The sequence below is a fragment of the Canis lupus genome, chromosome 34, assembly GCF_011100685.1.
Source record: "Canis lupus familiaris isolate Mischka breed German Shepherd chromosome 34, alternate assembly UU_Cfam_GSD_1.0, whole genome shotgun sequence".
NCBI classification, from domain to species: domain Eukaryota; kingdom Metazoa; phylum Chordata; class Mammalia; order Carnivora; family Canidae; genus Canis; species Canis lupus.
This window is the reverse complement of record NC_049255.1, coordinates 17,026,608-17,145,846: the sequence shown is the minus strand read 5'-3', so window position 1 is coordinate 17,145,846 and position 119,239 is coordinate 17,026,608. Positions and strand designations below refer to the sequence as shown.

Genomic DNA, 119,239 nt, shown 5'->3' with positions numbered 1-119,239 from the left:
CCTTGGACTTACATAGAACATGATCTGGTCATATACGTTGCTGCCCACCAGCATCTTTGGGGTGGCCTTGGTGATGCCCAGGAGCTCCCACTCTCCCTGAGTCTGGATGAGGTTGCGAGATGTGTCTGTTATCTCCCACACTTCCTTGTCCATGCCCAGTAGCATGCTATCCACTACAAGGGAGACCGGGGACAGCTCAGTCCAGAAGTGCTTCCAAGATTCCTGCACCCAAGTTAACTTCCCCCCCCTGAGCTTCTTTGGCAAACTTTCTTCTCTATTCCTTTTCTTCTTCAAGGAACTTTATAACCTACCTGGGAGACCAGACAAAACAATTAGAAAATGCTTCAGTGTGCTGGATTTCATGGTAGACTTTTTTTTTTTTTTTTTTTTTAAGAAGGAATAAGTGAATGCAGTCTGAAGTATTCAGAGAGGACTTCAATGCAGGAAGTACAAGGGAATACAGCTGGTCTTTGAAGAAAGAGAAAGAATGGAGGGGGAAAGAAAGTTTTTTCAAAAGTGGGTTATAGGACCACAATTCATGTATATGCAGGCTGCAGCATTGATTTTTTTTTTTTCCGGTTGAAAACAAGAATGAATCAAAGTTTTTATGGGAATACTGGGTATGACTCAAAGTGAGTCAAGAACTTTTGCAATCATTCCTATTTTCCTTCTCCATTTCCCAGTTGTATGATGTTGTTTTAGTGGTATCAAACTCGAACAGCTCAACCTTTTTATAATTACATGCATGCCCACTATAATGATTAATTTATCCAAATCTGCCACATGACACTTGGAGGTATTCAGTGTGTTTACTGGTTTAAGTGTGTTAGCTATCAAAATTAAGTTTTCAGCTAAAAATTGTAGAGCAGCAGCTCTACAGCAGCTCAAGGTCAGATAGGCCTCATTGGCATAAGGGCCACCCAAGATCTCAAGCAGTCCTTTTTTTAAAAGTTTCTTTTCTTTTATTTACTTATTTATTTTGGTAATTGCTATACCCACTGTGGGGCTCAAACTCACAACCTGGAGATCAAGAGTCACATGCACTTGTGATTGAGCCTCGCAGGTGCCCCTATAGTTTTTTTTCTTAATTAAAGATTTTATTTATTTATTAGAGAGAGAGTGTGTGTGTGTGTGTGTGTGTGCATGGAGGGGGAGGGTCAGTGGGGGAGGGAAGAGTAGACTCCCCACTGAGTGTAGAGCTTGATGCAGAGCTCATCCCAGGACTCTGAGATCATGACATGAGCCGAAGTCCAACGCTCAACCAACTGTCACCCGAGTGCCCTTCTGTAGTTCTTTTTTTTTTTTTTAATATTTTATTTATTCATGAGAGACACAGAGAGAGAGAGAGAGAGGCAGAGACACAGGCAGAGGGAGGAGCAGGCTCCATGCAGGGAGCCGGATGTGGGACTCGGCCCACCCAGGTCTCGAGGATCACACTCTGGGCCAAAGACAGGCGCTAAACTGCTGAGCCACCTGGGCTGCCCCCTTCTGTAGTTCTTTTTAAATAAACTGTATTGAGAAATTAAAGCAGTGATTCTTAACCCTGTCTGCACATTAGCATCTCCTGAGGACATATAAAAAGTAATCAGTACCTGGGCCCCACCTGGAACAATTAATTCGAAATCCCTAGAGTGATGCATAGTTACTGACATTTCAAAAAAGCTTTAGTGGGTGGCCAGAGTTAAGAAACACTGATCTAAAACCTTCCCTAACAATACCTGCACCACTTAAATATCTTCCCCAAATCTTGAATAACTGGCAATACATGTCTTGCTCACCTGTGTAAAGGAAGGAACTGAAGGTGAAAGTGCAGTTCTGCTGGTCAAACGGAAAGTAGAAGATGTCCAGGTTACAGATGCTGGTCACCCGCACTGGCCTGTCATACTTCATTCGACCTTCACTGTTGACAAATGCCGTGAGACCTGGAGGTGCTCTATCCACATCCATGCTGCTCGTGAGAGGGAGGGAGTTGGTGCTGTGGTGCCTTCATTAGCTTTTGTTTCCCTTTCTTCCCATATCTTTCCCTACTGTGCTCCCCTTTTGGACCCTTTCTCTACTGTCATGCCATCTTGTCTCTTGTACAGCTCATAGTATTTTGTGCAAGTCAATTAATTGAGATTAACTGTTCTCCTGTCTGAGTGTCTTGGTTTTCCTGTGCTCTGCACTGACCCTCAGCTGTTCTTTGCAGATGGGCTTTGTGCTGGCTTTCCCCAACCCAGATACGCACGATTCCACAATGAAGATGTCTGGGAGCCACACGTTTTCAGCTGATACAGTGAGGTTTTTGAGGCTGACACACTCTTCCAGGTTCCAACTGATGAAAGGATTATCCCACATCTGTAGCCAGGGCAATGGGAAAAGAGGTGAGCAGTGGTGCAGCTAATTCAGCCAGCTTCTCCTACCTTCTTGTTCTTCTTTGAGCTCTGATCTTCTTTCTCCCACTCATGTCCCTGTGACCACAGCGGGTCTCCCTCTCTTTATCCAGCTAAGTGCTATTGGTAATGTACCCGGTAATGGCCTTTTTTCCGGATAGACCTTAATTATAACCTAAAACCCCCTTGGTCCCAGGAGCACACCAACATATTGGCCTGCAAACCATTTGGCCATTTTCTTGGATCACTATTTCCATTTTTGCAAGCTGCCTGGGGAGATTTGTGTCCTCAAGGTCAGTCCAGTTCTAGATGGAATTATTTGGTCCTGGAAAGATTTGTACATGAGTAGAGGTTGGACTAGGAAACCTCTAAGTTACTCCTCACCTTTATACTTACAAATGGAAGTGGGAAAAGGACGGTTGAATCTGCCTTACCACATTCATCCACAGGAATGACGTCAGAAGCTGGAGCTGTGCATTCTGGTAAAGAGATTGCCATCCAGGATCATTAGTACAAAAAGACTTGGCTCATGCCCACCTCATATTCTTACCAATATTTACTAATTTATTGGGTCAGGCATAGTTCTAGATGCTCGACTGTCTTTTCCTCACTTGTCTGCCCCTGTATCTAGGGACAATTCAGGTTTTAACTGACATACTGATCACTTTTTCCTGGAGCATTCCAGAAAGGACAGGACTCAAGAACAAATCCTTCCTGAAAAAAAATACCACTGTAACATTCTTCTTTATTTCTCCTCATCCTGTAGGAAAATCCTCTAATTTGTGTAGAATCCATTTAGAAGACCTATTGTTCACTACCAGACCAGTACAATGTTGTATTAATAGGGCAGAGGATCCTTGTTCCCTATTAGAAAAATGGAAAGTGGGGACTAGGTCTCACCACTTCCAGGATGGCAGACAGGGTGAAGGAGATGTTGACATGAATGGGGTTGCTGTAGTTGAGGACTGGACGGAAGGCCTTTCTGTCAAACACTGCTTGGAAGGCAGCAGGATCCACCCCATATTGGTCAAAGCCTGAGCAATTGATGGTGAAAGTGTCGCCTCTTCCTGTAGTGAGCAGAGACCCTGTGAGAGAGGCCTCCATGGCTAGGGCTGAAGCCTCTCTGCAGAGAGAAAACGGGTGACATACTGGGAGGAGTGGGAAGCCCTCCTTCCTGGGCCAAGATTCCCCAAGGCCAAATCCCTTCCTGCCAGATCAGAGGGGATAGGCAGGTCTGGTAAGCAAATAGTGGAAGTTGATGTGGTAAGCTGAACCAGAACTCTATTCTCATTCCTATTGTTTCGTCCTCATGCAAAACCTGCCCAAATCTGTATGCAAACTTGGCCTTGGTGCAATGGCAGCTACTTCAACAAGTCCTCAAGTGTATCCATCACAGACTGCTTGGATCTACCTAGTAGCACCTCTCAGCACTGCCCTAAAACTCATCATCCAAATCACTTAGAAATCTGCTATAGTGCATTTCTCTTCCTTATTCTCAGAGACTTCCATTTTCTGAAGACAGTAAGTGATTTATCAAGAAAATAAAGGAAGTAAATAATTTTACGTTCTAGGTAGATATGGGTAACATGTAGTAGGTATTCTGAATTGGTATGTACCTTGGCACTATGCATTTATTTTGCCCTTCTCAGATTTAGTGACCAGATATCTTGGGGTTTATTTCCAGCATTGGGATAATTAGATGATATCACTGAGCTTATACCACATGCCAGTCATATAATGTGGCCTCTGCAGGTGTTGTCTCTTCGCTATGACCAGGAACCCATCTTGGTAGTACCTGGGCAGAATCTTTCCCCATTTGAGCTTTGTGAGATATTTTGCTTTGCTTGTTTCTCTACAACTCTATCTCTTTCCATAATATTTAAGGTATATATCCTGACTAGGAACAGATATTCCCTCATGGAAGCAAAGTATCTACTCCTACCTCAGATTGATTTTTTTTTTTTTTCTCAGATTGATGCTTAGCCTCCCTCAGTGTTTTACACTTATTCCTTCATGGCATGTTTAAAATCTATGGCTACTCTTCTCACAGATACCATATCAAGGGAAGAAGACAGGGAGAGTAGGATGAGGGTGTGGTGGGAGGGACATTGGTAGTAAATGAAAAGGTGGAAATGGAGAGGTGGTGAAGTAGGACAGTTTGGCAGATCTCTATATGGACAGGAATACAGAAGGCTGTGATCTGATCAGCGGAATGTCTATCGGTCACACACACACACACACACACAGTCAAGACACAGATATCAGGGAAGAAGTATTTAACATGTTACTTCCGAATGTCCTCCAAGTGCTGAAGGGAAGTTCCTAGATGTCCTTTAGAACCACATTTTGGTCTTCCCTGTTCTTGGCCCATCTTACCTGGAAGCAGAAGGCTGACAGTGAGGCAGAGCAGGACTCTCCCCCCAACAGGCCACCCCCCTTTCATCCTTCTCTTCTGGACGTCTCTCTGGGGATTCACCATGAGCCCCCAAAACCTTGAACTTAAAGGAGCTCAGACCACACCTTGGTTCCTGGTTTTGAATAGTACTCATGACAGGTGACCACTCCCTGGTTAGAGGCTGTGGCCAGAGAGGTCACAGCAGAGTGTCCTGCTTTGCCCCTGTGTTGGTATGCCTTCCGGGCTCCAGGCAGGGGTGGGAGTTGGGCCAAGACTAAGGGAGAAGCACCTGCTTGGCAGCAATGTGCTGAGATCAATAACAAAGCAACTCACTTTAATGAGAGGGTGAGGGCTGGGGAAGTAAGAATTAAGTTCTTCTAAGGCCAAGGAATCTTCAGATTTAGAGAGGTAACAATATTTAGTGATTTTGTTATGTATTCATTAAAGGTAATTACAAATACCAAATTATAAAGCTTGATTCCTGCCTTCATCATCTATTGTCTATATTTTTTCAACAGCCCCTACCAAGATTTCCTCCTTTCAATCCCTTTGCCTTTCTGATTCATTTCCCGTAAACCAAATTTTCTATATTTTTTTTACTTTATTCATTGATTACATGGTTATGGAAGTTATAAAATTAAGGTAGCAGAACCATTTTTAATGTCTTTGTGTTGTCTGTAGAGTTATGCAGTATCATAAACTAGTAATCTCAGATAACATCAATATTCATGGCATGTATCAGTAGTATGTCTTATGTGACATCTCTATATAGAAAACACACTTGGGGGGATCCCTGGGTGGCGCAGCGGTTTGGCGCCTGCCTTTGGCCCAGAGCACAATCCTGGAGACCCGGGATCGAATCCCACGTCAGGCCCCCGGTGCATGGAGCCTGCTTCTCCCTCTGCCTGTGTCTCTGCCTCTCTCTCTCTCTCTCTCTGTGTGTGACTATCATAAATAAATAAAAATTAAAAAAAAAAGAGAGAAAAAAAGAAAACACACTTGGGCCAAATGAATGAATTGGAGCATTGTTATATTAAGTATCTTAGTTACATTTCCAGAAAGACTTAGAAATTTTTTCTTTTTTTTTAAAAAAAATTTTATTTATTTATTCATGAGAGAGAGAGAGAGAGAGAGAGTGAGGCAGAGACACAGGCAGAGGGAGAAGCAGGCTCCATGCAGGGAGCCTGACGTGGGACTCAATCCCGGGTCTCCAGGATCATACCCTGGACTGAAGGCGGCACTAAACCGCTGAACCACCCGGGCTGCCCTAGAAATTTTTTTCTTGCAGAAAGGGGGAAGAATCAGATCTAGAATACAAAAGAAACTTTGTTCAGAATAGAAGATTATGACGGCTCTAAATTGAAAGAGCTGAGGAAGGCAGGAATGACTGAGGGGCTCAAGCTAGGGAAACATAGGAAAGACATATTTTCTGTCTGGTTTGAAGGTTTGAGACATCTGCAGTGCTTCAGCCCCGCCAGCTCTGTAAGGTATTTCTTCTCTGTTTTGGAAACTTGGCCAGAGGATTGGGCCATCATGCCATATAGGACCAAAGTACTACTGTGTCTATATCCACATGGATGCACTGGACTCCTGGATTGGCTAAGAGTGAAAGTCTTTCAAGTACACTTGAGTTTCACAGGTAGGCTGGCTATCAGACCTTGAGTCTAGGAAAGGGGGTTGACTTCAAGCCCTGATGAAAGGCAGCTGAGGACAGTTGATGTGCATCTTGCTTTTATCAAGGTTGGATGAAAAACTGGACCTAAGTCAAAAGGTTGGACTCAAAAGTAGAGTGGGGGGTGGCGGGGGAAGAAGAAAAAGAAAAACAGATGCCATTCTATTCAAGGCCTTGGTAATACAACCAATCCTTCCAATGATGTCTGATTACAATGAGAACAGATTCCCACGGTACTTCCTTTAAAAAAAAAAAGATTTTTTTTATTTATTCATGAGAATACACAGAGAAGAGAGAGAGAGAGAAGAGAGAGAGAGAGGCAGAGACACAGGCAGAGGGAGAAGCAGGCTCCATGCAGGGAGCCTGACCCGGGACTTGATTCTGGGTCTCCAGGATCACGCCCTGGGCTGCAGGCGGCGCTAAACCGCTGAGCCACCCAGGCTGCCCTCCCGTGGAACTTCCGCAGATGATTTCCAACGGCCATAAAAGAAAGATTACTTGCGGAGAGTTTCAGAATTCTGGAGGGTCACAGGTAGGGAGAAAAGATAAATATTTTAATTTGTTTACAAAACAACATGTTCAGGACTTCTGAGTGGCTGAGCGGTTGGGCGCCTGCCTTCAGCCCCGTGGGTGATCCTGGAGACCTATTGAGTCCAACGTGGGGCTCCCTGCATGGAGCCTGCTTCTCTCTCTGCCCATGTCTCTGCCTCTCTCTGCGCCTCTCATGAATAAATAAATAAAATCTTTAAAAAAAAAAAAGTAGATTTAGCTGCCAGGAAATGCATATGATAGAGGCAGAAGAAATAGAGCAGTAAGGCATCTCCTTTCCTACTCTATAACCTCATAGAAAGCAGGGGGCACATCTTGTTCTATCCACTGACCCCCCCACTGTCCCCACCCAGGGTGTAGCATATAGTAGTTAGCAGTCAGTTACACACAAGCACCTTGGGCAAATGTAAGAAAAATAGTAGGGAACCCCTTGGGGGTCCTGAGGCCACATCAGAGAAGTTGCTTGCTATTCCCACCTTGCTAAGGTGTGGCCCTCCATCTTGTGTGCAGTTTGGTAGAGATAGGGTTTGGAAAATGCACTACAGAGGAGGTGCAGAGGCCTAGAGCCCGGGCCCAGCCTTTTCTTTCTGATTGCCCCTCCAAGTTTCCAATGAAGGCCTAACCAGAGCTACCATTTATTGAGTTTGTGCCATGTGCCCTACACTGCGTTAGGCACTTTACTTACAGTATTCTTATCCTCCCAACTGCTTTGAGTGGTATTACTCCCATTTTATAGATTAAGAAAACTAAGGTAAAGAAGGTAAAAAATCTTGTTCATTGTCCGCCCAGGTAGAAATAGGTAGAATCCAAACACAGATCTGATTCCAGTGTTCTTTCCTTGCTCTTTTTATTACTCCACAGCTGGGAAGTCTTGTGGACTGGATTATTAGGCCCCTGGTTTTCCCACCAGTGAAATCCCTAGACAATCCTTGGATTCCAGGGTAATCAGTGAGGACAGGAGCTGTAGTTTTTCAAGTCACAGACACCAATAACTTTCTCCTTAGCTTATTCCAAGCAGGATCACACTACATGGTCCTACTCATCTAGGACCCTGGTGGATTAGGCTTGGAAATCTAGCTGTAACCTGGCAAGGGCAGAATTAGATGGTGGAAGGGGGAAATTAGTTTTGCAGCCCTGATGGATTGCAGACACACACAGAGGCCATCGGCCAGGGCTAAGGATCCAGGAATACAGAAGCAACTGGAACACCCAAACGGCAGAGTGGGTCACTAACTGGGGTCAGGTTGGCTGTGGTGTCTGGAGCAGGAGAGAAGGAAGGTCTTGGGACTCTGAAATACACCTGGAAAGAGAGTCGCATGGACTAACACTCATCTGACCTGCCATTCTGACAGGCCCAGACTCTGATCCTAGGCTTTCTTGAAATATGACAGACAACCCCACACTTATCACTTCATTTTTCTCATCTGAAAAATGAGGAGGCTAAACCAGAAAGTCAGTAATTCTTTATGTCTGTTGCCTCCCACCTAGAAGTCGATTTTGCATACTGAGTCTCAGTCTGCGTGATAAATAGATGTTCTCTGGTGCATCGCATTTGGCTTTCTAGTTTCTGTAAGCTTGTAAATGATTTTTTAATCCATATTTTTAAAATTATTTAATCTGTGTTATTAGTTACACTTCATAAATGAAATTGAAACTTGTGGGGGTGAATCCACCTATACAGGTTTTTACCCAACAAGTAACAAAGTCAGGTTAGAACCCAGGGTTGCCAGATTCCAAAGTCTCCCTTTTAAACTATTTTTCCCTCTGCCATTTAGAAGAAGCAGTGCTAATGAATGATCAAATAGGAGAGGTTATCAAAGGAAGGTCAGAAATTGGAGAGGAAAAGGATGGGCTTGATAAGAAGTCTGTGACTTCACATGGGAGAGTGGACCTGAAGGGAGAGAAGAGAAAGCAAAGACAGTAATGAGATAATACATTTTAATGCCAGGTTAATATGGACCTGAAAGAAAATGTGAAAAACATGGAGAAATACTGCTTATAATAGTTTAGAGAAAGGAAGTGAATACAGGTATGTGCAAGAACCACGGATAACACTGCTGATGAATGGATAAGATGAATGGCTACCATGCAGAGACAAACCATCAAATGCAAGACAGCCCAGGCAGGACCAGTTTCCTGTCAGCAGATTTTTCTAAAGATTTTCCTAAATTACTTTGCAAAGCCTTTCAGACGTTTGCCCCATAACAAGAGGAGAGTCATTATCACCAAGTGTACTTATCAGACAATTCTATTATAGATGGAACAGAAAGGCAGCAACCATATCAGTCAATTTTCTGGGAGGGTTCTGGTTTCAAGGTTCCACATGATTATTGTTTGTGTGTTAAGAGCGTGTGTTCAGATTTTGCTTGAGGAGAAGATAAAATCACCATAATTATATTATGCCTTCTCTTACTGAAAGGAGATCTAGCCTCTTAATTCATGTGTCAAAAAAGACAAATCGCATAGCTCCTGTTCAAATGAAACACTTAATTCATGTGCCAGAACAAATGTGAAGAAAATAAGCGTAAAAATATGTACCGTGAAGATGGGTGGGAAAACTAAAATGCCACATATTGATCTTAAAGAATTTCAGAATCCCCCCAAAAGCTGGGTCATTGAGCTACTTAGAAATGTCAAGAATGAGTTTCCAGGTGACATGTGAGATGACTGTCTTGGGAAAGGGCATAGGAGAAGAAGATCCAAGTATTTGGCTGTAGAATATGTATGAGCAGCAAAAAACGAAATCTATGGAGGATACAAAGGAAAAGTGGATTTTTGGGATGAGATCTGGGGAAATACACACTACAGAAAGAAGTGGAGAAAGTGCAAGTAGTGAACTTACCTATTATGTATAAAGGGGGTGGAGGGGAGACGGGAGGAGTGGTAAAGCCTGAGGAAGGGAGTAAAAGAAAATTTAAAAGAAAGTTTGTCTTTGGGACCCTGATCAGGTCTATTTTAATTCTGACATTAGCTGATAAAGATATGCAGCAGAACTGACATCTCAGCATGGAGCTCGGAGCTCTTAGAGAACCTGTCCAGTTCTCGTCCTCAGTTTGGAGGGCAGTGAGGCAGAGGCTCAGAGCCCAGTATCTAACCATGGCTCAGTCACTTAGCTGTGGCACCTAGGAGACAGCTCAGTGGCTGTCACTTCACCTCTGTGCTTCATTTCCTTCGTTTATTTCATCTCTTGTATCTGAATATATAAAACTGGGGACATTAATACAAAACCACAGCACTATAACCTAAAGAGCTTTGAAAACCAAATGATTTTTCATAAGTTATTTGGTGGCTAAACCTGACCTGAAATGATGTGAGACTATCCCTAGTATCATTTCTGTTCCCTACTGTGAATATTCATAGATTTCACTGCAGAAATGTTAATGTGTTTGATCATAGGGTGCTGCCCTGTACCCCATATAGTACATGCATATTATTTCCTTTTTAAAGTCTGGGATGCCTGGGTAGCTCAGTGGTTGAGCATCTGCCTTTGGCGCAGGTCATGATCCCGGGATCCTGGGATAAAGTCCCACAATGGGCTCCCCAAAGGGAGCCTGCTTCTCCCTTTGCCTGTGTCTCTGACTCTCTCTGTGTTTCTCACGAATAAATAAAATCTTTTTAAAAATATGAAAAATTCCAGATTCCCAAACACATTTGGCTGCAAGGGTTTATGGATCTACAATTCATACTTCATAGGGTTACTGTAAGGATTAAATGCGATTATTTATCTAAGACACTTAGGAGAGTGCCTGCCACATATTCATAACTTACTAAGTGTCGGTTATTATTATTATTATACTGTGTCCTTTCTAAAGGCTCACTTTGTAGAAAGCTGTGAGTTGAAGAATTGAGAAATAATAACAGATATGCTGATTTATTTGGGTGAATGTCAGGGCCTCCCAATTTGAGCCTGGATTGTGTATATACTAGGTTTTGGACATGCCTAGAACACTGGTGATGGTGAGGGGGTGCTTGACAGGGCCTTAGAAACTGAGAAACCAAAGACATTCTTGGAAAAAAAAATGCGAGTGAAAGAAAAAGAATTAAGGAACACAAGTTGAGTTGGAAGACCATGGGCCTGGGTGCAAGTAGCAATTTAGAGCTTAACAGGGTGCCTCTGCCTCAATATTCCAGTTTCCTATGGACTTCTGCCCGAGGGCCAGCTGTAGGAAAGAACAAGTCATAGCTGGTCCTGGTGACTCAACACCCAGCTGGGGACGTCTGCCCCTACTGGCTTGGGCTCCTGCAGCAAACAAGGGGTAGGACCTTGGCCCGCATCACCAACAGCACCACTTCCAGTGAAAATTGATAGCCTTGCTAACCTTTGGGCATCTACAGCTCCCTGAAGAGGGAGCCAAAGAAGTTTGAGCAAGAGCAGTACAGAGGAGGAACCAGCTAAATGCTGTTTAGTAAACATTACGTTAATCTTCTATCTTGCGATAGAAAGTCATAGAATAAAAGAAAGGAAAATAAATGGTTGCTAAAAATAAACGATTTTGTGTGAGTTTTAATTCATATGCTCTCATATCTGTGCTTTTCTGAACCTAGGGTGTCCAGCAAATCATGTCACAGCTCCCATGTACAGTGACACAGTGGAGCCTCTGCTTCTCCCAGACAGGGGAAGATGGGAGAGATGGGTCAACAGACAAACACTTGCAAAATCATAAGGCAAGTGCTGGAAAGGGGAATTTTCCAGTTCACATGGGGGCATTTGTGTTACTCGTAAGTAAAGCAGATGCCATTTTCAAATGTGCTGTCCTTGGCCTCATGTTCTTTACTTCACACAATTAAGGGCACATCCACTTTGATCGCAACACAGTTAACGGTAATTTGGGATTATGTTAACATCTAAATGCTTAAGGATGAATGAGTCATATGTCAGGCTGTGACAAAATGCTTCACACTTTAAGTAAGAGATGCCTGATTCTGGCACATTATTAATTTCTAAAGCTTAAATCCAGAAAAACTAGATTTAGGAGATTAATCTCTATTTTATTATAATTTCTTATAATTGGTTTTGAACCCTTCTCTCCCCTCTCCCTGTTTTCACAAATTGTCTAATAGACTTAAAAATCATTTTTACTTTGGTAATGAGTAGCTTCTCCAAGAAGACTCTCAATTCAAGATTTTTAATACTGTAATATAATGCAGGAAAGAGCCAATGCCTTCTGCAAAGGGGTTTATTTGGAGTGAGTCAATCAAGAAAGTATTCCAGGAACTTGAATCTTGAGGAGTCAGGCAGGCAGCATGTACCGGAGGCATGAAGGGGGCTGATGGCATGTAGGAGCAAGGACCCTCTCTAGGAGGCACAGGCAATCATCCAGGTCTTGTCTGAAACTGCAGAGGACTGAGTTGAAAACAACTGAAACACCTGAAAACAAGGTGGTTGCCAGGGCTGTGAGGCTGGGATTTGGGCACACATGGGAGCTTGGCTGGTTCCAGAGGCAAGAGAAGCTCCAGACTAGAGCTTGTAGGTGGGCATTTGCCTAGGTGTTCCAGAGGACAATGACCGTGGTGATGGAGATGGCCATGAAGAGCAGATAGAGTCGGAAGAGCAGGGTGTCCATCATGTGGCTGAACTGCACCCACAAATCGACCAAGTGCTGCCTCTGAGCTTCATCTTCCTGCTGGGCCCTTGTGGACTCAGGACACCCATTTAACTCTGCCTCTCTGGGACCTGACACCTTTCCCACCAACTCCACGGGCTCCTTCACACCTACAGAGGGAAAGAGACTCAGCCATGGGTCATGAAGTGCGCTTAGGGAGGGAAGGGGCCAGGGAAGGAGGCAGGAGCAGAGGAGTGGAGGTGTGGGAAAAGGAAGTGTGGGCAGTGCTGACTCCCTTACCAGGCAGGTGGGTGGGGGTGGAGCCCAGGGTCTTATTTCCCTTCTGGGGTGCAGTGGGGCAGCATGTCCTTGGGTTGGCCCAGTAGAGGAGCAGAGAGTGGAGCCACCAAGGCATAGGTGGGGGCTGGGTGGTGGCCAGGTGCAGCAGGTAGGTGATGAAAATGGTCTCCAGAAGGCTGACCACCATCAGGGACAGACACAGGGCAAAGTAGACACCTGGAGGGAAAATTAGTCTGCCTGAGGGTCAGAGGTACTTCCCAGGACTTTGTGTTTTCTCTTTTCCCAGGGAACCTTTTTCCAGGATCTCTTTTTACTCTGACCTGGTTCCACTGGACCATCTCCCCACCCCATCCCCCACTTTGCTTTTATTATTCTGATGGAGGGAGGGACCTTACTGATGAGGGGGGTGCCTTACTGATGAGGGGGGTGCCAGTTGCAGGGAGTAAGTCATTCATCATGAGCAGGAAGACGTTGTAGCCCAGGAGAAGTGTCATCTTGAATGGGGCACGATTCTCGCTTTCTGCCGGCAGGTAGAAGCTGAGGGCGTCGATGGCAACCAGAAAGCCACTGGGCACCAGAAGGTTTATAACATAGAGTCTGGGCCTGCGCCTGATAGCCACCTGGAGGGAGGAGAAAGTGAGGAATAGGCTGGGAGGCTGCTGAGCCAGTTAAGAGCAAGAGTTGAGATGCGTCTCAGACCAAACTGTCTAGGAAGGAAATGTTACCTCAAGTCCCTTTCACTTTCCTCTCTTTCCAACAAAGTCATCTTAATCACCAGTCTCCCTTTCCAGGGTTTGCTTCTGCCATCCTGCTTACCACTGAAATGTATCTCATACCTTGTTGGCCCAAGGTGTCAACTTTCTTCACTTCCATTTTTAGCCCTACCAATGTAGGGCTCTTAGCAGGACTGTGGGACCAAATTCCTAGGTATCATGTACATTTTATCCTTGTATTTCTGCTTGTTTTCCTTATCAAGGTCTACTCTCTAGTGACCTTGTCGGTGGCCATTCAAGACCAGTGGGAGGTAAAGCAAGGCAGTGGCAGATAATTTGGATTTGAAAGCATAATATCACTTAGTGTTTCATAACTTTTCTACCATCTCTTTTTAAAAATAAATATAAAAATTCTTGTTTTCCAAAGAGTTCTGATAGACATGGGAGTTGGGAAGCTCATTTTCACTATGAGTCACTCCCATAGGAACTTTGTTTTTTCCTCAGGGAGGATTTATTCAATCAAGATTTACTGAGTTCCAGGTACCGTTTTAGGTAGTGGAGATTTATCAGTGAAAAAAGTTATAAAAATCTCCACCCTTATGGAGCTTACTTTCTAGTGGGAGAGCTTAAATTCTGGTGGGAGACATAAGCTATGCATCTTAGAGAAGACCACAACCATGGCCCCTGAGCTCACATAGAAAATGATTTGGTCATACTGGTTGGTGCCCACAGTCATCTTCACCATTCTCTGGTGGATATTCAGAAGTACCCACTCCCCCTTGCTCCGAATGAGGTTCCGTGATGTGTCCGAAATCTCCTGCACTTTCTTCTCCATGCCAAGGACCATGTTCTCTACTGCAAAGGAGACCCAGACAACTCAGCCTCGCAGAATGCTCCCAAACCCTTTGCCCAGACTGTTGATCCCTTACCACTTAGCTTCCACACCCCTTTCAGTGAGATCCCCTCACTCTTCCCAGCTTCCTGGCGTCTTCTTTCTCAAAACCCTTTCTCTGCCTCTCAATAGGCCACTATAAACAGCCTCACTTACCTGTGTAGATGAATGAGCTGAAAGTGAGTGTGCAGTTCTGTTCATCAAAGGGGAAATAGAAGATGTCCAGGTTACAGATGCTGACCACCCTCATTGGCTTATCATATTTGATGAGACCTTCGCTGTTGATATAAGCCATGAGACCTGTAGCTGTCTGATCCACATCCATGCTGTATGTATGGGAGAGGGATAGGAAGATGGACACTGTGGGTTCCCTGTCAATCTTGGCCCTCTTTCTCAGGGCAGACCATCCCTGTGCTCCAACTCCTCTCATTTGACTTCCCCCTTCCACCTATAGCCATATTCTGGGAGGGGGTGTGTGTACGCTCAATTCAGACATTGCTCCTTCTAAGTTGAGTCTTTGCATGTCCCTTATTGGTTATATCAATTCCTTCCTTGGAGATAGGGTTTCCTTCTTGCTTTTTTCCAGGTCTGATACTCACAACTCCTCGATGAAAATATCTGGAAGCCAAAGATTCTCAGCTGCTATGCTGATCTTCCTGATGCCCCCACATTCCTCTGGGTTCCACCTGATGAATGGATTGTACCAAATCTATAGGAAACCATGGTGTGGGACAAATGGGGTGGGAACTAGTTTTAATCGCACTCTGCCTCCTGTACTTTACATTTCTTTTTTTCTCTCATTTTCTCACTCTCCTACGCCCTCTCTGGTGACAGCTGCCACTATGTCCTTAACAAAGTCCTTCTAGTTCTCCCTTGATGCTCTCAAAGAAGACCTTGACCTTAGCTTTGGAGTCCCTGGGATGGAGACACTTGAGTCTCGTCTTTCATGATCTTGGTTTATTATACTTTCTCCCTGTGCCCCATCTCTGCACTCCAAAACTGGCAAAATAATCAGGAAGTTTTGTGTTTTCATTTGTTAGTCCGGCTGTGTTTAAACTTGTCTGATTCGTGAGTATTCTCAGCTTTATCCACTGTAATCTGCACCCAGGAGTGGAAAATGAGAGGTACCATAGTAAAGGGGAAACAGTCTGTCATACCAGGTTTAGCCACAGGAAAGACGTCATCAGTTGAAGCTGTGCGTCCTGAAAAAAACAGTTTTTATCTAGGATCATGGTCTCCATGAGATCAAGTCCAATGCCACCACCTACCTCCTACTCATTTCCAACGCTGTTCTATGTGGCAATTATGATTTTTAATCATAAACCACTGAAAAATGGAGGTCAAATAACCCAGGGTACAATAAGTGAAGTTAAAAGTATGAAAGTCTATTGGGGTTATGTTTCTTATGGAGTAGTCCAAAAAGGGACAGATTTTATCTGCCATGATGTCACTGAAGCATTATGCCCTATCATATCTTCCCACGCCAAAGAATGAGATTTTTCACTTTATAAAATTCAAGCAGGGAACCCACTGCTTACTACTGCTCATCCCATTGCTATGTTGAGTCAGGACTCACCACTTCCACAATGGCAGACATAGTGAAGGAGATGTTGACAAGAGTGGGGATGCTGTGGTTGATGACTGGACGGAAGGCCTTTCTGTTAAACACTGCTTGGAAGGCAGCAGGATCCACTCCATATCGGTCAAAGCCTGAGCAATTGATGGTGAATGTGTTTCCTCTTCCTGCAGAGAGTAGAGACCCTGTGAGAAGAGTGTCAGGACTGGGACTGGCTAGTGTTTCTGCACAGAGAAAACAGGGGGCATGAGAGAAGCATGTGAGCTCCTCCTTCCTGGGCCAGGGAGTGTGGCCTGGGCTGGTAGGCAAATGGTGGAAGTTGATGAGGTGACTGAGTCAGGGCTCCATCCTCAATTCCATTGTTTCTGTACCTATGCAAAACTTGTCCAAACATATAGGCAAACTCAGCCCTGACCACCACTTTTCAGTGTCCTGAATCTTACCACAAACCTCTCCACCTTTATTCAGTGTCCTTCTATTGCTCCTCTCTGTCCTTGATACACTTAGGTGATGTCAGTGATAATTTTTGGAATCACGGTTCTTCTCCTAAATACATTAATACAGCATAGATGATCATCAATTAATGACGAAGGCAATCAGGTTGGCAGGATGAGGTATGTGGGACCTTGCAGAAGGAACTCAGGTTTTCAAGTTAATAAGAATTTACTGTGTTTCTGCTATGCTGTTCAATTGTTCTCTTCTAAACCACAGTGGTTCCCACCACTGAGACTGTCTTAAAGAGACTTCCCTGCCCATCTTATACCTGGCCTTTTTCTAGTCATACTTTGTGATGCAGAAATAGAGAATTATGTGATAGCATCTTCTGGTAGAGTCTATTCAGATATGTCTTTGATATTGTACCAACCCTCATTGTTCATTTGCAATAATGAATGAGAAAAAATAATCTGTTGAAAATTTTTTCCTGAAAATGTTTTCCTTTTACATGACAGATCTTCTCATCACCTTCTCCCATTTAGCATTTTCTCTGTTCCATTTAATTTACTTCAAGAGAGCTTAGAAAGAATTTTCTTCTTTTTAACATTAGTTGATACTCAGAAACATGCAACTGGGTTATGTGCCTGGAAAGAGAAAGAAGTGGGGAAAGAGAAGAAGCCAAGAGAAGTGCAGGGGGAGAAGGATCTTAAAGAGGTACAAAGCTGCCAGCGTCCTGAGTTTTTGTTTTTACCAAAATGGATATCCAGGAACTGGCTATCTAGGAGTAACAAAAATTTGCCTGGTTTGTCTGTTTCTCAGACATTATATGTTTGCTTTGTTTTTGCTCTTGTCCCTTCTTACCTTGAAGAAGCAGGTGGAGAATGAGGCAGAGGAAAAATCCATTCTCACGGAGCCAAACTCTTCCCATCTTCTTCTCTTTGGCTCTTCTCGGAGATAATGTTGATCTCTGGGGACTTAGTGATGATTTTGATCTTAAAAGACCACAGGCCACACCTTGAACCCTAGCTTTGAATAATACATGTATCAGGTGGCATTGGCCAACTCTCTAACAAGCACCCCCGGTGACAAGAGAATATCACAGAGGACTACCCTACCCTGTGCCCTAGTAAGCCTGAATCTCATCTCCAAAAGTAATTTGGCAAATCAGTTTGGAGAGGAGGAAGAAAAAATATTTGGTAACTAAAGCAGTGCTAATGGTCTCCTCATACTTTGAGTCAGTCTGGCATATAATGCATCAGAAAAGGCACATAATAATTGCCAGTCTTCAAGTGGTACATGCATTTACTTTAACCTTGCTACTATCTTTCAAAAAAAAAAAAAAAAACCAAAAAAAAAAAAAAACAACAACAAAAAAACAAAAAACGGGGGCCTCCTTTTTATAATTGACTTCTGACTCTGAGGTTTTATTTATTATTTTTTAAAGATTTTATTTATTTATCCATAAGAGACACAGTGAGAGAGACAGAGACATAGGCAGAGGGAGAAGCAGGCTCCCTACAGGAAGCTGGATGCGAGACTCAATCCCAGGACTCCAGGATCACACCCTGGGCTAAAGGCAGACGCTCAACCACTGAGCCACCCAGGTGTCCCTGACTCTGAGGTTTTAAATATGACTTCAGTATGTCAAGCTTTTGATTTTTTGAGTGTGTCAAAAGCAACCCAGGTCTACTAGATGGAGGGAGTGATCAGTGGGGTAGACAAGAGGTGGTAGAGAAACACAATTTTTAGTGAAGTTGACTTATGAGAATATGAGCAAACAGCTTGCAAATTAATGTTGCTTTGGCCCTGCTAATGTTTGTAAGAAATTAGTTAGTTGTCAACATGTTAAAAATTGGGAGATTTCATGCAAAACCTGTATTTCTGGCTTCATTTGAAAAAATAAAATTAAGCAATACTGAGCTCATGTTGACAACAATCTGCTAAAGCTAATGGTTATGCCCTTTAGATGGAACATTCTTTCTAGATCAACACAGTCTGTCACCAACTATTGATTATTCCTGACCAGCTCCCCTCATTTATGTTACCTGCTTGGCCTCTCTAGGCTTTTGAGTTTGCTTTGAATGTGAAGATTGATTTTCTTGTACAGTTTTAAAAGAGCTTTGGGAAGTAATTTCAAAATACCATGCCATGCCTAGGTGATCACAGGTCTCATCAGATTTAGCATGTACAACTATTTTTTTAAAGACTTTATTTATTTATTTATTTATTTATTTATTTATTTATTTATTTATTTATAACATGCTCAAGCAGGGGGAGAGGCAGAGAAAGAGGGAGAAAGAGAGACGCAAACAGATTCCATACGCATTGGCCGCAGAGCTGGACATGGGGCTCAATCTCATAACTCTGAGATCATGACCCCAAGATCATGATCTGAACAGAAATCAAGAGTTAGATGCACTGAGCCACCCAGGTGCCCCTAGTATGTACAACTATTTGATTCATGGTGGAAACCAGACATGGTATGGTTAAGTACACCAAAGTCATCAATGGGGTTTAACCTGTTTTATACTAGAATTAATTGCATTAGGGAAGGCTCTAGAGAGGGTAATGAGTGCCTTAGAGAACAAAGGGAAAACAATTGAAGGGGAAGTTGAGTGGATCAGTTGGTTAAGCATCTGCCTTAAGCTGAGATCATGATCCTGGGGTCCTAAGATGGAGCCCCACATAGGGCTCCCTGATCAGCGGAGAGCCTGCTTGTCCCTCTTCCTCTGCCCCTCCCCCTGCTCATGTTCTCTCTCTCTCTCTTTCTGTGTCAAATAAATGAATAAAATATTTTTTAAAAAAGAGGGACAGCAATTTCTTCAATGAAGAAGCTTTACAGACTGAACTGGAATGATTCACTAACAAAGGTTTCCTTATCTCTCATATTGTGGTTAGAGATAATGTCTGTGTGGTACCTTTCCAATTCAAAGCAATTACTGAATTGAAGTAGAAATAAATGTAAAAATGGCAGTAATAGTAGTTCTTATTGTTACTCTGGCTCTCTTTAGATTGCTCAGGTTGCTTCAGCCTGAATGGAATCTTCTGGACTTAAAATGTCTGCATTGACTGAAACAATCCTGGTCTCTGTGAGCATCATCTTTTCTCCCAGCTTCGCTCAGCTTTAGGTCACCAAAAGCGTCATCCCTCATTCTCTTCAGCAACCCTTTGCATCATTTGAGAATCCTTTCTCCTATGGGAAGTTTTTTTTTTTTTTTTTCTTTTTTAAGGTGACTTTAGATCAGCATTTCTCAAAGCATTTTCTGCAGAACATTATATCTACAGGATGTTGAATGCATGTCTAAAAAATTATTTTTGTTACTTTAAGTTCAAATAAGTCTGGGAAATACTGAATTAAGATGGCTAAATAGATTTTATTATTTTAGGATTTCTCAGAATATTTAGCCAAAATGTTCACGTGACTTGAATATCGTATATATAATTTCCCAGACTTAGTTGACTTTGGGAATTTCTTTTTCTCAGAATATCTTGCAAGACTAACACTTCATCCATAATTTTGGGGAACCACTGCTTTAGGTAAATAGAATAAATGTAGAAGAAAAAAACTTGAAAATTCTACAGATGAGATATAGAATGCAAATAGGTATATATAAATAAATCAAGAGATCAAAAAATAAATTAGATAAGTATTTTTTAGATAAGCATTATAAAACTTGAAGTTTGATATGTAAGAACCTACAAACAAATAAAAAGTAAAATAGATACAATTTCAAGCTGTTTCTGAATCCATGAGCCATATAAACTTTGGCTCAAGAAGGAATCTTTTTGTTTTTTCTTTTTCTTTAGATCAGTGATCTACCAGCTGTAGACCACATGTCATTCACCTAGATCTAATTTTAGGAGAGTTTAAAAACATGTTTTGGTATTGTTACTTTTCAAATATGCTCAGACAGTAACATTTCAGTAGCCGAAAAGCAACGCTGATTTTTCTCCTTGGTAGTCTTATAATCAATCAAGTATATGATTTGTGTTTAAGAGTACATATTTTTTTCCTCATGGTGTTCAATAAATGAATTACTTTGAGTGAAAAATAAATACAGCCTGGATAGATTTCTAATTTTCCTGAACAGATATTCATGCCCAAAAAAAGTTATCACAAACGTAGACTGAAGTGGTTTATCTTTTCTTACCAGAAGCCCATATTTATAAAGTAAAACACTTGAGAAGTTTTGGGGGAGTGCCTGGGAGTGACCACTCTTCCAGCCTGTGAAGGCCTGTTTTTAGAGAGAAGGCACCATCTTGGCTGCACTACCGGTTTGGCTTCTCTGGTTTAGTGGGACCCTGTTGCCTTCCACTTTGTGGCTTGACAGGTGCCCACTCCACACTTCTCCATAATGTAAGAGAATCCCCCATGTACTTCTTACCAGGAGAGATGTCAGACCCATAGCATCATTTTATTCAGTTGAGTAAGTAACCCATCAGTTGTCATTCTGGAAGGATTAAAATCCCAAGGTCTGTCTATGGGCTATGATGGTTATTTTAGCTGAGCAGATTTAGATGATTGTTCATGTGGAAGGGGCAGCTAAAGTAAAAACATGGAAATTACAGTGTTGTGAGGACCTCAGATTTGAGTAGGAGAGTGACAGGAAATGAAACTGTGGTATTAAGTGGGGCCAGATCATGGAAGGCCTTGTATACATACGAAGCTGGAGTTTGATTTTATTCTATCACTCACTGGTTCTCAAAGTTGAATAAGGTTCAGACCTCTTTTAAGGGAAACAAAACTCCTAAGCCCCTGATATTGACTTGAATTATTTGCAATATCACTTAAATATGTATATTCATAAAATCATGTATAAAGTCCTTATACTCACAGCTCTTATACTACTATAAAACCAGAATAAATTTAGCAAATTATATAAGACTGTAGAATCAACACAACACTAATTTAATGGGATAATACTGTTTTGCTAAAATTAGATAATTGCTGTCTATTTTCCCCTCTTTTTAACAAGGAGCTAATTTTTGAACACCTATCTATTATTTTGTGTTGGGTCAATTTGATAGTGCTTCTCAATATAACAGTACTTAAAATTTTTTTTATAGCAGTTCGTTTCTTTCTAACTACTATCCTTACCGCTAATGAACTTAGGACGTTATTACTGTGAAGATGAGAAGTATGTAATTCTTTCCTTCATAAAGTGACTATGTGAGCATTTATCATAATGCTCTATACTGCTGTGTACCATATGAACACTTACCCTACTCATTGTGGTTCTCTGTTGAAAATACTGTGAAACCTTTGTCTGTATAACATGCAGTGATGTCATTTGGCTTTCATTCGGCATTGTTGACATCTTTTTTTTTCTGACTTATTTAAACATTAAAACAATTCCAGTATAATGAATATACAGTGATATATTAGTTTCAGGTGTACAATATAGTGATTCAACAATTCTATACATTACTCAGTGCTCATCATGATAAAGGGACTCTTAATCCCCTTGACCTATTTCACCACCACCCATCCTCACTCCTCTGGCAACCACCAGTTGTTCTCCATATTTGAGGCTGTTTTTTATTTATTTGTCTTTTTTTCTTTGTTCATTTGTATCTTAAATTCCATATGAGTGTAATCATATAGTATTTGGCTTTCTCTGACTGACATTACATTTAGCATTATACTCTCTAGATCCATCCATGTTGTTGTAAATGGCAAGACTTCATTATTTTTATGGCTGAGTAATATTCTATTATATATATTATGTAATAATATAATCTTTATGCATTCATCTATGGATGAACACTTGAGTTGTTTCCATATCTTGGCTGTTGTAAATAATGCTGCAATAAGCATAGAGTGCATGTATCTTTTCAAATTGGTATTTTCATTTTCTTTGGGTAAATACCTAGTAGGGGAATTAATGAATCATATAGTAATTTTATATTTAATTTTTTGAGTAAACCTCATACTGTATTCCACAGTGGTTGCACCTGTTTTGGCACTTTGACATATTAAATCCTCTTCTCTTTTCTAAGTTGCCGGAGATCGTTAAAGAGGTTCATCATTCTCTCACATTGTTGTTTCTGTGATGTCAAATAAAGATTCAATTTATTAGCTAACTTGAAGAAAAAAAGTTTTATTTCATTAAAAAGACTTTCATTATGTAGTTGACCTGTAAAAGTGAAATTTTGTCTTTTTTTTTTCTTAAAGTTTTTTAAATTCATTCATGAGAGACACAGAGAGAGAGGCAGAGACATAGGCAGAAGCAGGCTGTGGGAAGCCTGATGTGGGACTTGATCTAGGACCCTAGGATCATGACCTGAGTCAAAGGCAATGCTCAACCACTGAGCCACCCGGGTGCCCCAAAACTTTGTCTTCATAAGTGGCAGGAGAATTCAATGTGAGTGTCAGAGCAGATATGGAGTGATTGTTGCCATTTGACTTTAGGTCCTGGTAACCTGGGTAGAGGAGGCTATCAGAGGATATCACAGTAGAACATTTCTCCTGTCAGTGAGCAATGGTACCACCATCCATCCAGTTTTGCGACCACAAACCTAGGTGTTGCCTCTTTCTCACACCACTTTATCTAATCCATCAACAAGGTCTGCTGATTTTACCTCTTAAATTTCTTTTGAGGCCATCCAATTCCCTCCATCTTTTCTATCACAATTCTAGTCCAAACCACCATCATCTCTTCACTGGATGACAGTACACATTCCTAGCTAGACTCTTCTCTTTCATTCTAGGTGCTTCTAATTCTTCCTCTGGTCTGCCAGACATGGTACAGTTTTGAAAATGCAAGTTTGATTTCTCAACCCTTAACCCACTCACCTTTTAAAACCTTGCAGTGAGGGACTCCTGGGTGGCTCAGTGGTTGAACATCTGCCTTGGGCTGAGGGCATGATCCCGGGTCCGGGATCGAGTCCTGCACTGGGGTCTCTTCAGGGAGACTGCTTCTCTCTCTGCCCATGTCTCTGCCTCTCTGTGTATCTTTCATGAATAACTAAATAAAATCTTAAAACAAAACAAAACAAAACCTTACAGTGGTTGCCTTTTGCTCTTCCTCTAAGATTTGTAACATGGTCTGTAATGCCTTTGGAGACGTTCCCTTCCTTCTCCTACCACTTGGTTTTTGTTTTTCCCCCTGTGCAGAGTGTTCTATGCTCTGCCCACCTCCATTGTCTTCACCTCACTAGCTCCTACTACCCTTCAGATGCAACTCATACCCTCCTTGTCTAGTACCTACCACGGTTATAATTTAAATTTGGATTAATGTTTACTTATAACTCTAAGCCCCATGAGGGCAGGAAACTTGTATGTTTTAGTCCATTGTATCTCCATAAATATTGAATGAATATTTTTAGTATATTACACAACATAAATATTATTTTAGAATATATGCACAAGTCTGGATTTACATAGATTCTCCACTTTAGTGCCTTGCCTGAGGGTTGGAGAATATCATCCCCCAAAACATTTTACGATACAAACACTAAAATGTGTTTTGCATCCCCTTAAAATAGGAGGGGATGCTTTGTAATCAATACCATGTAAATAAGTATAAATCTTGTTATACTTATAAATAAGTCTTTGGCTCAGGCCATTGGCCTGACAGTATATAGACAGTATCATAGCATATTGAGGCCTGGCACCAGGGCTGCATAATGCTCATCTGCTGCTTTTTTTTTTTTTTAACATATAATCAGTATATTAGACGTATTTCAGGGAGAATTTAGAAACTTTTCATTTGATATGAGGGTCTCAGATATGCAGCTTTTGAGTTCTACAGTGTTTGAGGCCTGGTTGGAAGTACTAGTATACCTCGGCAAGGTGGCTTGAGGTGTGCTGAGGAAAAGTGTTTTTTATCCAACCAGATGGCCAGAGGTGCTTCAGGAATCCTCATCAGTAGATATAAATATAATACAGGTATCTGCAAGATTCTTCTGTTTAATTGCACATATATCCATTGAGAGGAGAAATGGTTTGTTTCTATGATATTAAAACATTTTTATTGTGAAATTCTTAAAGGCTAATAAAAATATAGCAAAAGATATTAGAAGGACCTGTATACCCACTCGAAGCTTTATTAAATTTTAACATTTACAAGTTATTTTGTTGTTGTTTTTTTTTTAATTTTTATTTATTTATGATAGTCACACAGAGAGAGAGGGAGAGGCAGAGACACAGGCAGAGGGAGAAGCAGGCTCCATGCACCGGGAGCCCGACGTGGGATTCAATCCCGGGTCTCCAGGATCGCGCCCTGGGCCAAAGGCAGGTGCCAAACCGCTGCGCCACCCAGGGATCCCCATTTACAAGTTATTTTAAAAAGAAATAAAATAGGGGCCCTGGCTGGCTCAGTGGTTGAGCGTCTTCCTTTGGCTCAGGTCGTGATTCTGGGGTCCTGGGATTGAGTCCTGCATCGGGCTCCCCACAGGGAGCCTGCCTCTCCCTCTGCCTATGTCTCTGCCTCTCTCTCTGTGTCTCTCATGAATAAATACGTAAAATCTTAAAAAAAAAAAAGAAATAAAATATTACAGAAACAGACAAAGCCTGTGTGCATCCCTCTCTGATCTTATTCTTGTACCTCCAACACCAGCTCTACCTCCAACTATACCTTGAAATTGTTGTTTATCGTGTCCAGGTATATTTTATATTTTTAAGTACATATACGTGTATCCATAAACAACAGATCACACTTTTGCATATTTACAAAGTTAAGACAAATGGGGCTATACAATTTGAGTCTTTCTGTAACTTATTCTGGTTCAACATTGTTTTTGAGACTTATACATACTGATATGTTATAGCCTCTGTTCTTTAACTGCTACATAGTATCTCATTGTACGAATACCATAATCTAGTTATCTGTTCTCTTGTTAACGGAACTTATTTTCACTACTACAAACAATGCACAATGAATATACCTCCTTGGGGGAGGCTCTTTAGAGCGGCTTTTCTCAGCTAATAGCATTAAGCCCTGATGCCCTAAGGTATTCACTGTGTGGAATGAATTAACTTCTCCCTTGGACATCTAGAATGATACTAGATATGCTATCCTTAGAATTAAGAAAAGAGCAACTCTGATAATTTTGTTTAGAACTTATTCACTTACAGAAGCCTCCATTGAGAAAGGCTACCCTACAGCATATATGTAGAAGTGGCATTGCTGGGTTTAAGGACAGGCTTTTGAGGTGGAAACTATTAGTCTTTTCCTACTTCCATTGTAATGGAATTGTAGATGGCTCATAACTGCCCAACCAGATTGCATTTTCCAGTTTCTCTCTCACTTAGATGTGCCCATGCGACTAAATTGTCACTAAAAGAAGGTGAATGGAAATGATGTATGTTGCTTCCCTGCTGGTGCCTCAACACCAGGTCACGCTTCTTCATATTCTATTTTTCCTTCGTTCTACCTGGGTGACTGGTGGTGGCAATGAGTAGGACAACTGTGGGAGCTATATGTTGACCCTGAGAGAGCCACCAACACCCTGGGTCTCTGACTGCTTGCAAGGAGCAGGACTATAGTACTAATCTGATATACTTACCTAAAGTTTTACTTATGAGAGAAATAAACTTGACTTCAATCCACTAAATTTTGGGCATTTGCTAGGGGTCTAACAGTAAAGCCCTCTAGCCCATTTCCAATCTACAAAGTATGGCAAAATTGCTCTTTAATGTGGTTCTATTGATTGATACTCACTCTGCCAGCAACATGTGAAATATTCTGTTTTTCCAGATCCTGGACAACAGTTGGTTTTGTCAGGTGTTTATGTCTTCCCATAAGATAGGCCTAAAATAGTATCTCATTGATATTTTAACTTCAGTTTCCCTGATTATTTTCCTAATTGGGTATCTTTTCATGTTTGAATAGCTGCTCAGATCTCTTTACTATGTGTAAACTGTTACTACCATTTTCCTTTCTTTTTAAAAGATTTTATTTATTTATTTGGCAGAGAGAGAGAGAGAGTGCAAAGGTGAGCAGAGGGAGGGGCAGAGGGAGAGGGACAAGCAGGGAGCCCGAAGCAGGGCTCCATTCCAGGATCTTGGGATCATGACTTGAGCTGAAGGCAGACGCTTAACCGACTGAGCCACCCAGGTACCTCATATTTGTCTATTTTTGTACTGGGTTATTTGCCATTTCTTATTGAATTGTAGAAATTATTTATATATTTTGTTATCAAAAAATGTTGTCAGTTACAACTTGTGGTTTCACTTTTCACTTTATGGCTCTTGTACAGAAGTTTAAATTTTAATGTAGTAAAAATATGTCAACGTTTCCATGATTTGCTTTTGCAACTTGTTTTAGAAGTTCTTCTCTATTCCAAAATTCACCAAGATATTTTACATTTTCTTCTAAACATTTTAAAGTTTTGCCTTTCACAGGTAGGCCTTTGATCTACCTTACATTGATCTTTCTATGTGGGCTAACGTAATTCCCCGAGTTTTAAAAAAAATACAGATAACCAGTTGTCCAGCACTGTTTATCCAAACTTCTCTTCTCTATTGATCTGTAATGTTTTCTCCATCACAGTTCATGTTTACATATATGCATGAATCTGTTTCTAGCCTCTTTGTTCTGTTGGATCAGCCTATTAATCCATCCTTATGCAGGAACACCGTGTTAATTAATTCAGCTTTATGATACTTTAGCGTCTTCACACTAGCCCGTTGTATAAAGATGGACAAGTCACTTTACCTTCTTTTTTTTTTTAATCTTTGAAATGGAAAATCTATACCTACACATAGTGTTGTTATGGATATTAAAGGAAACAAGAATTTCATGTAAAGCACCACATACGTGTAGGTAGGCACTCAACAGACTAGTGATGTTATGATCGTGTTGATGAAACACAAAGAGAAATAGTGTGATGAAACTCTTTGGGAACCTCAGTTTGATTTACGAAAAGGAGTCTAAGGCTCTTGCTACTCTAGAGACTGTGATCCTCACCTTTTGGTATCTAGAAACCAGGTAGCCCAAGAATATGTGAAGGGCAATGGAATAAAAGTGACAAAGGTGGTATCAGCGCAGAATGCAGTATCGAACCCTGAGCAAACAATCGTTAAAATATGAAGATAAGATTTGGGGCTGGCTGATGGCTGATGACCTTCACAGTGTTTCCTGGTGTAGACACGGCCGCACACCGTCGGTCCGCCCTGCCTACAAACACCGAGCTGCCCGCCCACTCACGGCCACTGTCAAGCCTCCGGGCCACCCACTGGGGCACACGGCCTCGGAGAAGATTCCAGACAGGCTCGCAGAAGCTCTGAGAAGGATGGTGCAGAGCCAGGAGCGCGCTGGAAAGGAGGAGCAGCCTACACCTCCTCCGGGGCTTCTGCGGCGCTTCTGGGAAATATAGTCCTTTGCAGTGTGTCGAGCCTCGGGCTTCGGGAAGGGGGACTACAATTCCCTTCAGTCTTGGGGAGTCTTTGTGCAGCACGCCTGCGCAGTCCGGCGGCCAATGCCGCTATAAAGGCTTGTTTTGCTCCGGGGCTGATGCTCGGGAGCGTGGTCGAGTGGCCGGTGCGGTCGTCCTGGAGCCGGGCACGGGTAGGTATCTGCTCCCGCTCACCCCCTCCGTCTCCCTGGCTTGTCACGGGGGTCACCCCTGCGTGTTCCCTCCGGGGGTGGCGGGCTGGGATCGGGGGTAAGAGCGGTCCCGGGGACACGGAGACCTGTAAGCGCAGTCTGGCCTCCTTCTGGTCTGCTGCCGGCCCCTCCGCGGGATGCAGCCCCCCCACCCCAGCGCTCGCGGCGAGGTCCTGGCGTTTGGAGGCAGGTGGGGTGGGATGAGTGGTCGGAGCGCTGGCTACATTCCGGGCTGCGGCCACCAGGGGGTGCTGCGCCCGCGCCCCGTGGGTGTGGGTCGCTGTGGCCTCCTCGCGCCCGAGCCGGCCGTGGGAACGCCCCAGGGTCAGGGCATCCCAGGCCGAGCTGGTCGCGGAGAAGCCCCCACGCTCATGCTCGCCGGGAGGGAGGCCTGGGGCACCGTGCTCAGGCCGCACGCCGGCGACTCTGAGCTGCCAGCGACCTTAGAAGTCCTCCTCTGTGTTTTTTTTTTTTTTTTTTTTGCAAATGGATAAATGGAGGTTCGTGACCTAAGTGCGCACAGCAAACCCCGGGCAGAGCCCCCGGAATGGGATCCAAATCTCCTGGCTGTCATCAGTCGCTTTCCACTCCCACCACACAAGGCTGCATGTTGCTTTGCGTTCATTGCACGGGTGTGTGTGGGGGGTCATCTGGCTCCATGGGGAGGCGGGAGGCAGCGGGGCACAGGGATGGTTGGCCAAGTTTCAGAAGGCTTTGAAGGGCGAGATGGAGGGGTTTTAATGGGGTCCGTGGCCTGAGTGAAAGGAGCGGAAGGTTGGAGGCACAACAAGTGGAGTACTGGAGGGTGGTAAATAGCTTCAGGTTTTCTTGTGCAGCTTCAGGGCCTGAATGAGATTCCTAAGGTCGGATACCTAAGGAATGTTGTAATGAAGGCAATTTGGACACACCAGTCTGGCTGGTTATAGTTCCTGTCGTCCTGTGGAACCCCCCCCCCCCCGCCCCCCCATGCAGTTTCCTCTGCATCATTGTGCGGGGTGAATGTCTACACGTTTACCACTGGAAGAGAGCCTTGGTTAAAAAAAAAAAAAAAAAAAAAAAGCAGCTGACCGGATGGCCTCCACTCTATTGATTCTGAGTCTGGTCACTTCTTTGGGGTTCTCCCACTTTAGTTATTCTGCTAGTGCCATTGTATAGCTGTGACTCCAACATTAAAATAAAAAAAAAAATCCTTTTTTCCTTTCTTGAAAGCTGAAGCAAATTACCATTGAAAAACAACTTTTTAACAACTGTGAGGGAGAAGAGAGGAAAATAGAGAAATACAGGTAGAATAAAAAATAGTTGAGCCTACTGATCCTTTCTTGGTTGCTTTCTTCAGATTTGAGCCTGTTTCTTTCTACAGCCTATAGGGATTCCTAGCTCTTGGGTGGCCTCCATGTGGGGTGCCCTGGTTATAACCCTGATACACAGAAGATGGAATCCTCCTTATGTTCAAGGCCAAGAGATAGTAACTTTGTACCTCCTGAAGGCCTGCCCCCTCTCACTGTTATGCCTCTTCTCCCAGGACACTAAGGAAACCAGAGTGTTAGAGTTAATAGGACGCTGTTCCCCACCCCCTTTGTACATACAGAACTCGAATAAAGTGATTGAAAACACATTTTGGGTATCAGGAGCTCTTAGACAATTGAGATGTGCTTTATGTTCCTCTTGACATGGCATTTGGTATTGTGAATTAGTTTGGCTGTGTCCCTTTCAAACTCACTTCTCTCCTGCCTTTTTTCAAAGGAGGTCTAATCTTGTCAGCCTCCACATAATCAGCTACATTAGGGAACCTTTTGATAGGAAGGCTGAACTTCTGTGGTCCTTAAAACAAGAGGGATTACTCTGATCCGCAGCTGCATCCGACATCAGGGACCCTGGCAGATGCCAGGTCTGTTTATAGTTTAGGCTTAATGAGGTCTCAGTGACGTGATTGCTGTGCTCTCGATGGTGAGCTGGTGTTCTTTATGTTGCAGTTTGTCCTTGGACAAGGTGACTCTTTTTTTTTTTTTTTTTTTAAAGATAAGTAACCTCGCAGTATCAACTCAGGGTACATGAACCAGACTTCTGAGAGGCCAGAAGTCAAGCTTTCTGTGTGCTAGAAGTGTGTCTGTATGGGGGAGAGTTACTCCTTTTTTGTTTAGTAAGTATTTTCCTTTTCTCTGATATCTTGAAAAATGAATCGTAGCTGTCAGAATTTTATCCGCAGAGTAGTACTTTTAAGACGTGGTGATAGGTAGGAATTTATGGCATCCGAAAGGCAGCACAGACAGCTACACTTCTTTAATTGTTCGTGAGGCTGGTACGAAAGGTGTTTTCTCAGCTTGTGTCTGGGAAACTTTGAACAGTCTCTGAGTCGGAAAAACGTTTTCAAGAGGCATGTATGTGCTTTATTTTCTCGGAAGGAACCAGAGTCATTACAGGATATTGATTAAAGTTAGGCAGGCAAGCAGGGGTTTAGAACAGCTTCAGGGAGATACTACGTTAAGATTTTGTAGGACAGGATGGGGAATCTGTTTTTGTTATTGTTTCTTAATAACAGGTTTGTTGAGTTATAATTTATATACTATGAAATACACCCCTTTAAAATATACAGCTCAGTGTTTCAGTAGTACATTCACAGAGTTGTGCAACCATCACCACGGTCTAATTTTAGACCACTTTCAGTACCCCAAGGGGAATTTGTTTGTAAAGTTAAGGTGCAATATTGTTTTGTATTTTATCCGTGTAAATTCATGGAGCTTTAAAATAACATCAACAAATCTGTTACCCGATTATAAAAATGCTGAGTTATCGTTGGTAGAATAATTGCTTTGCAAGTTTTCATTTAGTAACATTTAGCAGAAGGAATGATATCCATTTTAAAATTGTGGAGTTTGGAATGCTTGGAACAGGCTTAAAGCCTTTTTTTTTTTTTTTTTTTTTAGAGACTTATCTAAGTTCTCTCTATACATTGGGTTTGAGCTTAGTTCGAAGGGGTCAGTATCTCTTTACTAATGTGTTTATTTTTTTCTAATTTTTTCCCCCTTTAGAGGTGGGAAGTAGTCATTCTTGATTCTCCTACACTGAAGTTTCTTTCTTTAAAAAATGAAATGGCACTTGAAAAAGTTCTGAAAAATTATTTTTTGTAGATACCATAAGAAAACTTTTGTCCTTTTTCCCCTATTTTTTTAAGTTTATTTATTTATTTAATCTCTACACTCAGTATGGGGCTGGAATTTGCATGCTCTTCTGACTGAGCCAGCCAGACATCCCTCTTTTTTCCTATTTTAAAGTATTTTTGCATAGGAACATGCAAAACATAGGAAATATCTTTCTCTGATGAAATTTTTTAAAGTTCTTAAAAGTATTTTGAAAGTTCTGGTATAATTAACATACAGTGTAATTCCTTGATGATTTTTAATTTCAGAAATTCTCAAGTGAAACCAAAAGTCTGTGAGCCCTGGCACCTCCACTCAGAGAAGATGAAGGATATCGACATAGGAAAAGAGTATATCATCCCCAGTCCTGGTTATAGAAATGTGAGGGAGAGAACCAGTACTTCTGGGCAGCATAGAGACCGCGAGGACTCCAAATATAAGAGAACTCGACCGGTCAGTATTTCCTTTCCTGAATCCCTTTTCTTACCTACTTGCTATACTAGACCACACCTTTTTTTTTTTCTTCTCATTTAATGCATCATTAAAAAGAAGTTTCATTTTTGTTGTTGGCTCTAGGTCACTGGTAAGAATTTATGGTTGCATGTGAAGGAGGAGAGGTTGGCTTCGGCCTCCCACCTATTTCTTCCTCTGAGTTCTCTCTCTGGCTTATACTGCCCTTTGGTGCCTTCTAAAAAGGCTTTGCTTAAGAGAAGTCAGCTTATGGGGATGGGGGTGGAGGTGCTGGGGAGGGACCAGAGGGAATATGAACCGTTAAACTTCATGAGTGTACTTAAAATTGTTTTTTTCCTTCTACCTCTGTTTTCTGTGTTTAAAATGTGAATCTTTGGAGGGACTCAGTCAGATTTCAGAGTATTAGAACAATTCTAGATTGTTGTAGTAGAATTCTTAAGTTTTCTAAGGAAATCCGTGAATGTGAAGGAGCCTTTAGATAAGAATCTAGTTTTCTCCAAGGGAAATAATGAAATACACATTTTAAACTGGAAGAGATATCTTTCTTCTGAAAAAAAATTATACCTTTTCTTCAATTGCAAAAGTAACTAATAAGGAAGATGGGGGTGATTGGATTTGGGAAGGTGAAGTTTGCGTTCATGTATTTGTTATGTGAAAACTTGAGAATCATGTGACTTTGCAGCTGACACTGGAGTTTCATTAGCCTGACATTATCTGTCCCTCTTTGATATATGAAAGCTGTTGCTTTATTAATCAACATTTTCTCACTAATAGGTGTTTTCTGTCCACAGTGTATATTATACAGTGCTTTCCTATTCAAGCTTAACTTTGGAGAAACATAGTCAACGTAATCACTGTCAAATCCTTAAGATGCCAGTTTTGTAACTGATTTGTGTCATTTATCAGGGCCTTATATTAAACATCTTTGAATATCTTCTGAGTGCTAGGCACTGTTAGTATAGCTCTTAACTCTGGAAAAAGTCACAAAGGTAGCATTAGAAATGGGTTTCGAAGAATGATTGGGTGGAGATGCTTTCAAGCTACTATGTCATCTGTGCTTAGTGGTTTATGAATAAAATAGTACTAGTAGTAGAGCCAAACTCATGGGATCACTGAGGATTAAATTAGATAATACATACATAATGCTTAGAATGATGCCTGCCACATAGCCTGTGCTCAGTAAATGTTAGATCTTAGAATAGTTTTCTAGAGCTTAGGGTGTGAAGGAGAAAATTCTGCATGCCATACTAAGGAATGTTTTACTATGGCCATTTGGGAGCTCTTGGAAGTTATTGGGGAGGGTTTTTTCCCCCTTTTTATTTTGAGATAACTGTAGATCCACATGCATTTGCAAAAAATAATACAAATAGATTCCATACATACTTGTTTTTTTAAAAAAGATTTTATTTATTTATTTGAGAGAGAGAGAGCATGAGCAGGGAGGAGGGCTAGAGCGAGAGGGAGAAGCAGACTCCTCGCTGAGCAGGGAACCCAAATTGGGACTCAATCCCAGGGCCCTGGGATCATGACCTGAGCCGAAGGCAGATGTTTAACCAGCTGAGCCACCCAGGTGCCCCAATATTCCATATACATTTTTTCCAGCTTCCCCCAATGGTAACTTCTTGCATCACTGTAGTACAGTATCTCAACATTGATACAATCCATCTACCTTATTAAGACTTAACTGGTTTTATAGTTTTGTGGGCACTGGTTTGTATGTGTATTCTATGCAGTTTTTTCACATGTGTAGATTTGTGTGACCACCACTGTAGTCAGAACACACGACAGTAGCATCACAGAGATCTCTCATGCTACCCTCACCTTCCTCAGAGCCACAGCCACCTACTTGCCCCTCTCTCCTAGCCTTAGGCAACCTCTAATCTGTTCTCCACCTCAGTAATTTTGTCATTTAAGAATGCTATATAAATAGAATCACATAGTATATAACTTTTGAGATTGGCTTTTTTCACTGTGCATAATTCCCTTGAGATCCATCTACTTTGTTGTACATATCCGTGCTTTTTGTGAGTAGCATTCTATGCTATAGATAGTTCTTTCCTTTTAACTGGGAGTACTATTCCATGTTATAGAGGAACCATAGTCTGTTTAACCATTCATTTGTTGAAGGACATTTTGGGTTATTTCTAGTGTGTAGTTGTTACAAATAAAGCTGCCTCGAACATTTGTGTATAGGATTTTGTGTGAATAAGCTTTCATTTGTTTGGATAAATGCCCAGGAATGCAGTTGCTGGGTCATATGGTAAGTGCATGTTTAGTTGTATAAGGAACTTCAATACTCTTTTCCATAGTGGCTATACACTTGTACATTCCCACCAACAATGTATGAATGATCCAGTTTCTTGTCATTCTTGCCAGTATTTGGTGTTATTATTATTATATTTTATTTTATTTATTTATTTATTTATTTATTTATTTATTTATTATTATTATATTTTAGGCATTCTGATGGGTATGTCTGATATCTCATTGTAGTGTTTCATTGTAGTTTTCATTTGTGTTACCTGATGGTTAATGATACTAAGCTGAGAAGGGATTTTTAAGACTTGATTTTTATCTTAGGAAGATTAGTTTTGAGACAGTGTGGAAAAAAACCATATGGGAGGGAGAGACAAAAATATAAGGAGTGGTCAGGAGGCTCCTATGCCAAATTACATGAGAGAGGCCAGGGGTCTGTGTCCAAGCATAATAGTGAGGATGGATGAGAGACTTAGGGACATCTCTGGAAGGAGAAGGAAGTACTGGGGTTGGGGCATGGGATTGGTGATAAGAATTTAAAACTGTGAATCCCCAAACTAACGTATGGGAAAAGAAGATTCAGGAGGTGAGAATGAGTTTGCTTTGAACAAGTTGAATTTGAGTGTGTCCAGATAAAGTGATCAGTAGATAGAACACAGGCAAGGAGTAGGGGGAAAAATTTGAAGTCATTAATGCATCATGTAGATGAAACCTTGAGAGTGAGCAAGCTTGCTCAAGGATGTCTTCTAGACCAGAGAGAAGTGGAACCTGGGAAGCTATGTGTGGTCTGGTGAAATTTCTGGGGCCAGGGTCTCTATCTAGTTGGTTAGAGTAAAATTGACATTAGAATGTGGTAGTGACAGCCCAGCTTTTCCTCTGCAGGTGGAGAAGAGCTGGAAATAGAGACACTGTTGTGCCTTTTGTCCCCTGAATTATTAAGTCAGCTCCCAGACAGCAAGTTTCCTTCATGTGATTAAGTCTTATCTTGAAGAAACAGGAAGGCTAATACCACTTTGATAAAATTTCGGAAGTCCACATGAATTTCGTTTTCGTTATCCTTTCATGTTTCCCAGACTTTTAAATTTGAGTTCTGTTTTCATGATTTTTATCTTATCCTTGTACCCTCTGAACTTTTTTTTTTTTAAGTATTTCTTTTAATCTACCAGGTTTCTATTTTTTGTTCATCCTTGACCTAAGCAATAAAATCATAGGTTTATGCAGGCTGGTTTTTATATACATTAAAATGAATATATAACTATCAGGTGTTTTTAAAAGTTCACATTCCCCCTAGGATCTTATTACCTGTTGAAACCCTAAATTTCTTAGACACGTTTATCTTGAACTTACATCATATGTTAGCAGTTTGCTGAGAGAACTAGCAAGATGATAAAAAGTTTCTGGCTCAGAGATGGTATAAAAATGGATAATTTAAGTAGTTGGGAAGCAGGATGGCTATATAAACATACATTTTTTAAAAATGTAAGGAGCTAATTGGTTAGAGATTACAATTTCATGTCACTTGATTGCTAACTATCATTTCTGTATTAGCTGTTAAGGAGGAAATCTGGGATAGGGCCTCTCCGATGCCAGGTATCCATCAGAAATAAAAAACAGCACCTCCGAGTAACAAAAGATAAGGATACATCTGTGGCTCTTAGTTGGCAAACAAGGTTTTATTTACCACCATTAGCCTTTCATGGGTTCAGTTGACATGGAAACATGAAACTGTGTCAAACCATAAATCAGAAGCAAAGCACCAAGGAACAAATTGTGATTTTGAACTGGCCAGTGATTTTTTTTCTCAAGCTGTAAACAAAGTCATAGTACACAGTTTGCCCATTTCTTAATATTGTGGCGGAAACTTTTGGAATACCCTTTGGAAAAAATGCTCTCATCAGTCACATCTTCAAATATTTGTATCCCATCAGCATAGAGATAATTCAGGTAAAAATCATTCATCTTTACACTTACCTTTGTTTAGGACTATTGAGTTAATGCTTGTGGCCACACATGATTTAATGTTTAGCAGACATCCTTGAATCCTGAAGTGCATGTGGCATGTCTTCTGCTGCTGTAAATTTTTTGAGTCTAAGTCCTAACCTTGGCTGGCATTAGGCCGGCATTATTTGAACCCACATGAAGATTTATGTCTAGACTGCTCCTAAACACTGACTGTGTCTGAAGCATGATTCTCCTGGCATGGCTCCTTTTCTTACAATTGCTTTCAGTATGCACATGTAGATCACGCCACTCCACAAGCGCTGGTTGGTTTGTTTTAAGATGAGATGTTTATTCATTTTTTTATTCAGCACTCTCCAAGCTGCACACACAGCTCTGAACAAAGTGGTCTGGTACAGATGAAAATAAACTGGTGTGGGTCCTGCCTGCCCTGCTGTAGAACCTGAAACTCATAGGCACATACACAGATTATTGTAATTTAGGTGCTGTGGAAATTAATAAGAAGGAAAGAGTGCTTCGGTTTTTGAGGTCAGGGAATACTTCAGGAGAAGGTGGCATTCACCGGTACTTGAGGTATAGGTAATGTGGTGGAGAAGTAAAGAACTGGCAGAAGAAATTGTTGCAGATACAGAGGACTAGGCCCTGTTGACTTTATGCATGAAGTGTAGAGTCACAGATGTAGAGGGATGGGTCAGTGAGTTTCAGATGATGTGTGTTCTTGAATCATAGGCCAAAGAGTTTGGATTTTAGTTGCTTAAAATTCGAATTTGAGCAAGACAAAGCTATTTGGCATTTCTATAAGCTTTTTTTATTGAAGGTAGTCATTTTTGCTTGCTGCTCTCAAGCCAAAGCCAAGGGTGACTTGTTCTTCACAAAACATGTCTAATCCAGGAAAAGAGGAAGAACGGAAAATAAGCAGAAGTTAACTCAAGTTCATATGCCATTATGGCTGCTCACTCTTTTTTTCCCTTCTCTCAAGTGGAAATTTGTGGTGGAATTTTCTTTCTATCAAGTTAGAATGTTTTGCCTGTAGAAAAGGTAACAAAGCAAGTATTCATGAAGTCCAGTGATCTTCACTTGTGTTTCTCTTAGTTCCGTGTGAGACTGGCCCTCTAACCTTGGTTGGAGTTTTCATAATTAGTGATTTGAAGTATTTTGGTGAGCTGAAGTTGTATCCTAGGGGTCAAGGATGTGAGTCTAATCTCTTACTGAGAAATATGATTCTAAGACATATTATTAAGAAAGAATTATAGCCTCACTGTAGAAACTGTGCAAAGTTGTAGAAGGTGATAGCAGAAAACATAGATTACCCTTAACCCCTCTACCTAGAACAACTACTGTTATGAGAGATTTGACTCTGAAAGCTTTTCTGTATGGACTAAGGGTATGTGAATTTGTCTATGTCCTTGTATTTTCAGAGTCAAGAATATTACCTGTGAGTCCACTTGCTGTTAGGAAGGAGAGCAGGATAAAGGAGATTAGTATTTGTAGTCTCTGCATTATTTTTCTCTTGATTGGTACTTAGTGACTCAGCAGATTTTTTGGACAGTCAGTGATACGATGAGTAAGAACACCTGCTTTTTTTTTTTTTTTTCCTCTTTTCCCTGTAGGCATTTATAAAGCTGTATAAAGCTCAGTACAAGTGTGATACGGTTATCTGGCTTGGTGCCACATGTTGGTTTTCAATAGCAGCCCAGAGTCCTCTGGTGGAGGTGACAACAGCACTGTTACTGGTTCAGAGCCTGAGTGGCTTTCTTGCATGGTGAAATGAATCTACAGTGCCATGGGTCTCCTGAGGTTGGCCTGCTGCCATGATCATGAGCTCTTTTATGCTGTCTGCAGTAGGGCTGCTGCTTCTTTCCTAGGAAATGCTGTTTAAGGGAAATAAATATAGCCTGTTGGCTTGAGTTAAGGAAGCTTTCTGTCAAAGTGGAAGAAAAGTATTGGAACAGCTTCCTGTATTTTAAGCAGCTTTAAATACCGACGTCTTTATTGTGTTAAGATATATAATTTGGACATTACAAATGATTAATGAAAACTTTTTCAGTGAAATCTTGGTTCTGCTTTTAGGTCGCCTTCTGCTGATGCTCTCTTTAATGTCTCAACATTATTTCCCTTTCTCTTAATCAAAAATAAAAAGGTCAATACCGGGAACAGGAAACAAGGCCTCTAGAAGTCTTTGCATTGGTCAAACCTCTCACTATCAAAATTACAGATTAATGTGAAGTTAATTTGGTGCACCAACATTCACTAATTAGCAGAATTAAGCTTGTCTATCCCTTCTTTATCCTCTTTTTTAGGGAGTTAGCCTATTTAGGTAATTAGATCTTATATATATTATAATTATTTAAGATTATTTTGTGAATTAGCTGTTCAGGGAATCAACTTAATTCTGTTATTAGATATCAGGTGAAAACTTCTGCTTACCAAAGCAGATACAGTGTTGAGCAGAAAAGTAGCCAAGCTGCCCAAATCTTTATTTTTGTGTTTGTTTCTCATCATGGTTGGCGGTTACAGCCTTGCTCTGCAGTACTGGGGTCACGTGACGGAACTGCTAATGTCTCACACTAAGGATCTGATGTGGATGTATGTGTGGTACTAAGCACTAAGGGAAGTCTTATGTACAGATTTTACTTTGGATTCTGTTTTTTTTTTTTCTTTGAAAGCTAAAGCCTGACAGTCTTGATGAGATTTTGTCAAATGCAAAAGAGCAAAATTCTATCTAAATCTAAATCTAAATCCGAGTCTAGGTTGCATGTTAAAATCACTTGAAAAATATTAAAACAATACAGCGCCCTATCCCAAACCAATTAAACCAATCTCTGGAGTAGGTCTTGTGTTGTTTTATTTATTTATTATTATTTTTTTATTTTTTAAAGATAAAAAAAATTTTTTTAATGTATTTATTCATGAGAGACACACACACACACACAGAGAGAGAGAGACACACACACACACACACACACAGGCAAAGGGAGAAGCAGGCTCCATGCAGGGAGCCGGATGCAGGACTCAATCCCGGGTCTCCAGGATCAGGCCCTGGGCTGAAGGGAGCATTAAACCGCTGAGCCACCCAGGCTGCCCTCATGTTTTAAAGCTGCCCTGGTGATCCTAATATGTAGCCATTGCAGAGAATCTCTGTTGTAGATCTCATGGAATAAAGTTTCTTCCATCCCCTCAACCAATGGGGTTCCAAGTGTTTCCTATGAGTCCTTTTTTCTCTTCTGATGGATTTTTCAGTTTAATCCTTTAAGACTTTATCATTGTAATAGCAACGTTAATCTCACACCCCAGTGTAATAGGAACTTTGAATAAGTTCCTTGGAATTTAGCTTATGAAACAACTGAAAGCCCTCAAATTCCTGCTGATTATTGGATAATGCTAGGTTATGAACTGTAGAAAAATACCTGTTTACCATGGTGTTGGTGTTAAGTTCTATCCATTGGTCTTATGGATTAATCCATGAACGTTGCCTTCTAGAATTTTGCTGTCCCTTTGGACTGAAGTGGCCACTATTTGGAAATTCTTTTTTTTTTTTTTTAAGATTTTATTTATTTATTCATGAGAGAGAGAAAAAGAGAGAGAGAGAGAGGCAGAGACACAGGCAGAGGGAGAAGCAGGCCCCATGCAGGGAGCCCGACGTAGGACTCGATCCCAGGACCCCAGAATCAGGCCCTGGGCTGAAGGCGGCGCTAAACCGCTGAGCCACCGGGGCTGCCCCTATCTGGAAATTCTTAAAGGAAGAGCTTGAGATAGTCAAGATCATGTCCCTAACCCACTGGAATAAGGATGGGATGGGAACTGGGAGAGGAAATGTCCTTTGGGGGATCCCTGGGTGGCTCAGCGGTTTAGCGCCTGCCTTTGGCCCAGGGCGCGATCCTGGAGTCCCAGGATTGAGTCCCACATCGGGCTCCTGGCATGGAGCATGCTTCTCCCTCTGCCTGTGTCTCTGCCTCTCTCTCTATGTCTATCATAAATGAATAAATAAATCTTAAAAAAAAAAAAAAAGGAAATGTCCTTTGTAGTTTTCTTTTTTTTTTTTTTTTTCCTTTGTAGTTTTCTTTACCTTGTTAGAGGTAGAGAGGATGTGAACACTTGAAGTTAGCTAGTCTTGGGAGGGTATCAACTTTTTAAATTTCTTTGCTAATTTAAAAGAAAATGTTAATTTCTTTTTAATTTAATTTTCAGTATTTTGAGTCTCTTGAGATCTATGTGTGCTCATACAAGAGTACCCTTAATAAGTCTGTCTCTCTAGATGTTTGTCATAAAGGTGGCTACAGGGCCAAGACATCTGTAGAAAAGCTTTTACCTGGGGGACACCTGAATGGCTCAGTGGTTGAGTGTCTGCTTCGGTTCAGGTCGTGATCCTGGGGTCCTAGGATTGAGTCCCACATTGGGCTTCCCTGTGGGGAGTCTGCTTCTCCCTCTGCCTATGTCTCTGCCTCTCTGTGTGTGTCTCTCATGAATAAATAAATAAAATCTTAAAAAAAAAAAAAAAAAGAAAAAACTTTTACTTGGGCCAGAAGCTGCCCATTCTGTGGTTGTGTTAAGATCTTGTGAATTAAGGAGAGGAGAGGGAGAATGTGCTGTAAGATCTGAAGCCAGTCTATTCTGACTGTGCCCCAAATACCTCTTTCTTTCTTTCTTTCTTTCTTTCTTTCTTTCTTTCTTTCTTTCTTTCTTTCTTTCTTTCTTTCTTTTCTGTGGAGTGTGCCAGACAGGAGTGTTGCAGCCTTTAATCCTCTCAGAAGCTGAGAGGCGCCTCTGCACTGCCAGTTGATTCCTGCCATCCCTGCATTCAGGGACAACTTGGATGAATCCTCAGCCCCCTGGCTTAGGAAGGCTGTCCTGCTGTTGTCCTGCTGTCAGGAAGGGATTGTTCAGTCTGGGGAATGATTTCTGGCCCCTGGTATCTTGTCCCAGTGGCCTCCATGCAGGGAAAAGCCCATGGTTGCCCTGTCAGCAGGCATTCCGCTGTGGCAGCCTATTAAAATGGGATGGGACAAACCAGTTAAACGGTGGTCATGCTGTGCGATAGGTGCGCCAATTATCCCAGCCATGGGGATGGTGTTAGAGTGCAAAGAGGTGGGGAAGTCTCTTATGCAAGTATCTCCGTTTGCTAATGGATCAAATTTCCCTTGTTTACTTCACCAGATGGACATGAATATCACTGTGTGTTTCCCTGACCTTTATTTGAACCGAGCAGAACCTGGATTTCAGGGACCCCTTTTAGCTCGCATTGTGCCCCCTCACCATTGCCTTAGTAGGACAGAAAATGCTCAGCATCTCCTAGCTACAAAAGCCTCAGGAGGATATAAATGGCAGTAGTATTTCCTTGTTTAATGTTTTCTCAGTTCCTGGATCAAGCAGTATTTTTCCCTTTGGAACGAATCAACTGCTGCAGATGCCTCTCTCTGGCCGAGTCATCTGGCTGTGGAAAGTCTTTTCAGTCTGCAGTGCACATTTAGAGAAATAGGTGCCCTTATCCCATCTCAGGAGAAACTTGAAAAAATTACTTCTAAAAAGGATTTAAAAAATACCTTAAAAATACTGTTAAATTCCTGTTAAAATACTTTAACATAAAAAATAAATAGGCCTCATAAAAGACATCCCCCTAGATCATCATATATCAAATACTATATGAGCTGGTTAGCTAATTAGGGCTACCCTACCCTAGCTCTACTTACATTTTGGGGCCAGGTAGTTAGTTCTCTGTTGTGGGAGGTTCTTCTGTGCATTGTAGGATGTTCAGCAGCATCCCTGGCCTCTGCCCACTGGATGCATAGTTGTGACAAACAAAAATGTCTCCAAACATAGCCAAATGCCCCTGGGGCAAGCAAAAGCACCCTTACTTGAGAACTAAGGGACTGCATACACTGTGAAATACTGTAGCCATGTGTCACTGAACATTTGAAATATATGAGGTCCAAGTTGAGATGTGCTAGAATATAAAATATACCCTGGGTTTCAAAGACTTGGACAGAAAAGTGTAAAACATCTCATTAATAATTTTAATTACTACACTTTCACATTATGTAATTAATGAACTATTTATTACATATATTAAAATGTACATAATTTTACATTATTACAATTTTGTTGATTGCATATTTAAAAGAAAACATTTTGTATCAGATTAAATAAAATATTTTATTAAAATTAATTTCACCTTTTAAAAAATGTGGCTACTAGAAAAACTTAAATTAACATTTGTTGCTTGCATTGTATTTGTATTGGACAGCAATGAGCCTGATGTACTTGATCTAATGTACTTTAGCCATTAATTTTGTTTTAGGTATTTAGTTCCTATAGAACCATTGGATTTAAATTATTTTTTTCTTTGGTAAATTTTCCTTCATACATTACTATTATAAAGACAAAGAGCTTGTATAGTGCTACATATTACCAGTTTACTCTTCTGAGTACCTGCTGGTGGGTACCACCTCTGCTGGTGGCATATTAAAAATTAGATCATGTTCAGATGATGTATGTTTGTCTTAACACTTCCCTCCTTGTATTGGAGGTATGTAGAATTGTATCTTAAAATTTAGAATTTTTAGTTGGTGACATTGAATTTAGAGGCTGAGAGATGGAAGCTTTTGAACCAATTTAGTAGATTATTCTGCATTTTGACATTTTATAAATACAAGAAAGTAACCTGCTAGAGGGTAGTGATATAGAGGTATGGGGTCTCTTTGTTCATTCTTGCATCCCCAGCACCTAGAGCAATGCCTGGCACACAGGAGGCCTTTCAATAAATGCTTGTTGAATGAATAGGTTAAAAAAAATCATATATTTTTCAATAAAAGTGGGCTGTTCAAATATATGTTACCGTGTCATTTCTTTAGCTTTATTTCCCTTCCCCTTAATGTAAATTTCATTCTGCAGAAGTTTTCCTTTTTATATTTAAAACCATCCATTTTGCCTTTGATAAGTTTCTGGCTTTGGGCGAAAATGGAGACTACCTCCCTCCCATAGCTCAGCTTAAATGAGCTATTTAATTCTTTTTCTTCTATTTATTTCATCTTTTTAATGTAACTTTTTGGAGTTAATCCCAAATGGATTAATGTATGGCATATCCTTTAGATGTTGGTGTTCCCAGTTTCCAACATGGGGGGCGGGGGCATCCCCTATACACAACATCAAGTAATTCTTGGACACCAGCAGGATGTCTGAGAGTTCAACTCAATTCTGACACTATCCAGAGACAGCATCAGATTCTACAGAATAAGGGTTCAGTCCTACAAAACAGGCCCCCACCTCACAACTTCAGACTCCAGCCGCAAGCCCTAGGTTGTTTGTTACCTGTATTTCTGACAGGCTGGCTCCAGATGGGAGGTTCAGACAATCTCCTCCTTAAAGTCCTTTTAATTTGCTACAGCAGCTCACAGAATTCAGGGAGACTTTTACATTTATCAGTTTATTAGTAGAGGGTATGATAAAAGATCTGAATGAACAGCCAGATGAAGAGAAACACAGGGCGAGATATGGGGAAAGGGCATGGACCTCCAGGTGTGTCAGTCTCTTCAAATTTCCATGTGCTCACCATCCTTGGAAGCTCTCCAAATCCAGTGGTTTTTGAGTTTTTATGGAGATTTCATTACATAGTCATTATTGACTAAGTTACTGGCCATAGGCTAATTCAACCTGTAGCCCCATGGTGGGGGCAAGACTGAACGTTCCAACCTTTTAATCACATGGTTGGTCCTCTCAGCAGCCAGCCCCCAACTTTGGGTGCCAAAAGTCACTTTGATTAAGACAGTAAAAGGTGCTTTTATCACTCTCAGCACTGAGAAAATTCTAAGAGGTTTTGGAGCCATGATCCAATAGCTGTGGATGAAGATCAAATACATAGGAGAAATATATTTTGGTTATCTAAGTCACCAGATATATACTTCTTATAAATCACAGTATCACAGTGTGAAACCTGGATCTCAGTTTATTCATCTTTAATCTGTTATTTGTCCCACAATATTCACTGAATCATTTTTCTCTATTATATTATTTACACTTTCACATAGTAAGCCCTTATAGTTTGAATATATTAAGTCTTTTCTCTTGCTTCATTTCCGTTTTTAATCCATTCAACCTTAGAATGTTGACAACTCACTTTACAGACTGTTAATATGGTAGGATTAGTTTTCCTTTACCTTTAAACAGATAAACTTTTTTTTTTTCCTGCCTTGCATGGCCACATAAACTTTTGTGGGAAGCCTAGAGAGAAGTTAGGCCTCCAGTAGAATAGTTAGGAGGATGAGACATCTGTGCAGTTACTGGCAGGGTGATATAAAGATAATTTTATGTTTTTTTTTTTTAATTTTATGTTTCAATATAAGTATAATGTATCTATCTTTTAACACCTGTTTATCTTTGGTTTAAAAACAAGAAGTACTCTTTTGCAATTAAGTAAAATTGTTTATGTACATTCTAGTGTTCTAATCATGTACTTGTGACTTTGACTTTGGAAACTACCATTTGCTTATCATGAGGTTAGTTGAAAGAGTCAGAGTTAGAGTCATAGTTTATTTTAATCTGATACTCATCCTGGGGAAAACAGGAGAGCTGTCTATAAAGGTACATTTAAGGTCATCTTGTAGAGTGGTGGTTTATTGGCTTGTTTTTTTCTTTGAAAGGAATGTGGCATTGTGATATCTATAAGGTACTTGACATAATGCTTGGCATATAGTAAGTGCTGTGTTGGCTTGTTATAAATTAATTTGCCCAAATAATCTGTCATCTTCGAGTAAGCAGTTTGCCTTTACAGATACATGTTAGTCATGAGATCTGGCTACAAACAAGAAAGATTACACTAGCTGCCTCTATTTCTTGCTAAAGCCCCAGGGTAGGTTAGATAGAGGTAGCTTCAGGTCAACAAAATAAACCTGAAAGTACTAAAGCTAATAGTCTGTTGGGGGAAGGTCATCAAGAGGATGCAACTACCAATTGACCCATGAGCTGGACCCTTAAAATTGGAAGCTCCTCACCCCAACCTTTGCCCTTGGAATGTGGCTTCCACTTGCCTTCCCCTCTCCCAGAAGCTGCCCCAGGGACATAGGCTTGAGATAGTAATGTGTTGTTGAGACCAACCATCTATATGGTATACAGGACTGAACCTGGTTATGGCTTCTATAGAAACTTTTAAGATTCTGGCAGGTGGGTATGGAGACCTACTCATCTTGTGGCCACTCAAGAAAAGTCTCGTATGTAAGTTCCCTGGTTTGTTAAACCTGACACCTCTTTGGTGTCTCCTTGGGGGTGCGGGTTTGGTTTGGGGCTGATACAGTTGGCAAGCCAGCCAGGAGACCAAAGAAATGACAATGGGAAAGAGGCATCCTCCTTGGGATAGAACCCTGGTTGGCTATCAACCTTGATATAGGGAGTGAAGACCCATATCTTAGATGCTTGTGGACCCCCACATGAGTCCTGGGACACCCTGAAAATGCCAGTAGGTTTGATGCATGTTTGAGAAACCACACATAGCACACTCTGGCAAAGGAGGGAAGAGAATGGCTGTCACAGTGAGCTGGCTTCTCCTGCAGTAAACCAGCCCCCATACATTCAGGGCAAGAAGACACCAAAGAAAGAGGCAGACCACTCCAGATTGGTAGGTGGTTTAATAAACAAGGGAACTTACATATGGGACTGTTCTTGAGTGGCTACAAGATGAGTAGGGTTAGAGACCATAGTGTGCCATTTTGCAAAGCTAGGAGGGTACGGGCTGCCATGGATTGAAGTCTAAGCTCTTGTGACAAAGCCTGATTAGGACTCTATGAGTGGGATTTCTAGAAAGTGAAGAGAATAGAATGAAAGGGATGATATTGTGGTGTTTGATCGTGAAACAGACAAAATGCCCAGTGCTGTCTAACCCTTAATACAGAAGAAAGCTCTAAATAGCAATTACTCAAAAAACTCCTAGGAGAAAACTTACAGTCTTTCTGTGCCACCCCCCCCCCTTGAGGTTGTAAATCTTATCATGTCTTTGAAATGTAAACACCCCAAGAGATAACCAAAATAAATACTGCCCACAGAGACTGAATTTATAAATGCGGAAAAAGGGACTTTTCAAAATACAAACTGCTGTAGAAGCTCCCTTGCCCCAAAAAGCTTTAGCCATGTGAGTGATATCTGATTCATGGCTAGACTTTTGGAATGAAAGCTATCGGATATCTGTGTCTGTCTGCATATTATGTATGTCTCTGGATATATATTACATATGTGATTTTTTTTAATCTCCCGAGGGCGTTGCCAAAATTATTATGTAAAGGGAGTTCTATTTAATTGGTTTAAGGAAAAATAACTTTTAACATCAATAATGTACTCATGTAAAACTGAAACCATTTTATTTCATTTGCTAAAAGGACAAAGTTTTCTAGGACTATTGGTCTGACGTTCTTGATGAGACTGTGAATGGTTTTTCTTTACTTTTCAAGTAATCTGCCTAGAGAACAAAGATTCTATGTTTTTTTGGAAATAATTTCCTGTGCCTCATGTTATCTTTATCAGGTCTTTGATTATTTTAGAAAACGGAGTCTTCTCTATTAAAAGAGCTAGTTTTTGTTTTTGTTTTTGTTTGTTTGTTTTTTTTTCTTTTTTACAATTCTGTAACTTTCTGTATTAGACTTTGAAGTCTATAACTGTCACTTTGGCAGAACAGATAACTAAGTATTGTTTCACAGTGGCTTGTAATCTAATTGAGTGTTTTAAACCTTTTGGTATTTTTGACAAACTTCCCATAAATAAAATTCTAATGAAGTTTTGTTGATGTTGAATGAACTAACTTTGGGATTTTTCAGAGGATCCCTGCGACATCGCAAAAGATGTGTTCTCTGTCCTTGTGAAAGGAAGACATTGAACTAATTGGGCTTATTTGGTATATTAAATTTCATGGGAAGCATTGTCAAATAAGTGATGCTAAACTTTCTTTTCTTTTTTTTTTTTTAATTGTACATTTCTAAAAATCTGATATAAATTCAGTCATAATTCTCATTATTTTCAAAAGGGTGTCACAGAAATAACCAAATTTTCATGTCAATCATGTTATAATGAACTCTCATCAGATCCTTAACCATGGCCATTTCTAAGTCTTTTGTCATTTACAGACATTTATTGTTTTATTTTGATGTTTTTGCCAAAGTGTTCCTGCAAAAGTACTTCATCTTGAAAGAGATTCACGGAAAAGACTGACAAGTACAGGTTTCTGATAGCCATGATCAGTTTGCCTTTAAGTGGGAGGAGCAGTCATGGACCTTTCATGTGCTTCCTCAAGGCTACACACATAGCTCCACAATATGTCATGAGATAGTAGTCCAAGACCTGACCCTATTCACCTTCTCCACATCAGTAAAACAGGCCCATTATATTGATGATATAATGTTAACACGTGAAGACTTGCCTCTGCTGCAGGACACTCTGCAGATTTTGCTGGAACATCTGTGAGGGAGAGGATAGGAGTGTACCTATAGAAAATTTAAGGCCCAGGCACTGGCTGTGAAATTTTTGGGAGTCAAGATGGGCATATTCCTAGAAACTGTATTCTTTTTTTTATAAAGAGTTTATTTATTTATTCATGAGAGACAGAGAGGAGCAGAGACATAGGCAGAGGGAGGAGAAGCAGGCTCCAATGCAAGGATCCCAATGTGGGACTCATTCCCGAAATTTCAGGATCATGCCCTGAGCCGAAGGCAGATGCTCAACCACTGAGCCACTCAGGCATCCCGCAGAAACTGCATTGATAAGGTATAAGTCTGTTCATCCTCTAAGAATGTGAAAGAGCTATAAACTTTTGTAGAGGTTTGAGAATTTCAGAGGACTTTTATTCCCCACCTGACACAGTGCCTCCACCCCTTACCCCTTTACCACTGCTACCTGGAAAGAAAGGACATGTGTGGGACTGGAAAGACAAGTGTGGGACAGAGTAGCTAGCCTCCTTTGAGATGACAAAAACCTAATGAAGTAGATTAAAGCTGTGGGCATCTCCCAAAGAGGACTGCCATTTGAGTTAGATATGTCTGTGACTCTGGAAGATGTGAGTCAGGTGTTGTGGCAAAGACAACAGCAGAGAGTACCCATAGAATTTGGTCCCAGCTGTGTAAAGAAACAGAAACCTGATATAACCCCTTACACCAATAGTTTCTAGCAGTGTATAGAACACTCCTCCAGGTAGAGCATCTCAGACAGGAGCCAATGTGACAGCCAGTGGGCTGAACTCAGAGTGGTTTGGCTGGTGGTCATTCATTGAATCCTACTGTTAACCCTTTACATCAACAGTTGGGCTATTCTAAAGGAATTAGCCCTGTGGTTTGGACAATAGGAAGCTGAGAAGTAGATGATTATAAGTGGGTCTTTGTGTGGTCAGGATGTGCGAGGGTACATTTGGGTTCACCTGCAAGAGCCTGAGACAATCCTCAATCTCTTCCAGCTTATAAGGTACTGACACCCTCTTACAGTTAAGAAACTGATGCCCTAACTCTGGTATGAGCCCTTTAGTAGATATAGCAGACTAGGTGCATAGAAGGAAGAGCCACCATTGTGCTCAGGTGGGATGCTGTATTGCTCAGGATGCCAGATTGCTCTTGAAATACAGTGATTTGGTTAATGTAAGAACAGCATGTTCTCTGTGTTCCAAACAATACCCAAGGCAACTGCCAAAGGAATCTGGGGCAATCCACTGTAGTTCTCAACTTGTGAGAGATTGGCAAATTGATTCTATTGAGCTTCCGTCAGAGTGAGGGTTCTAAATATGCCTTGGTTTGTGTGAACCCTGCATCTGATCTCACCCAAGCTTTCCCCTGTTGCCACACAAACTGGCTGCCACCATTAGGGAATTAGAGAAGGGGATTAGAGAAGTTGAGTACCATGTACAGATACTCAATCAACTAGACAGTGATCAGAGGTCACATGGCAAAGGTCATGGTGTTTCAGCCTGAACAAAAGAATATGACATTGAATGGACATGTTCATGTTCCATCGCCCCTATTGCCTGCACGTACTAGGGTTGGTAGAAAGGAAAAATGGAATCTTAAAGCAGCAGATATAATTACTAATAGATAAAACCACTTCGGCCAAGTGGACTCAAGTACTGCCCCAGGCTTTAATACATTTGTATGGTCAGCCATTAGGCCCTCTTGTCCCATATGCCAGACTGGGGACCCCTGCTCAGGCACCCAACACTGTACAGGTATGGATGACATGGTAAAGAGCCATTGTCCAACTTTCACCATGGATTAACATGCTGTGCTACTGAGAACACCAAGCCCCATCATGCCTGGAGTTTGCAATGAGATGTCTCACCTGGATTGGCAAGTTAGTTCATATCCTTGGATGATGGGGAACTATTCAGTTTCCACTGGGATCCTGTTGTTGAAACCCACTATGCTAGAGTAGAACCTGTGCCATTGAAAGAAGGAAAGAGGTGGGCATCCTGGTCTGGTATATCCCACCCCCAGTCCATTCCCTCATGCCTAACAGTGATGCCTCCCTGGCCAGGTATATAGTCTGTATAACAAGGTCAAGTTACTAAGGCTGCCAGCCTCCCTCTCCTCAAGGCTCAGTGGGTAGGTTCTCTTTTCCCCTGACACAATCATTTGACCACCTTCTTTGTTCCCTCCATTGGCCTGGAGGACATTAAGGAAATGATAGCCAACAATGCCCATCCTTATTGAACACTGAATGTCTCTAATGAGAAAAGCTGTCCTCCAAAATAGAATGGCCTTGGACATTATTACTGCCTTGCAATGAGGCACCTGTACCATTATCCAGACAGAATGCTACATGTGCATACCCGATGAGTCTCTAATGTATCATTTTTATTAAATCAGATGAAGGCACATGTAAATGCCCTGAGTGATCCAACCCCCAGCCCAGGGGACTTAATAAATCAGTGGCTTGGAACATGGGGCTTTTGGTGGAAAAGTTAGCACTGATTTTGGTCATTATCTTAATTTGGGTTTTCTCTTTTATGTGCCTGTGTAATTGCTGTGGCATCTGCCTTCACTGCAGCCAGTTAGCTATCAAAGAGGCTACCACCATGCAAAGGAAAGTCCTTGCTGACTACTACTCAGGGCACATTGTGGAAGAAGGGACATGTGAGATTGTAGGAGCTGGAGGTAAAGGCTAGAGTGTTAGGGAAGGTCATCAGGAGGATATGACTGCCAGCTGACCTGTGAGCTCGACCTAGGCAATCACAGGTTCCTTACCCACTCCCCTGTCCTTGGAATGTAGCTTCTACTTGTCTTACCCACTCCAAAAAGCTATTCTTAGGACACTGCTGTGAGATGGTAGTGTGTTGCTGAGACTATTGGATGATATACGTGACTAGACCCAGTGAAGGCCCTTGCATAAACTCTTATGTTTAGTGGGCAGGCACAGAGATCTACTTGTCTTGCGGCTGCCTAAGATAAGCCTCATGTAAATTCCCTTGCTGCTTGAACTTGCCACCTACCAGTCTGAAGTGATCTGCCTCTTTCTTCAGGCTCCCCTTGCCTTGCATGTACAGGGACCAGTTTGCAACACAGCAGTTCTTTTGCAATAATTCTGGATTACATGTTCTGTAATAAGGTTAATCAGGCAAATGGGATAGATGTCTAATTGCTAGGAGCTATACTCTCTAATCCTGTAATCCTCCATTATTTAGGAATTTATCCTAAATAATTCAGAAAGAGAAAAATAAGTTATAATTATTTATCATACTGTTAATGATAAGCAAAAACAGTGGGGAATCTAAACAGAAATAAGATGGTTAAGAAGTTTCCTCAGTGGTATATCATGAAGCATTAAATGATAATAATGTAGATTGTGAGTCAACATAAAGATATTTTAATTGATATATATATATATATATATATATGTAGAGAGAGAGAGAAAGTGTACACATGAGTGAGCTCATGGAGGGAGGGGCAGAGGAAGAGAGAGAAAGAGAGAGAGTCTCTATGCAGGCTCTACGCTCAACTCCGAGCCACACACAGGGCGGATACAAGCAAGAGTAAGAGCCTATATCTCAGGAGCTCCTACTAGAAAACCACAGGTACAGAAAAGACATAGGAGGGAGGAAATAAACTTTCTGATCCTAGAAGAGTCAGGAGATTATGACTGAATTCCTCTAAGTCAGAATCTGGCTCAGGTGAAAGGATCAACAGCACCGCTAGGCCTTGGTTGGACTAGGGTAACTGGTTTTCCTCCCTGCAGGAGGGCCACCCCATGGAGACTGCAGCTCCTCAGGAGAAACAGGGTGGGGCCAGAAAGGGGGTCACTCCCTCACCTATCACACACATTGGTGGGGCACCTGAGCTAAACCAGTCGTAGACAAGCTGCTTCTGGGTCTGGGTTTGTATCCAGTAGAACACCTCCATTGCTGGGATCTATGAAGAGTCAGCACTTGACACAAGGGTTTGTAGAAAGAAAGAAAAGAATAACAACTGCAAAAATAAATAAAAGAGTCAGGGAAAGCTAAAGAAGAGAGGAAATATTTGAGATAGGCTGTAAGATTTATCAGATGAATAAATTGGTAATGTAGTTAGTATGTGTTAAATGTTTACTATATGCACATACTTTGCTAAGCACTTTTCATTATCTCATTAGTTCCTCTCAACACTATGTGGTAGGTGCATGCACCATTGTAAAAATGAGTAAACGAGTTTAAAGTGGCTAGGTAACATGCTGAAGGTTGGTGAATCAGCACCAGAATCAGCACATGAACCCATGTCGTCTGTCTTCTAACATCCATGTTCAAAGTCACTATACTTCACAATGACGTCCAATTGTGAGGAAAGTGTACCTATGGAGGTATTAATACTACTTTAAGAGAAATAGTTTTATTGGAGTAAGAGGATTTTCTCTTGATTTCTTGCTAATGTTATTTTAACATTCAAGAATTCTTGCCATCAGCTACAACATCTATTGCTTATTGCTTTGAGAGACCTTCAAGAGAAGGAGCTAGGTGCAGATATTTCTTTATCCTCACTGAGGTGGTAAGATATGACAAGGTAGACAGTATAGGAAGCAGTATAGGAAAAATGGGATATGATTTGGAAAGTGGGTGGTTTAGAGTGGCAGCTTTTGATTCTCTTAGGTCAACAATGTCGACTTCTTTGTATCTACACTGTGGGAATTCCTCCTCCCTGTTTTATTATTATGTGAAAATTTGAGGATTAGTGCAATTTCAACCATATTAATGGGAGTTTAATTTTTGTCAGGGTAAAATTATACTGAGTTTCTTGTTCTAAAATCAAAAGCAGTAGAAGAGCTCTCAGTGGCTGTTATGTTGCAGATATTTAGTAACGCTAAATTACTAAATGCTAAATGGTACTCAAGGTATTTCTGGGGCGATGAAATCTTTCCTGTCAACATTCATCTGAGTCTTTTTGTATTTATTTATTTATTTATTTATTTATTCATTCATTCATTCATTCATTTATTCATTTATTCATTTATTCATTTATTTAGGAGAAGGAGGAGGATGGAGCAGAGGAAGAGGGAGGGAGAGAGAGCCTTTAGCAGACTTCACACCTAGTGTGGAGCTTGAAGTGGGGCTGGACCTCACAACCCTAAGATTGTGACCTGAGCTGAAATTAAGAGTCAGACACTTAACTGACTGAGCTACCTAGGTGCCCCATGATCTGAGTCTTTTTTTTTTTTTTAAGGTTTTATTTATTTATTCATGAGACACACACAGAGAGAGGCAGACACATGAGCAGAAGAGAAGCAGGCTCCCTGCGGGCAGCCCGATATAGGACTCAATCCCAAGAATCTGGGATCACATCTTGAGCAAAGGCAAGTGCTTAACCACTGAGCCACCCAGGCATCCCTCATCTGAGTCTTTAAAAAAAGGCTCTGTATTTGACATTCTCCATCACGGAAAGCTACTTATGACCCAGGAGGTGATGGAATATGACATCATTATGAATAATCAAAGGAACAAAACTCATGCAACAAGAGGATTTTGTTAAGTCCATTCACTTTTCTGTTCATAGGTTTTGTTGAAAACTATAAGTTGGCATTTTAGAGATGAAGAAAAATTAGTGTACTATACACATAGAAATTGGCATATTCTTATTCCCAGCATCTGGAACAGTCTTGTACATAGGTGCTCAGTAAGTCATTTCTTGAAAGAATGCATTAAACAAGATGTGAAGATTTTTGTTTCCTCTTAATGCTACTGTGCCATTCTCATGTAAGAATAGTAAGAGGTGGCATACCAAGCTTTCCTTTTCTGATGCTGCAATGTCAAAAGATTTTACGGGGCACCTGGGTGGCTCAGTAGTTGAGTGTCTGCCTGCTTTTCCCCCTGCCTATGTCTCTGCCTCTCTCAGTGTGTTTCTCATGAATAAATAAAATCTTAAAAAAAAAAAAGATTTTACAAAACTCCCTTAGCTCTTAAACTTGATTCTCCTAGAAAAGCAAAAGAACTAGGATAGCTAAACCAATTTTAAAAAAGAAGAATAAAGTTAGAGATATCACATTACCCTGTTTTAAGACTTACTATCTAGCTATAGTAATCAAGTTAGTGGTATCATTGGAGGGAGAGAAAAATAGGTCAGTGGCATAGAGTCCAGAAATCAACTCACACACGTATGGGCAACTGATTTTCACATAGGTACAAAAGCAATTTAATGAAGAGATGGTAGTCTTCAACAAATGATGTTGGAACAATTGGACATTTATAGGCAAAAAAAAGAATCTTCATCTAAATCTTACACTTTGTTTTTTTTTTTTTTAAAGATTTTATTTATTTATTCATGAGAGACACACACAGAGAGAGAGGCAGAGACACAGGCAGAGGGAGAAGCAGGCGCCATGCAGGGAGCCTGATGTGGTACTCGATCCCGGGTCTCCAGGATCATGCCTGAGCTGAAGGCGGCGCTAAACCGATGAGCCACTGGGGCTGCCCTAAATCTTACACTTTGTATAAGAATTAACTCAAGGTGAAATATTGCTCTAAGTGTAAAAATTGTAAAACTTTTGGAAGAAAACATACAAGAAAATATTCATGACCTAGGGCTAGATGAAGCATTTGTAGACATAACATTAAAAAGCACAATCCATAAAACCAAATCAACAAATTAAACTTGATCAAAATTTAAAACTTGTGCTCTGAAAAAAAATAAATAAAAAATAAAACTCGTGCTCTGTAAATTAAGAAAGAAAATATATGCGAATCATCTAACAAAAGACTTGAGTCCATAGAAGATAAAAAATTCTCTAAACTCAACACGATGAACCATCCCACTTAGACAATGGGCAAAAGATGTAAACAGATACTTCACCAAAAAAAGAAGTATAGGTGGCAGATAAGCACAGGAAAAGATGTTTCACATCATTAACCATTAAGATAGTGCAAATCAAAATCAAAATGAGATATCGAATCATGCCTAAATGAGTGGCTAAAATAAAAAAAAATAATGATAATACCAGGTGATGGTGAGGATGTGGAGAAACTGGATCTCTCATACATTGTGAGTGGGAATGTAAAATGATTCTGCAATAAAGTAATTTCAGTGACAACTATGTTTGAATCACAGGTAATGTCAAGCTGCTTTATATGCTTCTTATACTTTCAAAGTTAAAATAAGAAATGAGATCTCCATTCCCATACAGATAGGTAGTGGCTATATTTGCCAAGTTTAAGTTACGGTTCTGGCAGTGTGTTTAGACCCTCAATAAAAGACAAAGGAAATTTCCATATTTCAAGATCCATTTACGTTAGAGATAGTGACGATGGTTGTCCAACATTCTCAATATAATTAATGCCCCTGCACTGTACACTTAAAAGTGGTCAAAATGGCAGTTTTCATATATGTTTTACCACAATAAACAAATCCATTTAATGATGTCTTTTAGAAACTTCTACCTTTCAATTGGAAGTGATTAATCTGAATATAATGACATAATAAAAGCAAATGTCAAGAGAAAAGTCTAATAGAATTCTCTTATGCCTTCCAAAAGATAAATATGCTCAACTAAAATCATGTACTCGTGGATTGATGTTCAGTATTTAGCAGTACCTGTCTCTGTGAAAAGACATTTTCAAAGATGAAATTGTAAAATCTTATTACAAATCAGCCATTAAGAGATGAAAGTTTTGATCGATTTTAATTCTAGGGAAAACTATTTTTTTTTTTTTTGGGAAAACTATTTTAAACCCCAGTTAAGTGAAATATTAGTCCTCCATTCTTCTCATTAGTAGATCTGTATTACCAAAAATTTTTCAATTATTACTGTATTTTGAATTTTGTCAAACATTTTGTGGAAATTTCTTTTCCTTTGTAATATAAATACCTACATAATGCCCTTGATTTTGCCTCTTGGCCCACAAAGCCTAAAATATTTACTATCTATCTGGTCCTTTACAGAAAATTTTGCTGACCCCTAGTTTAGAGCATTGATTTTTCACTTTCTCTTCATTTCTAATATATTATTTTGAAGAGTTCACATCTGTACTGTGTTCTGCGTTAGTTTTATCCCACAAATTCTGATGTGCTATAATTACTTACCATTTAGTTCAAGATATTTACTAATTTCCAATTGACATCTTCTTTAACTCATGTTATTTAGAGATTTTATATATTTATTTGAGAGAGTGAACAAGAGAGAGAGAAGGAGCAGGGGGAGGGGCAGAGAGAGAAGCAGACTCCTGGCTGCCCAGGACCCCAGGTTTATGTCCTGAGCCAAAGGCAGACACTTAACTGACTGAGCCACTCAAGCGCCCCTAACTCATGTTGTTTAGAAGTGTGTTGCAAAACTTTTTTTTTTTTTTAAAGAGAGTGTGCAAGCAGGGGGAGGGACAGAAGAAGAGGAATAGAGAGATTTGCAAGCAGACTGCCTGCAGAGCGTGGGGCCTGTTGGAGGGCTTGATTCCCAGAGATCATGACCTGAGCAGAAATGAAGAGCCCGTTGCCAAACTGCCTGAGCCAAAAAGGCACCCCTACATAATTTCTAAATATTTGGAGATCTTTTTGATATCCTTACAACATTCTGTACCTACTCTGTACATATTCCCAGTTTCTATTTCCTTATAATAGGTATGTTTGTATTTTTAGTGTATCTTTCTCCTTTCTTAATCCAATGATTTTCTTCTCCTTGTGGTTATAGGCAGCTTAAAGGTTCAAAAAACAACCAACCAGGGCAACCCCAGTGGCACAGTGGTTTAGCGCTGCCTGCGGCCCAGGGTGTGATCCTGGAGACCCTGGATCGAATCCCACGTCAGGCTCTCTCCATGGAGCCTGCTTCTCCCTCTGCCTGTGTCTCTGCCTCTCATTCTCTCTCTGTGTCTCTATGAATAAATAAATAAAATATTAAAAAAAAAAAACAACCAAACAGACAAAACCAAAAAAGAAAAAAATCTACCTTTGTTGTATTCTTGACTCTCAGCAACCTTTAGTTCATTGTTAGGTACCACAGTCCCTAACCACGAAATAAGTGTTCACCTTATGCCTAAGGACTTTATGTAAGAGTTAATTCTTGATATTGACTTTTTTGTTGTTGTTGTTATGGTGTGTTGTTATTCTCTTGAACTGTCTACCTTGCCTTTGTCAGAAGGACAAAAATGTGTTTCCCAGTTGCCAAGGCTGTGTACTTTACTGATACTAAGCAATACCTTATCTTAAGATGCATAACTGTCTTATGAACTAAAGCTGCTGTGTTTGAGGAGAGAGCCACCTAGACATATAGGTACCTCCATGAATAAATCCATTTCTGCTAATATTTGAGTGGCCTCTGCTCTGTGTGGAAAAGAGGTGGTGCATAAAAACAGAGACTTTGCCTGTGTAAGACACAGTGTGGAAAGGGCTGCACCATTTAACTTTTTCTTGATTTGAGGACTTGTTCTTTCTTGCTATTTCCAGTCATTGCTGGAAATATTTGTGATAATGTGAGAAAAATGATGGCGTACTTATAATCCTTATCTGAGGAAAACAATGCTTCTGCTTCCGCAACAAGAAGGGGTAAACTTTGAGTACTTTTAGAGTAAACAAGGGGAGAAGTGTTCAGATTCTTGGCCCACCCTCTTCTGCTTCAGTTAGAGTTTGGGTTATATGTATTTTTGTTAATGTGATTTATTGGTATTTTAAGCTTTATGGTAAATATGGTTAACTTCGTATTTCAGGTCATGAGACCCTCTGCTTCATGGAGCAGACATCTAACTGTTGGAGCTCTTTAGCTGTGCAGCCAGGGTGTGGGCCCCTATTCTGCTGTCCCTGTTGCTGATAAAGAAGAGAGAGGGGAGATATGTGTTCATACTGGCTTTTCTCTGTGACAGAGCTGTTTAATTGGGGGGTGATTGTGAAGTTTTTGTCATAGAAAATGGGCAATAGAATTTGCAGTTAGTGAAATGATTGACTCTCACTCCACATTGGGAAATGAAAGATAAAACACATTGGTGATAAAAACATAAGTTTTAGAATGTACAACACAAAGAGTGAATCTCAATGTAAACTGTAGTTTTAGTCAATAGTAACATATCAATATTGGTTTATCAGTTGTAACAAATGTACCACCCTCATGCAAGATGTCACTAATGGGGGGGAAGAGACGGGGAGATGAGGAGGTCTATGGAAGCTCTCTATACATTTTGTTCAATTTTTCTGAACCTAAAAGTGCTCAAGAATTGAAAAGTTTTAAGGGGATCCCTGGGTGGCTCAGTGGTTTAGCGCCTGCCTTTGGCCCAGAGCGCGATCCTGGAGTCCTGGGATCGAGTCCCACGTCAGGCTCCCGGCATGGAGCCTGCTTCTCCCTCCTCCTGTGTCTCTGCCTCTCTCTGTCTCTCTGTCTCTGATAAATAAATAAATCTTTAAAAAAAAAAAAAAAGAAAAGTTTTAAGTAAGTGGTTAAATGTTCCTTAGTAAGTTCTTAGCATATGAATTCATGTTTAACCCTGACCCTTGGGATTTCTCAGATGAGGGGAATCTGGTTTGCAGTTTGAAACTGTTACATCAGGTAGATTTGCCCCTCTGTTCCTCTAACGTTCATTAACAGTGCTTTTTTGCCCCCTCTCTCTATCTTTTGCCTTCGCTATCTGTTGAAACAGTTGGAATGCCAAGATGCCTTGGAAACAGCAGCCCGAGCTGAGGGCCTTTCTCTGGATGCCTCCATGCATTCTCAGCTCAGAATCCTGGATGAGGAACATCCCAAGGGAAAGTACCATCATAGCTTAAGTGCTCTGAAGCCCATCCGGACCACTTCCAAGTAAGAGACTCTGCCGGTTAATGATTTGCTGTGAAGCATCAAAAGCATCTTTGAAAATTTGGGCTAGGATTCGACTACTGGGGAAGACCTGTTTTTAGTCAGGAACTCTGTTTAATAAACAGTGTATTATAAATGCTGGCTAGCCTCTCTCAGTCATTGACAATTTCGTGCTTTGGGTTTTCTCTCCTTAGACACCAGCACCCAGTGGACAATGCTGGGCTCTTCTCCTGCATGACATTTTCTTGGCTTTCTCCTCTGGCCCGCATGGCCCACAGGAAGGGGGAGCTCTCAATGGAGGATGTGTGGTCTTTGTCCAAGCACGAGTCTTCTGACGTGAACTGCAGAAGGTAGGCGTCTCTGGTCCACCCTCGTCTCCCACATACCGGGTGTATAGGGCCTGAGCTAGCAGGGGGAGTCCAGCAGTGTGACGCCCTCAGCTCTGTGTTCTTTTAGGATCTGAGCTGTCCTGTGGAGGGAGGGTAGCCTGGGGATGACTTTCTCTTTGCTCTTCTGCTTTATCTCCTATTTCACCTTTAATCCTGTTTTAACCACGGGCTTTCTCTCTCTCTCTCAGCCCTGCTTCTCTTCCTGAGTCTACAGGGAAATTATGTTGCTGCCTTGTGACAGAATGCATTTTTGTGGTAGCTGATTATCATGATTAAAATTTAGTTTGCAACTTTGCAGTTGACCATAGGATCCTTCAGAAAGAGTTGGGGACCCTTGAGAAAGGAAGTTCTTAGCCATAAATGAATTCTATTCAGGGATAATTTTTTTGGGTGGAAGGAAGGACTTTTGTTCTCATCATTTCCTGTCTCCTGAGAGGCTCCTGAGGGTAAATATGTAGTTGCCCAGGAAGGATATTTTTCCCCAGAAGGTGAAGTCTGTGTACATAGTTCATTAGTTCAAAGAAGAGGCTGGTGTGAGTGGTGTCAAAGCCTGGAGACAAAAAGCAATGGAAAGAGGGAAACTAGGGTGTCTGATCACCTGGGGAGATGTGTAACAGAGGACATGTGCCCTTGTTAAGACTAGAGAGACTGTGGCAAGAAGAGCTGAATGAAGTTGGGCCAGACGCTGCTTCCCTCCGAAGGGTTGTGTGGATCTTCTGCCGTACAAGGCTCATCCTCTCCATCGTGTGCCTGATGATCACGCAGCTGGCTGGCTTCAGTGGACCAGTAAGTTCTAACCATCCCTTCTGACAGTCTCCAGGGGCCCGGCCATGGCCAGCTCTAACACTCTTATTCTGTTGCAGGGGTTGTGCTCACCGTTGGGCTAGTTAGCAGCCTTAGAGATGCCTCTAGGTCTGTTGGAAGGGAACCATTGATTTTGGAATGAATGGTAGCTGGTCAGCAGCTGAAAGCATGAGCGGCCGTGTTGCCAGAGAAGAGCTGGAACTGGCTTGCTTTCCTGGGGCGGGTGAAGATGAATGATTCTGGCTCCGCGCAGGACTGTGCTTCTTTGATGTGTGTTGACATGAAACGACAGTCTTGGTTTGGGAAGATGTGTCTTGTGGTGCTGTGAGTGGGCGAGAGCAGTGTTGTGTGGCATAGGCTGCTGAGCTAGTGCTGGTGACACACTGAATGCCTGGAGGCAGAGTTGTCAGGTGTTTGGTGGTTCTGTGGCCAATGAGCCCGAAGAAACTAGATGAGTGTTGAGGTTTTTAGAGTCCAACCTGGAGTCTATTTTAAGTTTTGGTTTATAGTGTAAACTGTGTGGCAGGTGTCGGGGTGGCAGCCGTGGTTTTTTCCTAGCGTGTACTGAAGCAGAGTAGGTAAGAGAGTGATGTTCACACTGTTTTCTGGACACCTGTTTCTTACACCTGCTGTGCTGCTTTACACTTGAGACTTTGATTAAATCTATTTTCTACATATTTGCCTTGAGGCATCGGAGCAGTAGTACTACTTATACTGTGCATTTTCCGTGTGTGGGTAAGCTGGAGGTTCATGGTTTTGGTAAGTATATGCCTAAGATGCATGGTGATTAGGTAAAACTAATTTGCAGTTTTTTGTTTTTTTTTGTTGTTGTTTGTTTGTTTTTTGTTTTTTAAATGTTTGATGCCTTTAAAAGTTCTGATCTCTTTTCTCAAGCAGAGAACACTACTTTTCTGGTATTAGGTTTCTATATTAATTGACCAACTAACACACTTTTGTATAAGTTTTAAGTAAGAGAGACCATGTGAGTGAATATTATGTTACTGACCAAAATGGCAAACATTTTCATAGGACCAGCTTCCCCCAAGAAGAGCTTCTGTCATTGTTTCACTACAGGGCTGGTGGCTGCTCTGAATCTTCTGTAGAATTCTTTGAACTGGGTAGCACAATATGTAGGCTTTCTTGATTCCATTTGGCCAGTGCAAGAAGTTCATTGGCTCCCCCCATGCCAAAAAAAGAAAAAAAGAAAAAGAAAAACCAACAAAAAACAAAACCAAAAAGGGAAGAAATTCCAAAGATTGTTGAGATTTTAATTTTTTATTTGGGAATAAAACGTACCTATGCATTTTCAGTTTGGGGGCCTACAGTCACTCCCTGGAGCATCTGCATATTCCTTTTTCTCTCTTTTAAGCTACAGCATACTGGAATGCTTACTCTAGTAAACTCTTCTAGATGCCAGGGAAACACTGAGAGCCTTCCTTTAATAGGAAAACAGCAACACATTTTTCCTTCTCTCCACCCTGTTGGAGAAGAGCAACTTAAGGCCTGTGTTATTTCATGGGATGCCATCCTCGAACAATTGAGAAAGCAATGGTCCCATCCATAGTCTCTCTAAATGATAGAAAGATTTAAAACTATAAGCAAAGCAAGCTTCTTTTTCTTCTTCTTCTTCTTCTTCTTTTTTTTTTTTTTTTTGGAGTACCAATTCTAATAAATTTCTCTTTAATTGGAAATTAAAGAATCAGCCTGGTTTTGAGATTCATGCTAGCAATGAGCGTACCTTCTGTTCTGTGGATTTAAATCCTTTCAAAGGACATCCATTTTAGATTTCTGCACATTTTCCAATATGGCACAACTTTCCAACTGGCTTAGTCTGTCCTTACAGAAATCCATGTAAAGAACTTACTCTCCAAATACGGGGATAGTTCTTTTCTCCCCTCAGGCATCGCTGAACCTTGATAGCCATATGCAGAATATATAAAACCACCAAGTTAGTGTGTATGTATGTTTTTTAACTGGCCAGACATCTGTACATCAAGATGATCCGAGGTTTTAGTGATGCCAGTGGACCAGAGCTCTGTGCAGTGTCCAGAGGTCACAATAGTGTTAATGGAGTTCCAGAATGTATAAGGGTATGGTCCTGACCTAACATGAAGAGTGGCCAGACTTGCTAAAGTTACAGAGATGATATGTGGCCTTCTTGGATTTGAACAGTTTAAAAAGACCAGGCCTGACCTCTGATTTTTGTGTAAAGAATTAGCATCCACCCTGTAGATCTGCAAGAGAAGGCTACCTCCTGCAGTGCTATATCTTGGTGAATGCTAACTCTGCTCAAGGGCCTTTTGGGGAAAGAGCAGTGAATAGCCTCTAGAGAGGTAAGTTTTCCACCTTCCCAACCTCTCCCCAGCTGCAGCTTGCTTGGTGCTGTCAGGATCTGGATTTGGGGGGAGTCTCTCTGTAGTGGAACCAGTGACAGAAGCTGTTCTTTAGAATTTTCAGGATGGCTGTATTCTGCGGTCAGAATGAGAGAGTCAAGCTGAGCAGAATCTCTCGCCAAGAGTTCAGGTAAGGTAATGTTTATTCACTGGGAATGCTTTCCACAGCCAGACAGCTATGCTGACAATCTCGAGTTTTCTCCCAGTTTATTTACATTTAAATGCTAAGTTTGTAACTTTTTAAAGCTAAATTTTGCTTGGATTTTTCATGAGAACCTTTTTTTCTTTATTCCATACAAAATGGTTTGAAATGTAATTGTTTCTTTAAAAAAAAAACAAAAACCCTCTGTGTTGGAAATTTTTTAATCTGCTGTTTCCTCTTCCCCTCCCCCACCCCTGAAAGTTTTACATAATGTAAGCCTTCGTTATTATGTCTTTTTACCTTCCCTCCGGGCTCCCCACCTCTGGGAGGTACTAATGCTATTACCCAGTGCTGAAAAATGGCACTGTAAAGGTATGGGAAGGAAGGAACCCCAAACTACAACCTGCTGTCCTTTCACGCCTTCCTCTGGAGACTGTTCCATCAGTGCCGAGGTGTGTGAGAAAATGCTTTACGGCACCGCCATCTTACTGAGTTGCTTCACGTGAGGAAAAATGGGGTCTTGACCTTGCCACTCAGTGACTCAGTTCCACATTTTGGATTGCATACTGGAAAAGAAGCCAATCTTCTTGCTAGTAAACCAACAACCCAGCTGTATGCAGTGGTGACCCAAACAGTGGATATAAACCTAAAAATCTGAGGGAGGGGAGAGGTGGAATACAATAGTTCTCGGAATCTGAAACCTCCTATTTATTTGATCAGGTTACTTAACCGACGCTTGACAGAAATCTGATTGGTGGGGATCTCTTAGGATCTAGCGGACATCTGGTATTAATTTCCTTTCAGGAAAAAATGAGAAATGCCAGTTAGCCCAGAGAGCGTCTGGGTTCTGGAATTCAGCATTAGCCGCCTCAGGACAATTGTGTCTGGCCTCCATTTTTGTCTGTCACTCAGAGCTGGCTTCCACCTACAGTACCCTGTGCTATGAGGATCCGGGGTAGTTGGGTGGATGGGTTCCTCGTTTTTTTTTTTTTTTTTTTTTATTCCTTCCTTCAGGGTGGGGGATCGCTTTGGCTTTCTTTTGTTGTGGCTTGTTTTTATTTCATTTTCGGCAAGATCAATTTTAGCTGCAAGGACTTGAAAAAAGACTCTTGAAGGATGCCGCCAGTTTTTCCTTGAGGCCTAGATTTTTGTATTCTGTCCTGAACAGAAGTCACTCGTCATACAGCCTGCTGAACCAGTAGCACCCAGTGATTTTAAGCAGAGTTACCGCTTTGGGGAGTTTTTAGTTTTGCTTTGTTTTTTAATTCTCTTTCCTTAAGCAGCAAGGTCTTATTCCTGGAGAATCTACTCCATTGCAGACTCACTGCAGCTTCAGGAGCCTTAATCGATTAAGTGCTGTCAGCTTGATGTACTACTCCGGACTCTGGAAACAGATATCGGTTCTATTCTGTATTTCCACTATGTGTAGCTAAAACGACAGTCGGAGGCCAGATGACCTGTTAGATGGCTAGCCTTGTAAAATTCGACTCTGTATGTTCCCATGTATGTTACCGCAATGCTCCTCCTGTTGTACAGTGTCTGTGAGATGCTCTTTGAAGATGGTACTTTTATTTTTTTTTCATTTTCAATAAAAGTACATTACCTCCCACTTCCTGGTATTTAATCCTGTTGCTGAATGTGCCTTGTGTGAGTGTGTGCTCCGGCGTTGCAGGACCTCAGAGCTGGAGGTGGCACTCGGTGGTTCTTGGGGGCTGGCTGCCTTCCCTCACTGCAGGTGGTGTTAGACATATGCTACCTGAGGTAACATGTTTTTGTTTTTGGGAGGGAGTGGGGAGCGGGGGAGGGCCCACGGGTGGGTTTCTGGATTTTGGATAGTCTGCTTTGTTTGCTTTCTTCTGTACTATTAAACTGCCGATGTTTATTTTCAGGAATGTTTTGCAAATGCACTTCTCACTCTTCCCCAGTCCAACTGTAGGTACACTGTTCCTTTTTATCAAATAAGCACGTTTGAAACGATCCAAAAAAAAAAAAAGGTCTTAATTTCCTTTAAAGACATGTATCAATGTGTGGAGATACTGGAATAAGGTCCAATATATATTTTTTAATGACCGGTGTTTAGAATTAATTTCAGCTCTTGGACAGGTTTATGTTACATTAGAAAGAGTAACGGTTTTGGTGGTGTCCTTAAGGAAGAAAAACTCAGTTTAGGCCTACCTCCTGCGAAACGCCCTGAATAAATATCCGCAGGCATAGAGTCAGTCGTACCTGGTCCTTTAGGGTCTTCCTCTGCATATTGTATGTGCCACTGTACGGTGGAGCTGCTTTCTCTTTCTAACTTAACATAAAACTGTGGCGTGGTGTGTGGGTGCAGTGGAGATGTTGACAGCAGCATGTGTTTCTCCCTGTAGGCCTTCGTGGTGAAACACCTCTTGGAATACACCCAGGTCACAGATTCTAACCTCAAGTACAGCTTGCTGTTGGTCCTGGGCCTCCTCCTGACAGAAGTCGTGCGCTCTTGGTCACTGGCACTGACTTGGGCATTGAATTACCGAACTGGTGTCCGCTTGCGGGGGGCCATCCTCACCATGGCGTTTAAGAAGATCCTTAAGTTAAAGAACATTAAAGAGAAGTCTGTGGGTGAGGTGAGTAAAGGGTGTTTGCTTCAGAACAGAGAGAGCTCCCTGCTTGAGCTCTTCCTTTCTGTTGGATCTCTGCTTTGTCTTTCTTCTTCCTCCTGAGGCCAGTGGCCAGCATTCTTTCAGGGTCCTCTCATTGCCCTTTGTGTCTTATAGCTCATCAACCTGTGTTCCAATGACGGGCAGAGGATGTTCGAAGCAGCCGCAGTTGGCAGCTTATTGGCTGGAGGACCCATTGTTGCCATTTTAGGCATGATTTATAACGTAATTATTCTAGGACCAACAGGCTTCCTAGGATCAGCTGTTTTTATCCTCTTTTATCCAGCAATGGTGAGTAAGCCTCCTTGCTGTATCACAGCAGCTTCTCCTTACATGAGTTAACTTCCACTAGGTTTTATATAGTAGACATTGCTGAGGTATCACATCTCTGATTGGAAATTTCCTCAGAGCAGGTACCTGGTTTGGAAAAGTCTGAAAAGAGCTATACAGTATTCAGTCCATGTTGGCAGAATTTTGTCCTGAGAGGAAGGTGTCCTGTGAATAAAGGCCCAGACTCTCACTGAGACTTAAAAAGAGAGTCTGAGAGAAGGAGGAGGCCAGCAGGTGAACTCTGCCCTTGAGAACATGGGAGTGTCTGAGTCTGTCTCAATTTGATGCTAACTGATATGGCTCTTCTGCTTCCCTTTGGTAGCACTCAATATCCACAATTACTATGAGAACAAATACTTATCTTAACTTCCTTACAAAGATATAAGAATTTAAAAATATTTTATTATAATTTAATAGACCAATTTTACTAAAGGGCAGTACAACTACAGATACTCATTTTATTTATAATAATCTTGAGCAAATTTATTTCCCAGAAAGACTAGACAGTTCTTAAGTTTGAATAAACTCTGACTTGGCATGACCTCGCTTTTCCTTTCAGATGTTTGTGTCACGAATCACTGCATATTTCAGGAGAAAATGTGTGACTACCACAGATGAACGTGTCCAGAAGATGAATGAAGTTCTCACTTATATTAAATTTATTAAAATGTATGCCTGGGTCAAAGCATTTTCTCAAATTGTTCAAAGTGAGTTTACAGATTTCATATGTGCATGTGGTAGAAGAGCTTTATGTCTTTGCTTCCTGAGCATGTTAGCTGCTAGGAATCCTAATATCATAGGATCATAATATTTTACAGATATTATTATAATATCTTGTAATCTTTATATTGAAAGGGATATTAGAGACTTGAACTCATAATCTCATTTCACACAGGAGAAAACTAAGACCAGAAAATTGTGATTTTTCCCAAGATAACTACACTAGTTATAAGCAACACATTCAGTTTCAAAGCTCCCTATCTATACTGTCATCCTGCCCATAATTTTGTAGCCTGGCCATGAAGACATCATAGAAAACAATATCAAGTGGCTCCTGAGAGCTCCACCCTTTCCTCCCTGCCACAGGTATATGTGCATCACAGGTAGTAAGTGAAGTGTGAGATCCTGGAGGAGCGGAAGAAGTGCCACACTAGGGGTCAGAACAGCTGGACTCGGCCTAGCTCAGCTGCTCAGCCACTGGGGCTTTTGGCTTGTTTTTTATTTTTATCTTCGAACAATAGACTTATGTTGAGTAACAAGGCCTATCCTGGTTATCCTATCAGTAAATTCAACGTAGACATAAACATGTCTAATATGTAAATGCCACAATGATTGGAGGAGTAATTAGAGACTGGAACATTCAAAAAGGTCTCAACAAAAGTTAGAATGATGGGCCTTAAAAAAGATGACATTTAAGAGGGGTATATTTAAAGACACTTCACAACTGAAAAAAGAAGACATATTTACATTTAAACTTAAGTATAAAAGATATGGGCTGTTAATTGACCACCTCATAGTGAGCTAAACTCAATACGTGGTGGATGCAACAGTTAATGGAGTTTTCCGTTGAATAGAAATCCAGCCTTCAGATCAAGGAAGCTGTTTTATTTTAACTGCTTGGCTTGTCGATTAAACCTTCAGGAACATTGTGTCCAGTTCATAAACTTTATTTATCAGTGGTCATCAGTAGGAGGTGGCCACTGAGAGGTGTCCAGCAGTGGTTTAGGCAGCCTTGTTAAGTAGTGAATTCATTGACAGTAGAATGGAACCAATGGATGTTAATTGGATATCTGCCAAGCATGTTGTAGGCAGCTGTGCTTTCTGCCTCTCTTATTCTATGGTTTTATAATTTTCTTTCTGAGAGTCTACTTATCCTTCAGCCCCTGAATTTGGTATCTTTACCTGTGTAAGTTTGAAAAGAGTATTCTTTCTCATTATGGACTTAGGCAAGGTATACGGTAAATGTGAAAACAATGGGTTAGATTTTTTTCAAATATGATTTAGGAGCTAGCTCTGAAGATAGTTCCCAACTTCTTGGGCAGTGGTAATACCTTTAAGGTGAGCGCAAAGCTGCTCAGAAGAATTGCTTTTATGTTTAAAACTTAAAAAAACACATATACAAAACTCGCCACTATTGTCCTACTTCCTACAACATGGTCTTTAATACTCTAGGGTTGCTCTGTTAATAAGGATCTCAGTTTTGCAAATACTTCAGAAAAATCATTCTACCTACAAAAATTGTATTTCACTCACCTTCTGTCAATCATCCTCGCTGCTTTTTGTGTGAAAGCCTCTACCCAGCACTGATGTATGGTAGGCACGGTCATAAACCTGAGTTTTTTTTTTTTTGTTTTTTTTTTTTTAACCTGAGTTCTTTTTAATTCTCCATTACCGTGGTATGGTCTTTTCTGTGATTACCTGGCCAGAAATACACAACAACCAGGCAAGCAAACGAAACTGCCAACTGCAGATACAATTACTGTGTTCATTCCTTCTAGATGGAAGATGTTTGCAAGCAAAATCAGAGTAAGGCGGATGATCATTGCACTGATAAGTAGGGACTGCTTTCTGTTAGGTTCATTCTGTGACTTGATTCCATTTCAAACCCCAGGCTTATGTACTGGTATTAGTAGTAATAATTGGTAGTCATGTTGACCTAGCTTTTGCATCACAGGTTTTAAAGAGTTGTTTTAAACCCTATGTGCCTGAAGACCTACCGAGTGTTCTTTAGTGACAGAGGACCAATGTCCCATGGTTTCTTTTGAGTTGCTTTCAAATTGGCTTGCTTTTCAGCAATTGGCTTGCTTTTTATTCTTAGAAATCCGAGAGGAGGAACGTCGGATATTGGAAAAAGCTGGGTACTTTCAGAGCATCACTGTTGGTGTGGCTCCCATTGTGATGGTGATTGCCAGTGTGGTGACTTTCTCTGTTCATATGACCCTTGGCTTTGATCTCACAGCAGCACAGGTCAGTGGATTCTCAGGGTTCGGGAAGATTTTAGAAATACCGCACATAGAGATGCTCTGGTCCTCTTGTTTCTGGATTTGGAGGTGCTACCAGTAATATTATTTTTCTTTCATGGGATTAAGCCAAGAAGTAGAAGAGTGGAGATTCAGCCCTAAATATAAATAACATATGGGTTGTTTTAAGTTAACCCAACTTTGGATTTAATTCTGAAAATTCAGACCATCCTTTGGTTCAGATTTACTGAATTTTTTTTTTTTTTAAGATTTTATTTACTTATTCATGAGAGACACACAGAGAGAGGCAGAGACACAGGCAGAGGAAGAAGTAGGCTGCCTGCAGAGAACCGGATGTGGGACTTGATCCTGGGATCCCGGGATCACGCCCTGAGCCAAAGGCGGATGCTCCACCACTGAGCCACTCAGGTGTCCCAGATTTACTAGAATTTTAACTGAAGGTCTCATAAAAGCTGTACCTTAAAAAAAAAAAAAAAAAAAGTGTATGTGGAGTGCCTGGGTGGCTCAGTCAGTTAAGCATCCGACTACTGATTTGAGCTCAGGTCATGATTCAGTGTCAAGATCAAGCCCTGCACTGAGTTCGCACTCAGTGGGGAGTCTGCTTGGGATTCTCTTTCCCTCTCTCTCTGCCTCTCCTCCCTATAAATAAATAAATCTTAAAAAAAAAAAAAGCATATGTGACTCATACCAACTTTGACATAAAGTTGCAGCCTTCCTTAAATCTGAAAGAAAATTGATGATGTTTTGTTATTTTTGTTGCAGACTCTAATCCAGTTTAGTTTCTTTTCTTTTCCTACTTTCAGGCTTTCACAGTGGTGACTGTCTTCAATTCCATGACTTTTGCTTTGAAAGTAACACCATTCTCTGTAAAATCCCTCTCGGAAGCATCAGTTGCTGTTGACAGATTTAAGGTAAGTGGCTCCCTTCCCCTCCTTCGTGGCAGGAGCCATCCTTGGCAAAACTAACTGCTGCCTTTATTCCAATGGGCCACACAAGGCTGGCCAAACTTGGTTTTTGTTCACTTTTAGCCTTCAGTCAAGTTGGTAAGAAAGGGAGCAGTGGAGGAGAGTGAATTAAGGGAGGGGGCTAGTTAACTTTTCAAGTGAATGTGAAGTTTTACCTTTTGTGGACAGCCCATCAATTCTGTGCTCCCAGGATTTGTGTTCCCCTTCAGAGGCAGGCCCTTCTTGGGCCTGACATGGGTACATGTCCTAACTTCCTGGGACTTTCAGTAATTCAAACCCTGAAGAACAGAACTGTTAGGTGACTGTCAGCTTTTCCTCACCTTGATCTGTTGTCAACCTCTACCAAAATGCTGTCATCATTTTGATTGGTCAGGATGCTAAGCCGTTTACGATACTTTCTTTTTCCTTCCCTGTAATTGCTGCTCATGATGCAGGAAATGCAGTGACCTGGGAATAGTCATACAATGAGATCATGTCGCAAGTGCAGCTAGGAAAGTATCAGGTCTTTTCTAGAGGTGGTTAGTTGATCACACTTCAACTGTGTTCTTTATGCCTTCAGAACAATACAAATAGATGATATAAGAGAGATATAGATTCTGGAGGGTGGGAGGATATTTGAAAGTGGTTAATACTTTTTAAAAAGGAGCAGCACCTGTATGGGCTAGAATTCTGTGACAATGCCCCTATAGGGAGTAGCTCCTACACTCCTGCCAAGCCTTCTTAACTAGTGAGAACAATGCAAAAGCAACGTTGGTCACTTGAAGGCTTTTGAGGCTCAGGTGTCTGAGGCATTAACATCCTCACCTTACATGTTCCAGGAGAAAACAATTGAGAATAATGGAGAATATGAAGAACGGAGAATAGCTTTCCAAGATTTGTTTATACGCTATTTATTTATAGTTAACAAGATGAATTTTGTTTGGGCAAGAAAGCCAGTCCTCAATAATGCATCCCCCAGCCCTGTGCCCTCGCTCACTCCAGCCTGGCTGCTAGAAGGCTAAGAGCCAGAGCCATATAAAAGAAATGGTCTAATTGTAATCAGAGCTTTATTTTGCTAAACCTACAATACCTAGTCATGAAAGAAAGCATATGTTTTGACCATAAGTTTGTCCCCCTGTCCTTGTTAATGAAGGGATTTGGTAATATTTTGGATGAAAGAATAAGGGTTTATAGTATAGGTTTGTTTTCCCTGTTTCTCAAGGACAGGCTTCTCTTCATTTACTAATGAGGACTTGCATTAGCAGGTGGCTTTTCACACCACTGCTCCTTCCTCTATCCAGGAAACTTCAGAGTTAATAATAGAAGCAAAATCACCCATAGCTGTATTATATGCCCCTTGAGACTTCAGTTCCATTCTGTCTTATTCTTCTTGGCAGGCTCCTCCTGCCTCTCTTCTCTCTCTTATTTTCTCTCTCTCCCCTTCCCCTTCTTTCTCCGCCTTCTATCAGGAGGATGATAACATGTAGAAAGACAGTAAGAAGCCACCTTGAGACTTTTCTGTTAAGATTGTTGTCAGTATAGGGTTGCTCATTTTTAGCAAATAAAAAGGTAGGACAGGTAGGACACCCAGTTAGTTAATAACTGCATGGGACATACTTACACTACCAAATTATTCATTGTTTCTCTAGAATCAGAATGTAACTAGATGTCCTGTATTTTATCTGCAACTTTCTGTCCTCTTTTCTGCTCAACAGATACACTCTGAGTGAATGAGGGTTGTGTTTTGATAGTCGGTATTCTATAGTAAAATTGAGGTTTATGGTTTATGGACATCTAAGATTCTGTTGTCCTGGCAGAGTCCAGTCCAGGTAGATATAAATTCAAGTGCTGTTAGGCCCTTGTATGCCTCTGCATGTCTCAAGAGGAAGTCAAGCTGCAAGGAGCCCATGGGAAGGAAATGTGGAGAAGGAGCTGTGCAAAGTAGAGCACTGGCTTGTTTTTTTCATAGTCCATTGAGGCCTGAAGGATCCCTTTAATAACTCCTTGTAGAAGACAAATGATGAGAATTCTATCAGCGTATGGTTTTACTCTGTGAAGGTGGTCAAAATATTTGGCAGGTTATTCTTAGCTCAGTCTCTCCAGAAGGCTCTGAATGAGTGAAAGCAACAGTTGTTTTGGAAAATTAAACCTAAGTTTGATGAAGAGTGAAGGTTATCGAGGGTATTTAGAACCATGACACTTCTGGGAAGATTGGAGATTAGGAATGTGGCAATCAAAGCTTGAAGTTTAGGATGTAGGAGAAAGGGCTTACTCTAGGGGAAGGAGATTATATGTTACATTTAATAACACCTTCAAACTTTAAAATAGTTGAGGGTTCTCAGTAAATAAGCAGAGTCTTGACCCTGAAAGTCACCTTTTATCTAAAGTCTAATGTTTAAAATATTTTTTATTAAAAATTTTTAAAAATCATATTGGGAATCCAACTGGGATAGCATTCTATGGAGATTTGCAGTTTAGAGAGCTGTTGGAACTGGGTTCAAGATCATGAGCACAAATAATTAGGTTTATTATGGTCAGTGCTTCAAATCTAATTTCAGAAATACTTAGCTTTTCAATCGTTCCACTTTTATTCCCTAACATAACTCAAAGGGACTCTGAGAATGAGTGGATGGAAAGTCTTGTTGTCTCCCCAAGGATGTTTCTGAGAGAGAGAGATCCTTCACTTCCTCCCAAGTCCATTCCTTTGGGTGTTTGAATCCTCACAAGTTCCAAAGCAGAACTTTGAAGACATGAGAACTTGGCAAAAAAAGAGGCACTCTGCTGGTGATAAAACCTTTGGTACTCCCTTCTAACCCAAGCAAGCTAGGTCTGGTTACCACATCTCAGCTTGCTTCTCCCCATACACACATGTCACGTTGTTGGTAAGGGATGTGTACAGACTTTGAGGTTCTGCAGGAGTGTTCTGGAAGGGAAATGGTGTGCTGAGGGCCCGTCTAGGAGAGCAACATGCCTTTTGGTTTTTCTGCTTGCATTTTACTACCTGCTTTTCAGCAAGTCATGGGTGAGAACAAAGGGCTGCATATACGGGTTAGTTAAGTGCACTTTGACCACAGTAGATTGGTAGAAAGGAAAAGGCAGATTAGGATGTGATTGGTAGCATAGAGAGTTGAGCCACTGAGAAGGCCCCTGTCCTTCCTGAGGGTGTCCCCACACCCCCATGACCTCTTGCCGGGCCCAAGACTAGGCTACACTAATGAGCTACCTTTTGCCCTTCAGCTTCCTTCCACTGTATAGCCTGATGTGTTTTGCCACGTGAGTGTGCGCCCTAGGCTTGTCCCCCTGGTCTTGATCCAGTGTCTCATCTTTGCACCTCTCTCACAACTCCTATCAGAGTTTGTTTCTGATGGAAGAGGTTCACATGATAAAGAAAAAACCAGCCAGCCCTCACATCAAGATAGAGGTGAAAAATGCCACCTTGGCATGGGACTCCTCCCACTCCAGTATCCAGAACTCACCCAAGCTGACCCCCAAAACGAAAAAAGACAAGAGGGCTGCCAGGGGCAAGAAAGAGAAGGTGAGACAGCTGCAGCGTGCTGAGCAGCAGGCAGTGCTGGCAGAACAGAAAGGCCATCTCCTCCTGGACAGTGACGAGCGGCCCAGTCCCGAGGAGGATGAGGGCAAGCACATTCACCTGGGGAACCTCCGCCTGCAGAGGACATTGTACAACATCGACCTGGAAATTGAGGAGGTAAGCCCTGTGCCTCCCCATACCCCACGTGCAACCCATCTGTCTGCAGGTATCTGAGGGCATCTCCTCCGCAAGAGCCGGTGGCTGCTTTCCTTACACCTGAGTACCTTGTGGCTGGGACTGGTTTTGAACTAAAGAGCAAATCTGGCCAGCTCCAACTCTACAAAGGAATATTTAGGCATCTAATAGGAGAACTTAATACCAACTGATCTCATGAGATGCTCATTTTACAAGCAAGGAAATGAAGCATTCAAGTAGATTTTCTAAGACTTTGCCCTGAATAGATTCTAGTTGTTACAGTTGCCTATAATTTCTAATAATTATTTCTGGTTATTATAACTCTGGGTGAGCTTCTCATTACCACTAGGCTGTGCATAGCATAGACTCTGGTCCATATAAGAACTCTCCATGCTGTTATGGACAAATCTATGTGATTATTTATATATTTTTATTGAAGCATAATTAATAGCCAATGTATTAGTGTACATTACATTACATGTGTACATTAGTACACAATGTATTAGTGTACAATGTATTGGTTCTGTAATTATTTTTAACAATTGGCAATAATGAAGGATCATTATGATGAATGATGTCACAGCCCGGGTAGCAGAGGACTAGCGTCTCTCAGAGGGGCTTCTGTGCAGAGTGACAACAACAGACTCCAGGTCAGGCCTTTGCAGATAGTCTGTGACAGGGAACCAGCTGCACCATTCAGAAGGTCCGAGATGTATATCTATTTGTTCATTGACTGTTTTTGGAATGCCAGCTTTATGTTAGGCCCCGTTGTGGGTCTGGGGCTAGAGCCGCAGAAAACCAACTAGACAAAACTCTCTGTGCTCCTGTAGCTTATGATTTAGTGGGCAAAGGCAGATAGTAAACAAGCACAATATATGGTATGTCAGATGGTGATAAGGGCTGTGAGGATGATAGAGTTCTGAGGACGATGGAGTGCTGGGACCCGCAGCAGGTGTGGTTGCAATTTAAACAGGCTGCCTGAGGGCAGCCTCATTTAAAAAGTGATATTTGAGCAAAAGCCACGAGGTGAAGGAGAGAGCCATATGGATATCTGGGAAGATCATTCTAGGCAGAAGGAACAGAAGCACAGAGGCCCTCTGCAGTGTGCCTCTTCCAGAGCAGAGTGAGCACGGGACAGAATAGCAGATGCTGGGGGCAGAGAGGCAGTTGGGGTGCCAGAGCCTCCCGTAGTGACTTTGCCTTTACTCTGAGTGGGAAGAGAAGCCATTGCAAGGTTTGGAGAAGAATAATAAGATCTGGGACGCCTAGGTGGCTCAGCGGTTGAGCATCTGCCTTCGGCTCAGGTCATGATCCTGGGGTCCTAGGATTGAGTCCCACATCGGGTTCCCCATAAGGAGCCTGCTTCTCCCTCTGCCTGTGTCTCCACCTCTCTCTGTGTCTTTCATGAATAAATAAATAAAATCTTAAAAAAAAGAATAAGATCTGACTTACATATGAAGAGAAACATTCTAGCTCCTGGCTTCAGAAGAGTATGGAGGGAAACAAGGTAGGAGAACAGTGAATCCAGGAGAAGCATATCTTGGACCAAGAGTGGTGATGAGACATGTTTACCTACATAACTGAGCTAGGGAGTGGTGGGTTTCAATGCAGCGTATATCAATATCAGCTGAGGTATGTTACATGGACCCAGAGCCAAACTGGAGAGAGAACAACAAAGCTCCCAGCTCTTGAAAGCTGTAAACAAAAGCGGGCGATGGTCCTTAGTGAGAGCACCTGAAACCACTAGTGTAGTGTTAACTTCTAACAACAGGCTTCTTATTTAATAAGAGTTTTCTTGATTATTGAGGCAGCTCTATTACATTTATAATCAGCCCTCTTAGAGGATTATTCCTTATATTCAGCTGAAATGTACTCTTCTTTTTTTTTTTTTTTTGTTTTTTTTTTTAAATGTACTCTTCTTTCTTTTGATTCTCATGCTACCCTTTAGAGCCCACATTCACATGATAGACCTTTAGCTATTTGGAGAGGGGTACCCTTACTTCTTCCAGCCCCCCCTCTTCAGGGAGGGGAAGGGAAGTTAATGTTTGCATGAGATCCTCTGGGCCCGGGGCACTTCATTGTTGTTATCTCTATTAGTCACCACCGAGTCATGAGAACAGAGTTTTCTCTCTGTAAAACCTAACTGATTTAAGTAGAGATCTATAAAACCTAACTGATTTAAGTAGAGATTGAACCCTTGACTTGGTTTCCTCATTCCTACAAGGCTGTAATCTTTCAAACTCTGGGACCGTGTCAGAAACTTCGTTTGTCCAATATTGTCCAAGACACTGTACTTTGTCTATAAAGATCACTCCTTCCCTGAAGTTGCTTTTAGCCCAGTGAGAAACCCTGTAAGTCACCAGACCATGATCACATAGTTAGCAGGTGCTCCTGGAGCTGGGGGTTCAAATCAAGACCTGTCTGCCTCCAGAATTCATACTCTTTTTCTTAAAAAAAGATTTTATTTATTTATTCATTCATGAGAGACACAGAGGCAGAGACATAGGCAGAGACAGAAGCAGGCTCCCTGAGGGGAGCCCAATGTGGGACTCGATCCCAAGATCCTGGGATCATGACCTGAGCCAAAGACAGATGCTCAACCACTGAGCCACCCAGCTGCCCTAACGAGTGGCCCTTTTGAAATTGCCTGTCCATTCTTGAAAACTTTCAACACCACCTATTAAGAACTCATTATTTTGCCTGGGGAGATTCAGTTAATTACTGAATCAGGGGGAAATCAGGCTTTCCCCTCACTTTTAATTTTTAAGTGAGATTGATGACTTCTTGGAAATCTTTTGTAGAAAAATGGAAACAGTGGTGCACAGAGTTTTTATTGAAAATAATTCATAGGCCCTAGAGAAAAAAATCCTATAAAATCAAATGCAAAGCAGTAATTTTCAAGAGCCTTGCCCCCATTTCTAAAAACAACAAAAATAAAGAATCAAAAAAACCATGGGTTGCCAAAAAAGTAAGAAAGAGGCTGGGCCTCTCTAAAAGTGATGTGGGATACCTTCCTGTGTGTGGCATATTTAAGTTCTCTAAATGGCTTACATATAACATTTAACATGTTACATGTTATACAGATATTTTCTCCTATGTATCCCCACAAAAACCCTGTGAAGTAGGTGGCTGACAGGTAAGTGACTTGCAGGGTCATCAGGAGGATAGTTCCCCTCTAGATGGACTGTCATTAATGTGTTTTTCCTCGAAGAAGTAGCAGTACCTAGAGATGAGTGGTCATTGGCCCTTTAATGACCTTCCTTTCTCTATGTGCTTTGTCCAGGGTAAACTGGTTGGAATCTGTGGCAGTGTGGGAAGTGGAAAAACCTCTCTCATTTCAGCCATTTTAGGCCAGGTAATATTTTTGTTTTGTCCTTGGCCTTTTCTGCTTCTTTCTCTGTAATCTGTTTAACAAGAGTCTTGGGAAGAATGAATTTACTTCCCGAAGGGAGTCAGGAAAGGTAGAAACAAAATGAACCCTTGGTCTGTGTTATGCCCCCTGCCCCCCCACCACATTCCCATCCCTTAGCAGCATCGCATCTGGGAGTGGGTTCAGTGGATACCTAAGGAATGATTGATACATAGCTGGAGCCATCTACTCCTCCTGCCTTCTTTTATTCAGCATGTATTTATTGAGTGCCGCATGTATGCCAGACAGCGTGTTGGGAAATGTCAGAGATGAGAGGCAGACTGCCAACACAGAACTAAACTCCCAAGAACTGACTGACCAGCATTACCAGCCTCTCTGTCAGAGAGATCACTGTCAGGATTTGATCTAGAAGCAAAGCACCACTCTGTTTTCAACCTAACCATTAAAAGAATTATGCCCTTGGGAGCTGATGGACTAGCTTGGGAGCTATGGCTTCTAGACATACAAGCATAGCACAAGGCAAAATGTGAATGGTTTGCAGAGGGGCCGGCAGAGGGCTGTCAGCATTTAGAGTGGGGCAGGTGCAAGGGTCATCCAGCTAAGACAAATGTGTGTCTTCCTATGTTTTCAAACCAAATAATAGGGAAAAGGAACAAGGTACTTCCACCTGCTTTTATTTTTTTTCTTATTTTTATTTTTTTAAATTTATGATAGGCACACAGTGAGAGAGAGAGAGAGAGAGGCAGAGACACAGGCAGAGGGAGAAGCAGGCTCCATGCACAGGGAGCCCGACATGGGACTCGATCCCGGGTCTCCAGGATCGCGCCCTGGGCCAAAGGCAGGCGCCAAACCGCTGCGCCACCCAGGGATCCCTCCACCTGCTTTTAATCTTGAATTAAACTAGCTTGGCTTAGGGGGATCCCTGGGTGGCGCAGCGGTTTGGCGCCTGCCTTTGGCCCAGGGCGCGATCCTGGAGACCCGGGATCGAATCCCACGTCGGGCTCCCGGTGCATGGAGCCTGCTTCTCCCTCTGCCTGTGTCTCTGCCTCTCTCTCTCTCTCTCTGTGACTATCATAAATAAATAAAATTAAAAAAAAAAAAAGATTTAAACTAGCTTGGCTTAGATGATCAAGATGCAGATAAACTTGAACTTATTCTTATCTGCCTGCGGATAAGGTCCAATGAATTATTTATCCATATTGAGGAAATTAAACACATGCAAGAGGGAGTTGCGGAAGATTGTTTTGTGGTGTCCTGGTTATGGAATATTTTGTCTTGTTCAGTGTCACTGTCACAGTTGGTAGAGTGTGGCTCTCCTCCAGAGCAGTGATACCCAGTGTGGTCTGAGGAAAGCTGGATTCAAATCATCTGGAGTGATAGCGCCCCCACCCCACTGCTTCATGAGACTCTTCATTGGTTGGGCTTTGGAAACAGCCAAAACCTCCTAGGTGTTCTGATAATTTCGGCGTCAGATTTAAGGGTCAATGATAAGAGACACAGGGGAAATGAACGGGGAAGTGATATTGAGTGGGTGATGGTTAGGTTGAAAATGAGTGGGGCTTTGCTTCTAGATCAAATCCTGACAGCGATCTCTCTGACAGGGAGGCTGGTAATGCTGGTTGGCCTCACTTCTTAGGAGTTTAATTCTGTGTTGGCAGTCTGCAGTGTGGGTGTTCCTGCTGCTACAGCCAGAGGAGTTGAGTTTCTGCAGTAGACCCTCCATGGGTTTCTGAGCACTTTGGGTGCAAAGCAGGGCACTTACCAGTTTGTGGGCAGTTGGTACCGCTGTTATGATGTGTGGTGGGTGCACCCATGTACGTACACTGTGTGTTAACAGTGTTTGAGAGGGCAAGCTTGGATGTGCAGGATGGGTAACAAAACTTTGTTTCAAGCTGTAACATCCCTTATCCAAGACAGATATCTACTGTCTGTCCCAAAAGGAACCCCGACAGGATAAAATGGATAAATAATATCAATCACTGTGGCTGAAAACACAACTCAAAGCACACGGCTCATCATGCAGTCTCTTCATGTTGAACCAGAGGGTCCATCCTCATTATATGGATACTCCATAATACTAGTTGATGTCTAACGATTTTTTTTCCCCTTTGGTCCTCATTTTGCAGAAGCAGCTGGTTTAGCCAACAGCCTGGATTAATTAATTCTATAGATGAATTGAGGCAGGAACTAGCTCTAAATCCTTGCAGCATCCTCCCCAGGGGCCTTCTGAAAGGGCCTTCCGCTCTAGTGCTTCCCTCAGTTAAAATAGTTTGCAATTAGGAAGAAAGGATATAGAGTAGCTTATGGGTTGCTGAATGAATTGTTTGTTCATTCAAGTCATAGATTATGCTGGGTTTGTATCACACTTTAGCAAGGAGTACTTTTATTTTCTTTGCTGCTGTAGCTCTCTGTGGAATGAAGGCAAGGTCTGGATTCGGGTCCAAAGAGCATCCAAGGAAATTACCCAAATGTTGAACTCCATTGTGGAATTGTGGGGGGTTCTGTTGGCTTAGGGTGGTGGTTTTGCATCATGATGCCATTGGATGGTGTCTGTCTCCCTAGATGACACTTCTAGAGGGCAGCATTGCAGTCAGTGGAACCTTCGCTTATGTGGCCCAGCAGGCCTGGATCCTCAATGCCACTCTGAGAGACAACATCCTCTTTGGGAAGGAATTTGATGAAGAAAGGCAAGGAATGTTTGGTTTCTGTCATGCTTTCCGTCTTGGCCGTGTGAGACGCAAGGCAGCCCAAGTCAGCACGCTCTCCTCCAACCATGACCCTGATGCTAAGTCTCTTTATGTCCTTCAGATACAACTCTGTGCTGAACAGCTGCTGCCTGAGGCCTGACCTGGCCATTCTTCCCAACAGTGACCTGACTGAGGTACAGACCTTCTGCCCCTGATGGACAATGTGTTTAGCAGAGAGGAAGATAGGTGGCAGGCCTGTGCCAGAGCCACCCCTTAGTAATGTATCTTAAGTGTGGGAGTGCCTACACAGGGTGTTTTGCTTTCATTGGGACTTTATATCGGAAAGCATTTGATCCTTAGGGCAGGGTTATCAACGGTACTTGTTTGAAGCATATACATTTTTTCTTTTTTTTAAGATTTTAAAAAATTATTCATGAGAGACAGAGAGAGAGAGAGAGAGAGAGAGAGAGAGGCAGAGACACAGGCAGAGGGAGAAGCAGGCTCCATGCAGGGAGCCTGACATGGGACTCAATCCCGGGTCTCCAGGATCACGCTCTGGGTTGAAGGCAGCACTAAACCGCTGAGCCACCTGGGCTGCCCCAAATATTTCATATGTCATGTGGATTTTTTTAATCTTTTTTTTTTTTTAAGAGAGAGTGCACAAACATGCACACACACAAAGGGGTGTGAGAAGGGACAGAGGGAGTGGGAGAGAGAGAATCTTAAGCAGATCCACACTCGTTGCAGAGCTCAGTGCTGGGCTTGATCTCACAACCCTGAGATCATGACCTGAGCTGAAATCAGGAGTCAGATGCTTGCCTGACTAAGCCACCCAGGCGCTCCATATGTCATGCGGGTTTTAAACAACATCCCATTGTTGCTTCGGAGTTAATGTTTTCTACACTATTCATTTTAAAAACCATAAGTCAAGTATGTGCTTGTTCTTCTCTGAACTTGGTTCTGTCAGCCAGCCTCCTTACCCATATACAGTCTTTAGAAGAGCCCTCTTCAATTAGAAAGGAAAAGGCCTTAGCAAAAGTCTATCTTCCTTTGGCTTTCTGCCCTGGAACAGTTTGCAGAGGTGCGTCTTTAACACTGGTTTGTGTTCTTTGGCTGGACACTTCTTTCCCATGACGTGCCCTGAAGGTCTCTGGGGGCTGGCACTTTTTTCAGCTGATTTCAATGAAATCCTTCAAACCAGATTTGGTGAATGGTTTCATTCGTTCACTTGTTGTCAGATCTTAGTCCCCAGATCCATAGTAGACCAGCAGCAACAGTTTTGTTGGGAAGTGGTTTAGCAATGCGTTCTTAGGCCTCACCCCACAGCTACTGAATCAGAAAATCTAGGGCCAGGGCCCAGCCATCTGTTTCAACAGCCCTGCAGGTATTCTGATACATGCTCAAATTTGAAATCTCTGAATTCGATGAATTTTTTTTTTTTTTAAGGACAAGTTGTTTTTAAATTATAGAGCCAGTTACCTTTTGACAATTGATTTATCCATGTGTTTATTTAGTAACTTTTATCAGATGCTTGCTGTGTGCCAGCCCCATGTGCAGGAACTGCTGGGCACTGGGAATATAACGGAATAGGATAATGATCTGTGCCCTCAAAGAGCTTACAGTGGAAAGGATAAGATACTTGACAAAATAAGCACAAAATAAGCTGATAAAAGAGTCCACTTTCAAAACTTAAATTAAAAAAGAAAATAAAGAGTACCCTTTCTTTTGGGCAGTAGTAAAGAAGAGAGTGGGGGAGGTTTCACAGAGGATAGGATTCTGGAGCTGAGCAGGTATAGTACAGAAAAGGCATGAAGGGGCACCTGGGTGGCTCAGTGGTTGAGCATTTGCCTTCAGCTCAGGTCACCATCCTGGTGTCCTGGGATTGAGTCCCACATCGGGTACCCCGCAGGGAGCCTGCTTCTCCCTCTACCTATGTCTCTTTGTGTCTCTCTCCCTGTGTCTCTCATGAATAAATAAATTTTTTATAAAAGTTTGCAAAATCCTTAAAAAAAAAAAAAGGCATGGCAGTTGTGCAAAGGTTCATAATAGACACATAATTTAAAATGGCTTAGAGGGATCCCTGGGTGGCGCAGCGGTTTGGTGCCTGCCTTTGGCCCAGGGCGCGATCCTGGAGACCCGGGATCGAATCCCACGTTGGGCTCCCGGTGCATGGAGCCTGCTTCTCCCTCTGCCTGTGTCTCTGCCTCTCTCTCTCTGTGACTATCATAAATAAATAAAAAAATTTTTTTTAAAAAAATGGCTTAGATCCCAGGGAGTGGAAGAGAGGTTGGTTGGCCATGGAGGCTAAAAAACTGCCATGGAGCCAGATGGTAAAGGGCCTGCTTTCTATGACATGTTTGTTTAGATTTCTATTTTTAGGGCTGTTAGACTTTTTAGCAAGGGTGGGACATGGTCAGCTTTGTGTGTTGGAGAGATCTTTCTGCCCACAGAGAATGGATTGGAGTGGTATGTCCAGGGGGAGTGTAAGGCCAGAGGTAAGATGAGTAACCAGCTGTTTATGGGAGAGGAGGAGTTGTCTTCCTCTGGTCTGGCTCCCCCAGTTCCAATGTGAACCCTGGAGGATCGGAGTGGCAATTCCTCCATGTGGGGAATTCAGTAGAAGGAGCTGGTTTGAGAGGAGCAGTGACCACGGTGATCACTGAGCATGGTACTGGACTTGAGCTGGAGGTACTCACTGTGCTTTCTGGACTCCTATAGATTGGTGAGAGAGGAGCAAATCTGAGTGGTGGGCAGCGCCAAAGGATCAGCCTGGCCCGGGCCTTGTATAGTGACCGGGACATCTACATCCTGGATGACCCCCTCAGTGCCTTAGATGCCCATGTGGGCAACCATATCTTCAACAGTGCTATCCAGAAGCACCTCAAGTCTAAGACGGTTCTGTTTGTTACCCACCAGTTACAGGTACGGGGCGGGTCCTTTCCCAGGCTGCCCACCTTGGCTTGGGAAATCAGGAACAGGGAGGTGGGCTTGATTTGAGTCCCTCCCTAGAACTCCCTAGAGGTTCCTGGAATCGTCAGTGTTAATTTCCTCAGCAAATAGCCCCCAGCCCATTGTACCAATAAAGCTCACTGTACCCATGTACCAGATGGCCATCTGAATGAGAGAGCCTTGGAGCCTGTCAGCTTTTTGCATATAAATCAGTCAGTAAAAGGGCTGAGAGGAGTAGGCTGCAACTGGAGTTTGGGTATGAGATGGTTTGGAAAGCATTGTGTTAATATCTATATGCAAGTGAGAACTGTTTAAGGAAAACAAGCTCTTCTCCCTCTGGCATGCCAAGACAAGCAGCCACTTTGGAGAGCAGCTCCAGGATGTTGCCATCTGCTTTGCATATGCTGTCAAGTTTAGGGGGCTAATCCCCCACTCTGCCGCAGAAAGTCTATAGTCATATGTACTTCTGGTTGCGGCGAAAGGATGTGAAGTTTAATGCAAGGCTCATGTGGCTCTGTCAACAGATTTCTGTCAAACACTAGAGGTGATGCTCCTTGAACCACATCACAAGGCACCGTAAACTAAAGCAGGGATTCTCTCACTCTTGGCACTATTGACATTTTGGGGCAGATAGCCCTTTGTTGTGGGGGGCTGTCCTGAGCATCCCTGGCCTCTATCTACTAGATGACAGCAATACTCGTCCCCAGCAACCAAAAAGGTCTCCTAGAGTGCCAGATGTCCCATGGGAGGCTCAGTTGCCTCCAGATGAGAACCTCTGAAGGAGGGTGTGGGCATTCAGCGTATTTGCACAATATCAGCCACACTGTGTTGTCCCTGCCTTTGTCTCCAGTACCTGGCCGATTGTGATGAAGTGATCTTCATGAAAGAGGGCTGTATTACAGAAAGAGGCACCCATGAGGAACTGATGAATTTAAATGGTGATTATGCTACCATTTTTAATAACCTGTTGCTGGGAGAGACACCACCTGTTGAGGTAAGATTCTCATGGCATTCGTGGGCATCTCCTCTTTTCTAGCAAGGGAGACATGACCATAGCGAGATGATGGAGAGATCTCAGCTGAACTCTTATGGCAGGGGCCCTATTTTCTGGCGACCAGGGTCCTATGTTTAGGTCACATACCGGTGCTGCTCTATGAGAGCAGGATTATGGGGCTGGTTGAGCTGATGTCTTCTGCCACTGAGAACAAATTACTGAGGCAATGACAGGGAGAAGGATATAGGTTCAGTGTGTGCTGTTGTTTAGTCATAACCTAGCTTTGTAAACTCCGTCATTCCTGATTGAAGCATTATGACTCTCCTTTTTAAATAAACAAGTGAATAAAGAGTGGGGGAAGAGAAGTGAAATACTGCATACATTTGAAAATGATCCCTGGTGCCTTGGCTGCTAACTTGGCACTCATTAACTGACACCTACTGTGTCCCACTTACTGGATGAGACACATTATAGATGTCATCCCATTTAGTCATTTTAACAGAGCTCTGTGGTGAAGTAGGATTATCCCCCACTTTTACAAGCTGAGGGAATGGAAGATCAGAAAAGTAAGCTGCTTGCTGAAAGGGCGGCCTGACTCCACAGTGCTCCTTCTGCCTTGCTATCCTGCCTCTTGTGGCAACACAGAAAGATGACAGCTTACCAGAGCTTTACTCTAGACTCCAAGTTAGGCAAAAAATAGAGTATTTTTAGGTAGAGCTAGCCAAAGAGTTTTTTTTTGTTTTTTTGTTTTTTTCTTGCCAACCTGCTCTCATTTTGAGCTCCTTATTCTGTGGTCACCTTGGATCCTAGGGGTGCACTCAAGCTAGGCTAAAAGCTACTTCTTAGCTACCAGGTCATTTTGATGTGTGCACAGGATAAAAACAGAGTATCAGGACTTCTTGGGAGTCCTATTTCAGTCTTTGGGTGTCATCTTATTTGATTTCACAAACAGTACCACTAACTGTTTGTGACCGATGTGTTTTAGGCTTCTGGGAATAACAAGCATTCTAGAGTGTCACCAGGAACTTCCATAGAGACACCTGAATCCATTTTATAACTCTCCCTATGACTCTCAGAGTACTTTGGACTCTTCAGAAGTTTTCCTCCTCACTGTAGACATGGAGGGGAAAATGAGAGGGAGAGCTCAATCCCATGACCCTAAGATCATGACCTAAGTCAGATGCTCAACCAACTTCCACTGAGGCACCTCAGGCTTATAGGTTTGAGCTCTGCACTGTGTGTAGAGATCACTTAAAAGTAAAATCTTTTAAGAAGTAAATGAAGTAAACTATAGAAGGGAATTTTCTATATAAAGATAATAAGAGGAACTTCAAAAGGAGAGCATTGGGCAGCCCCGGTGGCGCAGCAGTTTGGTGCCGCCTGCAGCCTGGGGTGTGATCCTGGAGACCCGGGATCGAGTCCCACATCGGGCTCCCTGCATGGAGCCTGCTTCTCCCTCTGTCTGTGTCTCTGCCTCTCTCTCTCTCTCTCTCTGTGTCTATGAATAAATAAATAAAATCCTTTTTTTAAAAAAAAAAAAAGGAGAGCATTAAGCAGCTTCCATTATCTCAGGTTCAGTGATGAATGTTTATTAAGTCCCTTTGTGCCCTACTACAGTCAGTGCTTGGTGCTATGCCTGGTAGAGGTTACCACCACGCATCAGACATCATCTCGTCCTTGAGAGACTCGCCATCTCCTAGGAAAGACCGATGCTCTATGCTTTTACAGGCAATTGTAAAACACCAGGCCACATTTGCAGCAACATGCTATAATGGAGTACTAACCAAGTGCCTGGGAGAACAGGGGAGGGGTGAGTTCTAGAGGAGTTTAAATTGCCTTAGGGAAGATATAAGATTTGAATCCTTCCAAATGAGAACAACTGTAACTGAGTTGGGACAAGAGGAGGGGCATTCCAAATGAAGAACCGGTGTGGACAAAGGTCCAGAAGTGGAGAATGACAGTGTGGTGTGAGGAATGGTATGAAATCCAGTGTGGCTGGAGAGTAGAAGCCACAGGAGTGGGAGAGGAACATGTGGAGTCAGGCAAGGGCCAGAATGTGGAGTTTTTTTGCAAAACCAGGCTGAGGAGTTTGAATGTATCCTGTGGGAGCAGTGGGAAATGATCAGATCTAGGATTTGATTGAGTAATGTGGAGATCAGAGATGAGAGGAATGGAAATGACCCCAGCCCTAAAACTTTGGGCAAGTTGGAGTGGATGAGAACATCGGAGAGAGCAGTGTCAATGGAATAACAGGATAGGAACCCAAATCTCAAAGACTGGAGAAGTTGAGAAAGTACGAGGCGGTGGCCCTTTTAAGAGGTTTGATGTATCTTTTCTCAAGAATAGCAGCAGCTTGACAGATCATTCTCCAGTATGTCCTGTGGGCATTTTTCTGAATGGCCATACTGTAACTGGAGACACTTTTTTTTTTTAATATTAGATTAATTCAAAAAAAGAAACCAGTGGTTCACAGAAGAAATCACAAGACAAGGGTCCTAAAACAGGATCAGTAAAAAAGGAGAAAGCAGTGAAGCCGGAAGAAGGTAATGACCTTTTTCAAGATTTTAGATTATCATTCAAGTTTATCAGAAAGTATGCCAAGTGGTAATTCATAATGTTTGACAGCATTGTGTGTTGTAGAGTCTCTTGCCTTATATTTCTGGAATAACAAACTCTTGTATAACTTTGGGAGACCATGAGGCGCTTTCTGTTTGCTTAAACAGACCAAAGCAGTAAGAATGACCTTTAATCCTCTTCTCTACACATTGTGGGTCAGGTGTCTGTAATCATAGCTGAGTCATCTTGAGTAAGGAAAAACGGAATGATGGGTTGAGGTACACCCTTCCTCCTGTGATTGACCTCTGCTCTTTTAAAGTCAGTGCCAGTCTATGGGGCCGCCTGGCTGGCTCAGTCGGTATAGCATGCGACTCTTGATCTTAGGGTTATTCGTTCGAGCCCCATGTTGGGTGTAGATATTACTTAAAAATAAAAATCTTAAAAATAAAATAAAACTTGGTGCTAGTCTAGGCAGAGATGCTCAGCACCAGCAATGCCTATATCTTCAATGGCTCCATTGTTAGAATGATACACTCATGGCTTTTTCTGATGAGGCTACAGCAGGACCAGGCTGAAGAGTTACAGCGCAGGTTTTTCCCTTCTGACTTTCCCCAGCCAGAGTCCTGGCTCTGGTTTCTTAAATCCCTTATCTTATCAACTAAAAAAAAAATACTGAGTTGGGAAGGCTATTTATAATACCTCTGGCATTATCACCTTTGTGAACTTTAAGTTGCCTATCAGTTTACCAGAAAGAAAGAAAAAAGAATGCAGCCCTGTTTTAAAGCTCTCCTTTTGTTGTGTCACCATGTCATCTCATGTTATGAATCCAGGACTTCTGAGTTTGTGGCTGCTTTGACCCTGGGCCTGTTTTCATTTCCTTGTTCTTAAAACTGCACAGATGTTTGCTGTTAAGAGTTGACCATCCTGATTTAGCACACCCTGCCACTTTTCTTTCTTTCCTTAAACCGTGTATGAGACTTTGAATTAGGTGTGATTTAAGATACCTTTACGCACACAAACTCCGCACAGAAGGCTGAGTCATCTGTCAGTTCCTGGCAAAGGCAGTATTAAAAACCCCAGAAAACCCTGAGGGAGCATTTGTTCTCATACAGAGCCCCTGACCTGGATACTCACAACTCTTCAGGTACTCCAGGCACGTGAGGCTTGTTCCAAGATAATTAAATGTTGCCCGTGATAGAGAGGCACTGGCATTTTGTAGGGCTGTTTCTCTGGGTTAATGCATCAGCATCAGTCACCTGACCATCCCAGGGAGCCTCCAGGAGGTACCCTCCTCAGCTGATTGACACGGCCTACTGAATTTACCTCCCGAAATGTCAGCCCCATTGCCATGACCCTGGTTCTGGCTGCCATTATCTTGCACCTAGAGTGTTCCCGCTGCTTCCTTTTAAATCTGTCCTCTATGCAGAGAACTGAGTTCTCTGAGACCAACCGACTCACTCTCCTGCAGGAAGTCTTGTGGCAGCCTCTCATTTCAAAGCAGTGCTTTCTAATCTCGGTCCTGATAGGGCACACATAGAAAAATGTCATCATTTGTATGGGACACTGGGATGCATAGATGAGGCTGCTCACTGCTAGAGGTGGCTGATCCTGCCAACCACAGCCTGGAAGTCTGATTTTCACATGTGTGGAGCCCACAAGAAGTTCTTGTCTGAAGGATGAAGTTCAGATACCTTTATCCTCTGACCACGGCCTCCTTGGTCATCCTTATCTCCTGCCACTCTTCAGGTGCACTTCATGTTCTAGCTTGCTGAACTGGCTGGCTGTACATACTGCTGTTTTCCCACCTCTGTCTCGGGGATCACCTTTGCCCTCCCTGGTTAAACCTGCTGTGCCTTTTGAGGCTATACAGAAAGCAGAAAGTCTTCCCTGAAACAGCTCCCCCAAGGAGGTTAGGTACACCTGGATGTTCCCATGCTGCCCTGCATATATCTCTAGCATTGTATTTAGCATATTTTATTATAATTATCTGTTTTATTTTATCTGTCTGTCCTACAGAAGAGTCTTCCGCCAGATTTCAAGGGGCAGGGACATAGTCTTAATTGTCTTTACTGCTCCAAGGCCTCATCCTGGGCCTGGTTCATGGTAGTGCTTAGTAGGTGTTAAATGGAAGAATATTCTAATAAGGATGAAGTAATTCTAATTTAGATCCATGTGAAACTAGGTTTTCTTTGATTCTGCTCTTCTATAGGTACTTAGTTTTGGGAAAGTAGCCTTTTCTTGCTGAGTTCATGTGTTTTGTTTTTGTTTTTCCTACTTAGGGCAGCTGGTACAACTGGAAGAAAAGGGGCAGGGTTCGGTGCCCTGGTCAGTGTATGGTGTCTACATCCAGGCTGCTGGGGGCCCCTTGGCATTCCTGGTCATTATCTCCCTTTTCATGCTGAATGTGGGCAGCACCGCCTTCAGCAATTGGTGGTTGAGTTACTGGATCAAGCAAGGAAGTGGGGTAAGGTTACTCATTAATGGGAAAATTATATGCCTAAGAATGTGGCTGTTTCTTTGTGTTCTCTGGCTGTTCTTAGGAAAACCGCTCTAGTTTTCAATTGAAAGAACTAATGAACAAGGATTACCCGGGATGAAAAACACAAGCCCCTAATGTAATCTCACAAGATAGTTGCTCCCTTGGGACGTTTGGGTGGTTCAGCAGTTGGGCACTGCCTTTGGCTCAGGTTGTGATCGTGGGATCTGGGATCAAGTCCTGCATTGGGCTCTGCGAAGAGCCTGCTTCTCCCTCTGCCTGTGTCTCTGTCTCTCTGTGTGTGTGTGTCCCTAATGAATAAACAAATTAATCTTTAAAAAAAATAGTTGCTCCCTGATCAACTCATGGAGCAGTAGGACACCTGAAGGTTGTCTGCCTTCATCCACTGGAAAAGAGAGAAGTGGGGGGCAAAGCCTGCCTTGTGTTTGCCACAACCAGCTTGCACAGTCATTATCCTGCACCTTCCTTTGAGCTGAGAATGGCCCTGAGTAGGAGTTCTTGGCTGCCCTTAGGAATCTTGCCTCACAGAGCCTTGCCTCCAAACAGAACACCACAGTGACTCAGGGGAACAAGACCTCTATGAGCAGCAGCATGAAGGACAATCCTCTCATGCAGTACTATGCCAGCATCTACGCCCTCTCCATGGCAGTCATGCTGATCCTGAAAGCCATTCGAGGAGTGGTCTTTGTCAAGGTAGGCAGTGGTGGCTTCAGTGGTGACTATGTGGTGAGGCTCCAGCATGGCCTCTCTCAGGTTATTTCTGAACAGGGGAGCTCCTCTGAAGCAGGATGGCTGTAGCTGAAATGATCTGTAGCCCATTAGTCTCAGCCTTTTCTTAGTCCCACCTCTTTCTTCCATGACCCTTTGCCCCTCTCCAGCTTTGGGAGTGGATGTCCTATGGAATTGTGATCTGGATAAATAGGAACTGAGTATTCCTGAGTCCCTGAGTTTCTGTGCTCTGATCACTTTGTCCCCTGCTGCTAGGGCACACTGCGAGCCTCCTCCCGGCTCCATGATGAACTTTTCCGAAGGATCCTTCGAAGCCCTATGAAGTTTTTTGACACCACCCCCACGGGGAGGATTCTCAACAGGTTTTCCAAAGACATGGATGAAGGTATTTCTCACTGCTTCTTTTATGCTCTGGAGCACAAGCTGCAGCTTCTTGTGCTCTCTAGCCTTCTAGGTGACTCGCCAGGTGTACACATCTGTCCATCTTTACACTCTTGAGAGTGTGGTAGTTGCTGGCATCCACGCCAGGAACATTTTGCTTTTGGACTTTCTCTGGGTTGCAGCTTGTACTTAGGCTAAAGACCCATCTGATTGTTTTCACCTGTTGTCTAAGTTCTCATTTGATTTCATTTAACCTGAAAACAAGTTCAGAGGACTGAGTTTGCATAAATGCTTTGGATGGGAGCATCTGAGATTCCAAAACATGTTTACTTCGAGGGTAGTACATTGGATGTTGGGACACCTACAACCTCTGGCAGGTTTTCTGGATGCTGCATGGGCTGTGCCAGCACCAGAACTTAAATACTTCTCATGGCCCATAATAATAATAATGGCACCTGATATTTATTGAGGGCTTACTGTGTAACCAGCAGTGTGCTGAATGTTCCAGATACATTATCCTAATCCTCACAGTAGCCCTATTGGATGGGTATTGTTTCACCCACTGAATACATGGGAAAGCTGATGTCTAGCAAGGTTAAATAACTTGCCCAAGATTTCACAGCTATTAGATAACAAAACTGGGAATTGAGCCCAGATCTTTTCACCCTAGAGCTAATGCTTTTAACTATCACCCTGTGCTGCCTCCACAGGAGTTTGTTTCAAATGTTGATAAGCCAACAGAAAGCCATGGCTGGAGGTAACAAGGGATCAGAACCATCACTGATACACAGAACTGATGCATGATATAATCCCATTTCTGCTAAACACACACACACACACACACACACACACACAAATGGAGAAAAGATGGAAAGAAAAAAAAATCAGTGATACCAACATGTCTGGGATTTTTCTGAAAATACTCCAGCCAAAAGTGGGAAAAAAAAGTGGGAATAGGAGATAGCCCAGAGGAGATGAAGAAAACCCAAAGGGGTTGGGTAGCCTAGTAAACCCAGGAGGGGGCCTGGGGGAGAAAGATCATTTAGATTTTCTTGGAACAAGAGAAAATTAGATCAACCAGATTTCTAGATTTTTCTTTGATTTAAAAGACAACAGACATTTCAGAAAGAGAATTTGTGGAATCTCTTTGTGTTTATAAAAAAATTTTGGCCTCATTTTTCCTATTTGTGGATCCCAACAGTCTGACATTTGTTCCTTTATGGTTTCTCCAGTGGATGTACGCCTGCCATTCCAGGCCGAAATGTTCATCCAGAATGTCATCCTGGTGTTCTTCTGTGTTGGAATGATCGCTGGAGTTTTCCCGTGGTTCCTGGTGGCAGTGGGACCCCTCTTCATCCTCTTTTCAGTTCTGCACATTGTCTCCAGGTAAAGAAGAAGTGTTCATGTCTCCCAGGGATGAAGCCAGGGTTGCTTGTCTACTGCTCTGACACAGAACTCATTCTCTCTCCAGGGTCCTGATTCGAGAGCTGAAGCGTCTGGACAATATCACACAGTCGCCTTTCCTCTCCCACATCACATCTAGCATACAGGGCCTTGCCACCATTCATGCCTACAACAAAGGGCAGGAATTTCTGCACAGGTCAGTGCTGATGGTGGCCGGAGGGCTCCAAGTGGAGTCAACATCCCAGCATTTAATAAGCCTAAGAGGCCTTTCAAGGCCAGAGTTGGGGATTGGAAAGCTTGTTACCGAGAGGATTAGTGATCTAATGGTCTCTGATTAAAATTCACTCACTTCCCAGAAGTCCTTTTGAAGCAAATGAGAAGACAAAAATATAGGTTTGGAGTCTATTGGCTTTGGACTCTAAATGGCTATAATTGAAGGAGGTTCTTTTAATTTCTTTTTCTTTTTCTTTTTGGAATAGTGAGGGTCATTGACATTAGACTGACATATTAGCTACTGAATATGATTTAGATGAGAAATTTATATACATAGACTGTCATTGTGGAGATTTATTTTAACAAGAGATTGGAACTAACTTAAATGTTCTTCGAGAGAGCTAGTTAAATAAGCTATGGTATACCCATATAGATTATTATGTGGCCCTTAAAAAGAATGAGATAGGGGTGCCTGGGTGGCTCAGTTAGTTAGGCATCTGACTCTTGATTTTTGTCTCAGGTCGTGATCTTGAGATCAAGCCCCGTGTCTGGCTCTGTGCTGGGCCTGGAGCTTACTTGGGATTCTCTCTTTCCATTGTCCCACCCACTTGTGCATACATTCACTCTCTAAAAAAGAAAGTGAGTTTAGGTTAAACAATTCAAAAAAATATTCCTAACTTTAAGAGAAATACAGTAAAATAAGCTCCAAACAGGTATATGTACATACATACATATGAATACATTGAAGTGTATTGAAAAAAAATGCTGAGAGAAGATACAGCAGAATATTAACCCTGGTTTTAACTGAGTGGTGAGAATACTTCATTTTCTTCTTTACTGCATTTCCTAAATTTTCTCCAAACATCTTATATGAAGAGGAAAAGTGGTTTTATCTGTCTGTGTGTCTGTCGGTCATCTGTCTCTCTTAAAGCAAAGCATTATTTGCCTGGCAAGACTTCCTGCTTGGGAGTTCTAATTATGGGCAGCCTGCGTGGCTCAGTGGTTTAGTGCCACCTTCAGCCCAGGGCATGATCCTGGAGACCCAGGATCGAGTCCCACATCGGGCTCCCTGCATGGAGTCTGCTTCTCCCTCTGCCTGTATCTCTACCTCTCTGTTTCTCTGTTTCTCATGAATAAATAAATAAAATCTTAAAAAAAAAAAAAAGGGAGTTCTAGTTATATGTGTATGTGACACCCAAGCCTTTGGATGGGGTCTGTTCTGCTCCCTAGGACCCCTGCTGACAGTAGTGTCTTGCTCCTTCAGTGGCAAAGATTGTCCAGATCTTTTTTACTGTCATTTAATTTCTGGTTCTGTGCTCCATGGTCTTGGAAGCAAGTACCATTTTACCCAACAGCAATGCCTCAGCAGATGTTTTCTACTTGACAATGTTCAGTCTGCAAGTTTATCTTTCCAGGTCTTAGGGCATTTCTGCAATTTGCCTATGTAGCCTGTCTCTTTGAGGAAATCACCCCAGATCTAAGATATTTTTCTAAAGCTTAACCAACCTCTTTATTTGGTCTCCTTTCCCTGTGCATTTGTTGTACTTTCAACATAGATATTTTTTCCACTAATATTTTGAACATGTTTCTTTGAAACTAAGAAAACTAGAGACTAGTAAAACTAGAAAACCTCAAGTTGTCCTATGTGTGGCACCTGGAATCCTTTGTAGTCCTTAGGTTCCCATATCCTCCTAGTGACAAACAGGAAATACTTGAAAGCGCTCTATCCGTAATTCACCAGTGCTCTGACATCACACACTCCCAGGGTACTGTGGTATTTTGTTTGTCTCTTAGGTGTTCTGTCTCCCTCACAGGTACCAGGAGCTACTGGATAACAACCAAGGTCCTTTCTTCTTGTTCACGTGTGCAATGCGGTGGCTGGCTGTGCGGCTGGACCTCATTAGCATTGCCCTGATCACCACCACTGGGCTGATGATCGTTCTCATGCACGGACAGATTCCCCCTGCCTATTCGGGTCTTGCCATCTCTTATGCTGTCCAGGTCAGTCTCCATGCCCGGGGCTAGAGCATTACCTTTGCTCGCTTGAGTCCTCTGCAAAGCACGGTAGGGGGCTCTCCCTAAGTCTTTGACTCCTAGAGCCTCTGCCCACCTGCTTTGCTAGTAACATCCTGGACTTGGCTAGGGTGGGGAGGATGGGAGACAGTACGGATAGTATGTAGGAACAAAGGGATTTAAGGCTGTTGCACGTGTTTAAGAAATAGGTGCAAAAAATTAAAAAACAAAAAAACAAAAACAAAAGAAATAGGTGCTATGTATTTAGAAATAAACATGATTTTGAAAATAGTTTCTTAATTATGGGTTTCTGTGTTCACCACCCTCTCATCTCTGGCCTCTTCCTGGTCTTCTAAGAAATACTATGTCTTCAATATGTTTCTTATATGCATTTTATTATCAGGCCTCTGATTTTCCCAAAACTGTTACATATGCAGACCCAGCCCCTAGGGATAGTATATGGTCTTAAATAGCTCAGAGAATAATTGGGAACTTGAACTCTAAGTATTTTGAAGATGTTAAAGAATTATGATTAATTTTTTAGATATCATCCTGGTATTGGGCAATGGTATTGTGTTTTTAAAGAGTATGTGTTAGAGGGATCCCTGGGTGGTGCAGCAGTTTAGCGCCTGCCTTTGGCTCAGGGCACGATCCTGGAGACCCAGGATTGAATCCCACGTCGGGCTCCCGGTGCATGGAGCCTGCTTCTCCCTCTGCCTATGTCTCTGCCCCCGCCCCCCCCTCTGTGACTATCGTAAAAAAATTTAAAAAAAAGTATGTGTTAGAGAGATGCAAGCTAAAATAAGGATAAAATGATAGGATGTCTAGGATTTGCTTTCACATACAGAGGGTGGTGTGCTATAGATAAAACAATATTGTCTATAGGTTGACAGGTTTTTAAGTACTTGGGAGTTCATTATACTGCCCTTTCTACTCTTGTTTATGTTTGACATTTTTCTATATCAGAAAGATCAAAATAAATAAGTAGCCATGAGAACCAAGAAGAGATATGTATCTTTACAGATTCCCAAAGATGTCTGTCCATGTTACACAGACTTAGTTGATTGTTTTTTTTTTTTTAATATTTTTTTCTTTATTTATTTATGATAGTCACACAGAGAGAGAGAGAGAGAGAGGCAGAGACATAGGCAGAGGGAGAAGCAGGCTCCATGCACCGGGAGCCCGACGTGGGATTAGATCCCGGGTCTCCAGGATCGCGCCCTGGGCCAAAGGCAGGCGCCAAACCGCTGCGCCACCCAGGGATCCCTTTTTTTTTTTATTTTTTTTTTTTATTTTTTTTTCTTTATTTATTAGTTGATTATTTGAAGGGGGAGAATATATGTTGTATGCACTGTGGTTCAGGATCCTCAGTCTGAAGCACACAGGGGTTCTGCATTCTCAGTAGTTGCTCACAGGTTGATAAATATCTCCATTTGTTGTGATAGCCAGAGCAGGTGCAGGCTTCTCTGAATGAAGCCCAGAAGTTACTCAGCTGCAGATATGTGTACTGGAAATGTAAGAATGGATGGAAAGCCTTTGGATACAGGGAAGCCAGTGCCAGCAGTACCACAATGCCACCTGCATTCACTGAGAATTACAGTTGATTGGGGGATAATAAGCATTGTGTTGAACATTTAGAGAATGACTTGGTCTGTAAAACCAGCTGCTGCAGGTGCCCAATTCAGTTCGTATATTGAACTGTCATCCTCTAGATGGAAGAGGTTTTCTAGTGGTGTCCTGACATGTGTTCATAAGGAATTCTTTCTTGGATTTTGCTTCTTGTTAACCAGTTAACGGGGCTGTTCCAGTTTACCGTCAGACTGGCATCCGAGACAGAAGCCCGCTTCACCTCAGTGGAGAGGATCAACCACTACATCAAGGTCAGGATGCTAAAGCCTATTACTGTGGTCCGACCCTTCACAGGGTCCTTTCACCCTTTGGCTTCCTCAGGGGGCTGTGCAAGGAGGATGCTTTTTTTCTCACAAGGGAGGACCAGCACTCTCTTCAACATGTGTGGAATGGAGAAGAGATTATCCTAAGGGTTTCTAAACGTTCTTGTGAACTGTCTGATTAAAGGATGTGGGTTCATCAGCTAATTTACAAAATGTCTAGAATTTTGTTAGCTGACTACTGTAACATTTTCCTTAACATCGTTTAAAACCATGTATTGTTTTAAATCTTACTCTACTTCATTTGTTCTTACCTGGGGCTGGCCATCTGTATTCCCTGCTGAGCTTTAGGCAGAGATAGGCTTGGGCCTCACTCATCTCTGGAGATTCTGATACAGTCAGTCTGGGGTGAGACCCAGGCTTCTGAAGTTTTAAAAGCTCCATAGCCAATTCTAAACTGCATTCATAGTTTAGAAACCAGTTAACTTAGTTGATACCAAGATGAACTGACTCTTCCCACACCTTGCCTTAGTGACCCCTGCAGTGTTGCTGGGGGTTACAGCATCTTGCTGCCATGGCATGTCCTACCTGGAACTCTGAAGGCAGTTTTCTATAGAGAGAAGCAGAGGCACGAATACTTAAGATTCTCCAACTTAACGAGTACTTAAGATTCTCCTTCAGTTCATAGGAGTTACCCATTTTGTGGATTTCCCAGAGACTTTATCATCAATTTCCAAATAATTGAATAATGAAAACATGGTTTTGAACTAGTATATTATGTTCAGCTGAGAACTAGTGTATTATGTAAACTGCATTTTCCAGCAGACATGCTTCACTGAATTGTTTTGACAATGAACCTCATTAATTGTAGGATATTTCTTAAGCTTACAAATTATTATTATTTTCAGAAAGAATGGCAGATGGCTATCTAATATATCTGCTAATAGCTGTTCCTTTTATTTATCCATTGGCTTCTTTGCCCAGTGCTCATGTCTGTGGACGATATGTGTATGTAGCATTTAATATTGCTGTTGGTAAGAGTCTCTTGCTGGAGAAGTCAGGGTGATGGTCAGCCATAGTAGAGTGGACCCTGCACAAACCAGTCACATTTCTGAGGAATGGCTCTCACTGCCAGTTCCTAGCCTGGATGCCACTGCCAACATGGAGCCCTTCCAGTTTGGAGTTCAAGACTTCAGGCTCCACCTGCACTCACACCCACACCCCTACCCCTGCCCAGAGCACCGTAGCCATTGGCTTTCACTTCCCCATAAGGCTGTAAAGCCCTATGACTAGTCGCCAGAAAATTTCAAAACATTGCAAGGTGTTGGTAACAAAAACTACCCAGTTACATTGAACACAGCATTTTAAAGCTGGATGGATTTTCATGATTCTTTAATCCAGTCCCCATGATGAGAAACTAAGACCTAGAGTGAAGAGGTGATAGATATACCCAGATCACGTAGCAAATTGGAATTAGGTCCTATATCTCCTGGGGTGACTGATAACATCCAAATGCCAGGATCTGATAAAATGCTCAGTAAATGGTAGTTTCCTTCCTCTGGGTTTGGGCCATTGGCTTTCAAATGGTGGAATCTTGTTTCAAGTAGAATATTTTGAAAGAATTCCGATAAAAAGTGGTGTGTTTGAGGAGCTCATGGAAAACTTCATGTGCCATCCTTGACCTTCAGTTTTATGGAGAAATTCTGTAAGATAGAAAACAATTTGAAAGCCGACTGCCCTCCCCTAGATGCTGCTTGGTGGCCACTGTAAACTGCTAAGTGTAAAGTTAGTCACTATCATACTGTCTAGTTTAGCAGTAAGAAGCACTTACTGCCGAGAGCATCTCCCATAGGAAGGGAAGAGAGCAGCAGCTGCTTCTGTGTGGGCTGTTGTCTGGGTTTTATTTCTCTTCAGAAGCCTTCAACTCCCACAGAATCTGGTCAGTCTGACCCAGTCACTTCTGTCTCCCCAGACTCTCTCTTTGGAAGCACCTGCCAGAATTAAGAACAAGGCTCCCTCTCCTGACTGGCCCCAGGAGGGAGAGGTGACCTTTGAGAATGCAGAGATGAGGTACCAAGAGAATCTCCCTCTGGTTCTAAAGAAAGTGTCCTTCACCATCAAACCCAAGGAGAAGATTGGCATCGTGGGGCGGACCGGATCAGGTAAGAGTATGCAGAGGCCTCTGGGGAAATGTTTGAACCTATCTGAGTTAAGTTTGGGGTCTGTGATTTGCTGTGTATTGAATATTACTCTCATTGCTTCAAAGCAGCTCTGTATTAATGGTATCTCTGAAGCCAATTTTCTCAGTGTATTCTCAACTTTGTTTTTGTAACACTTAGTGTTTTTTCTGATCATAAAAGTATACATTCTCAGTGCAGAAAACTTGGGAGTATATAGCAAAGTACAAAAGGAGAAAAGCACCCTATCTCCACAACCCAGAGATAATTACTGTTAATACAATGGTGGGTATCTTGTCAGGCTTTTTTTGTGTGTGTGTGAAGATTTTATTTATTTATTTGAGAGACAGAGCACAAGCAGGGGAAGGGGCAGAGGGAGAGGGAAAAGCAGACTCCCTCCTGAGCAGGAAGCCTGATGTGGGGCTGGATCCAGGACCAAGAGATCATGACCTGAGCCGAAAGCAGCTGCCCAACCAACTGAGCCACCCAGGCACCTCTTGTCAGCCTTTTTCTATCTACAAGTATGTTTACAAAAACGAGGTCATTTTACAAACACTGTCTCATGGTGTGCCTTTAAATCTTTCAAATATTTTTCTATGTCCATTAGTGGCCTATGACATGAATTCTACACAGCATGATATAAAATTCCATTTTATGGATGTACCATAATTTGTATTTAACCAGTCCCCAGGACACCTGGGTGGCTCCGTGGATGAGTGTCTGCCTTCAGCTCAGGGTGTGATCCTGAGGTCCTAGAATTGAGTCCCACATTGGGCTCCCCATGGGGAGTCTGTTTCTCCCTCTGCCTGTGTCGCTGCATCTCTCTCTGTCTCCCATGAATAAATAAATAAAATCTTAAAAAACACACACACACACACAAAACCAGTCCGATTGTAGGGCATTGATGTTGTTGTCAATTTTTCACTATTATGAGTAGTACTGCAGTGAATATGCTTATTTCTGTGAGGTCAAAATACACAAAAAATTTAAGTCATCTGTGACATATTGCTAGTGTTGCCTCATGTTTATCAGATGCTAATGCAGCTCTAAATAAGGAACCTGTGTTAAGACAAATTATTTTCTTAAAATAATAGTTTCAAAGAAAGCTTCTCATATTACTTCTATGCCCTTTAGAATTCTAGGGCCAAGACTTGAGTAATTCATTTCTTTCCCTCTTACCTTCCTCAATTCAAAGATTGAGTCTTGTTTTCTTTTACTAACTGGTTTACTTGGTATGAGAAGTCTCCTCTGGTTAACTCCTCATCAGTTTTTGGGCTCCATGCTTCTTTGGCATCAAAACTCTTCTAGCTTTGTTTCTCTCCATTATAAAAAAGAAGAAAGAAAGCCTTGTATCGTTTCTAGCCAATTTACTTTAAAGAACTTGCTAAGATGAGAAGAAAAAGCCATTTCTTGCTTTCTATTTGAAGGAGTTATTTCATGTCCAAACAATACACTGTAAGTTTTTTATGCTGGAAGGATAATGGTCAGCCAAAGAGGGTGGCTGTCCTCAAAGCTCTTCCTTTGCTTTCTCCCTCAAATTCCCTCCGCTACATTGGCTCCTGGGGGTACACTGCTCTCCTGAAAGCTCTGACTGATATCTCCTGTGATTCCCTTTAATATGGGTAAGACAGACTGAACTATTAAGACTTTATTAAACCTGGGACGCCTGGGTGGCTCAGTGGTTGAGCGTCTGCCTTTGGCTCATGGTGTGATCCTGGAGTCCCGGGATCGAGTCCTGCATCGGGCTTCCTGCATGGAGCCTGCTTCTCCCTCTGCCTGTGTCTCTGCCTCTCTCTCTCTGTGTGTCTCTCATGAATAAATAGATAAGGTCTTAAAAAAAAAAAAAGACTTTATTAAACCAGGGGTGCCTGCGTGGCTCACAGTCAGTTGAGTGACTGACTCTTGGTTTCAGCTCAGTTCATGATCTCAGGTTATGAGATCGAGCCCCATGTCTGCATCCAGAGCAGAGTGTGCTTGTTCCTCTACCTCTGCTCCTCCCCTCTCTCATGTGTGCACACTTTCTCTCTCTCAAATAAATAGATAAAATCTTTTTATTTTTATTTTTTTATTTTTTATTTTTTTGATAAAATCTTTTTAAAAAGACTTTATTAAATTATAAACAGTGACAGAAGAAAAATTAAAAAAAAAAAGATTATAAATAGCCTGACTTACAAAGTCTAAACACTAATCCTAACAAGCTTCTTCAAAGACTCTTAGACCATGGACATGACTGTGAGGACTTCATGGCCTCTTTTACTAGTATATGCTATCTAGATCCAGAGAACTATAAAGTCTTCCAGTCCAGGTGACATCTTTTGTTAAAGTGGAACAGCGTGGTCTATTTATCTGAGGACAGTTCCTTCCTTAGTTCAGATCTTAAAACAAAGCACTGCCTTGGCAGTGAGGGAGTCCCATTGCATCCCTTAAATGAGGGTAGGGGGCCACTAACCAGACCCCCCAATTCTGAATAAAGCCATTCACTTGTATGAGGAAAACTCCTCATTAAGAGTCCTGCTGTGGGGCACCTGGGTGGCTCAGTTAAGTGCCCGATTCTTGATTTCAGCTCAGGTCATCTCAGGATCCTGGGATCCAGCTGGCATTAAGCTCTGTGCTCAGTGAGGATTCTGCTTGGGATTCTCTCTCTCTCTCTTTCTCCCTCTGCCCCCACCACTCCCATCTCATGCCCTCTTTCTCTCAAATAAGCAAATCTTCAAAAATAAATAAATAAAAGATTCCTGCTGCATGGATTTGATTTCCCAGCTCATTTCTAATAGATGGTTGCAAGGATTGCTGCTTTAGGAAGGTGGACATTCCACAATAGCCAAACTGTGGAAGGAGCCTCGGTGTCCATCGAAAGATAAATGGATAAAGAAGATGTGGTTTATGTATACAATGGAATATTACTCAGCCATTAGAAATGACAAATACCCACCATTTGCTTCAACATGGATGGAACTGGAGGGTATTATGCTGAGTGAAATAAGTCAATCGGAGAAGGACAAACATCATATGGTCTCATTCATTTGGCGAATATAAAAAATAGTGAAAGGGAATAAAGGGGAAAGGAGAAAAAATGAGTGGGAAATATCAGAAAGGGAGACAGAACATGAGAGACTCCTAACTCTGGGAAACGAACTAGGGGGTGTGGAAGGGGAGGTGGGCAGGGGGTGGAGGTGACGGGCACTGAGGGGGGCACTTGATGGGATGAGCATTGGGTGTTATTCTATATGTTGGCAAATTGAACACCAATAAAAAATAAATTTATATACCAAAAAAAAGGAACGTGGACATTTCTCAGGGTCCCCGTTAGTTGTTTGACAGGGGTCTGCCCAGGGAACAAATCCCAACAGTGGAGATATGGCAGTAAATAGTGAGGGCAAGGCAGGGTATTTGAATAGACACTGAGTAGACAAAGTCATGAGGCTCTCACAAGAGGACTTTCAGGACATGGAGGCAGGAGAAGAGCAGGAAGGTTGAGAACCAGGCATCTAGCTAAGGTAAAGTTGTCTAACAGCTTAAAACCTGTAGTTCTCTTTATTTTTAAAAGTACACTCCATACCCAGGGTGGAGCCTAACGTGGGGCTTGAACTCACAGCTGTGAGATCATGACCTGAGCCAAAAATCAAGAGTCAGACACTTAACCACTGAACCACCCAGGCATCCTTAAAAACCTATAGTTGTAAATCTAAACCATGGATCTGAGTTGCAGAAAGGCAGACCCAACTATGTCTAATTTTTAGATGGGGGAGCAGGGGTGGAGGCACTATAGAGATAGCTTTTTAAATGTTTATATCCTTGGCCATAGTAATCTCAGATCTGAGAATCTATCCCAAGGAAATCATCTGAAGCAAGAGCACAATTTGAGTACTAACGCATATGCAATAACATTATTATAATAAACTATGTGTCCAACGTTAGAGGACTGGTCAAATAAGTAGGAGGACATCCCTACTATGGAATATATTGTAGCCACTAAAACTTTAATTTGTAAAATTTTTCATAATATGGTTGAGTGCTTGTTATATAATGTCAAGTAGAAAAAGGCAATTTTTCTAGTGTAATCTCAATTACACTAGAGAAAAGGACTGAAACAAAATGTATCAAAAGTAACAGTAGTGAGATTATGGGAGATTGATGTTATCTTCTTGGATTACTTACATAACTTTTTTTTTTCTTAAGATTTCATTTATTTGAGATAGAGAGGGCATGAGCACAAGCAGGGGGAGGAGCAGAAAGAAAAGCAGGCCCCCCACTGAGCAGGGAGCCCAATGTGGGGCTCTATCCCAGGACCCCAAGACCTTGATCTGAGCCAAAGGCAGATGCTTAACTGACTGAGCCACCCAAGTGCCCCCCTTCTTATATAACTTTTAAGATGAAGATTCAGGGGATCCCTGGGTAGCTCAGCGGTTTAGCGCCTGCCTTCTACCTAGGGTGTGATCCTGGAGTCCCGGGATCGGGTCCCACGTCGGGCTCCCTGCATGTAGCCTACTTCTCCCTCTGCCTGTGTCTCTGCCTCTCTCTCTCCCTGTGTCTCTCATGAATAAATAAATAAAATCTTAAAAAAATAAAATAAAATAAAATAAAATAAAATAAAATAAAATAAAATATTCAATTACGAGAAGCTGTCCTGCTCATCACTGTAACACTGCCCTCATCAGTTTCTCCCTCAGACCTGCTTTTCTATCACAGGTCCTTATCATGGTGGAGTCATTTATAGCCATTTATTTACTCCTTCCCTGTGTGTTTTCCCTAGAACTGTGGAAGGTCTTGTCTTATTTCTCTTTCAGCTACCATAAGAGGATAAAAGAGAGAGAAAACATCCTGTCCTCTGGTTTGCCCCTAGCTCCTTGCTCTAAGAACTCTGTTCTTACTTTGCCTGAGATGTGTTAAAGCCTGTGTACCCACTCCTAAGGTGAAAAGCAGGCATTTTTCCTATTTACTCTCATGAAAGTATGGTAGTACCTCAGACTCCCTCTCAGGCTGAAGCTGTGAGATTTGAATGTATATACTCGGTAGCTCAGTAGAGTGCCTTTTTTCCTGTTTCTGGCTATCATTTTAGTTATCTTAGTCAATTATCTTAGTTAATCAGATGAAATAATTGCATAGAACTTGAAAAACAGATGATTTTGTCCCAGGAGAATAAACCAGTTTTTGTTGTCACAAAATTTGCTAATTGAACTACTTTTCTGCATATCTTTCACTCCTCAGGCAAGTCCTCTCTGGGGATGGCCCTCTTCCGTCTGGTGGAGTTATCTGGAGGCTGCATCAAGATTGATGGAGTGAGAATCAGTGATATTGGGCTTGCCGACCTCCGAAGCAAGCTGTCCATTATTCCTCAAGAACCAGTGCTGTTCAGTGGCACTGTCAGGTAAGGATCTTGAGTGTGCGTGTGCTTTGTGCTGCAGTTCAGGCCAGATGGGCACTTCAGAGCCCCTGTGTGGGACTACCATCTAGTGGCCTTTGATCTCGTGCTTTTCCCACCACTGGGTGCTTCTTCCTGCAGAAGTAAGGGGCAGCTCCACCATACTAGCCACCTCATTAATGAAACGGGGGCTGAGGGCCCCAGAGCATGGTGGTGAAGAAGTCAGAGAGAGCTGGGCTCAGATCTCTGCTCTGTGGCTTCAGACAAGTTACCTGACCCCGCCTAAGCTCATTCTCTCATCCATAAAGTGGGGATATTATTAAGAACTGTGGTTGTGGGGCGGCCCGGGAGGCTCAGCGGTTTAGCGCCGCCTTCAGTCCAGGGCGTCATCCTGAAGACCCGGGATCGAGACCCACATCAGGCTCCCTGAATGGAGCTTGCTTCTCCCTCTGCTTCTCTCTCTCTTTCTCTCTCTCTTTCACATGAATAAATAAACAAAATCTTAAAAATAAAAAAAAAGAACTCTGGTTGTGGAGATTGAATAGGTTCATACAGATTATGCACACACTGACTCTGGCAAATGGTGAGCTTCAGTGAGCAGTAGCAACTGGCAGCCTCATCCCATCATCCTTCATCTTCCTCCTCCATATTATCATCTGTGTCATGTGCGCTCTAAGTTGCAGTCCTCACGGTGGTTTTCAGGCATTGTTATTACTCATGTGTTTTTATTTTCCAATTATCTTCCCCCACCTTTGGTTCTGACTCTGGAATGATGCCTCTTTCTGAAATCTGCCAGGATACCTAAGATAAAATTCCTCCTCTTGATCTGTTAAAGTAGTCATGAAGAAGGAAATATAATCCCATTGACTTTCTCTATACCTTATCCTTCCTCACCCTTAGACTTCAGCTTTTGCCTTCTTGAAACAATGAAGTTCTATGATTCATGTCCATGTCTATTCAAGTTGCTTCTCCTTTGAACTAAAAATAGCTTTAACTATATAGCTGACCTAAATTGGATTCTTTTTTTTAAAATAAATTTCTTTAATTTTTAGCAGTCTTCAAAAAAATTGGTACCAACTTAATTTCAGATAAGCACAGACTTGTCTTTAAAATTAGGTCCCCTCCCTTCCTTTGGAAATGCCACCTGAACTCACTGATTGAAGGAGGTCTGGTAGATAAAATGAATTCCCACCTACCCGCAAGTAGGGTCGACACTCTTGGGTTTATTTATTTTGGCATTTTCTCCAAACACTAATTAGTTTGGGTGGCATAGATTGGATCTGTTGATGATGCTCAGTCATTCCCTTTGGGAACTGAAATAACAAGGTCAAACAAATGTCAGAAGAAAATTAGAATTTATTGAAGACTCGGTTCTAAAATTAAGAAATCGAGAGGTGTCGCCAAATCTGCTCTTCCCTCCCATAAATCTCTATTTTTAGATGCCAGAAGAATGCCTTGGAGAATATAATTGGCCTTACAGTTTTTGGCTCAGGACAAAAGAACCATTTTTTAGTCATCATTTGGAAAAGAATTAAAAACACAGTTTGTTAAACTTGACTCTTAAATGCATTGCCACCCAGAAGCCTCACTTTTCATTTTTAAATTTTATAGCATTTCATTTGGGGCTGTGAATCAGAGGCTTAATGGATAAGCGCTTGTTTTGGCAGCACATATACTAGCATTAATGGTTAAGAACTGACCTGCTGGAATGTGCAGCTGGTGTTCGTAGAATATCATGGAAGTGCAGCTTTCATGGGAGTTGGGGCCATTTGTTATTGGCTCTAGAGACATGATGTTACTTGATGGACAAGCTTATAATTGGTGTGCTACTGCCCTGAGTTTTTAGTTATTGAGCTCAGAGTACTATTTGGGCATTCAGCTGCACAAATTTAGGAAATCACGTAAGTTTCATGTTCTGCTAGCTGTAATTTTGGCTTTTTAAATCGGTAGTAGAGACTGAGGACAAATTAAATCCCAGACCTATCATCTTCCTCCTTTTATTCTCTCAGGCCTCATACAAATCCCAAAGAACATTCAGCTTTTGGTGTTCTTTTGCTTTTCTTAGAAAATTAGAAAGCCTATGACAAATTTCCCAAGGCAAGGACAGAGTAGACCGGCTGTTTCTCAGAGGTCTCCTGGAGACCCTGAACTGAGAAACTATGTTTATTGCCATTAACCAGCATTGAGGGTGGACTCATCTTGAGATACCAACATGCAGTTAAAACATAAAGAACTCTCTGGGCACCTGGGTGTCACAGTCAATTGTACATCTGATTTTTGGTTTCTGCTCAAGTCATGACCTCAGGGTCACGGGATTGAGCTTCAAATTGGGTCTCTGTGCTCAGCACGGAGTCTGCTTGGAATTCTCTTTCCCTCTCCCTCTGCCTCGCGCACTCATGCTCACTCTCTTGCTCTCTCTCTCTCAAATAAATAAATAAAATCTTTTTAAAAAAAACAAATAAGACAAATCTTAAAAAAAAAAAAAAAACATAAGGAACTCTCAGAGTGAAAGCAAGATGAAACCGAAATCAAATGAAACTTAAGGTGATGAAATAAAAATGTCTAATTGTTCTCATACAAATATAATCTAAATTACAGACCAGATCATTTGGGGCCATACTGCTCCCTAGATTAGCCGGACTCTCTGTCCATTACAATAGCTGCATCTAGCCCTCCCTTATCCAGCTATAAGGCCTATGTTTCTGTGACTAGTCCCTTTACTGTGCCTCTTGCTGTGATAGCTGGCTCCAAGACAAGAGGTTTCTTCTCATCTTGACCTTAAACATTTTTGCCGACCTTCCCTCCTTCATGGCTCTGATGGTACCTTCCTTTCCTTTCCCCAGAGGATCCTGTGCTTCCTGAGAGCCTTCCCCTCTGCCCTAACCAGCCCCTCCTGCAGTGCATTCCACCCTCTGAGATAGTTGACAGCTCCGCATGGCTGGCAGTGAATCTGACTCGCAGTAAGACTAAGTGTCCTCAGCTATCACTGTCTGTGAGCCTCACTCTGCTTCCAGGGGCTGGGCATCTTCTCATCACCTGGAGCATCTCTGTTGGTGGCCATTCATTAGCAAGAAGCAGTGTTCTTTCTTCCTATTCAGATGCACTCTCTCCCTTTTGATCTACCCATGAAATTTTTACTTTTTGAGGAATATTTCTAGTTCCTAACTCAAAATCGTAGCAAAATTGAGCCCAACTGACCCATTCTTCTTTGGTTCATTCTGGGCCCACACGCCTTCACATGGAAGCAGTTAGCACTCTAGGGGGAATGGAAGATGTTCTAAATTTGAAGCAGCTTCTTTCTTAGAAATCTCAAGGTCTGGGCAGCCCAGGTGGCTTAGTGGTTTAGCGCCACCTTCAGCCCAGGGTGTGATCCTAAAGTCCTGGGATCAAGTCCCACGTCAGGTTCCCTGCATGGAGCCTGCTTCTCCCTCTGACTGTGTCTCTGCCTCTCTCTCTCTCTCTCTCTCTCTCTGTGTGTCTCTCATGAATAAATAAATAAAAATCTTAAAAAAAAAAAAAAGAATCTCAAGGTCTGGGACACCTGGGTGGTTCCGCAGTTGAGCGTCTGCTTTTGGCTCAGGGCCTGAGGTCCGGGATCAAGTCCTGCATCAGGCTCACTGTGAGGAGCCCGCTTCTCCCTCTGCCTATGTCTCTGCCTCTCTCTCTGCTTCTCATGAATAAATAAATAAATCCTAAAAAAAAAATAAAAAAAGAACCTCAAGGTCTTATGGTTTTCTCTGAATAATTCTGTTGTTGAAGGGGGCCCCTTTAACTTTTTTTTTGCTTTCTTTATTTCCTTCTTTCTTTCTCTCTCCCTCTTTTTTTTTCTTTTGGTTTTTGATAGTCTTAGTTTCTTTGGAACTTGGGATTTCCCAAAAGCTTCTTAGTCTTAATATGAGAAAATAATACAAAGTCTAGAATAACTGTATCAAGAACACAGAGTGTTCTCTAACGTTTGCTGAAGTCATTCTGGGCAAGATATATGAGAAATATTTACCTTCCTCTCAGTTTTGCTGTGAACCTAAATTGGCTCTTTAAAAAAAGGGAAGAGGTGCTCAGGCCCCACATTGGGCTCAGCGGGGAGCCTGCTTCTCCCTCTGCCTGCCACTCTGCCTGCTTGTGAGCTTTCTCTCTCATTCTCTGTCAAATAAATAAATAAATAAATAAATAAACAAATAAATAAGTAAGTAAGTAAGTAAATAAAATAAAATCTTAAAAAAAGGGAAAAGGTCATTCTGTGCCAGACACTGCTGCTCTAAAGAACAACAGTAATGAATGTAGATAAGCTTATTGAGAACTTAGTATGTGGCAGATGTTGTCCTAAGCATTTTAATGTATTAATTCTTCAGATACTCAAAACTCCATGAAGTAGGTACTATTATTCTGATTTTATAGATGAAGAAATGGAAATCCAGAGAGGTTAGATAATTTGCCCAAAGATAGGCATTTGAACCTGGGCTGTCTGGGCCCTCACACACCACATGCTGTATCCCCTCCTGATGTTCTCATGACCCCCACTCTCCATCACAACCCTGTGATGGGAGGGGTTGTGTTTCCAAAGCCAGAGGTAAGCCTGCTTCCCCAGGGCCTGACTTTTAGTTACCTTTTTTCCCCCTCCGGCATCTTCAAAATCTCCTGAATAACTATTTAGAGCTCCCCTTTTGCTCCCGGATAGCAGAAGGACTGTGGGTCCCAGGTCTCCTGCTCTGAGGCCCTAGGCTGTCCAGGAGGCACCCATCATGATGACAGGCCAGTGTGGTGCAGCAGTGTCTCCCCACGTGTCAGAGAGGCATTCCTGCTTCCTCTCATACTTTCAGAGAGATTCGTGGCCTCATATTGCAGTGGCCAAAAGGCAAGCATAGAATACTGCTAAAAATAAAATATGAAGGACCAAAGATGAAAATGCAGTTCTGGCAACATTAGGACCCTAGGACTTCAGACTACTAAAAATAGGTGCCTTCCTGTTCAGATGCCTTTTTTTCTCTATCTATCCACCCAGCCAAAACTCTTGATGTTATGGATGCATAACTTTGCTTTCACTTCTGTTTGTGGATCAGACTCCGGGCCATCTGGCTTCTGTAAAGAGGGTGTATTTTCTTCTATTCCTGATTGAGCTCCCTGTTGAGATCAGTCTGGTGTGGCTTAATGTGTGTATGGCACCTCCTGGTGTGTGTAAATATTCCTTATATATCTGGGACCCATTGCTTGGTTTATGGTGGCTCCTTCCGCTGGTATGATGGGCTTAGGAGGATTGAGCATCAATCCTATCCGTGTTGTCTGCTGAGTCGTCACCCACAGAGAATCTGAAGGGGCAGGCTCCTCAGTGAGCAGGCTACTGCGTGTGTACTGTGTCTGGTAAGAGGTACATGATGGGCTTCCTAGGTGTATTTGTTCCGTAGGGAGGTCACAACAAAGTGCCACAAACTGGATGGCTTAAAACAACAGGAACTTACTCTCTCACAGTTCTGGAGGCTAGATGTCTGCAATCAAGATGCCAGCAAGATTGTGCTCCCTCTGAAACCTTTAGGAGAGGATCCTTCCCTGCCTCTTCTACCCTCTAGTGGTTTGCCACCAGTGTTTGGTGCTCCTTGGTTTATAGGTGCATTATTCCAATCTCGGCCACCATCATCACATGGCCTTTTCCCTTTGTGTCTCTGCCTTCATGTGACCCTCTCTTATAAGGACACCAGTCGTATTGGATTTTTTTTAAGGTTTTATTTATTTATTCATGAGAGACACAGAGAGACAGACAGACATAAGCAGAGGGAGAAGCAGGCTCCATGGAGGGAGCCTAATGCAGGACTTGATTCCAGGACCCCGGGACCATGACCTGAGCCAAAGATAGAAGCTCAACCACTGAGCCACCTAGGTGCCCCCAGTCATATTGGATTTAGGGCCCACTCTACTCCACTCTACCGAATGACCTCATTTTAATGAATTAATACCTGCACTGACCCTATTTCCAAATAGGATTACATTCTTCGATACTGGGGGTTGGGGATCCCTGGGTGGCGCAGCGGTTTGGCGCCTGCCTTTGGCCCAGGGCGCGATCCTGGAGACCCGGGATCGAGTCCCACGTCGGGCTCCCGGTGCATGGAGCCTGCTTCTCCCTCTGCCTGTGTCTCTGCCTCTCTCTCTCTGTGTGACTATCATTAAAAAAAAAAAAAAAAAAAGATACTGGCGGTTAAGATTTCAACTTCTCTTTTGGGGGAGGACATACTTCAACCCATGACAATAGGCATTGCTGTGCAGTTTTAAAGAACACTTCCTAGACTAAAAGTCTAGAATTATCTACATGTTCCTAGCCTGGAAACTAGCATTATAGACTCCTTCGGTCTTGAGCATATATTTATTGAAGTCTTCCTCTGTGCAAAGGACTCATCTTAGAAGAAGTAGAAGGAACCCGAACGAGTGGTAAAATCCAGAACCTGAAATTAAACAATCCTGCCAGGAACAGGTAAAGAAGGGGCAGATTTAAGCAGTAGGTGATGGGCTCAACTAGAAATTGAGAAAGTGAAATGTCAAACCATAGGTGACAATTGATAAAGTTACTGGGGCTGGAAATTCTAGTCTTTAGTAATATGGATTTTCCACAGGCAACTATACCTCAACAGTGGAGACTGAACAGCATTCAGAGACCAAAGAAGGCAGATATTTATAAGCAGAGAGATTAGGGGTAGAACCAGAGCAAGGTGTGTGCCCCAAACCTTGGGAGCCTGAGCAGACTGTCAAGATGAGAACTCGGTACATTGAAGCACAACAGGAATTGAATTACTGGAACTGGATTGCCAAGAGGAGATTCAGGCCCATGAAGAGGGACCAGAAGCTCTAAATGAGAACTAGAGTCAGAGCAGAATGCAGATGTAGAGCAGCCCAGCACTAAAGCACATATTAATCCTGACTTCAGCTCTTACAGTCAAAGATCAGAGTTGATTCCCTATAAAGGGCAAGGGTGATTTTTCAGCTTGGGTCTGTGGCTTGGCTGCATGTAGACCATGGTGCGGGTGACGAGCAGGAGACCAAGCAAACTAGAACATGACCCCTATTTGTAACTGGTCATAATTACCCCTTGGTGGAGTACCCTTCCTTCTAGGTTTAGTAAGAACTTACAAAAGGCTCTTACAAAGAGCTCTGAGGAACTTTTTTTTTTTAAAGGTAGAACAATAATAATAATGATAAGTTAATAAAGTGAGTTTTTTTTAAAGAACTCTGAAGTTTATGGTTCAAAAATGAGACCTCTGTTATGACCCCAAAGGTCAGGAATTCTGCTATAGAACATGAAGAGGTCCAATATGAGGCCACACAAATAGGAGAGAGAATATTGTGAAAACTTGCATCATCACATAGATAAATGTCACTCAGAAAGTTGTCTTGCTAACTTTGCCCCACGAGAATTCTCAGCAGTCGTTGTTGAACCAGGCAAAAGTATAATTAATCTTTTATCCTTCAGACATGGGACAGCGAGCATGGGTTTCAGTCTGTCCCTAAACTGATAGTGTGTAAGTGTAGAAGATTCTCCTAAGAGGCAACAGAAAACGCCCAAAACAATAGGGCACCTACATGGCTCAGTCAGTTAAGCAAACGACTCTTGATTTCGGCTCAGGTTATGATCCCAAGGTCCTGGGACGGAGCTCTGCACTGGGCTCCCTGCCTAGCGAGGGGTCTGCTTCTCCCTCTCCCTCTGGCCCTCCCCTCCCCCTGCTCGTGCTTTCTCTCTCTCTCAAACAAGTAAGTAAAATCTTTAAAAAAAACAAACAGAACAATAAATGTTAATCTTGTCAACCCGGATGTTTGTGCAGACAGACTCTGGAGTGTTAGGGAGGGTTGGGGCTTCCAGTGTGAATAGAAACAGGTGTACTTCTCCTTAGACTTAGCCCATGGTCTGTCATTTCACAGTTTAGATTATCAGTAAACTGGACCACCTTCTTAAGAATTATGCCTGCAAAGATGTTAGATATTAGATGGTATGCCTATAGAAAATTGGTCTTCCCCATCCAGACTTTTCAGATAGGACTTTATCAGAACTCTTTCTAAGGAAAGAGTTGAACTCTTCCAAAGTTCAATGTACTTTGGAAAGTACATTGAATATATGAATCAGAAAACCATCAAGCATTGGAACCAGGCAGCTAACATGTCCACATGTACCTTGTGAATTTAATAGCTGCCACTGAGTAAATGTTTGCTGTGTTCCAGGTACTGTACATCCTGTCTGAAATGTTTACAGGAAACTACTGAGTCATGTCTCTATATCTCCATTGTATAGAAGAGACTGAGGAGTGGTTTGCCCTAGGTTGTGGAGGTAATAAGAAGCAGAGTGGGGATTTGAGCCCAATCTGCCTGGATCTACATGTACACATGCTCCACCACACTGTTCCTTTCCTCTGTTATTACAGAAAATGCTTAAATTGTCACATACTGATGCCTCCTATCAGGAAGTCAAGTAAGGCCATATGTTCTTTTATTCTTACAACAAACATTAGACCGTGTACATGGGATTCAACAGTAAATAAGATCCAGACAAGGATCCTGATCCAATGGGGGTAGAGACAAATGAACAGAGTGACAAGTGCCATAATGAGAGTGAGCATGAGGACACCTAAATCAGGCTTTAAGGGCCAGGAGACGCTTTCTGCATCTAAGTTGTGACCTGAAGGACAAGAAAGAATCATAGGCAAGGAGTCACAGCAATGACAATAATATCATCTTAATAGTAGCTCCTGCACACACAACCATGCAGCGAGCGCAGCTCTGAATACTTTCTACATGTGACATGCAGCTGTCACAACCTTTTGAGGGCACTGAAGCATAAAGAAGTTAGGCTAACTTGGTCAGAGTCACACACTTGTAACAGAACCTGTGTAGGAATCAGTAAGTCTGGCCCCAGAGCCCTTGCTTTCACCAGCGTCTCTTAAGCAAAAGGATGGGGGTGAGGTGCATGTTTCATGTGCAAAGGGCAAGAGGCACAAGAAAACAGAGCCAGTTACAGTCTCCCTGGAGAATCCAGAGGGGGCCCAAAGGGATGGGCAAGGTAGGTGCCAGCCTATGCTTCCTCCTGTCAGGTGGAGTTCTGGGGTAATGTCCTGCTTGCATTTGCCTTGCCTGGGATTAGTAACCCCAGACATGGAGACAAATGAGACATGGAGCTAAAGTTCTCCCAAAGACTTTGTTTCCCATATGGGAAGTATAATTTTCTAAACTAAGCAAATTACACCTAAAACCTGTAAATGCCATGTTTAGATGAAAACAAGACACCCCAAAATTAATGTAATCTCCCAATTTCCACCAATTATCTATTCCACTACCACCTCTCCACTTTCATCCTCCATGACAAAGAGCCTTTTCCAGAAATGTGTAGTTCTATTCTTCTGGTATCATCCTTGATGTTCTTGATATAGCCCCTATTGGTCCAGTAAGCAAGAATAGTTCCCAGACTGATTTTCTGTACCAGTAAATTCCTTCCTCTTGAGCTGCTCTTGACTCTCTCCTTTCTGCTCTGCTGGATCAGCTCCTCCTCCTGGTCAGCCAGTCACCCTCAAGTCTGTTCACAGTGATAGGCTCTCACCCTGGTGCATCAAGAAGAAAGAAGTTGTTTTTCCAATACACAAAGATGTATTTCAACATGTATATACCAAAATGCTGTGTTTGCTTCCGATGGTCTGATTAGAGGTGATTAAAACATTGGTTTCGGTTTTATGTTATATGTATCTGTATTTCTTAATTTTCCTGTAACATGTATTATTTACATAATAAAAGTAATAAAAGTTAAAGTTTTATAAAGAAGAGGACGCCTGGGTGGCTCAGCGGTTGAGCGTCTGCCTTTGGCTCAGGGTGTGGTCCTAGAATCCTGGGATCAAGTCCCACGGCTCCCTGTGGGGAGCCTGCTTCTCCCTCTGCCTGTTTCTCTACCTCTCTGTCTCTCATGAATAAATAAATAAAATCTTTTAAAAAGAAGTTTTATAAAGAAGACAGAGAGTCCTAACCTGTTCTCAGATACAGTCCTGTAACAGGCAAACAGCCGCACGTCTACCTAAGGCTGGCTGGGGAGTGAGTCCTCTGTGACTTTGAGGACTTTGATCCCTCCTTTTCCCAGGTGTGTTTCAACTTATACCACAGACAGCCTTTGTGGTATGGTCACTTACGTATTGGATCACTGAGAAACTTCTACTGTGCTTCTCTCTAGGTCAAATTTGGATCCCTTCAACCAGTACACTGAAGACCAGATTTGGGATGCCCTAGAAAGGACACACATGAAAGAATGTGTAAGTGAAGCAATGAGGAAGGGCTTTGCTGGAATTTCAAGAGTGGAAATGTAGTGATGCTGTGGTCACTCCTCAGGCTTCTCTGGCTGCCTCTGTCTAGCCTGGCCTGTCCCTTTATTTCCAGGATAGCTGTGTAGGATCACTTTAGATAAGGCTTCCCAGGCATTTCAGAAGGGGCATAAAAGTTGATATCTCTTGACCATGGTCATATTGCCCTTTTGCTATCCATTGATTAACAAAGATATTAATGACCAACACTCAGATTCCATAATTCTTTTAAGTTCTATTTTAGTCATCATAACAGTATAACATGCTTTTTTGAAACATCTGTATATGCACCGAGCCTACAGAAAGCACGCAGCATGCAAAGGGAGTCATTAACCTCTTAGAGTAACTCAGCATGCACCTTCCTGAGGCCACAGTCTACATGATATCCCTGACCTGGAATAGGATCTTTCATGGCCCTGAATTGAGTCAAGCTCAGGATCCCCTGTCCTGATTCAACTAGGTCAGTTCTGCCTTAATCACTTATATATTGGGCTTCTTCAAACAATTTCATTTGACGGGTAGGCTCATAGCTTATTATAAAGGCAAGTTTGACAGCCATAAACCTATAACCTTGGAATACAGGAAAAGCAATCTCGCTATCTCCATCTCCTATTCCATGACCATATTTTCAGAACCAAAAATTAGGGCCACAATCTGACAGGATTTGGGGACATGAAAATACTGGAATTTCTAAGACCTTTTAATGGTATGAGGCTAACAGAATAGTATATTTGAAATATGGAATGTCATAGAAAATGAGAGTCCTAGTACATGTGATCATCACGCCTGTACCTTCTTACTAGATGAGCCAGATTCTTGGCTAATTGTTTCAGCTGTTTCAAAATAGTTTATTTTTGCCACTGGATTTTTGACAAAATTTAGTTGTTTTTTTTCCCAAAAAATTTACTTTTTGACTCTTCTAGTCTTTACTGCCTTTCTCCCTAGATTGCTCAGCTACCTCTGAAACTTGAATCTGAAGTGATGGAGAATGGAGATAACTTCTCAGTGGGGGAACGGCAGCTCCTGTGCATAGCAAGAGCCTTGCTCCGTCACTGTAAGGTAAGGTGGTTTGTGGAGTGGCTAGGAAGGAGAAGGATGGCCTTTCCCTGCGGCATGAGGTCCAAAGGGACTCCTGGCTCCAAGCCCAGTGGAGCTTTTTAGGAGCATGCCTAAAGATGTTTTTAAACTCACCTTGACCCAATCTGAGTATACAGGTGTTTTTGAGCCTTCAGACTTCCCTGAGCCTTTAATTTCCAAAGGGTGAATTTTGTTTCTGGCCAGGTAGTAGTTGTAGTACTCTTAGAAACTATAGACTGAGACCTCCAGGCTATCAAATACAGTCAGTCACTTTGTTTTGTAAACCAGAAAGGGAAGATCCAGAAAGATTATTCATGTTTAGAGTCACAGAACAAGTAGGGGCAAGCACTTTGTTAGATCAGTATCACATGCATAGCCTTTTATTTGTGGAAATGAAGGCAAATGCATGGGTTTGGAGTTGTACCTGTTCTAAGCAAAATGATCCTTTTACACATGTGTGTACCTACTTAGGAAAGACAGATTATGGTATAAAATTCAAGCAATGAAATATATTTCAGCAAAACCTAGATTAAGTAGAATGCCTAAGGAATTGATTGGATCTCTCTTTCTCTCCTCTTTTCTGTCAGATTTTGATTCTAGATGAAGCCACTGCTGCCATGGACACAGAGACAGATTTACTAATCCAAGAGACCATCCGAGAAGCATTTGCTGACTGCACCATGCTGACAATTGCCCATCGCCTACATACAGTCCTAGGCTCTGATAGGATTATGGTGCTGGCCCAGGGACAGGTACTGAGCCCCTGGGGGATTGAGGCTGGCATGTGGCCTCATCTGGGAGGAAAACTGGCCACTGGCAGGATTGGGCTGATTGCCATCTTAGTGCTATTCTTAGCTTTCAGATAAGCAGCCTTAGCAACTCTAATCTGGCTGCCACTGGGAGAGACAGAGCCCTCCAAAGCCAGAGATTGAGTAGGGGCACTCTTACTGGGTTCTCATTTTGCTTTAATACCTACTTTTTTGTTGCTTGTAAAAGTGACATTTTGACTTAGGTCAGAGAGCTCGAGCACTTGACTAATTAACTCATGTACACAAGAATTGCCCAAGGTGTATTGAGTCCGGCCACCTCATGTTTGCTTTTTGCAATCATTTGGTGGTGCCAAACTTCTTACACTGGTGTTCCAAGCTTTCCCACAATCTGGCCCAGCCCCACTCCCTTCCTTTCCCACTCTCTCCTTGCAGGTGCCAATGACTGTAAACAATCTTGCATTCCCTAAGCTGGTTCCCCTAGGTCTTTTCTCACTCGGTTCCATCTACCCCCAATGCCTTTTCCTCTCATTCCCTCTTCTACATCCCCACATCTGTCTGCTTACAGCCTGCTTGTCTCTCTGAAAGACACAGCTTAAATACCCTGATTTGCCTCTGCCACCTTAAACTTGATATGTCCCTCTCGTGTAGCTCCTCTGCCTCCTCTGATGGTAGCTGGCTAATGCCCCATCTCCCCTATTAGACTGTAAACTCTCTTAGGGCAGGGCTCCATACCACATTCTTTGCACATGGTAGATGTTAAGTATGTCACTCACGATGTTAAGTAAATTTATGTTGAACAGATACCTCCTTTGTGTGCACCTGGGATGGCAATAGATTAATGGTTCAGCAGAAATAACAAGCCAGTTACAATGTGTGACTCTGATTAATAATAATGGCCACCAAAATAGCCACTTCCATCAAATGCTTATTGCGTGTCAGGCACCACGCTAGGGGCCTTACATACTGTCTCTCAACATGTAATTAATCATCACAACCACTGAGAAAGATACAGATGTTTTAACCCTGCCTTCCAAAAGAGGAGATGGGCTCAGGGAACTGAACCTATCTCCAGCCCACAGGAAGGAAGAGTTGGAGCTGAGCTAGGCCAGTGACTCCAAAGCCAGTGTTTTACACTGCAGGACCACTCTGTCCTTCTGTGGAGAAGTACTGAGAAAAGCAATTAATATAACAGGTGTAAGCTGGGCTTCAGAGTGGAGTTTGAGAGAACATAGGAATTCATTATTTTTCTCCTCATTTTGAAATTATATTAATGTTAGTGTGTTTTGTTACTATCTTTGTTTGCATTATCCTAAATGTTTACTGTGATTCTTATGCATTAGATACACAGAGCTACTGCTCTGTACATAGGTATTAAATAGAATATAATAAAGTAGAGGGGACCAAGAACAGTTGGGAAGTTCTTTCTTAAAGACGCACATCTAGGGATCCCTGAGTGGCTCAGCGGTTGAGCGTCTGCCTTGGGCTCAGGGCATGATCCTGGAGATCTGGGATGGAGTCCCACGTCGGGTTCCCTGCATGAAGCCTGCTTCTCCCTCTGCCTATGTCTCTGCCTCTCTATCTCTCGGTGTCTCTCATGAATAAATAAATTAAATCTTAAAAAAAAAAAAAGATGCACATCTAGACCACATTGTTTCTACGAGTGGCCTAATGTTTTGGAATGGGGATTGTTTGGCTCTTTATGAAGGACTCTGTCCTTCTTTTCCCTTAATTTTTGTTTCTCGTGAATTGAAATTGCCTTGTAATTTTAGGAAAACCTGAAAAAAGCATAAAGGCAAAAATAAGTTAAGTCATTTACCTCCTCAGGGACAAGCATCAGTAATTCATAATAGATTAATTTATCCCCTGCCAGCATTTTTCATGCCCCTATATACCCAGACTCTAGTGGGTAGGATGTGCTCTGCTGTGGACGCACAATTCTGGAATGAAAGAGGTGAATAGTAGGAGTCTGTCATCCCATGGCCAGAGGCCAGAGGGGTGGCTCTTCAGCAGCTCAGCAAGGTCAGGTTCTGTGTCAGCTTCCACCCAGGGCCCACCTTCCCTCCCCTCATGGTGTGGGATGTCTGTGCTAGCACCCAACATCACATCCTCACACAAGCAGTCCTGGGGAAGTGTACTTTGTTCTCATGCCTATATTGGGCAGAACAGCCTTTCCTAGAAGCATCTCAGAGACTTCTCCTTGGTCAAGGCTGTGCCCCATGCCTTGGCCCGCTAGCAAGAAGGCTGGGAAAGTGAGTGTGTGACATTTTCTGCCTCTATCATGGAATGCAGGTTCTACCAGCAAATCATTCAGGGTTTTGTTTTTTTTTTTTTTTTTTACTGCAATATGATTTTCCGTGGCTGCATAGAAGTCCATCATAGGAATGGATAATTGACCAAATGACTTACTTCCTTTTTATTCTGTGAAGTGGGTATTTTGAGCTGTTCCTTTTCCATCTATAGTGGGTCAATTTACACAAGATGACATTTGCCTACTATGCCCTTGACTTGAGCTGTAATTTTTTTTCCCCCTGAGACTGATGTGAAGGAGGTCTGGATGTCTTTGTCTCTAACCCTTTGCTTATGCCCTGGTTAGTAAAAACAAAAAATCAAAAGTGAAACCCACAGGGGCATGGCAGGACTCATCGGATTGTGTGTCACTGTGATTCTGCCCCCAGGGGGCTTTGGGGCAGTGGTCCTCTGAATGACCCTGAGTGACGTGTCTCTTTCCTTTGCAGGTGGTGGAGTTCGACACCCCATCAGTCCTTCTGTCCAATGACAGCTCCCGGTTCTATGCCATGTTTGCTGCTGTGGAGAACAAGGTCGCTGTCAAGGGCTAACTCCTCCCCCCCACCAACGTCTCTTTCCTTGGAGCATTTGCCATCCCCTGCCTCGGGCAGGCCCCTCATCGCGTCCTCCTGCCGAAACCTTGCCTTTCCCAATTTTATCTTTCGCACAGCAGTTCAGGATTGGCTTGTGTGTTTCAATTTTAGGGAGAGTCATATTTTGATTATTGTATTTATTCCATATTCATGTAAACAAAATTTAGTTTTTGTTCTTAATTGCACTCTAAAAGGTTCAGGGAACCGTTATTATAAATGTATCAGAGGCCTATAATGAAGCTTTATACGTGTAGCTATATCTATATATAATTCTGTACATAGCCTATATTTACAGTGAAAATGTAAGCTGTTTATTTTATATTAAAATAAGCACTGTCCTGATAACAGTGCAAATTCCTTTCTATCATTTTTGTACAGTTTGCTGTACTAGAGATCTGATTTTGCTATTAGATTGTAGGAAGGGTAGCATACTGTTCTTCTTCGGCTGGTGGTTTCACGGTGCCGGGCTCTGTGGGTGTTGAACAGGAAGATGTGTGGCAGTAGTGGGCCCTCCAAGGGCCCCCTCTGTGTCCCCGCACAGCCACACCCAGGGCGGGTGGAGGGGGCTGCTGGAGGCCACGCAGAGCGCCGTGAATTCTCAGGGCTCCTGCTTTCTGTCCTGTTGTCATTCACTGTTTCCGTCGGGAGAGCAGTGGGGCAAAGCCCCAGACCCCCAGAACCCCCTTCACTCCCTCTGTCAGGAATGAGAATCATGGAAGAACATTCCTTGGACGGGGGGAGGTTCTTTCCTGCCTTCCTCTTTTTGCTGTTGTTTCTTAACCAGAATCAAGTCTCTTCTTCACAGAGTGTCCCACTGCCTCAGGTTCCTAACGCTGGCCAATGCACAGAGCTCTCCAGCTCCTACACCTGTTGGCTCCAAACCCCGGGGCCGGCTGCTGCTTTCGTCAGTGGTACTTTTTTCATTTGCCTGGTCCCGCACCTCCGCAGTTCAGTGACAGGGTTCAGGAGTTTGTGGGTCTGTTCTCTCTCACTGCAGTTGTCACACAGTCTGTCTCCCTCCAAAGTCTGCAACTTTAAGCAGCTCTTGCTAATCAGTGTCTCACACTGGTGTAGAAGTTTTTTGTACTGTAAAGAGACCTACCTCAGGTTGCTGATTGCTGTGTGGTTCCGTGTGTTCCCGCAAACCCCCTTTGTGCTGTGGGACCAGTAGCTCAGGTGGGCGTGGTCGCTGCTGTCATCAACTGAATGGTCAGCGTTGCATGTCGTGACCAACTAGACATTCTGTCGCCTTAGCATGTTTGCTGAACACCTTGTGGAAGCAAAAATCTGAAAAAGTGAATAAAATTATTTTGGATTTTGTAGCACTCTTGGTGTTTAAAAGATGTCTTTGAATGGCTTTGGGGTCCTAGAGCCTTGGCTCTGAATATTCAATGATGGAGTCCCATGCTGGAAAGACCAGTGACAGAGCAGGTTGGTTGCCAGAGCAGGTTGGTTACCAGGGTTCCAGCATGCCTGGAATCATCATGGCAGGGGCTTTAGTCCCTTCAGCCTGTGTTCCTGGGCCTAGTCACCAGATAAAGCTGCCCTGCTGCTAATGGGGGGTGGGGCGGGGGTGTGTGAATGGTTGTGGGGAGGCAGGCAGTTGTGCTGAAATATACTTTAAACGAGCGGTTTGTTGAGAATTCTCAGTGATTCAAACAATGCATTTGCCCTTTCAGCCAGTTCATTCAGATGAACTCCTTGAGAATTAAACACCATTCCAAAGGTACTCATTCTAAAGCTTCTCAATATATCGTGTCGAGTGCAGCCAAGAAGGCTTTTAAACTCTTTTTATTGGTTCTGCTGATCATCAGTGGAAATCATATCTTAAACCTAGCCATTTCTGTAAACTGCCATCTTAAAAATTCAGGGGGCTGGCCCTGAAGTTAAAATTCGGTTCCTCCTTGCCATGTACCAAGTGCTAAGTAGGCACCTGTGACCGTGGCACATGTCCTGGGTGGTGCAAGTATGGAACGTCCCTATCGTTGCACAATGTCCCATTGGACGGCACTAAGGTAAACAGCCACTTTTTTTGATTCCCTGGGTTTGCCTTCCAAGAAGGTAACGGTATCAGTGGAAGAGCTCCTGTGTGCTTGTCCTGTTCAAGCGAGCGAGTCCCTGCTGCATGTGAGACACTCCCCCCTAAGGAGCCCCTCCTTTACTGCCCTTCTCTTCTATCTCCCCGTCTGTCTCCCTCACCTCTCTCACTGCTTAGCCCCTTAAAGGGAGGCACTTCCTACCTTCTGCCCACTGCCTCCCCCGCCATGGATCTTTCACTCCTACAGGCACAGCTGCGGGCTTGGCCTGTCTCCTCCTCAGTGGGAGCGCCTCCAGCGGCATCTTCTGGGGGCCTCAGACAGCCTCTCAAAAGTCTAACGGGGCTCCTTGTCTCAATCAGCAGTCCTCTGGCCTCCTTAGTCTCTAGACTAAGTCTAGAAACCTTGAATGATTTCAGCTCTCCTGTCCCTTCCTGATAAAATCCTTCACTCCAGGGCCTACACATTCCCACCACCACCCCCTTCTCTTCTCTGCTTCTGCCCTAATTCAGGCCCACCTCCCTTCTTTTTTCATATTGTGGCTACAGCTCATAACCAGTCTCCCTGCTTCAGTGGCCTTCTCCGGACCATTGTATATACTATTGTCA

The 119,239-nt window shown here is 42.3% G+C and overlaps 3 protein-coding genes across 3 annotated transcripts in view; 1 reads left to right on the top strand and 2 right to left on the bottom strand.

Annotated features, from left to right (window-relative positions):
- The window catches only part of HTR3C (5-hydroxytryptamine receptor 3C), a 6,497-nt gene extending 1,682 nt beyond the window's left edge, over positions 1-4,815 (bottom strand). The window contains exons 1-6 of the mRNA XM_038583264.1: positions 4,749-4,815; positions 3,273-3,439; positions 2,807-2,851; positions 2,228-2,337; positions 1,779-1,948; positions 13-173 (exon numbers count right to left, since the gene is read on the bottom strand). Of these exons, the coding sequence (XP_038439192.1) occupies positions 13-173; positions 1,779-1,948; positions 2,228-2,337; positions 2,807-2,851; positions 3,273-3,439; positions 4,749-4,815 (720 nt within the window). The remainder of the gene's footprint in view (positions 1-12; positions 174-1,778; positions 1,949-2,227; positions 2,338-2,806; positions 2,852-3,272; positions 3,440-4,748) is intronic.
- Positions 4,816-12,362: 7,547 nt separating this feature from the next.
- LOC478649 (5-hydroxytryptamine receptor 3C-like) lies at positions 12,363-16,033 on the bottom strand. The gene is made up of 9 exons (XM_038583263.1): positions 16,013-16,033; positions 15,594-15,638; positions 15,036-15,145; positions 14,593-14,762; positions 14,275-14,399; positions 13,814-13,816; positions 13,247-13,451; positions 12,832-13,047; positions 12,363-12,701 (listed from the first exon to the last, which is right to left on the bottom strand). Exons 1-9 carry the CDS (start codon positions 16,031-16,033, stop codon positions 12,472-12,474), a joined length of 1,125 nt encoding a protein of 374 aa, XP_038439191.1. The 3' UTR covers positions 12,363-12,471.
- Positions 16,034-31,414: 15,381 nt separating this feature from the next.
- Positions 31,415-117,911, top strand: ABCC5 (ATP binding cassette subfamily C member 5). The gene is given in 29 exon segments (NM_001128100.1): positions 31,415-31,589; positions 57,841-57,998; positions 58,190-58,345; positions 59,023-59,170; positions 64,093-64,326; positions 64,477-64,650; positions 65,249-65,396; positions 67,508-67,656; positions 68,474-68,581; positions 71,967-72,323; positions 75,625-75,696; positions 78,274-78,398; positions 78,520-78,592; positions 81,117-81,320; positions 82,198-82,341; positions 84,782-84,884; positions 87,177-87,361; positions 87,941-88,087; positions 88,379-88,508; positions 89,737-89,890; positions 89,976-90,104; positions 91,936-92,122; positions 93,925-94,014; positions 95,996-96,185; positions 101,409-101,568; positions 111,743-111,821; positions 112,815-112,928; positions 113,534-113,698; positions 116,452-117,911. Coding segments are annotated over 29 exon segments (4,314 nt in total). The 5' UTR covers positions 31,415-31,460; the 3' UTR covers positions 116,554-117,911.
- The last annotated feature ends 1,328 nt before the right edge of the window (positions 117,912-119,239 follow it).

What these genes read in the sequence shown, in the direction of transcription:
- LOC478649 (XM_038583263.1), bottom strand. Translation starts at nt 16,033, where the DNA reads ATGTCTGCCATTGTGGAAGTG. An exon ending in CAGCTCATTCATCTACACAG is followed by an intron (nt 14,400 to 14,592) that starts GTAAGTGAGGCT and finishes TCTCCTTTGCAG; the next exon opens with TAGAGAACATGGTCCTTGGC. An exon ending in AACTGGCACCCCCCTCATCA is followed by an intron (nt 13,048 to 13,246) that starts GTAAGGCACCCC and finishes TTTTCCCTCCAG; the next exon opens with GTGTCTACTTTGCCCTGTGT.